Source organism: Oryx dammah, unplaced genomic scaffold (genome assembly GCF_014754425.2).
Source record: "Oryx dammah isolate SB20612 unplaced genomic scaffold, SCBI_Odam_1.1 HiC_scaffold_11, whole genome shotgun sequence".
Classification (NCBI taxonomy): Eukaryota; Metazoa; Chordata; class Mammalia; order Artiodactyla; family Bovidae; genus Oryx; species Oryx dammah.
Genome location: NW_024070195.1, coordinates 30,710,117 through 30,840,580, shown reverse-complemented (window position 1 = coordinate 30,840,580; position 130,464 = coordinate 30,710,117). Strand labels below are relative to the sequence as shown.

At 43.9% G+C, this 130,464-nt stretch overlaps 1 protein-coding gene and 1 pseudogene across 7 annotated transcripts; both read right to left on the bottom strand.

Moving 5' to 3' along the window:
• Window positions 1–14,075: 14,075 nt before the first annotated feature.
• Window positions 14,076–127,344, bottom strand: ADGRF5 (adhesion G protein-coupled receptor F5). 7 transcript variants are annotated; one of them, XM_040249515.1, is made up of 23 exons: window positions 87,534–87,837; window positions 70,695–70,820; window positions 60,858–60,912; window positions 50,454–50,624; window positions 48,028–48,204; window positions 47,791–47,900; window positions 45,223–45,281; window positions 43,849–43,994; window positions 40,621–40,842; window positions 39,396–39,599; window positions 35,579–35,749; window positions 34,322–34,441; window positions 33,961–34,170; window positions 30,853–31,065; window positions 28,495–28,647; window positions 26,330–26,538; window positions 25,314–25,493; window positions 20,738–22,123; window positions 19,307–19,348; window positions 18,369–18,428; window positions 17,446–17,530; window positions 15,966–16,032; window positions 14,076–15,343 (listed from the first exon to the last, which is right to left on the bottom strand). In XM_040249515.1, exons 2-22 carry the CDS (start codon window positions 70,794–70,796, stop codon window positions 15,968–15,970), a joined length of 4,140 nt encoding a protein of 1,379 aa, XP_040105449.1. In that variant the 5' UTR covers window positions 70,797–70,820; window positions 87,534–87,837; the 3' UTR covers window positions 14,076–15,343; window positions 15,966–15,967. The 7 variants fall into 7 exon arrangements, with proteins under 7 accessions (XP_040105449.1, XP_040105445.1, XP_040105447.1 ...); XM_040249511.1 differs by lacking the exons at window positions 15,966–16,032; window positions 87,534–87,837 and adding an exon at window positions 127,136–127,344; XM_040249513.1 differs by lacking the exons at window positions 15,966–16,032; window positions 87,534–87,837 and adding an exon at window positions 127,136–127,321 and having other exon boundaries at window positions 47,791–47,897.
• Window positions 77,211–77,337, bottom strand: LOC120870639 (annotated as a pseudogene).
• Window positions 127,345–130,464: the final 3,120 nt, after the last annotated feature.

Below are 130,464 nucleotides of genomic sequence, written 5' to 3'. Positions count from 1 at the left end.
AGCATATGGGATCCTTGTTGCAGCATCTTTAGTTGTGGAATGTGGGATCTACTTCCCTGACCAGGGATCAAACCCCAGCCCACTGCATCGGGAGCATAGAATCTTAGCCACTGGACCACCAGCGACATCTCTAAGCCCACTTTAACATCTACAGGGTTACAGAGTAATAAAATGGGATGATAGACAAGAGCGTAGAGTTAAAATATGTGCAGAGTGCTGTCTAACTTTCAGATTGGAGAGATCTACTTTCAGTAAAGCTGGCGTTCTTTCATGCTCCATCAGAGACTGGAAAAGGAAGTGGTTCCATGTTTGCACAAAACACTAGCATGGGCTGCCCCAAGATGAAATTATAAACTGGAATTAAGGTTGGAGATGTCTTAACTTCTCCACCCTTTGTGTCATCTGATTCTCCCTCTCTTGTTTCCTGTGTTCAGAACACTCCCCGCTGTGGGAGTCTGTCTCCATCACAGGAAAGCAACAAGAGAGGTGGCGATGTGCTCATGTTCTAGGTCAGACACTGCATTGGGTATCATTCTTGAGCTGTGTGACTCTGTGCTTAGTTTATTCATCTGTAAAATGAAGAGAAAAAGAATACTTCCCCCACCCTGTCAGGGGTTGTTGTCAGGCTTAAATTAGATTCTAGGACAGCACCAAATAAATAGCAAGAACTCAATAAATGTTGGTTAACACAGAGTTATCAACCGTTTTCCATGGAGGGTACATTTCCTGCCATTTGTTGTGTCCCTCTCCTGGAGGTTGGTCCATGTTAAGCCTCATCTCTCCTTGTGATTTTGTTTGTTAAAGGGATGTCCTGCACAAGAGAGAAGGGCTGAGAGCTATCCTGAGGGCTATGAGTAATTCCCCAGGCATATGATAGTCCCCTGCAGTCAGAAGTCATCCGCCTCTTATGCAAAGCCGGGTCAGCTTGTCCCTCTGCCCTTTCGGCAGCTGTACTGTTTACTTCTGAATCTTCTTGGATCACATTTGGCTGCAGCGTCAGCGGCCCCCTCTTCATTGTGTGTCCCAGAGACTAGGCTAAAACCTTACCAGCTGGCCGTGGCTGCTGGCTGATGTGTCCCTAGCCCTGGGACAGCTGCAGATTCAACATAGACTGAAAACAGAAGCCCAGTCCAGCAGTAGGTCTCTGTGGGTGAATGAAAAAAAAAAAAAGGAATAAGACCATCCTGGTTCACCCTCTAGAAGGCGCATAGAGGGGGAAGTGGGAAGGTCCCTAGAAGCATGGAAGGCCCTGGTTTTACTTCCTCAAGTTGCCTTCTTACACTCCTGTCTGAAATGAGGGGGCCAGGTGATATCCGGGGCTGTTTTAGCTTTGCTTTTAGATCCATAAATAAGATTCTGTCCATGAAGGAGGATAAAAGACAGAAGGAGGGAGTGATCCTGGCTAGTATCTCTCAGAAATGCACGCCTGCCCGCAAACCCATCACACCCAGTGCAATTGCGTGCCTATAACCTGACATCTCTTTCTGCATCATTTTTTTTTTTCTCCTGCGAGGATCATAATATGAAAGTGTTAGGAGGAGGGCATCGAGAGTCATTCTTCGTGCCTGGTTTCTGTCATTCTTTTCATACGTCCGTCCCAAGTTATTTGTCCTCTGCCCGCCGCCTTCCAGGCTCTCACTCACCAGCTAACAGTAGCTGCACACCTTCGAGGTCCTGGCCAAGGGGCTCAGAGGAGGCGCTTCCTCTAATAACCAGCAGGTGGCGATCAAGCCTCAGGAGAAGCCGGCGGGCCCCTCTTGCCTTTGGTGGGGGGACGGGTAGGGGTGGGCCATTTGGCAGGATGGAGGACCCAGGATGATACCTATCAAAAGTGGTTCCCAAAAAGGCGGGGTCCTAAGTCAACAGTGGGACGTGGGAAGTAGGAGGTGGCAGCCATCTGCTCAGGACTTGCCCACTCAGTTCCTGTTTCTTTTCATGATGAGGAAAGAACCTGGTGTGTATGTGTGTGTGTGTGTGTTTTCTTGTTGTTTTTTGTTTGCTTTTTTTCTGGACTTCTAAATTTGCTGTTTAGTTTCTAATAGTCATCAGCATACTTCGTTTGGGACTTGGCTCTGCATGAAAAAATAAAAACCTTGGGATGAGAACGGGCTGGAGTAATCCCCGAAGTTGGCCCATTCGTGCAGGGGGAACACTCATGACCTTTCAGTTCGTCACCTCAAAGTTTTCAGGTGAAAAGGAAAGAAGAGATGTCTAGATAATTATTTTTAAAAGAGACAAGATGCTTGTATCTAGATCAAACGCACACCACATGGAAACTAGTATTTGGAGATAAATAATAGGAGTCTGGCACAGGGCTGGCTTCAGTAATTGTGCCCATCTTTCTTCTTTTGTTCTCCTGTCTGCTCCATATTCACTTAATAGTAGAGTCATGAAAATTGTTTCCTCTCGAGAGCATAGAAGAGGATAAACTTCGACATCTGTCCACCAGGACATAAGGAAAGATAGGGCGGTGAGGTTGGTAAATGGGAACAATCAGGGGCTTCGTCCCCACCCCACTTCCTTCAGGACCCGGGATAGGAACAGAGAGACGGGGCTGTGTCAGGCCTGGCCCAGGGGGCAATTCTGCTCTCTGCTCTTGACCACTGCTTGACACTGGCAGAGATAAAGGGTGATTTGCAATGAGACCCCAGAGGGACAGGGGGCCTGTGAGTCATGTTGCTGCTCTTGGGAGAGAGGACACCTGGGGTCCATCTGATGCTGGGGAGGCCATATTCAGAGCAGGCCTCCCCTGGGAACCCACTCATCACGGCTTCATAGGTTTTCCTGCTTCCCCGGGCTTTCATCCCCTGGGACAGGCACTCTGACCTGAGCTCAAAGGGCCCTGAGGTAGTCATGGTGAGAAGTCAATCTCTAGGGGTCCCACCTGCAGGAGGGTTGAAGGCACCTGGGGCTGGTCTGGGCCTCTGATGGCTCTCCCTACACTGGTGGGTGACAGGGGTCCGGTATATGCCCACTGGGCTGTGTGTGCCTGGGGCAGGGTCATGCCTAGGACTCCAGGAAGACAGACTGGACCCTTTTGGGAAGCACAGAAGATCAATGCAAAGGCATGTCTTGGAGCAACATTGCCCAAAGATTGCCAACCTGCCTATGTGCTTTGGGTCCTTGGGAGAAAAGTCATCTTGTCACCTGTAGGACGATTTCCTTGGAGGAACTCTTCAAAGTCAGTCATTTGTTGTGTGTTCCCTCATGCCCCCATGGGCATCTGATGAAGAGTACCCTACCCATCCTGATGACCCCTGTGTCTCTCCTGATGACCCTGGACACCCAGGCTTAGAACTCCCCTGGACTCTCACTAGGGACACCAGAGCTTACTGTCCCCTCCTCAAAGCTCCCCTGTGGTCAGCCTCTCCCTATCTTTCAAAGTGATGCTGGAAATGATCTGTTGCTTTAAACAGGTTATTTTAATTCTATTTATTTTTGGCTGTGCTGGATCTTTGTTGCTTTGTGCAGGCTTTCTCTGTGGCGAGCAGGGGCCCTTCCTCACGGTAGTGCGTGGGTTTCTCATTGTGGTGGCTTCTCTTGCTGTGGAGCACAGGCCCGAGGTCACACAGGCATTAGTGGTTGCCGCTTACGAGCTCTAGAGCACAGGCTCAGTAGTTGTAGCACACGGGCTTAGTTGCCCCGCAGCATGTGGAATCTTCCCAGACCAGGGCTTGAACCTGTGTCCCCTGCATTGGCAGGCAGATTCTTAACCACTGTGCCACCAAGAAAGTCCTGAAAATGATCTTTTATTTGCATGATACTTGACACTTCCCAAACATATTCCTATAAACTATGCTTTGGGGGCTTAAGAATAGACTTGAGAGGTAATTAAACTGATTCCCATTTTTTCAGATGGGTAAGCCAAGGGCCAGAGAGCTTTAGTGAAGGGTCCAGAAGAATGAGGAAAAGTGTCTTCTGTTCCAGGAGCCATGTGCTTTCTGCTACATCCTGCCAGGGAGACCTCAAGCTTTCCCTTCAACAAAGAAGGCGATGGGAATCTTCGGGCCCTTACTTCTTCCTGGGAAAGACGTGAAGCTGCCATTTTCTGGAGCTGATACCCCATGCTTGTCAGCGATCTCCAAGGACAGGGTATAAGAGTGTGGCTTTCAAGCCAGCTTGGAGGGGCAGCAGTTGTATGGAAGAGAAGTTTTGGGGGTGGCCCCACATTTCATTCAGGTTTTTCCATAAGCTGTTACGAATGAACATGAATGAACACGAACACCGACGAACTTCATGGCCACCCCCAATATTTGGAGTCTTCTGGATTTCTGGTCCCTCCAGCTCCCATATGTGTAGCATCTCTGCAGAGACTGGCCCGAATGATGTGGCAAGACCTGTTTTAAATTCATTTTCCTACCCTGGTGTTCCTACAGAGAAAGGAAACAGCACAGAGAAAGCATTTGTCCCTGATTTATGCTCTAAGCTATGATCCCCGGTGCAGCAGCTTCTAGATACACGTGGGTCCTTAGCACTGGAAATCTGCTGGGCACCTGTGGTGTAAAGCACACACTAGGTTGTGAACACTTGGTATTAAAACAAAAAGGAATATAAAATAACTAATTAAGAACTTTACATAAATTACACCCTGAAATGCCAAGATTTGGGGTCTGTTGGGTTAAATCAAATATATTACTGCAATTCATTTTACCTCCTGACGTTTTGTAAAGTGGCTCCTACAAAATTTAAAATACACGTGGGATTTCCCTGGTGGCCCAGTGGTTAAAACTCTGTGCTTCCGATGCAGGGGGCTCAGGTTTGATTCCTGGTTGGGGAACTAAGATCCCACATGCTGTGAGGTTCAGCCAATAATATATATACGTGGCTCCCCTTATAGTCCAACCAGATCATTCTGCCCTCCCCGCATTCCTCAATAGTTCAAAATGTGTTCCTTTTCACATAAAGGATTTTAGGAAACATGTTTTTCTTCCTATTTATATGAATAAAGTATAAACTTCATAAAGTCAGGGTTGGGGAGGAAGTCTTCAAAATACAAAACTAAATGTCTTCCTTTCTGAATGATGTATACATTATTTTACAAAGAAAAACTTCAGGACAGGGACTTTCCTCTGGTCCAGTGGTTATGGCTCCAAGCATCCACTGCAGGGGTCACAGGTTCCATCCCTTGTTGGGGAACTAAGATCCTACCTGCCATGTAGTACAGCCCAAAACAATAATAAATAAAAATATTCACACACACACACACACACACATACACACTCATAAAGTAAAAAAAGACATCAGGGCAAATGACCAGAAAATTCCAAAGTCCTCTGACCCATGTAGGCATGTGGTAGCAGCTTACCCCAAGAGAGATCAATGAATCTTTTTTCAGAATATTTATCTGTTTACTTGCTTGTGCTGGGTCTTAGTTGCAGCATGCAAACTCTGTTGCAACATGTGGGATCTAGTTCCCTGACCAGAGATGGAACCTGGGACCCCAGCATTGCGAATTCACTCCCTCCGTGAGTCTCTTCTCCAGTACTCTTGCCTGGAAAATTCCATGGATGGGGGAGCCTGGTAGACTACAGTCCATGGGGCTGCAAAGAGTCGGACATACTGAATGACTTCACTTTCATTTTTTATGATCCACTTTTATTAATTTTTAAAATTTATTTATTTTAATTGGAAATCTTTTTTGGGGGTGTTAGTTCTAAAAGATCTTGTAAGTCTTCATAAAACCGTTCAACTTCAGTTTCTTCAGCATTACTGGTTGGGGCATAGACTTGGATAACTGTGATATTGAATGGTTTGCCTTGGAGACGAACAGAGATCATTCTGTCATTTTTGAGATTGCATCCAAGTACTGCATTTCGGACTCTTTTGTTGACCATGATGGCTACTCCATTTCTTCTGAGGGATTCCTGCCTGCAGTAGTAGATGTAATGGTCATCTGAGTTAAACTCACCCATTCCAGTCCATTTTAGTTCGCTGATTCCTAGAATGTCGACGTTCACTCTTGCCATCTCTTGCTTAACCACTTCCAATTTGCCTTGATTCATGGACCTGACATTCCAGGTTCCTATGCAATATTGCTATTTACAGCATCGGATCTTGCTTCTATCACCAGTCACATCCACAGCTGGGTATTGTTTTTGCTTTGGCTCCATCTCTTCATTCTTTCTGGAGTTATTTCTCCACTGATCTCCAGTAGCATATTGGGCACCTAATGACCTGGGGAGTTCCTCTTTTGGTATCCTATCATTTTGCCTTTTCATACTGTTCATGGGGTTCTCAAGGCAAGAATACTGAAGTGGCTTGCCATTCCCTTCTCCAGTGGACCAGACCTACAAGATCTTTTAGAACTAACACCCAAAAGAGATGTCCTTTTCATTACAGGGGACTGGAATGCAAAAGTAGGAAGTCAAGAAACACCTGGAGTAACAGGCAAATTTGGCCTTGGAATGCGCAATGAAGCAGGGCAAAGACTAATAGAGTTTTGCCAAGAAAATGCACTGGTCATAGCAAACACCCTCTTCCAACAACACAAGAGAAGACTCTACACATGGACATCAGCAGATGGTCAACACTGAAATCAGATTGATTATATGCTTTGCAGCCAAAGATGGAGAAGCTCTATACAGTCAACAAAAACAAGACCAGGAGCTGACTGTGGCTCAGATCATGAACCCCTTATTGCCAAATTCAGACTTAAATTGAAGAAAGTAGGGAAAACCGCTAGACCATTCAGGTATGACCTAAATCAAATCCCTTATGATTATACAGTGGAAGTGAGTAATAGATTTAAGGGTCTAGATCTGATAGATAGAGTGCCTGATGAACTATAGAATGAGGTTTGTGACATTGTACAGGAGACAGGGATCAAGACCATCCCCATGGAAAAGAAATGCAAAAAATCCAAATGGCTGTCTGGGGAGGCCTTACAAACAGCTGTGAAAAGAAGAGAGGCGAAAAGCAAAGGAGAAAAGGAAAGATATAAACATCTGAATGCAGAGTTCCAGAGAATAGCAAGAAGAGATAAGAAAGCCTTCTTCAGTGATCAATGCAAAGAAATAGAGGAAAACAAGAAAATGGGAAAGACCAGAGATTTCTTCAAGAAAATTAGAGATACCAAGGGAACATTTCATGCAAAGATGGCCTCGATAAAGGACAGAAATTGTCTGGACCTAACAGAAGCAGAAGATATTAAGAAGAGGTTGCGAGAATACACAGAGGAACTGTACAAAAAAGATCTTCACGACCCAGATAATCATGATGATGTGATCACTAATCCAGAGCCAGACATCTTGGAATGTGAAGTCAAGTGGGCCTTAGAGAGCATCACTACGAACAAAGCTAGTGGAGGTGATAGAATTCCAGTTGAGCTATTTCAAATCCTGAAAGATGATGCTGTGAAAGTGCTGCACTCAATATGCCAGCAAGTTTGGAAAACTCAGCAGTGGCCACAGGACTGGAAAAGGTCAGTTTTCATTCCAATTCCAAAGAAAGGCAATGCCAAAGAATGCTCAAACTACCACACAATTGCACTCATCTCACATGCTAGTAAAGTAATGCTCAAAATTCTCCAAGCCAGACTTCAGCAACACGTGAACCGTGAACTCCCTGATGTTCAAGCTGGTTTTAGAAAAGGCAGAGGAACCAGAGATCAAATTACCAACATCCGCTGGATCATGGAAAAAGCAAAAGAGTTCCAGAAAAACATCTATTTCTGCTTTATCGACTATGCCAAAGCCTTTGACTGTGTGGATCACAATAAACTGTGGAAAATTCTGAAAGAGATGGGAATACCAGACTATCTGACCTGCCTCTTGAGAAATCTGTATGCAGGTCAGGAAGCAGCAGTTAGAACTGGACATGGAACAACAGACTGGTTCCAAATAAGAAAAGGAGTACATCAAGGCTGTATATTGTCACCCTGTTTATTTAACTTCCATGCAGAGTACATCATGAGAAATGCTGGACTGGAAGAAACACAAGCTGGAATCAAGATTGCCAAGAGAAATCTCAATAACCTCAGATATGCAGATGACACCACCCTTATGGCAGAAAGTGAAAAGGAGCTAAAAAGCCTCTCGGTGAAAGTGAAAGAGGAAAGTGAAAAAGTTGGCTTAAAGCTCAACATTCAGAAAATGAAGACCATGGCATCTGGTCCCATCACTTCATGGGAAATAGATGGGGAAACAGTAGAAACAGTGTCAGACTTTATTTTTGGGGGGCTCCAAAATCACTGCAGATGGTGATTGCAGCCATGAAATTAAAAGACGCTTACTCTTTGGAAGAAAAGTTATGACCAACCTAGATAGTATATTCAAAAGCAGAGACATTACTTTGCTGACTAAGGTCCGTCTAGTCAAGGCTATGGTTTTTCCAGTGGTCATGTATGGATGTGAGAGTTGGACTGTGAAGAAGGCTGAGTGCCGAAGAATTGATGCTTTTGAACTGTAGTGTTGGAGAAGACTCTTGAGAGTCCCTTGGACTGCAAGGAGATCCAACCAGTCCATTCTGAAGGAGATCAACCCTGGTATTTCTTTGGAAGGAATGATGCTAAAGCTGAAACTCCAGTACTTTGGCCACTCATGCGAAGAGTTGACTCATTGGAAAAGACTCTGATGCTGGGAGGGATTGGGGGCAGGAGGAGAAGGGGACGACCCAGGATGAGGTGGCTGGATGGCATCACGGACTCGATGGACGTGAGTCTGAGTGAACTCCGGGAGATGGTGATGGACAGGGAGGCCTAGCATGCTGCAATTCATGGGGGTGCAAAGAGTCAGACATGACTGAGCGACTGAACTGAACTGAATTTTAATTGGAGGCTAATTATTTTACAATATTGTTTCGGTTTTGCCATACATCAACAGGAATTCGCCACGGGTGTACACGTGTTCCCCATCCTGAACCCCCCTTCCACCTCCTTCCCTGTACCTCCCTGTACCATCCCTCTGGGTCATCCCAGTGCACCAGCCCCAAGCATCCTGTATCCTGCATTGAACCTGGACTGGTGATTCGTTTCATATATGATATTGTACATGTTTCAATGCCATTCTCCCAAATCATCCCACCCTCTCCCACTCTCATAGAGTCCAAAAGACTGTTCTATACATCTGTGTCTCTTTTGCTGTCTTGCATACAGGGTTATATTTACAATCTTTCTAAATTCCATATATATGCGTTAGTATACTGTATTGGTGCTTTTTTTTCTGGCTTACTTCACTCTGTATAATCGGCTGCAGTTTCAGCCACCTCATTAGAACTGATTCAAATGTATTCTTTTTAATGGCTGAATAATACTCCGTTGTGTATATGTACCACAGCTTTCTTATCCATTCATCTGTTGATGGACATCTAGGTTGCTTCCATGTCTTGGCTATTATAAACAGTGCTGCAATGAACATTGGGGTACACGTGTCTCTTTCAATTCTGGTTTCCTCGGTGTGTATGCCCAGCAGTGGGGTTGCTGGGTCATAAGGCAGTTCTATCTGCAGTTTTTTTAAGGAATCTCCACACTGTTCTCCATAGTGGCTGGAGAAGGAAATGGCAACCCACTCCAGTGTTCTTGCCTGGAGAATCCCATAGACAGAGGGGCCTGGTGGGCTGCGGTCTATGGGGTTGCAAAGAGTCGGACACAACTAAGCAACTATCAGACAGACAGACAGACAGACAGACAGACAGACACACACACACACACACACACACACACACACACACGAGTCTCTTAAGGTATGAAAACGTTTGCAGTCCCAAATATGACCTGCAGGTGGCAGTACTTCACTGGTGGTGGAGGACTTGAAGGCGCCGTGCCCAGCATGGGAGAAGCATTTTGGTTTGGTTTTTAAGGAGTGAGAGGTCTGATGAACAAAAGCTTAGAGGACAGGCCAGCACCTGTGTGTTCAGATCTCTGCCCTGTTGACCTAAACCTCAATGGTATATTAGCTCCTGGGGTCACTCTACCTGCCACACCAGACACACACAGTGTGGGGAAGGGTGTCAGCTGCAGAGCTGTGAGCCTCTTTTCATCTGGACAAATCAAGCTTTCCCACATGACACCCTTTCCCTGAATTGTCCACACACCTGGAAGCCATGCCTTTGGGAAAGGTGACTTTGGTTATATTTGCATATTCAGCGGGCAGAATAGGATGGACATATTTGCAGCACCCAAACCATATTACTGATACTGTCCAGAGAGACCCCTCTCGGAGTGATTATTCCTAAGGATAAAGGAGAGTTTGCAGGTCACCATGTCTACAGCTCAGACCTCATACAGATTCTACAGAGCAGTGTGGGGTCCTTCTTTTTTAAAAATAATCTGAAGATAAAACTTGTGTCTTCTCCTCCCCTGGACTGTGAGCAGGACCTGTGTCTCTGATGAGATATCACTCCCATGAGTAGATTACATTACAGGGAAAAGATGAAGGGATCTTGCAGTGTAATTAAGGTCCCTAATCATCTGGCTTTGAGTTCATCTCAAGGGAGATTATCCCAGATTATCCCAAGGGAGATTATCCCTGATTAGGACTCACCCTAATCAGGTGAGTCCTTTAAAAGTGTGTCTGGAGATCTGAGACTGAAGAAGTACCAGAGATTCAAAGTGGCTGCAGAAGCTCTTCTGTTGACTTTGAAGAAGCCACCTGCCCTGTTGGGAGAAGACCACAGGGCAGGGGATGGTAAGACACCTCCAGGAACTAAGGATGACCTCAGTCCTGTAACTAAGGAGTAGAAATCTGCCAAGCAACTGCTGAGCTTGGAGGAGGACCCTAGCTTTCAGATGAGACCACAGCCCTAGCTGACAGCTTGAGTTCAGCCTGGTAAAACTCTGAGCAGAAGGTGGCGTTAACTATGCCCAGAAACTGTGTGATAACTACCAGATATGGTTTTCAGCCTCTAACTTTGTGGTAATATGTCACACAGCCATATAAAACTAATCTGGGAAATACAGGACCTGTTGCAGAAATATCTATTGCTCACAGAAGCCACAGGGCTCTGTTTTCAGCTGCCCGTGAAAATGCCAACCAAGCCACATGCATATGTCAGAACATTTTAAAATTTGATTCAGCGACAGTCGGGTCCTGAAAACTTTACCTCCAGGTCTCCTGTTTAAAGCCTCTTAAGTTTCTGGGCTCCATATGCTGAGTGGGAACATGAATTGTGTGAGGAAAGATGTTAGCCCTCAGCTTGTGAGCTTCAGACACCCCCCACCCACGTCTCCACGCCTGGAGAAGAGAAGTGACCATTCGCTGGAGAAGAAGGAGTTAAATTCTGGTGGACGTGGAGAAGTCTGAAACAGTGGCAGTAGCCTATTGCAAAAGTCGAGACAATTTATATTAAAAAAAAAGCTTCACACCATCTTTTTAGATATTTTATTATTATAAGCAGGGGAAAGACATAGAGCTATATGTTGTTGAGTCGCTAAGTCATGTCTCTCTTTGCGATCCCATGGACTGCGGAATGCCAGGCTTCCCCATCCTTCACTATCTCCCAGAGTTCGCTCAGATTCATGTCCACTGAGTCGAGAACCCCATGAATAGAGCTGTATGCTGGAATGCTATTAAGACATGATTGAAAATCCCAAGTCATAATTTTAGAAACCTATAGCATCTCACTTCAAAGCTGCCGCTACTGCTGCTGCTAAGTCGCTTCAGTCGTGTCCGACTCTGTGCGACCCCATAGACCTCAGCCCACCAGGCTTCCCTGTCCCTGGGATTCTCCAGGCAAGAACACTGGAGTGGGTTGCCATTTCCTTCTCCAATGCATGAAAGTGAAAAGTGAAAGTGAAGTCACTCAGTCATGCCCAACTCGCAGCGACCCCATGGACTGCAGCCCACCAGGCTCCTCTGTCCATGGGATTTTCCAGGCAAGAGTACTGGAGTGGGGTGCCATCGCCTTCAAAGCTAATACCTCTGAAATTATGACACTGTTTTAGGTGTTCAAAAACTACAAAGCCCCTCCTTTATTTTGGACACGTGGGGAGTCGGACTTCTGCTGGCCTGAGTCACTGGCTTTCTCTAGGGGACGTGGAGCCCCATTTGACAGCACCTTCACCTGCCACAAACACAGTGCATTCTGCCCACAGGCCGCTTCTATGACCTCACTGCTTCCTTTGTCTTCTGAAGTGGTTGTGACTTGTGACTCAGAATAATGTCTTCTGCCTCCTCTGTGCTTGCTGGTTGCTATAATCTTTCTCATCCCCACAAAACTTTTTTTTTTTTTTTTTAGTCTTTCAACCTCTGTGAAGTTCCCTACACAAACCACAAAGGGCTATGTCTTCCCACAGTCTTTCTTAATTTCTGGCCTTAGCAACCTAGATCCTGAAATCCCCATGGACTTGTATTTACCTCTTTCTCCAAGTAAACAGTATGACTTAGACGGGAGGGTGGCAGATGTATGACTCATCCAGGAGAGGATGTATTGCACTGGACTCAAGAATGTTATTCTGGGCTGAGACTCCCTCTGTAGTTTGTATCCACTGCTCAATGGTGGATGCCCTGACCTCACAGCCTCTAAAGCATCAGTACAGACTCCATTGCAAGAAACTGACCTACCAGAAAGTCCCTTAATGCAAGAAGGTTTTGCCCGGTGGAACCGGCTTTATACACGGAGAGATTTCAGGGACGTGGGAAAGTAGTGGACACTTTCCAGGTGAAGTAGGCGCCACGTCTCACTTTGTGCCAACACCAGTGTTCCCGTTCTTCCTTCGCTCGGAAATCTGCTGCCCAGAGCCTTGAAATCATTGCTGTTTGAAAACAGGTGACCCCAGGGCCAAGCATGGCTCCTGCTGTAATAAACAGATTCATAGACAACTCTTTTTCACAATGTTGAATTCTGTTGCTTATTTCAGGGTATTCTTGGCAAAGAGCGGTGACAGAACTATGCCTCTTGTAGTTGAGCAGAGAAGCAGCATGTACTGTACTTCTCCAGTGTTTTGTTTGCACAGCTTTTCTGGAATGTGGATCCAGCACTCTGACTTGAAAGGGGGGAGGTACAGGCACACCTTGAATGTGTGTGTGTGTGCACATGTGTGTGTGTGCACTGGGGGTGAGGGAACATGTCTCCATTAATGAACATTGGCAAAGAACCCGATCCCCATCCTGGGGAGCCCTACTGGAGGTTCCTGTCATTACAAAGTTCAGGACAGCAATTCCCAGAGGACCCTTAAGAAGTGGGTGGAAGGTCCGTGTTTCTTATAGTTTTGTGATTTTGAACAGGAGAACCACAGCCTTCTGAATGCAATGCTTTCCCTGGCTGATCACATCAATACTGTCTAACCCTGTCTCAGTTTTCATGGCTAGAACCCCAGAAACCAAATCAGTAAAGCCATTCTTTTCCTGATGTCTAAACCGAATTTAGTTGATCATCTAGCCTAACCTCTGGCTCTGTCTTCTCAGTACCAACTTCTGCCCAAAGTTGATCATTCCCTGGAGAATTTTGAGCTTTATAATCATTTCTTTCAGGGACTTTAAATAATGAACTTTTCAGTTGGGATAATGATGTGACAATTTTCTGGCAAATGTGGGCATAGATATTTATGTCACTTGTGAGTATGCAGAAAAAGGAAAAAAAAAAAGAGGTCATTTCCTTGAAACGTGATTGGGATTTCTGTCTGTCCGATCTCTCCCTTCTCATAAAGAAAAGAGAGACAGAGGTAGAATTTAATTAACAATAAAAGGAATTGATTTTAAACAGTAAAATTATTAAAAGAAAACTCTTTCAAACCTCAGTGAATAAATGGTAACTGAATCTCAGCCTCTTTGGTCCTTTCTTACTGATGGTTGGACCTGTTAGTTCCATCCTCATGAAGACCACACTGCCCGTATTTTCAGAGAAGTCCCACATTTTTTATTTGATTTCATTATGGCCCTAGGATCAGACTTTGATTTGGAATATTTGGTTGCTGTAGCTACAGGACATGGTAAACTTTGCTATGGATAAAATTTTAATAAATATTTATATTTTTTATGAAATGCACACACACACACACAGGTGAAACACACACATACACATAGTTCACAAACAGTCTGCACCATCTGTTCATCAAGGTAAAGTGTCATTAGGAGCACAGACTGACCAGCTGTAGAGCTTTTTCCAGAAAATTTCTAAGTAGTTAGAATAAATACCAATTAGACAGTAGAAAACTCTGAATGTATATTGGTCTGGGAACTTAGGAACTGAAAGAATTAACACAGAGCTATACAGCACATCCAGGGCCTCTCAATCCACAGTAACTACAAAAATAATAATATACAACGCTGTAAGATCATTAAAATCTTTTCTAGCATGCACAGAAAAGTACCTGGTTAAAGCTGTTAAATATAATTCATGACAGTTGGGAGGGTCTGTTTTCAGTGCAATATATCACATTTGGAAATGAAGGGATAGACAAATATATATATTTTTGCTTACAAAAAGTGGAACAAACCAAAACCTAAGGTGTTCTGCTAAACTATTAATAATAAAAATGTAATCAGCAGGTGGTCAGCTGGGATCTAATAATCTAATCACACTTCCTCTGTCCATTCATTCCTCTTGGCTCCAACCTTGACACACAGTAACACATATGTATGTTTAGCATCAGGAGAGTTCTGTCTTCTGTGAAATTCTTGTAAATATCATCATTCACTTAAAAGCATCTTGACGATATAATTTCCTCCCTATTTTTTCATTGCCTTTTTTTTTTTTCTTTTTTGATCTCTCTTAGCTAAGAAAACACCAGGAAAATATTGAACTTTCTCCATGGCTAATTTTCAGTTTTCATTTTGGAGTCATTTTTAATTTTCAGTGTTGCATTATCTGATTAGTAAAAGTATTGGGTCATTAACATAGAAATCTTAACACGTGGTCCTTCTGTTATTCTCTATATTTTTTCCTTGTAGTTTCTTCCATCCCTCTCTTCTTTCTTTTTTCCTCTCTTCCATCCTTCCTTCCTAGAATTCACTGAAGAGTTTCCTAAGTCCTGGCCTTTTACTTATTATTTTAATCAAAGCTTATCTTTGGGCCCAGGGTGTGAAAAGGAAAAATGTCTCTGACATTCTATTTTACAATATAGACAGAGAAGGTGGCGTGAGTTTCAATTAAATACTATACACATTTGGTATCACACAAGAGACAGGGGTGGGGCAGCAACATAAATCCAACAATTTCCTTTGGTCTGTCTTTACAAAAGAAAGCCTCTTCCCTCATGAAAAAGTCTCTTCAGCATCTGCTCCCAGAGGCCTGTGGAAAAAACATGTTACCCATGGCTTGGAAAGGATCTCTTTTGCAGAGCACATCCGCTGTTTCCAAGAGGTCCCATGGGCTGGACTTTCCTGTCCTTAGTTGAGCAATGAATAAGCACTGGACGTGTTTTCCAGGGATGAACTGGTTGTTTCGGGGGTAGAAACATTGTATGTTCCTAAAAAACAGAACAGCGGCTCAGCTGAAGGTCACACTGCTTCGTGATCACTGGGGTGTGAATCTCTGCTGATCGCCCAGGGGGCGCTGTACTGCAGGAGCCGGGTAAGCCATGCCTGGAAACGAACCCGTGCCTGCCCCCCCCTCCCCAGACCCGGAAGTTCTGGAGAACAAACCAAGCTGTTCTCAAGCATGCGTGGCAGCCGATAAATCAAGCACTAACTACTTCACATCACACCAGCAGCCAGATTTCTACAGAGGACAGGGAGATCTTGACACGGGCAGCCCTCTGCATGCTGCCTCATGCAACAAACAGCCTGGGGGACATCCATATGAAGGAGCATCCCCGGTCCCCTTGGGTTGGTGTGACTTGGGGAAGCTCTCAGGAGGGGTCTGAGCCAGGGAAAGGGAGGAAAGTAAAGAAAAGAGGAGATTGCAGGGGAAGAAGAGGCAGGACCAGGAAAGCAGCCGGAGTCAGGGGATGACAACAGAAGTGCTGGGGGGCGGGGGGTGGTAGCAGGGAGCAACGGCACAGACTGGTGCCAGCGTGGGGGCGGGGCACAGAGCAGGGGAGAGTAGGGGCTGTGTGTTGGGCAGGGGAAGTGACACAGTGCCCACCCTACCATCAGATGGGCGGACTGCCACGGCTAACAGGGTTTCCATCATTGCCTGGGGGAGCCCTTGGGGCTGCTGACAACATAAACCAAAGTTACAGTGATTATGGAGACCTCGAATAGGCCACCGTGGATCAGCATGAATGACCCTGGAAGGCTGAGTGGCAGCGGCCCGGAGTCTCGGGTCCTAGGACCTCGGGATCTGGGCCCCAGCTCTTGATGTGACTGGTTCAGGAACAGGGAATACACTTCACTGGCCTTACATAGTGTGTAACTCAGATTCTGTGGAATCATTTCATAGAGTTTTCACTGTTCTCACTTTAATGCAAATGCTAAACACCATCCGGGGCTTCCCAGGGGGCGCTAGTGGTAAAGAACCTGCCCGCCAATGCAGGAGATGTAAGAGATGCTGGTTTGATCCCTGGATCAGGAAGATCCCCTGGGGGAGGAAATGGCAACCCACTCTGGTATTCTTGCCTGGAGAATCCCGTGGGCAGAGGAGCCTGGTGAGCTACAGTCCATGCAGTCCCAAAGAGTTGGACACGATGAAGCGACTTAGCATGCACAAACACGATCCAGGGACAATGCCCGCCAAGGGGAAATGTTCTAACATACCCCGGATCTCGGATGACTTCACAACAGATCCAACCAAAAGCGAAGGTCCTCCAGTTTCATGAGTAAAACATCAAGCTGAAGCCCCAAATGCCGAGCTCTCCTGAGCTTTAATAACTAATAGGCATTCCCCCAATTCACTCTTATCCAGAGAGCCACAGTCTGGAAGGCTTTTGACACATTTCATACATTTCTTCTTTTGAGAGATCTGTTCAGTTTGGAGGAGCTAGAAGGAATTCTAGTGCCTGTTTTCCCTGGCAGGAGGTGAGGAGTTGGGGTGACATGGGACAGGGCTTTCAGCTTGCCAGAACAGCCGAGACCCACTGCCCAAAGCCATTCACATCCTTCATCTTGTGTCTAAACGGAGAAAATGTTCATTGCACATGTCCCTAACAGAACAGCTAACTCGGGTGATCCCTCCTACGTATGCAAGGTTTTAAAAATGCCCATGTGTAAAACAAGAACGCGCCAAAAAAAGAAAAAAATAGAAATGAAACTCACAGCTTGGGATGCTATGGTAGGATCCTCTAATTATTTTCTTCTCTGTACCATAACCCAGAACTATGACCTACCTATTCTTATATAACATGAATAGAAGTTTGTGTTTGACCAGGATAGCAATTAACATACAGTTCCCATTTTTATGGTGGATATGGTTTTGATGTAGAGTTCTCTGCAGGATGAAGGCATTTGCCCTCTGTACCAACCTCCTGGTAGTTTGGGAAAATATAAGCAAGTGTTTAACCTCTGCCCCAAATAAGGTCATTGTGGGTCAAAGTTATGAAGTGGACAGTTGGACACTAGGGGTGAGCTGTCCCCCCCCCCAGGGCAAATACGTTTAGGTCAACCCAGGAGACATCTAGAGGACCCTACGTACCTGTTTTACCAAACAAATTGTTAAATCTTCTTGATATTGGAGAACTCATAGAAAATACAGGTGTAGATGAACCTATGGATGTTGACTAGAGAAGAAAAAAAGAATTACAAAGTAAACATGTTAGTCCAAGGTCCGGTTTGAATCTGTAAGATGATTTGTTTGCTGCCCTCTCGTGGTCATTGCCTGCATCTTTCATCTCACCTAAGGAGAGGGCGTGGATGAACCTGAATTTCTATTTCAGACAAATTAAGCGGGAAAGCCTACTGGTGGCTCAGACCATTAAGAATCTGCCTGCAATGCAGGAGGCCTGGCTTCAGTCCTTGGATCCGGAAGATCCCCTGGAGAAAGGAATGGCAACCCCCTCCAGTGTTCTTGCCTGGAGAATTCTATGGACAGAGGGGCCTGGAGGGCTTAAGTTCTTGGGTGCCAAAGAGCTGGACACGACTGAGTGAATACCACTTTCAATTTAAGCAGGAAAGCCACCTTTTGAAACACCGGAATCTCATCATAGGTATTAGGCAATTGACTTCCAAATACTTATTTTACTGTTTGATAAGGCTTATTATCTTCCAACATGTGAAAACAAAGTTATTTTCCAAGAAGAACCAGACAAAATTCATCATTATTCTTCAAATTGTGTTCTCAAGGCTCATAAATGGCCTTGAGTTTCCCCAGAAGATTGCTTCTCATTGAAATTTGGTCTTAACTTCCAATTGATACTATCTGTGCTATTGGCCCCAATAACCCCTATTTTAAGATGTGGGGACAGCATCTAAATGCTAGTTCATTGCCATGGTTTTGATTAAAAGGGAGAATCAGGTACAAAGCAAACACAGTGGAATAATCTATAATTATTACACTACACTACAATTGGTAGTGGAGAGAGAGGGGTTTTTCAAAGTCTCTACAAAGAAACTATTTACCTTTGAGTGCTGTGAAGACCATTTTGACCGTGAATACTTATTCAGCAAGGCTTCCTGCACCTGCAGAGTTTAAGAGAAGCCATTGTCAAATGCTGAAAAGGGTATGGAGAGAAAGGAAGCCTTCTATACTGTTGGTGGGAATGTAAATTGGTAATAGCCACTATGGGGACCAGTGTGGAGGTCCCTTAAAAAACTAAGAACAGAGCTACCATGTGACCCTGCAATCCCACTCCTGGGCATATACCCAGAGAGCGATATGGTCCAAAAGGATACATGCGAACCAATGTGCATTGTAGCACTGTTTACAATAGCCAGGACATGGAAGCAATCTAAATATCCATTGATATAGGAATGGATAAAGAAGATGTGGTACATATATACAATGGAATATTACTCAGCCATTAAAAATAATGAAATAATGCCATTTGAAACAACATGAATGGCCCTAGACGTTGTCATACTGAGTGAAGTAAGTCAGAGAAGCAGAAATATTGTGTGACATCTCTTATATGTGGAATCTAAAAGGAAATGATAAAATGAACTTATTCACAAAACAGAAACAGACTCACAGATTTAAAGAATGAATTTATGGTTGTCAGGAGGGGAGAGTAGGGGAAAGGGATAGTTAGGAAGTTTGGGGTCAACATGTATACACTGCTGTGTTTAAAATGAATAACGGACAAGGTCCTACTCTATAGCACAGGAAACTCTGCTCAATGTTATGTAGCAGCCTGGATGGGAGGGGAGTTTGGGGGGAGAATGGATACATGTGTATGTATGGCTGAGTCCCTTCACTGTTCACCTGAAATGATCACAACATTGTATCAGCTCTATTTCAATATAAAATGAAAAGGTTAAAAAAAAAGAGAGGCCATTGTCAAGCTAACATGTCATGGTTCGTTAGACTTTTCTAGGAGCACGACTGTCATGGTTCTTACCTTCTGATCCCAGAGGCATCCAAAGAGTAAAATGAATAATCCCTGGAAAAAATTAGAAAGAAGTGCATTTTAATCATATTGTTTACTAATCATATTTTTGTCTAGCAAAATAGAAACGATTGTTCACATAGCATAGGATTTGTAAGCTACTTCTTTCTACAGCTGCATTTATGGTCAAGTAGATGACAATGATGAGGCAGGTCCACACTAAGGGACTTTCAATGTTATAATGTTATAAAGATATTTTCAATTTCCCTGCTTCCACTGAACTGTAAGCTGGAGGTCCTGCTGGTTATGTTATTAAACATGCCTCTTATGTTGACAGTAGCCCTCATAGTTGTAATGGGAACATAGGGCATGAGGTAGAATAATCAGTCCCTCCTAGTCAAGACATCATTAGACGTGAGCCTTAGAGTTTGGAGTAGCAGGATTTGTGTGGTCTTGGCATGAGCATCTAGGATGATGTCTCAGCGTCACCTCCAGATGCCCTGCCTACTCACCAGCGCATGGGAGCCTAGGGTTACCATTCATCTATTGGTTGAATCACAATCAAGCATCTTCTCCTTGTGCTCCAAAGGCTTGTTGTCTGTACCTCTGCTAAAGCCCTCCTAACAATGTGACTCGCATTATAATTAGTTTTGCACTGCTGGAGAGCAAAGGGAATGTCTTTTTCATTTTCATACCATGAAAGTGAAGTTGCTCAGTCATATCCAACTCTTTGCGACCCCATGAACTGTAGCCTGCCAGGCTCCTCTGCCCATGGGATTGTCCCAGCAAGAATACTGGAGTGGGTTGCTATTTCCTTCTTTGGGGGATCTTCCCAACCCAGGTCTGCCACACTTCAGGCAGACTACCATCTAAGCCCCCAAGGAAGCCCATTCATATGATGAATGGAGCAGAATTCTTTCAGCCTTCAGCAAATGTTACCTGAGAACCTACTATGTGGTACCAAGCATTCACTTCATTTGTAAAGGTTACCCAACTTCTAGCCTGTTTCAAGGTCTTTGCTGGAACTAGGGATATACTGATAAGTAAGAGAGGTGCTTCCACCTCACCAAGGCAGAGCTCATTTAATGCTTGTGGAAATTAACTGGAGAGGCTGTTTGGTTTAATGGTGGTATTTGCGTTTAGGATATAATAGATGGCATCAAGATAACATTGGATAAATAGCAGAATCCAGTGTAGTGGAGGGACTTCCCTCCCATGTGCATCATCAAGGCAGTTAGCAGGGAGGCACATATGCAACTACGTTATAATGCAGGTGATAAGAGGTATGAGGTTCCATGGGAGCAGAGGAATGTGCCTTTTCTCTTTCACTGAGTTCTTTAGGGCCAGGGCCTCCTCTGAACTCAAACCCTTCCTCATTCCTCCCCTTATTTGTGTTTCTATCATTGCCGATCCTCGCTGAGAGCGCTGCCCTGCAGAGCATACCTGGAAGGCATTGAGGAGGGTAAACACAATGTGGAACACAGCGTTGCTCCCCTGGAACACGGTGGCCAGACCGAAACCCCAGGTGAGCCCCAGGAGCGGCGTGAGGACCCCAATGCTCTTGGTGACCTGGAACAGGCTGCTCTTCTCCTGCTTGCTCGGCTTGTCCCCGATGGAAGGCCTCAGGATCTTGGTGATGACTACAACCGTGATGGTCATGTTCACCACCACGATGATCAGGGCCGGGATGACGAAGGCCAGCAGGGCCTTGGTGTCCTCCCAGTTGAGCCAGCAGGCATTCTTCCTCATGTAGACCTCCCGGGGCTGGGTGGCCCCCACCGTGATGACTGAGATGACCAGAGGGCAGCCGTACCCCAGGGAAAAGGCGATCGTCCTCTGAATGGACTTGCTCGTGTCGTGCAGGATGAAAACCAGGCGGTAGAAGAGCATGAGGCCCAGGGTCAGCATCCAGAAGAAGACGCTGAGGTAGAAGAAGTGGATGAAGAAGGTGGCGGCCACACAGGCTGTCTCGTTGAGCGGGAAGCGATGGTCGTGGATGGCGGCGGCCACGATGAACCAGACGTCGGCCACCAGGAGGGAAGCAGTGATGTTGACGATACAGATGTGGCGCATGGTGGAGGTCCGGTTCTTGGTCACCGCTTTCCACACCACGGCCTCCACGACGAGGCAGGCCGCCAAGCTCAAGATGGAAAAGCACAGCCCAATGTAGGAGATGATGTCCAGCAGGATTTTCAGGAGCGAGTCGGGGTCTGGGGAGTCGGGGGACATGAGGATGGAGAAGGAGGTGAGGTGTTCACAGCTGCAGGACACACTGTCCTCAGTGACTTCTTTCACATAGCACCCACTGCCGTCCCATCCCCCGGTGTGGTTGGCGAGGTTGAAGTTCCAGAAGACACACTGAGGCATCCCGCCCAAAGGGTGGCTGTTTTTGAAAGTCATCAGAATCCTGAATGGTGTGGTGATGCTGCGGCTGACGGTGGTGGTCATCACCAAGCTGTTGGCAAAATTCTCTCCCAGAACATCCCGGTCGAGGATGGTTTTGAGAGTTGGGAAAGCCACGGTGACAACAAATGAATCTGGCTGCAGGTGCTCCAGCTGGCATCCATTGATGGTCACGTTGCCCCAGAGGTCAGAGTCTAAGAAAACAAAGCTCTGCCTGTACGATTGGGGGTGGCCAGGTTTTATGACCATGCTCTTCATCTGCACGTTAGGTTGGGAGATGGTGCTGTCTTCTGCCCGTAAAACTCGGGAAAATCTTTCCACTGAATCCAATAGCTGCGAGCTATAATTGGTTTTTTGCTGCTGTGACATCTTCCAGGTATTCAAGGCAGACTTGCCAAGGATGATATTGACCGTGGAGAGGACGTGCTGTAATTGACAAGGCATGAGATCAAACCAACTGAATGTTTTCAATCATAAAAGAGAGAGAGAAAAAAAAAAAACCAGAACATCTCCTTGGAAACTGGTTAAGTGGGTACATGCAGGCGTGCATGCTCATTTGCTAAGTCATGTCAGACTCTTTTGTAACCCCATGGACTGCAGGCCACCAGGCTCCTCTGTCCATGGGATTTCCCAGACAAGAGAACTGGAGTGGACTGCCATTTCCTCCTCCAGAGGATCTTTCTGACCTAGGAATGGAAACCGAGTCTCCAGTGTCTCCTGCGTTGGCAGGTGGATTCTTTACCACTGAGCCATCTGGGAAGCTCTAAGTGGGTACAGGGAAGAAGAAAAGAGAAGGGGAAAATACAGCATCACAGGCTGAGGGGACAACGATCCACCTTCTTATGGGAAAAATTAGCAGAGGATGGAACCCCCCCCCAACTTCAAGACTTTGTGAGATGTTTAGCAGTCGTGATGGTGAGAACCACCCATACAACCCACTAAGGTCAACTCAGCAGGCTGGCAGAGATATTTATTAATTGCTTTATGTTTTATTTTATTTTAAATCTCAAGCCGGTAAAGGCTTTTTGGGTGGGTGGTATTTCACCAGCAAGGGTGAGAGAGTCTCAGAAGACCGTCTCAAATGATGAGCATCAAATAAGACACGTGAGTGTTGTTAAAGGCACCTTTCTTTTTTGCTTGACATTTTGATTCTCTCTCCCATAAACTTGGAATTGTCATTTGTGGCTTATCTCCGTGGAGAGAAGTGGCTTCTCTCTGCCCTTCTTCGCCTGGTTCTGTTCTCTGAAATGATGAGCCCTGGAGTTAGTTGAACAGTGGCCTCCAAAATGACTTGTCCTAATTCCCAAACTCTGTGAATGTGACCTGATTTGGAGAAAGGGTCTTGGTAGATGTTATTAAGGATCTTGAGAGAAAAATTATCCTGGATTACCTGGGTAGGCCCTAAATCCAGTGACAAGTATCCTTAGAGAGACAGAAGAGGAGGAGATAAATGGAGAAAATGAGTCGTGTGAGGACAAAGTCGGAGGTTGGAATGAGGCAGCCACAAGTCACAGAATGCCTGAAGCTACTAGAAGCTGGGAAGCGAACGTGCTAGTCATTCAGTCTTGCCTGACTCTGTATAGCCCCATGGACTGTTGCCCAGCCGCTCCTCTGTCCATGGGATTCTCCAGACAAGAATACTGGAGTGTGTAGTCGTTCCCTTCTCCAGGGATCTTCCTGACCCAGGGACTGAACCTGGGTCTCCTGCCTTGGGCAGGCTGATTTTTTACCATCTGAGCCACCAGGAAAACCCACTAGAAGCTAGAAGAGGTGATCAAAGATTCTTCCCTAGAGCCTTCAGAGGAAACATGGTCTCCAGACACCTTGATTTCAGACTTCTAGCCTCAAGGAGTGTGAGAGAGGAAGTTTCTGTCATTGTAAGCCACCCACTTTATGGAAATTTGTTAGAACAACCCTCAGAGATCTGTAAAAGCTCCATAGACTCTTGTAACCCAAGCTGCTTGCCGGTTGCCTCTGGTTGGGTTTGTCCAGTGAGAAACATCAGCAGGAGGTGAGATGATGAGAGAAGAAAGAAGCTGAGATCTGTTTTTCCTGCATCCTCATTTCTACTGTCAGCATATTTTTGGTATAGATATATCCTTCCCATACTATAGCTCCTGCTCAGTGATCCCTCCTCCAAGGTTATGGGTGCACTATTTCCCTCCTTTTCCTGTTAATCCTCAAGGTAGTAAAGGTTTCTAAATGTTTCTGGTCTCTGGTTGCCTCACACTTTTAAAAAAATTCCTAGTTTTACCTCTGTAAGTATCCCTTTGCTAAAGTATCTTCATTTGAACTCTGGTGGATGAATTCTTTTCTCTTAGAACACTAATTGCTGGAAAAAAAGAAACCTTCTTACATTGTTGGTGGGAACGTAGATTGATATAGCCAGAGTGGAAAATCGTATGGAGGTTCCTTCAAAAACTAAAAATAGAACTATCATATGCTCCAGCAGTTCCACTCCTGGGCATATACCCAGACAAAACCATCATTCAAAAAGATAAATACACCTCAATGTTAATTGCAACACTATTTACAATAGCCAAGACACGGAAGCAACCTAAACGTCCATCAGCAGAGGAACGGGTAAAGATGTAGTACATATATACAATAAAAATATTACTCAGCCATAAAAAGGAATGTAATTGTGTCATTTGAAGAGGTGTGGATGGGACTCAGAGACTGTCACACAAAGTGAAGTAAGTCAGAAAGAGAAAAACAAATAGTGAACATTAATGCATATATGTGGAATACAGAAAAATGGTATAGATAATCTTATTTTCAAAGCAGAAGTAGAGACACAGATGTAGAGAACAAACATATGGATACCAAGGGGTAAAAGGAGAATGGGATGAACTGGGAGATTGAGATTGACATACCTACACTATTACATGTGAAATACTTGGCTAATTAGAACCTACCGCACAGCCCAGGGAGCTCGACTCAGTCCTCTGTGGTAACAGACGTGGGAAAAGTGAAAGTGGACGTCGTTCAGTCGTGTCGACTCTTTGTGACCCCATGGACTATACAGCCTATGGAATTCTCCAGGCCAGAATACTGGAGTGGGCAGCCTTTCCCTTCTCCAAGGGATCTTCCCAACCCAGGGATCGAACCCAGGTCTCCCACATTGCAGGTGGTTTCTTTCCCAGCTGAGCCACAAGGGAAGCCTCAGCTGAAGTGGGAAGGAAATCCAAAAAAGAGGGAGTATATGTATATGTATAGCTGATTTACTCTGCTGCACAGGAGAAATGAACGCAACACTGTAAAGCAGCTATACTCCAACTAAAAAAGAAAAAGAACACTGATCGCTTCAAAGGTCGTGTTTAGTGAGAGACTGTTGAGAATCCCACCTTGTACATATTCTGAAAACCTTTCATTCCTAGTTTTCTTAGAAAGCAGGTAAGAATTCATTCTCTTTTAATGAAGAAACTAATGAGATTTTTTTTAAAAATCATCTTAAGATCCCAAGATATACACGCACATGCTAAAAGCCAGAGCTGGCAAGGCACTGCTTAGGAAAAGAGAGAATCTGCAGTGGAGGTAAGTTATGTTTCTTGATCCCAAGTGCTGAGGGATGAAGAGATGAGAAGCCAGACTCCCATAAGACGAACAAACTCACCGTCATCATTTCTGAATTCACTTGGGTCGGAACTGTGGAGAACAGGTCCAGAATGTTAATAATAGCTCCCAGGGTCCCAGAAAACAAGTCGACTTCAAGTTTCGCTTGCTTTGTGCTAATGGAAAGATTCCCTAGGTAGGACGGGAGCTTCTCATCCTGGATGGGGCTCTTAACCAAAGCCTAAGAACAAAAAAGCCAACAAAATCAGACAAGACAAAAAATATATATATATTTGCAACTCATTTATTGTAACTCATGGAATTTGAGGACTCTTGAATTCTCAGCAACATAAGCATGAGAGGTGGAAGTATTTATTTTGATGAAATGAAACATATGTCCTCGCCACATGGCACTCACTTCTACTCTTACTAGGTAAGAGAGGTCAGCTAGCCCCTTCTAGGACTATAGATGACTTGTAAGGATAAAGGAAATCTCAGACCTATAAAAGCATAAAGCCCAATATTTTCCTTCCTATTGATGAACCTTGCTTTTTAAAAAATTAATTAATTTTTTTTTGGCTGTGCTGGGTCTTCGTTGCAGTGTGAAGGCTTAGTTGCCTTGTGGCATGTGGGATCTTAGTTCCCCTGAACAGGGATTGAACCTGTGTCCCCTGCATTGGAAGGAGGATTCTTAACCACCGAACCACCAGGGAGGTCCCTGAATTTTACTTTTTATTTTGGTTTCTTTCTGAAAAGATTAGAACTATTAGCTTGATTTAAAAATTCTTCAAAAGAGGGGATGACTTCACCAACATGACTTTTATCATTGAGCTAACGGAAACCAAGGTGAAGGCGCACAGCTGGCCCTAGGGCAGAACACACATTGTGTTGCCTCTCTATTGGTATTCAAGCAAAATATTAAGCATGTCTAGGGTTGCATTTTCTTCGGAAATAAACAAGTGGAGCTTTGAGAGCAACACAAAGCAGCTCAAAGTCCATTTTCCTAAGTGCTAAGAAATAGGCTCAGCTAAACACAGCTCCCCACCAAGAGCTCAGAGTCGAGGGTTTAAGGATCACCTTGGCCAGCTGGAGCAGAGCATTTATGGGAGCAGAGATGCAGTCATTTCTCTCGATCTGCCACTGGGAGCCCACGCATCTATAAGTTATCATCCCTCCAATAGGACTCTCACGGCTTCTGGTAATGTTCAAGAACTGGCAAAGCTTCTGGGTGACTTTCCCAGGCTCCCCAACACCTAGGATAGGATCCTGGCAAGTGATGCTCTCCCCTGCATTGGAAATGTGGACATAAAAGGCACAGTTGAAAAGAGGAGAAAAGATAGCTGAAACAGGACCAGGCTTAGGTGGCGTTTTGATATTTGAACTCATCTTCTTCACTTTCAGTGACCTTTTCCGAGTTTCCACACAGATCTGGTTCTAATTTGCACTGGCTTTTCCTCTAAGCCTCATTCCCACCTCTGATCTCCAGGAATTTTCTCTTTGCTGCCTGTAAAATCTAAGCCATGAAAATAACAAGAGCTTAATGTGTACTCATCCAGATAAAAGATATGCAGGTGACCATGAGTGTTAGGGACTCATGGGATCTTCACGCATGGGATTCTCAACTCTGATGCCTAAGAATCACCAGAGGAGCCTCGGAAATACCAATGTCCAGGCTCACTCCAGTCCAAGTAGATCAGAACCTCTCAGGCTGAAATTCAAGCTTCAACAGTTTTTAAAGCATCCTTGTGATTCCTGGGTGCAGCCAAGGATAAGAAGCACCATTTTAATCTAAAGCTATAATTAGCAGTAGGAATTCTAGGCACCCATGACCTGAATATTCTAGACAATATTTATAAGCATTTATTCCTTCTGGTTTCCCTTAAGGATGACTTGACTTTTCCTCTACCTAAGACCAGACTTCATTGGAAAATGGCATTTGTTGAGAATCTCCATCTCCAGGGAACTTGGACTCTCTGATGAGCAGAACCGCCTCCCCCTCATCTCTTAGCATTTATTGAGTTCTCAGCCACTGTAGAAAAATCTTAAAATACCTAAGTAATTTTCTATTGGGAAAAGGCTGAGGAATCAGACTTTGCAAGAAGAATAAAGAGGAGAACAAAGGTAAGAATAAAACATGATGGCAGCTGGGCTAAGATGGGAGGACAGAGGAGAAGTGACCTTGGCTGCCCTCTGGAAAAGGTGTGCTTGGTGGGATCAAGGGATGGTGACTCAGAGACACAGGGAGCTCTTCATTGCTTCCTACTCTGGTGTCTGGGCCTCAGATACCAACACCTATGAGAAGGACCAAAAATCCCTCAATAAAGTCAAACAGGCTTGGTACCAGAACCATAGATCCTTCAGACATCATGGGGTCTTTTATAGAGACGATTTCTAGGTGCAGGGGATTGCTTACAATGCAGGCCCAGGAGTATCTTTTTACCTTGAAAAATAGTATATGACGTGGTATTGGCTCAGTGATGACAAAGGATGGGAAAGCCAGTTTCTGTTGTTTTATTATTTTTAAGATATTTTGAAGTGGAACATTTTTTGAAGTCTTTATTAAATTTGTTATGGTATTGATTCTGTCTCATATTTTGGTTTTTTGATCCCAAAGCTTGTGGGATCCTAGCTTCCCAACCAGGGATGGAACCCATACCCCCTGCATTGGAAGGTAAAGTCTTACCCATTGGACTGCCAGGCAAGTCCCTCTGATTCTTTTTCTGTAGCTCTGGGAAACAGTGCTGATGGGGGCATATAGTAGACAAGATATCTGAACTTTGCTGAAAGTCTAGAACTTTGCTGAAAGTCTTTAACTTTGCTGAAAGTTCAAAGTGGCCTCAGCCCCACACAAACACCATCCACTCTTAACTAGTGAGGGCAGAGCTTCAACTCTCAGAATCAATGGGTATATGGCTTTATCTGCCGAGCTTTCTTAATCAATTTCTTCCCACCTAATCACTACCAGAGTTAATCAGATAGCCTCTTCTAGCCACCCACAACTGTCTCTAGAGCAGAACTTACCACATTATATATGATAACATTTTAAAATCACATGTATCTCTCTCCTAGATGTGAGGCCAAGAAATATAGCTTATTTCTTTTCAATCCCCCATGCTTAGCTCAAGTCTTGCCACATGAAAGAGATTAACATACATTTATTGATGGATGAATGAGGGAGTGAATCAATAAATGAATCTCTGCTCATGACTGTAACATTTTAAAATAATTAAAAGCACTCTCACCAGGAACCAGGTTAAGCTTCATAGATGGGCTCTGGACTGAATTATTAGCGGCATTGGTAAAGTGACAAAACACATCCACATTTTCTGGACAGGAGACTGAGTCTGCCGTGAAATGGTGTTTGTAGCACACTTGCTTTTCATCAACTTCTTTTACTAAAATGAAATCAAAGAATGAAGTCACAACATAAGTATTCAAAGCACGGATTTTGTTAAAATCATCCAATGTGGATAAACTTGTTCCAACTCTTTTCAAGATTATGTGCCACATTCATCTTTTATGTGGTTCTCAAAATGTCACTTGCCTAGAAGTAACTAAGCCTGCACTGGCATGCGTGCTGGCCAAAACCTTACCTCCACCATCCACGGCTCCAAGTCTATGCCCGCCCAGTTTCGGACCATCAGAATGCTTTCTCAGCATCCTTCTATCTACGAAACCCCATCATGCTCTGCACATTTATCCTATCCTGCTTTCATTGCATTTGTTTAGAGGTCACCAAAGGAGAAGCCTGGAGAAGGAATTGGCTACCCACTCCAGTATTCTGGCCTGGAAAGTTTCACAGACTGCATAGTCCATGGGGTCACACAGAGTCAGACAGGACTGAGCAACTTTCACACTTCACTAAAGGAGAAGAGGGTGTCAGAGGATGAGATGGCTGGCTGCACAGCGTCACCGATGCAATGAGTATGAACTTGGGCAGATTCCAGGAGATGGTGAGGGACAAGGAGGCCTGGCATGCTGCAGCGTATGTGATCACAAAGAGTCGGCCACAACTGGGTGGCTGAACAACAACTCCTACCAGACCCTAAGGTTTTAGAGAGTAGGTACCTGGTCGTATTTATCTTTGCATCCCTAGTGCCTAGCTCAGTATGTGGCACACAGAAAATACTGAACGCATGCGTGTTTACCACAGAATGTTGAAATGCTTAAATATTTCAGTACCCAGATTGATTTCACATCCTCTGCCAGGCATCCTTCTCTACACTGTCTATCCCCACCTTTCCGAACTTCCATTGTTCTTTTGATCTGTTAATGCTCATTTTGGGGTATCTAATATTCTACATATTGCCTTTTATGACATATGCTCTTCTAGATATTAATCTGCATGCCCCACTTCTTTGATCTCCTTTTCATTTCCTCCTGTATTCATTGGGTTCTGTATTAAGCAGGAGGTCCCCAAGAACCGTTCTTGAAAGTATGAATGAGCTCCTAAATCCCTGGTGATGGTGTCAGAGAGTTAAGATTTGGGGTTGTGAAGTCATATTTGGTTGACCTTTATCTGAATGAATCCTGAGGGATCCGGGTGGAAGGTACATTCTACCAGACAGAACTTGAATTTTTTTGGGGGGGGAGTCAGGTACCATTGAGCGCTACCAATGGACCCTCTTAAGTTAATTATTCCTCAGCTTGGAGTTCCTGGACCACATTGGTAGTATAAATTCAAGCCCCAAACCTGGGCAAGACAGTCATAATCCTTAGATGAAATTTTTGCCTTTTATCAGCAATGAGGCCAAGCTCTTAACTCTGGCAGATGAATTTTTTTTTTTTCCCCTAGATTCTTCTTCTTTTATTAAGCACGTCATCTTCTGAGGGCCCTGATGTTGTGCTGGTGGGTGGGGTGGCTTAGTTACTGCCTTGGGATCAAGGCCTTCTCTCTCATACATTTCAGAGCTTTCAAATTCAAATTCAAGATTCTGGGTTTCTGATTTTGGCAAATGCCTTCAGGGCATCCCATCATTAGCAAAAACATTTCCTCTAATTCTTTTTGATCATTTCTTTTACTCTTTGGGCTGCTCAACTGTGCATTTACAGGACTTCTGTGGTACTTTGATTGCATGCTAACTCCTGCAGAGAGGGAGGGACGATCAGAATATCTAGTCTACTATATGGAAGGCTCGTGACAGTAACTCAATATGGTCTTCAACAGCCATCACTAAAAACAATGGGCTCCACTCTCACAGACTCTCAAGATTTTGTCACAAACCACTTGCAGATGGTAAAGAATCTGCCTACAATGCAGGAGACCCAGGTTTGATCCCTGGGTCAGGAAGATCTCTTGGAGAAGAGAATGGGTACCCACTCCAGTATTCTTGTCTGGAGAATTATATGGAGAATTATATGGTGGGCTACAATCCATGGGATCTCAAAGAGTCAGACGTGACTGAGCAATTAACACTTTCACTTTTCAACGAGCCACTGGCCACATAGCAAAATAGAAGGCAGTAAAGCCTCATGGACTCCTCTGTTATATACTGTCTGATGGAATCCTTACATCTCTTTACCCCTACTTTAAGAGTAAATATGTAGACTCCATGTACATGGAATCTTATGTCCTAACAATTCAGCAGTGGGCATCTTACCAGCAGGAAAGGACGAGGAACCCACTTGAAAAATGACCTTGTAGTCTGAATCTTCCTCAATGCAGCATCTGATGTGACGGGAGCTTCGGCATGGAATTGCAGCTTCCACAGGATCAACCATGATGTTGGACTCTAGAGGCAGCGGGTACACAATGACATCTTTGGCCATGACCCTGTACAAATTCTTGTATCGAAATACGCAGTGATAGGTTCCTGAGTGGAAGGAAGCCAAGATGAGATGGAACAAAAGTCATCGCTCCAGAAAGGCATTAGCTGAACCTCAAAAACATCATGCTGAGTGACAGAAGCCAGACGCAAAAGGCCACATATCGTATGATCCCAGTTCTATGAAACGTCTACAGTAAACAAATATACAGGAACAGAAAATAGAGTAGTGGTTGCCTAGGGCTGGGGGTTTGGGAGAAAATGAGGTAACTTGTAAAGCATATGGAATTTCTCTTGGTGGGGGTGGAGAGTGATGAAAATGTTCTCAAATTGACTACGGTGGTTTGCACAACACCAGTGTACTAAAAGCCACTGAACTGTATCCTTTGAATGAATCAATTCTATAGTGCATGAATTTTATTTAATAAAGCTGTTGCAAAATTAAAACACACACACACAAAATAAAACAGGAAGGCATTGGCTGAAAAAGTTAAGAAGATGATTGGGTTTCCTTGTCAAGCTAGGACAAGCGCACAGTGACCCCTCCCTGGCCCTAGATGAGAAAACGCTCCATTGAGTCCCCTCCTGGGCTCTCTATGCATTTGAACCCATCCTCGTGGAAATATTCACTTACTTTTGAATACAATGTAGTGGCTTATCCAGAGTCAAACAGCCTGTTGGAGTGGGATCGAGTTTCATATAAGGTTCCCAAGACCTCCTCCAAGGCTCTTTCTTTAACCAGGAGGGAAAAAATGAGAATTTTGATGTGTGCTGGGCTGGGGAGTTCTTTGAAGAAAGTTGTCAGTGAGATGGAGCTGGAGCCTTGGGGTCTTGTGACACCCATCTGTAAGGGAGTACATGCCTCTGGTTCTGGCACATCATGGCACCACTAAGGAGAGCAGAGGAAAGGGGGAAGGAGGAGGAAGTGGATGGTGAACTCTTGGGAGAGCTTGACCTGTAGACTCTGGGATTACATGTCTGACGCTTATCTAGAAAAGTCTGAAGATGAGAATGGGCCGACTCAACTTTGCAGGAGTGAAAAGAGAAGGCTGCAGCAGGTGTTGCCTGCACGCCCAGTGCTTGGTGAAGCAGAGTGGACTGTGGACAGGGCTTGGGTTGACCTTCATGAAAGCCACCTTTCCCACTGGACTTCACAGCAGAGCCCATCAGGGGATGAGCCGCTGCTGGGTCAGCTGCTGTGGGGACAGCTGGAAGTTTATAACAGCATCTACAGTTAAGTAGGACCTTTCAATGTTGCTGACATCCCTTCTCTTTGCCCTAACTTTGGGGGAGTCAGAGCAGCTGCTGGGCAGAGAAAAAACAAGTAGAAAAAGACCAGAGAGAAAATGCCTTCTGATTCCCATTAGGAGGGAGGGAACTTGACATTGAATGGAAAAATGTAGTCAATTTTGATGAGAACAGGTGATTTTTAGAACCTGAGTGGGACTGTTTAACAGCTCAATATTGTCTGATAGTCAGAAAGGGCTATTGGGCAGAGCAAGTATGAGCTCAGCATAGGAGAAATGGGAATATTTCCCATTCCTGATGGTATCCACCAAGTCCAGCCAGACAAGAAGCAGTTATTTCTACAGTGTTGCCTAAGTCTTCCTTATAGGAAAAAATCAAGACGACCTGGAACTCACAGGATCTGGACTGATTAAGCCTATAATCCATGAAAAGCTTTAGAACAAAGCAGTTAATAGTTGGCCTCTGGGGACTTGCCTAGTGGTCCAGTGTTTAAGACATCATGCTTAGTTCAATCCCTGGTCTGGGAACTAAGATCCCACAAGTGCAGTACCCCCCACCAAAAAAAAATTTTTTTTGGCCTCGAGCCAGTCACCTTGTCCCTTTGGCTCTACCATTCAGCAGATGCATACATAACCTCAGGCAGTTTCTTACCCTCTCTGGGCCCCAGTGTCCTCATCTGTGACATGGAGATGATAATGACACTCTCCTCTAGGTTTATTGTTTTAAATTAATTCATGTAGTTAAATACTTAGCACAGCGTCTACCACACAGCAGAAGCTCAAGAAACGTCAGTTATTCTCGAAGAGATCCTATCAAATTTCTTTTCCTTTCAAAAATTTGCATTTTCTCTCAACTTAAACATTATCTAGGGATATGTAGAAAACAAAAACGTTTTTCTTTCCTCTTTTGGAACCAGGCAAATAAAACCTTTAGGAAGAATTTTTATACCTCAGTTGGATGAAACAAGAATCTGGTAAAAATACTTTAAAAAACAATCCTTTTAGGAATTTGGAATTACATGCATACCACTAATGCATAAAATAGATGAATAACAAGGACCTACAGTATGGCACAGGGAACTATATGCAAAACTTATAATAACCTATAATGGGAAAGGACCTAAAAAAGAACATATATATGCGTATATATATAACTGAATCACTTCATATAAAAAACTGAATCACATACATATATAAAAACTGAATTGCTTTATATTTAAAACTGAATCACATGTATAGGTGATTATATGTGATTACATGGGGATTATATATATCACATATACAGGATATCTTCATATATGTGTGTGTAAATATATATATATATATATATAACAGAATCACTTTGAAACTAAATACAACATTGTAAATTAACTATAGTTAAATTAAAACAAAAAATCTTCTTAATGGCAAAGCACAGGCTCTAGAATCAGAGACCAATTTTAATTCTTCCTCTACAACTTAAGTTGTGGAAACTTAGGCACATTTATTATCCTCGCTGAACCTTACTTTCCGCATCTGTAAAATGGGAATAGTGACATCTTCCCCCAAAGGGCTGTTGCCTTGAGTGATGACGTATGGCATGTAGAGTGGCGGGCACAGGCATGGCTCGGGCCAGGCCCTTCATGGATGGTAATGATTCCAGTGTATTTCTAGGGGTCCCAGAACCAGGGTGCAGGGTATCTGGGCTTTCACTCACCATTCCACTCCCTGGTTGAGGTCTTCACTGTTAGCACCGACTCTGCTCTGTCAGAATACCTCCTCGTGGTATAAAACCTTTTGTATATTTTAGCTCCAGCAGAAGTGTTCCAGTACATCTCATCATAGTTACTCATATCACTGACGCACTTTATAAAAAAGCTTTGTCCCTCAGAAACAGAAATTAGGTCCGGGGTTATGTTTAGCTTGGCTAAAAGAATGCAAATAAAACAGACAAAAGAAAACCAACAACAAGTATAAGGTTTAGTCTTTCTGGTGACGTCCACATAGAGTGAAATTTCACATGGAGACAGAAAGCATGAGCGATCCTGACTCTACTGGGGTCAACGCGGCATTGGTACCTTGCTGCTCCGGGGCTTTACTTGTTTCTAGGCTGTTCTTGGTGGTGCTCTGAACTGTACTCATTTCCATCACAAGCCTTTGGGATTCGCGCACTTCCCCTTTGTGGCTGGAATTATCTCCTAATGATCAGCAGGGCAAAAGGTTGCAAACTTAAGAGTGTTGACTTAACCCAAACTCCCCTCCAACCTCTTCCAGGTACCTCAAGGGAGACTTAATGGTTCAGTTCCTATGACTGTATCATTTTCTACTCTTTTGAAATAACTTAAAATGCCATAGTTATTTTCATTTATCTCTTTTGTATCTCTTCTCCATAAAAATGTGAGCTCCTTAAGAGCAGGACCCTCTCATGTGTGTCCTCGTTCACACCGTCAGCATCAGCACTGGGTCCAGTACCCAGTTGGTGCTTACCAAGCAGATGAGTCGTTTCTAGAATGACTTGTGAAGCAGAGGGATCACAGCAGTTACACTGCCCAAATAATTATATCTGGACTGAGAAGCAGAGACACCCAAATTGTTCAGAAGTGGGGACTGATGATTTATCTAAATTGTTTTTGTATGATGGGCGCAAAAACATGTTTGCCTGCCCAATTTTTGCAGAGAATGCAGCAGAAAGTTTTAAGTGTCTGATATAGGGGTGAAGTTAGAATGCTTTAAGATATAAGCAGTAGAAATGATACTTTTAAGAGTCCTAGAATTATTTGAAACATTAAAAACAAACAAACACTTGTTACAACTGTAAGATAACCAGGAAATACCAGACTCCTAAAGCTTTCTGCTGCATTCTCTCTGAAGAAGATAAAACGGGAGAGCAAAGGGGGGAATAAAGGATGGTGGGGAGTGAGCAAAGCTATTGCAATTCAAGGGAGAGAGAATGGGATTATGGGAGAAAAAGTAGGAGATAAACGGCATTATTCTTGTGAAGTGAAAGTTGCTCAGTCGTGTCTGACTCTTAGACCATGGGATTCCTTCCTTATTCAGTGACTAATCTGAGTGTAAAACCTACTTCAGCTTTTTGCCTTCTCAGTACAATGTAGGCGGTTCCTTCCCTGCAACCACTGCTTCCTACTCTTACCCTTCCTTGTAAGGAATTCATGTGAATTTAAACAGCAGAGATGCAAACCCCTTGTGTGATTTACCCCAGCCACCCTCTCACAACCAGGGAAGGTCCAGCTTCACTGCTCGTGGATGCTCCCAGTTCATTGGCAGCCCCTGGTTTGAGGGGGCAAGCCCAAAAATACTAGTGAAAGAGTCCTTACCTACAGAGATGAATGTCACTTCTATGTCCTCTCTGCCTCTGGCTCCGTGGGCACTGATGAACTCACACGTGTAGACCACTGTCGTTCCAGACGACCCGCTCGGACACTGAGTCCCATTGGCCATGAGGGTGTATCTGCCGCAGCCACTGTCTGTGTCTATTTCAGCATTTCCTGCCACGACATAAGAGGTTCTCTTACTGTCACAGTTATCTGACTCTCTGATTTGGTAGCAAAGAAGCCAAATCGGGGGCTTCCCTGGTGGCTCAGTGGTAAAGAATCTGCCTGCCAATACAGGAGACATGGGTTTGATCCCTGATCTTGGAAGATCCCACATGCCGCAAAGCAACTAAGCCCGTGCACCACAACTATTGAGCCTGTGCTCTAGACCCTGGGAGTCACAAGTAGTGAGACCATATGCCACAGGTAAGGAGGCCCAAGGACCCTAGAGCTTGTGCTCTGCATCAAGAGAAACCACTGCAATGAGAAGCTTTCACATCGCAGCTGCTGCTGCTGCTCAGTCACTTCAGTTGTGTCCGACTCTGTGCGACCCCGTAGAGGGCAGCTCCCCCATCCCTGGGATTCTCCAGGCAAGAACACTGGAGTGGGTTGCCATTTCCTTCTCCAATGCATGAAAATGAAAATCAAAAGTGAAGTCGCTCAGTCGTGCCCGACTCTTAGCGACCCCATGGACTGCAGCCTACCAGGCTCCTCCATCCATGGGATTCTCCAGGCAAGAGTACTGGAGTGGGGTGCTTCAAACACTGACAATCTTCCAAAAATTAAAGAAAAGAAAATACCCTTCTGATGAACTCTAACATAAATGCATCTTTTCCAGCCTTAGCTGGAGGATCAATGATATTTAAAATATTCTGATTCAAATTTCTTCCCAGTCTCCCAAATGGTGATTCAGAACACCAAACTGATTTCCCACCTTGGGTATATTATTAATACCTCCTGGTTCATAGGTACAAATGTCCATTCATCTCCAAGGCTCCACTCATTTTTGGAAACCCTACTTCCTCCACTTCCTTCAGGACCTCTCACTCCATCCCTCTCCCTTGGCGGCAGAACTATGGAAGGTACTAAATGCAGCCTGTAAGTTGGCACTCTGTTTTCCAGGGTAGAGGTGGTAGGCAGTTACAAGTTTGTTGCTCAAGATTAAATAATATCCAGTGAAGAATTCCCAGGACATTGAGGATAAGTGAAGGCATGGTTTTCAAAGCTATCATCATTATCAGAAAGCAGTTATTGTGGCAGATTCAATGTATTCAACTCTGTTTTAAATGTTGACATTTATTATCTCTTTTCTCTTCTTTCAAAAGTCTCACAAAATGGGTACCATTCTCTCTATTTAAAAGATGAAAATCTGGGAGCTCCTTAGTGATCTACTGATTAGGATTTGGCACTTTCGCTGTCCCTGGCGAGTTCAATCTTTAAGATTCCACAAGCCCTGAAATACCCAAAAACCCCAGAAAGCCCAACCTATTTGAAAAAGACCACCTTCATTTCTTGAAAATTAGAAATTCTGACACTATGGATTACTTCCTTTCCATCTTATCCCTTGCCAGAAGTGTTTTGAAAACCCAGTGCAACCATTTCTGAGATGAGGCGATGCGTTCAGTTCCAACACATTGGGGTGAATTATTTAGCTAGATTGCTTTCTCCTGATCTAGAAAAATGGCTGCTAAGATAACTTGTGGAATTTGGAGAAAGATGGCCCCAGCGAGGGGAGGGCAAACGAGAAGGAAAGAGGACAGGTGTCTAGAGAAAGCAGAGGTTAAATTCATCAGAAAACCCCCTGTAAGGGTCACCATGCGGCCAGCCCCAGCTGGGTGGCAGGAAATCCATTGTTCTGTTGTTGGTTGCGCCTGGCCGGGGCATTAAGAATGTCTGTAGCAGGGACGGCCACAGAGAGGTCCCTGAGCATCTGTACCGTAGACTTCCTGGTTCCTTTGCCAGAGGGTGAGGCTTTTCACCACTCACAATTAAAAGCACCTAAGTCAGTATCACGGGAACTGTGCAAGGTCTCTCTCCCATCTGGCAGTTCCTTCAGGATGCCTACGCCTCCTCTTCCTTAAGAATCAAGGAAGTGGCTAAATGGACCATATGTCAATTTGTTCAACAGTTACCAGATGCCTTTACCATTCTGCGGAGTACTTTAAGGTGGAAACAAATGTGCTTTGCAAACTAGATGTGCTCAGAAAATGTTACTTCTCAATTGATCCTTATTTTATTTATGATTTAATACTGTCCAATAGGGAAGGTTTTATAAAAGTTCCACCACACTGATGGATTTCATGGCTAAAGCTACAGTTGCTTTAATGATTTTTTTTTTTTTTTGACTTGAAAGATGAGCACATAATACTGTCATTTCTTAAGAGAAGAATTGCCTATGTGAGATTTCTAGCCAGAGAACAGTCTTCTGTTTCACAGTACAATTTCTGCTGGATCAGCTCATGCCAAGGCTGACTCACCAGGCATGTGTGATATAGTTTGGCCAAGACAAAGACTGTGAAGCAAGGTGAATTATTTTCTTTTTCTATTGTGACATCCTCAGATAAGTCATTGAATTTGAACCTCAATTTCCTTATTTGAAAATGGAAGGCAAAAAAAATGCCTGCTTCAAACTTGTGGTCAAATTTAAATGTGATTAAAGTGATAACAATATGTGCATACTTATAAATGGTTCATACTGTACAGCAGAATCTAACACAATATTGTAAAGCAATTATTGTCCAATTAAAATAAATAAAAATTTTTTCAAGTGATAACATGTTTTTAAAAAATTGATCATAAATCATTACACAAAAAAGAGCACTATTGCTATTTTAATTTTTTCTACTTATTATTATTTATTAAAGCATCTGCCTCCAATGCCGGAGACCTGGGTTTGATCCCTGGGTGGGGAAGATCCCTGGAGAAGGAAATGGTAACCCACTCCAGTTTTCTTGCCTGGAGAATCCCATGGATGGAGAAGCCTGGTAGGCTACAGTCCATGGGGTCACAAAGAGTCGGACACGACTGAGCGACTTCACTTTCACTTTTCACTTATTATTATTCATCAGTACAAACTGAAAGGTGGGGAATTTCAAGCGTGATCTCAGATAACCAACAGGATCAGAAATTGACATTGGTTGAGAGACAAACAGGTTGATAGATAAAGATATAGAACCAAAGACACAGAGTCAGATAATAAGTGGGAAGGACAGACACCCGGAGGAGAGACTCAGGAATTCTACTCTCCAAGTCAGACTTCAAAGCAAAACCCATGACTTCATCTTTGTCTCTTTGCTGAAGAGGGAAAGGAAAGGGAAGTGGGGACAAGATTTTCTGGAGGGGTGATGCCATAAACCTATGTCATCCCATCACTCCGTCTTGAATCTTCTCTGCCAGAATCTTGTTTACAACCCAGGCATGACACTTATGGATTTCCCCAATGGCTCAGCAGGTAAAGAATCCTCTTGCAATTCAAGGAGCCACAGGAGACTCGGGTTCAATCCCTGGACTGGGAAGATCTGTTAGAGGAGAAAATGGCAACCTACTCCAGTATTCCTGCTGGGCTACAGTGCGTGGGGTCACAAGGAGTTGGCCATGCCTGAGCACAGAGCACGCGAGACACTTATATGTACATATTTTGGGAATTTCGTTCTAGCAAGGCTTAGCTGGAGCTGGCCTCAAAGCTAGTACTTCTTCCACAGTCTGAGGTCTAGAAAAAAACCCAGCTACCTGACATTTGCTGTTTTACCCACCGCATCTCCACTTTTACTTGGCCAAAAGGCAAAAACCCTATTTGCAAAAGGGTTTCTAACAGGCTTACCTGGAATGCTTATACTCCCTTCCTGCTTCCATTCAATTTGACTCCAATTCACATTCACCTCACTGCAGCAGTTCAAAGACACAGGATTGTTGTCACACATCACCTCCACAGCTTCACTTGCCAGTATCTGGATGGGTATAACTTCTAATTTTCTTCTGGATGCATATTCAAAAATATCTAATGTCAGTTTGCAAATGTATTCACCTGTAGCGAATACACAAAAAGACATGGATTATTACTATTACACATGTTTAGTTCCCTAGAAGAAGGATTGCCTCATCTCATGTATCATGGTGGTACTTCATGAAACATCATTTTCAAAAGCATATGAGACTTCTTGTAAGCAACCCTAAAGGAATATTCAGGAGGTATTGAAGGTTGAAGGAGATATTTCTGATGCCACAAGGTGAGGAGTAGAGAGATGTTCTAAGAAAAAAGCAGAAATCTGCGTCCTTGCTGGTAAGAAAAAAATGTGTGGGGATGCTTCAGAGGTACAAAGGGAAGATGGGAAAACCTTGGAGAATCAGAAGAGCGTGGACCATTTTGGCATCCTATTTAACTCTGTGGCAAAGTCAGAGTCAACAAACACCCGATAGAATCCGTGCGTCTGCAGTCCAGTTTCTCATTCAGAGAAAATGAGATGCCTCTGTTGACATCTGGATTATAGTGATGCTATTAAATTTTAGAATGTCAGGTGTAAGAGTTATGCTTCCGTGGTTGCTGGGGAAGAACAGGTGGGAGGGATTACAACAGAGAAGAAGAAAACTTGGGGAGAGCAGTGATGAATATGCTCACTGTCTTGATTATGGTGATAGTTGCACAGGTATACACACATGCCAAAACTTATTAAACTATATGTCAAAATTATACATGCATGTTATAATTTAAATTATAAATGTAAGCATATTAAGTTTACATATGTACAGCTTATTCTATGTCAATTCTACCTCAACAAAGCTCTTCTCATATTTTAAAAAAATGTTAAAAAAAGAAACCTGCTTTTTTGTCTTAGGTTCCAGCTCATAAGCTTCGGTGAATGTGGAAAATTATATTTGTCTCCCCAGGCTAAATTTACTTGGCTCATTCACCATGGGATTAATTTTCAGTTGTGAAAATTTGAGCTTCTTTTTGAAGAGGAAAAGGCTGTCTACACACACTACCACAGTTTGATTCTTTCTTAGCCCTTCATTCCTTTCCTTGCCCCAGTTGCTGGATGGCAACCCACCCATGTAAACCCGAGTGATGTTGTGGATAATAAGGCGCGACACGGAGGTCATGTTGTTGAGCATGGAGGTGTAGATGGAGACTTCAGTGCTGTTCTGGATGTCGAGGCCCGTTTCCACGTGCATCCAGGACACATTGGTGGAAAAAACTTCATTCTCACACATCAGGGTTACTGTATCTCCTTCAAAGATGATTTCTGGTGTGATGGAGAATTTCGTTTCATCTGGAAACCCAAGCAAAAGCTATTAGGATCCCAAAGCAAATGAATGGAATTAATGCTACTCCCCAGTGCTACCCCCAAGATGTCTCCATGGTGATGAATGACGCAGTGTGTTCCCCACACTCCTTCCCTGGACAGCTGGGACTGAGGGCCCAGGAGTGATCGAGCCAGCTATTAGGGACACGGTTCCTAACTTGGGATCTTTGCACACTTAAGAGTTGTCAATGATGCTAATGGGGATCCCGAATCTATTTTCAGTGTTTCAAATAGTCTGTCACAGATGCAAAGAACTTGTATTTTCTTGTGGTTGCCAAGGGGAAGGAGAATAGGGGAGGGATGGATTGGGAGGTTGGGATTAGCAGATACAAACTATTATATCTAGGTTGGATAAACAGCAAAGTTTTATCGTATAGCACAGGGAACTATAAACCATAGTCAAAAAGAATATGAAAAAGAACATACAAATATAACTATAGATAATTGAACCACTTTGCTGTACAGCAGAAATCAACACATTGTAAATCAACTATACTTCAATAAAATTTATAAAATAAAAACGTAAAAAAAAATTTCTAATAGTCTGGTAGAAAATTGCACATTTTCTTATGAAAAAGTCACACCAACTAACTTAAACATCAAGTTTCTTTGCCCCTGATTTGAGAAATATCAACTGTTTGTTACTGATAATTGATACCTCACGCTGACTGAAAGCTCTGTCTTGTGCCTTTGATAAATTAAAAGTGGGAAAACCAATTATTTTTTACAATAAAGTGTGCTTGGGAAATAAGACATTTTTTAAAGACCTAACACCGATGGGCCTATAAAAGTGGCAGCTTTATGGACACACAGATCTGAATTTGAATTCCGATTCTGAGCCAGGCATAGCTGTGTGGCACTGGGGAGCTTGCTGAGTATCTCTGAGCCTTGGCTTCCTTGTCTGGAAAACAGGAGCAGTGAGAGCTATCTTGGTGGGGGGTGACTTGGAGGGATAGTAGCTATTCTTATTGGTTTCACAGTAAACTTCTAGAGAAAAGTGGCATTAAGTCATTTCACAGACAGAAATAAAAACACAGTACTTGCTATTTGGGGGCTTTTATGGCTTATATAACATACAGGTTTTCCCTCTAAGCTGAGCTATGTTTTTCATGAATTCCATGTATTGAGAAAATCTAAGGCGCTGAAGAATAAGGTTCTGGGAAACATCTTTTGGATGGTTCTTTATGCTCAGGCCGCACCCTGTTCTTACTGTAAAGTGAAAGTGAAAGTCAGTCAGTCGTGTTGGACCGTTTGCGACCCCATGGACTATACAGTCTATGGAATTCTCCAGGCCAGAACACTGGAGTGGGTAGCCTTTCCCTTCTCCAGGGGATCTTCCCAACCCAGGGATCGAACCCAGGCCTCCCGCATTGCAGGCAGATTCTTAACCAGCTGAGCCACAAGGGAAGCCCGTTCATACTGTAAACATGGGACTAAAATACCATAGAATTAATTTGGGGTGCTATGATATTCAGAATAACCAGGTATCTAAATATCTCTTGCCACATTTTTCAGGTTCCTGAATAAAATAAGATTTCAGAGCATCACAGTCAACTATTCAGAAGCAAAGCCACCTGTGCATATTTCATATAGTGACCTGAGGCATGCAAAATGATGTTATTTACCAGGTGGCCTTGAGCAAGTCATTTACCCTGAGGGTGATTTGCTCTCAATTTGTCCCACCCTCTCCTTCCCGAATGATAGGATGTCTAAAAATATTAGCAGTGAATGTAAAGAGATAGAGTATGAATCCATTGTAAGGATGGTCTCACTCCTGAGAAGAGGTGCCTTTCCTTCCAGCTGTGCCTGCAACAGTCCCGTCAGTGCCGTCCCCATGGTGGGCTGTGTTGTTCCAAAGAGGAGTCCCCTTCAGTCATGAACCATGGGCCTGAGTTACACACAACAGCTGCCAGTCATCGCTTGCTCATCACATCTCTGCTCAGTTGACTCCCCTTGCTTTCCCCCAGGTAACAGTAGATCCACCCACCTAGTTACACAACAGAGCCCAACTCTATACCCCATTTGGAAAATGAAGGAGGGCATCTAAAATGCCAGGACTCTTACCACTGCTACATGTGATCTGAAACTGGTTCTCAAATCTCCCCTGCAGCAGAATCATCTGGAGGGCTTGCCAAAATACAGGTTGGCCCGGGTTGGTCTGGGGTGACCCCCAGAATTTGCTTTTCTAACAAGCTCCCAGATGGTGCAAATGCTGCTGGTGAGGCCACGCTTTGAGAACTATTGCTCCAAAGTAACAATGCACTGGTCAATATCAGTGCATCTCATAAATACCTCCCCCCTCCACCGTCACAATGTTAATTCTACTTCTGGGGAGGTTTTGGGTCTGTCAACCCTAATATTCATTGGAAGGACTGATGCTAAAGCTGAAGCTCCAATACTTTGGCCACCTGATGTGAAGAGTCGACTCACTGGAAAAGACCCTGATGCCGGGAAATATTGAGGGCAGAAGGAGAAGCCGGAGACAGAGGATGTGATGGTTGGATGGTATCACTGACTCAATGGACATGAGTTTGAGCAAGCTCTGGGAGATAGTGAAGGATGGGAAAGCCTGATGTGCTATAGTCCATGGGGTCACAAAGAATCAGATGTGACTGAGTGACAGAACAGCAACAACCATCACAATGTTAGTTCTCCTTTTTGAATGTTTTGAGTCTGTTAATTAAAAAAGAAAAAAAAAATCCGTAAACCCAGACGGCTGTGTGGCCAGACGGCTCTGTGGCCTTGTAAAATCTCTCCCTGCTGGGACCCTCCACACCTGCTGCCACCCAAAGGAGGTGCCAAAGTGGCTGATGGTGGGGAGAAGGCACAAAACCTGTATGCCAGGAACCGGAGAGTTTCTCTCCACAGAGGAAGTTGGCATGTGACTTCTCAGGCTTACACATCGTGATAAATACTGTTACCATATCTAAGTAGAATGTACACACAGGAAGAACGCAGCAATAGTCTACTTACTGCTGTAAGTACCCTGAAAAGAATTGTTGTCCACCTTGTAGGTCTGATTGAGGTTCTGTGTGACTTTCTCGTTCGCTTTATGCATTAACGCAGGTGATGCTGTTGTTGTTGTTGTGATTTCGTACGTCACAACCACACTTCCAGGCCTAGATGGAGACCACTCAGTTCAGTAGAAGCAGTAAGTAACCTGGAAGAGTCTAGATCCTTATAGTTTGTTTGCATAAGAAAGCAAAATGGCAGGAAGAGCTTGGGGACCTTTTTCTTTGAGAGTCCACTGAAATCCACTTATTCCTAAGCTCTAGTTGAAAGACTGAGGCAGGGTTCAAACACTCAAATGTCTGCAGACAGGTAACATAAATGGCCAGAATAGCCAGATGGGGTGGAGTGAATTGAATCCCACAAGTGGTCAAAGGGTATTAACTGCAAGGTAGAGACTGTTGGCACACAGCCAAGCTGACCCAGGGTTACCAGTTATGCTGAATATCCAGTGAAGTCAAAATCCTCAATGCTTCTGGAAACATTCTTAATTTTTCAATTGGCAAGTGACTTTTTGAAACACTGGGCAAACATACTCAGGGCTGTCAGGGCACCTAACTCCACGGGGAGGCATTACACGGTGTTGTGCAACGTGATAGCCATGGCTGGCTAATTTTCTAAAATAAAGGCATATTTGGGACTTCCCTGGTGTCCAGGGGCTGAGACTCCATGCTCCCAATGCAGGGGCTTGGGTTTTGATCCCTGTTCAGGGAACTAGATCCCACATGCTGCAACTAAAGATTTCATGTGCCGCAACTAAGACCTGGCACAGCCAAATAAATAAATGTTAAAAAAAAATAAAATAAGGGCATCATTGAATGACATTATTTCACTTTTGTATTTCTGACCTTCTAGATGCCACATCTTTGTTTGCAAAATTCACGCATGCATAGGATAACACAAATCTTTTTTTCTCACCTTCCCTCTAGATAGGTATATCTCTAAGGTGTGAGCTAGTGTTCTCATTATTTCCTTCCCCTTTAAGCCCTGGAAATCTGGCATTTTCTTCACCTCTATCAAACTGTTCCCATTGGGCATCCCAGACAGTGCTCCTCTAACAGGCTTTTGCCTTTTCACTGACCTTTTGGTATCTGCCATTGGATGCGTGCATGCACTAAGTTGCTTCAGTTGTGTCCGACTATGGATGGTAGCCTGCTAGGCTCCTTTGTCCATGGGATTCTCCAGGTGAGAATACTGGAGTGAGTTGCCAAGCCATCCTCCAGAGGATTTTCCCACCCAGGGGTCAAACCCATGTCGCCTGCGGCTCCTGCCTTGCAGGCGGATTCTTTACCACTGAGCCCTCCACTGGATAAAATTACCCTATTATAGCATTCTTACCTGAATCCTGTCACCGTCACCAATTTGAAGCCTGGTAAAATACTGTAACCCTTCCAGAACTGGAAAATAAAGCAAGACAAGTACCATTAATCAAGGTCCACTGAAAGATACGTCAAATGATTGGAAACAGAATAAAAAGTGTGCATTTCTTATTGTGTGTGCATGCTCGGTCACTTCTGATGTGTCCAGGCAAGCATACTGGAGTGGGTTGCCACGCCCTCCTTCAGGAGATCGTCCCATCCCAGGGACTGAACACGTGTCTCCTGTGTCTAGTGAATTGAAGGTGGATTTTTTACCCACTGAGCCACCAGGGAAGCCCGTATTTCTTATCTCCTTCGGTAAAATGCTCTCTGTATATTTTGCTAAGTGGCTGAATAAGCGCTAGCTTTGTCAGATCTTTGGAGAAGTAATTTCTATTTACCTAGGTCATTCTGGGTTCTCCAGGAAGCAAACGCCAGAGTAAATGTGCAAAAATATTGACTTAGGGAGGCTCCCTGGTGGCTCAGTAGTAATCCACCTGCCAATGCAGGACACATGGATTCAATCCCTGGTCTGGGAAGATCCCACATGCCTCAAGGAAACCAAGCCCGAGACGCACAGCTACTGAGCTCACATGCTGCAACTACTGAAGCCCACTTGCCCTCGAGTCTCTGCTCTGCAAAAGAGACGCCACTGCAATTAGAAGCCCCTGCATCACAAGAAGAGCAGCCCCACTCACTAAACTAGAGCAAGCTCATGCAGCAATGAAGACCCAGCACAACCACACACAAATTTTAAAAAAAAAAAGACTTAGGGAAATGCCTAGAGGAAAGCATTGAGGAGGCATCAGGGAAGGCAGACAGAGCCAGCAGACCCAAGTGAAACTGAACAGGAGGGGGGTGGGGTTAGATGAAATCATCTAGACTGAGCCTAGAAGTACAGTCCAGCCTTCAATGGAGTCAGGTGTTTGTTAGACAGATCTGCCCTGCTCATTCACTGGTAGTGGGCAGCAGTTGGGAGCCACAGTCAATTTACATTTCCTGCAGCTGGAAATCTACGAGGTGTCTTCTTGTGACCAATACACTGCCCTGTTCATCACTAAACATATCACAGCTTTGGTTGAGCCAAAGTGGTTTTTACTGATGTTTTTAACTCCACTTTGTTTCCCTGAATTCCAACTCCGCAGGAGATTCTATTTGAATCAAGTTACATTTACAGGGTAGATTACACCTGCAAAGTGCTGTGTTAGGGAGCTGGATGGGCAGAATCAAACAATTAATATGTTACTGTCTTTTTTCCTCAAAAGTATACTATGTTGTGTGATATGTGTAGCGTGACTCGTGTGCGTGAGGAGGATTCTCATGCTGTGCAGAACTATCACATGCCTGATATACAAATCGGATATCCGAGACCTCTCCTGTATCAGCATTGCATCATGGCACCGATAACCAATATTAACCCCTACTTGACTGGGGTAAGCGGAAGGCTGCTCCTGGTTTGAGGCAGGCAGTTGGCTGCCTGGAGAGTTAAGGGGAGTCATTTACATCAGTCTACCTATAGCAATTTGTACCATACCCAGTTGAGAAGCTCTATTCCAAATGAGTGGATTCAGCCAAAGTATTTAGGTTTAGATGAATTAATCCAATGTAAAGCACTTAGAATAGTGTCTGGCACACATTTTACATTGAGGAAATACTCTAACACGAGCAGATGTTCATATGCATACATAATTTTTCATATTCTTTTCTATTATGGTTGATCACAGGATACTGAATATAATTCCCTATGCTACCCAGCGGGACCTTGTTTTTTTTCCATTCTATGTATAATAGTTTACATCCACTGACCCCAAACTCCCAGTCTTTTCCGCCACTCCCCCTTGGGAGCAAGTCTGTGCTCTGGATCTGTGAGTCTGTTTCTGGTATGTGGAATCTGAAATATGACACAGATAAACCTATCTACCTAAGTAAATTTAAATCTGCCTTAAGTGTGAATGCTTAAGGACGTCTAGTATCGAGTGGTGTGGAATCTTCTATGTCAGACTTAACTGGTCTGCACAAAAGATGTTAGGGGTTTCATCAGTGTGGTGTGTAAAAATGAATAGAAATGCACCATCTGATACTTCTAGACCAAGGCTTTGGACCTTTGAACAGGTTTTAGTGAGTTAATGCCACCAAATTTTATCTGAATCAATTCTATTCTGGGAAGAATTTCCACCTATATGTCAAGATGATGTCAAAGATGGTAGATCAAGATGATACCAAGGTCAAGATGGTGTCAAAATGGTCAAGATGATGCCAAAAGTCAAGATGAAGCCAAAGAGATCAAGATGATGTCAAAGGTCAAGATGATGTCAAAGGTCAAGGTAATGTCATGAGTCAAGATGATATCAGGTCAAGAAGTCAAAACATCCTCTGAACACAGTATGATTTGAGCAGTTCTTAAATCATCATCCCAGAGGTATAGAAATTATTTCAACATAAGCTTCATGAATTCTGACAGATTCAAGCAAACAACCCACTGTAAATGCAATAGATTCAGCTTAGCTCAGAGTTTGTTGGTGAAGAGACTCCTGGGACCACAACCTACCGCTGTTTCCAGGTCAGTCTTGTAGGACTTATACAGGGCAGAGGAAGAGTTCCTGAGATCTTCTTGAAAGCCCACATTGAGTCTGACCGACATTCTCAGGATGACATCTGCTAAGAACACGGGGCCATATTTTAAAAATCCCATGTTAGCACCGTGCACACAGAACAGAGACACATTTTCTTGAGTTGAAAGCAAATGGGCCCTCAACAAACCAACATTCGATGAGCAGTTACTTACCTCCCTGGAGCTGGCAAAAATGTCCCTTGGGCGGCAGTCCCTTAAGGCAATGGCAGTGACGCCCTGCAGAGGAACCATTATGTCCCTGACAAGTGAGATTGTGGAGGCAACGTTCCTGAGGCCACTCATAGCCTGTCTCACAGGAGCACCAGATTTCATTTCCGTTAGGTCTGCAGACTGTCATCAACCAGAACAGTGAGGAGAAAAAAATGTGTAATTTATAGATTACAAGTACTTATGCTTGTAGGAAATCCTAACGCCACTCCGTATTGCCCTTCTGGGAAGTTCAGTGGCTCTGCGTGAGGTTCTCATAATTCCCATACATATCACCTTTCGTGAGGCATGGCCATCTAAAAGAGGGCAATGCCAGCTATCCCAGCCACTGCCTACAGTGATAAGGTGGTAAACAGATTCTCGGACTTTGAGTATATGGCAGCCAACCTGTAAGATGGCCCCAGCCATCCCTGCCTCTGCGTACCCACACCCTTTTATAGATTCCTTCTGGCTTAGTGCTAAACAATCCACCTGCCAATGAAGAAGACACAGGTTCAACCCCTGAGTTGGAAAGATCCCCTGGAGAAGGGAATGGCTACCCACTCCAGTATTCTTACCTGGGAAATCCCATGGGCAGAGGAGCCTAGTGGGCTATAGTCCATGGGGTTGCAAAAGAGTTGGACACGACTTAGTGACTAAACAGCAATAATAACTCATATTATGCTAGGATTGTTCTGGGTGACCGATAGTATACAGCAGAAGTGGTGCTATATCACTTCTGAAATTGAGTTCTAAAAGACAATGTGGCTTCCCTCTTGCTTACATGTGCTCGCTCTCTCTCTCCCTCTGATCCCTTGGTCTGAGGGAAGCCAGCTGCATTGACGAGGACATGTCACAGAGAGGCCCATGATTAGGAACTGAGGTCTCCAGCCAACAGGAGCTGAGGATCTACCAGCAACCACATACGTGAGTGTGGAAGCGGTTTTCCAGCCCCAGTTGAGTCTTCAGATGACTGCAACTCAGGCTGACAGCTTGACTACAGCCTCACAAGAGGCCCTGAGCCGGAGCCATCCAGCTGAGCTCTTCCTGGATTTCTGGCCTTCAGAAACTGTGCAGCATGATAAATGTTTGCTGCTTTTATTTGTTTGCTTGCTTTGGCTGCACCATGTGGCTTATGGGATCTTAGTTTCCCAACCAGGCATCAAACCCAGGCTCTTGGCAGTGAAAGCACAGAGTCCTAACCACTGGACTGCCAGGGAATCCTGAGTTTGTTGTTTTAAGATGCTAAGTTTTGGGGAAGCAATAGATAACAAATATAGAATATAATTCTAAATTTGTGCCTTTTATATTCAAGCCAGATGTGAACAGCCCAAGCAGACTCTAATCCCATTGAAAACTGACATTGAAAAATGCTCTGAAGACTTTGAGGTTATATCTAAAACTGGACTAACACCATATTCCTGGGAATTCTGCAGGCGGGCATCAAGGCAAAGGCCCACAGGATGACTTTCCAAAGCAAGAACTGTTGCTGAAATAGGAGCGACACCCAAGTCCCCTGGAATCCTTGGGCACTGCTGCTGTCCTGCGAGCCAGCAGCAGACAGGGTGAAGTGGGAACAGGGAAGTCGAGGCTGCCAGTGAGTGTGGTGGGCACTGGTAATTCGAAGGAAACCAACGAGACCCTCTTGGTCAAAAATCTCTCTCTTACTGACCTGAAATCCCACTGCTAAAGCCTTCTTGGTTGTTTTGTTTTGTTGGTGCTGTCTTCATTTGCTTGTTTTTGAGATCGATGTTGGGGTGGGATTTGAATACCTTTGGACTCCCACGTGAAAAATGAATATGCCTTAAGAGGATGGCAAAAGTGACCATCCCCAGACCACCTACCACATTCCAGGTATTGTTTAGTGTTTGACACACATTGTCCAGCCTTCAAAATACTCAGTTTTGTGTACTAGGATTTAAAATGCCTTTCATATAACTGATAAAAACCTACTGAATAGCACAAGGAACTCTATTCAATACTCTGTCATGATCTATATGGGAGAGGAATCTAAAAATGAATAGATATATGTGTATATGTAACTGACTCGCTTTGCTGTACAGTGGGAACTAACACAATATTGCAAATCAACCATACTTCAATAAAACATTAATTAAAAATACCTTTTTTGAAAGGATCATAACATAAGCTGTTGGAAGCATGGAAGGGGGAGACATAGAAAAGAGGGGTGGAGGAAATTTGGGGTGCTAAGATATAAATATTGGGTCAGTAAGTCTCCTCACCCACACATCCCATTGCCTCCTGTCTGGGGTTCACTCTTCCCAGGCTGCTCCCCTCCACACCCTATATCCCCCTCTAACAGTAAGCAGCCCAGAGTAGTTTCTTCTGATTAACTCAATCCTCCTCTTTCAAGCAATAGGCCTTTTACTCACCTGTTGACACCTCGATGCTCAAAATGTCAGTAGCTAGGTCAGTGTCATTCCCTTGAATTGGAAAACTGAGGTTGTTCAAGTAAGCTTTAACAGGCTCCAGGAAGGAGGCATTTTCAAAACTGATCTCAACATCGACGGTGAACTCTTGAGCTGCAGGGTTGCTTACAGCAACTGGAAAGAAAGCAGACAAAGGCTGTGAGCACTTACCATGTGGGGAGGAGCGAGAACAGATGGACATTTTAGAACTTACAGCCAATGAAACTTAGGAGTTTAGGATGAGCATATACACACTACTATGTATAAAGTAGATAACCAACAAGGACTACCATATAATACTATTTGCATAACTACCCATAGCATGGGGAACTCTACTCAGTACTCTGTAATAACATAGAGGGGGAAAGAGTCTGAAAAAGAATGGATATAGGTATATGTATAACTGAATCACTCTGCTGTACACCTGAAATTAACACAACACTGAAGATCAACTATACGCCAATATAAAATAAAACATTTTTTAAAAGCCAGCGATGGAGACACGTGGATGCCTGACACATCACCCTTTAAGAAGTTCTAATAAACATTTTTATTTTACGTTTGTTTACTGAGAAAGAAAAGTTTGTTTACTGATCACCACCAAGTCTTCCCTTCATGGGCTTCCTCTCTATGACTTTGCTATTTAGAGGAGAAATGAAATAGATCTAACTGGTATCAGCACCGTGGTCTCCAGGCATTTGAGAGCTTCACAGACCACGATGAGGACTTGTCCATCCTCTCCATTCTCATAACCCCTTTTGATGTCCAAGGCTGTGTGAGAACAGACTCTAATGAGATAAGAATAGAAGCAGGGAGACCCACCAGGGGGACTTGGCAACTGTCTAGGCAATCAAAGCCAGGGTTCTGACTCTCCAGAATGAGTCAATACATTCCTGACACCATGAAGTGGTCATGCACGTGTTTTGAGAGCTCAAGGATGCACGGTCTGAAGAAGACCTCTGGAAAAAGCCATCTAGTTAATTCCGTTTATTCTTAGCCTGTGCAAGAAGTGTGGACTCTTTGTTCTCACTCTGTATCTCCTGTGTCCAGAACATGATAGACACTCGACAAAAGCGAAATTGGCAAATTGGAAAGTAAAATAAAAGAGACCTTCAGCAATTCATTGTTTTTCCAAATTGTCTCCAAATTGGTTGCCTGGATGGCATTCTAGATGCGTCTGCTTCCCACACCAGGCAAGCCAGACAATAGATCTATCGGAAGGTGCCCGTGTAGTTTCCACTATGACATCACATCTGGGCCACTGGCTGTAAGTGTCTTAAGGGCAGAAACTGCTTATTTCACTTCTCATGGCCTTACCCACTCCATCTGGCATGGAGCCCAGCACATAATAAATTCATGTCCAGTAGATTCTTGTTAAACCTGTGATTTCTGAGTTGAGTCTCAGATTCACATTTATGTCATAGATAGAATCTTTGGTTCACTCTTGGCTGAAATACATAACTGGAGCTGAAGCCATGGGCTTAGTTAGTAGCTAATGCAGAGCCTTTGGAGAATAGGAGAATCTTTTTATACAGATGCCTTGAGAAGGCAAGTTGTGGCTTATTTTATTTTGCTGGTCAAGTAAGGAAAAGATTAATGAATACTTGTAAAATTTTTCCTTTTATAATATAAGTAAAATCTGCAAAAATGTAAAATCTGGAAGTATAATATGTCATATATATGACTATATATATTTAAAATGATAATATATATGATATATAAAATATATAATATATAAATATACATGATATGTTATATATAAATCTAAAACCTTAACATTAAAATTTATATTTGTTTTCTAAAAGGGCAAAGAATTTCTCTCATAATATTGTAAGATTTGTTTTAAATATTCCAAGGATTATTTATGTGCAAACCTAAAATGAAATACATTTACTATGGGAAACTCCAACTGATAAACGTTTACTGCAGAAAATGGTAGTATTTGTCTATTTAGAGGTGTAAACTCTTTTTTTCTAGGAGTTTGGTTTTACTTATCAACCTTGTTGAGAATTATTTCATTTTGGCATTCATCAACTTGCTGTAATTAACTCAAACCTTTAAAGATGTCTGTGCATATTTTCTTAAAATTACGAATGCCTCTCAAGCTATGTTTCCTCCATATCAACATGTATTTACAAGTAGAACACAGTGACTTTTAAAACCTAGAATGGAATCTCAGTCTGTCATGATACTATGGCATATCTTGAAGTTTCCTGTTTTCTTTCTGATTTGCAAATGATTCTATGATGAAAAGCAAGCTTCCTGGAAGGACTGCTAATCTTCTCCTGAGCTATCCTAACCTGTATGTTGTCTTCTATGAACGTTTGCAATGGTGGCTGCATGATATTTACAAGGTCTGTTTGAGAGTACATTCTTTTTCCTGGAAGGTAATGCAGCAATGTTTATACTTTGCAGAGGATTCAGAAGCTCCAGGATCCTCTTTGGTGTGGTCAGTCTACTCCCCTCCTATGAATGAATGTAAACAGGATTTCCTGGACACTAGCTGCTTTTGTGATAAGTGAGGTCAGTAACAATCCCGCATCACCCACTTCATCACCTGCATCTTTGCCTCCCAGGGTCTGATCCCAGCATGATCTCCATGTCTGCCTGAAGGCAGTGTAATCCATCCCTGAGCCCACCTTTCTCTACATGCTCGGAGAACAAGCATGTACTTGAAAAGCACATGGTAATTCCTGGATGTCATTCCCCACTGAAACCAAGGTAGTTCTTCTGCTGAGACCCCTACAAGGAGCTGAGCCAGAAGCCTAAAATACTACTAAGAGGGGACTTTCCTGATGGTCAAGTGGTTAAGAGTCCGCCTTGCAATGCAGGGGATGTGGGTTCGATTCCTGGTCTGGGAACTAAGATCCCACATGCCACAGAGTAACCAAGTCTGTGCCACAGTTAGAGAGTCTCTGTGCCACCAAGAAAGATCCTACATGACTCAAGAAGATCCCATGTGCCACAGCTAAGACTCGACACAGCCAAATAAATAAATATTTAAATACATAAATGTGAAAATAAAGGAATAATAAAATAAGCTCTCTGAAAGTATATCCCAATGAGGACTGTTCCTGTGACTTTAGTGAGTTACAGTCTATGGCATTTGTGTCAGTTTTCTTTTTTGCCTTGCTGAGCAGCATGTAGGATCTTGGTTCCCTGAGCAGGGATTGAACCTGTGCCCCCTGCAGTGGGAGCACGATGTTTTAACAACTGGGCTGCCAGGGAAGTCCCTGTGCAAGTAATCACTAAAGCACAAGCCTCTGAGACCCTCTTCTCCTCATCCATATTTTATGTTCTTGACAACTTCTAAGGGAATTTCAGAATAACCCTCAGCCTGAGCAGTGATTCTCCAGAGACTGATAAGGATGGGGAAATTTTAATAGAGAAATGTCTTCTTGAATATGGTCAGTTCTTCAAACAGGCTCAAGAACTCAGGCATAGTAACTCAGAAAGCTGTGTACAGGCTGGTCCTTGAGAATCATCTATTCCAGTGGTCCCCACCCCTGGCTGATGATCACCACAGGTAGGGAATTCTACACACAAATACTTTGGAGCCTCAACTCAGGTGAGTCAAGGCAGAATCTTTATCAGTTAGGTCCAGAAATCTATAGCCTGGGCTGAAGAAGATGCCCTTCCTAATTTAGGTCATTTCTCCCCGTCTAGAGTATCATTGTGCTGTGGGCAAAAAGAACATGGAAACACCACTGGGCCTCCAGTCCCTGCAATGCCCTAGGGAGAGTACCTGAATTTAAGCGAGGAAGCCCAGATGCTCAGGATCAGCATGACTGCAGAGGGTGGGGTCAGGAGGCATGATTTGGGGTCAAAAGACCACTCTCTGTCCTCTGCCTCCTCCAAACCTAAGGACTTCCGAGCTTGGGACAGCGAAGCTGGTGGTCTTGCCAAGGCTACAAGGGACCCAGGAGGAACACGACCGTGCCTCTGCTCTGTAAGTGTACATTTTAGATGCCCTTCTGTGCTCTTCACCTGCCTCTGGGCCACCTGATTCCAGACAGTTCAGTGTGTTTTGTCTCGAGCTCCTTCACCCTGGCATGTTTGTCTGAATTCTCACAGACTCTCTGATGTCCCAGTGGAAGGCAGACCATCAGTGTCACAGATGCAGGCCTCTCGTCGGCCCTGGGAGGCACAAACCAGCCAGGATTTCCCCTCTCCTTCCCCATAAATCACTGCCCGCCACACAGCACTTATCTTAAAGAGATGTTTCTGGAAAGTTGGCCACAAACTGTGACACACAGTTCTGGGTCTTAATCACAGCTGTTTAAGCCAACGATGCGATTTTTGCCTGACCACTTCACTGGGAATTATGGCTCCTTCAGAAGTGAGAGACGAAGTCAATGCATAAACCAACCTCCCACCTGCAAGAGAACGAGCCTGCTGACTTCGCCCAGGAAAAACGGGTTCGCTCTGGTTTTCTCTTGACCAACAGGGACCATGCCTCTTTATTATGGACGATTTGGCTCTCTGGTTTCTCCCCCTTAGTCCTGTAGCAGGTAAATATTAAAAGCTACCTGTTCTGCTTGTTTCCTGACATGTTCTAGTAGGTAGCAGTCTGGCAGCATCGTCTGGCTCTACTATACCATTGTCAGTGGAGAATCAAAGATCCTGGTTCTCCCTTTAGCCTTTAGAAAGGTTTGTTCACACAGCGGAAAACTGCCAGAACCCCAGGGGCAGATGCGGATGGGGTGGGGTGGGGAGGGTGGACAGCACTATGGCTTAAAACATTGGGCTGTGAGGTCTAAAGAAAAGAGTCAATTCTAGTCGCTTGTTATACACCCAAATAATCAAAGTCAGCACCATATAAAGTGGTGATAGTTCCCCTTACTCAATAAAACTGCTCTGAGAATCACAGCTACATAACCTTCCTCTAAATATGCTAGCGAGATCTCAGTTTCCTCCTGCAATATATGCACAAGAAAAAGCCCCAGACCACCATCAGTCTCCTGGAATTCCCTCTGCCTGGAGCTCCCTCCTCCCTCCCTTCTTCTGCTCCTTCTTCCAGGCCTCAACCTGGTCACTCTTTGAGCCCACGGGTGCTCACTGACCCGAGGACTCACAGAATCAAGGCACTGTGAAATTGAGTATTTTAAAGATCATCTTGGGCAACTACTCTTCAGATGACCTTTATAAACACTCCTGTCAAGTACTTATTAGATTGGCTTGAATACTTTGCATGACGTCAAACTCACCTCCATGTAAGTGGTGCAACCCATCATTAGTCAGTTCTGTTAGTAACTTACATCTAGTTCAGACCTATTTCTCTATAGATGCTCCTACTTCCTTGGCGGTAGCTTTGCCTTTTGCAGACTCCCAGTGTGTGATGACTCTGCTTGCCATATTACAAATTTTGAATTTAACTTTGGTCAGTGTATACCCTATCCTCATAAACAGATCAAAAGTTGACAGCCTGCAGTCAGTGAGTTCTATGTTCTTGGTGCCCAAAAGGCATTCAATAAATACATACTAAATACATGTTGGAGATAATTTTTTGCTAAAAAACAAAACACACCATAACATGGAACCTCACAGGCAAGAGCCAGAAACACACGTTGAAAACTATGACTTGTAACTATGAACTTGGACTTGGAGCCAGAGCTGAAGTAAATGTCCTCTTACCTGGGAGGCTACTGAACTCTGTGAGCCAAGTTTTAGTTGTTTGTAAACTAGAAGCACTATTTTCTCTGCTCAATTGTTGCTAAGGAGTTGAGGTATGAAGACCCCTAACAAAGTGGCATATAGTAGCCACTTTGAAACAGAGTGTAGAAATAATAATGATCATAATAAGGATTACCATTTATGCAGATGTCTGCTGGCAGGTCAACAAAACCTCTGATTCTATTCTAATCAGATCTCCCTTTTGAGCTAGGGAAGCAAACAAACAGGCAGAGAACACCAGCACTGCTTTCTCCTTACTTTGCCACCACCACTGCTGCCTCAGAGCCCGAAATGCCACAAGTTATCATACGGAAGATGAATGCCAGGAAAACCTGCAAATCTCTTCCCCAGCCTGGAGAAGGCACTGCATTTCCTGAATCCAGATCAAAAAGAGCCAGCACACCTAGACTGCAGATCGGCAGAAAGTTCAGGATTTCCAGGCTGGCAGCTGGCAACCCAACCTGGTAGGAACCTCGCTCTCTCTGAACAGGCACAAAGACAGAAGTGCCTCCAGCTAGGGGTCAGGACATCCTGGGGCTCCCTTTCTCCCAGTGTCTTCTTCCACCAGCTGTTTCTTCTGAAGCCAAAGAGGAATCAGTGTGGACTCTTCAGTCCAGGACCCGAGCCGCATTCCCAGTTAACCTCAGAAATCTGGCTTGGGGAACTTGACAGCTGATGTTGAGGATACATTTGTATTATTTCCAACCAACAAGAAACTTTTTTTTAGAAAATACTTTTAAGTCAGTCCATCCAGGCACTTTAGTTATTTGTTTGTTTTTGGCTGCATGTGCAATCTTAGTTCCCAACCAGGGATGGAACCCACGCTCCCTGCAGTGGAAGCACGAAGCCCTAACCGCTAGTCCCCCAGGGAAGTCCCAAGAAACTTCTGCTTTCAATCCCCTGAAAAGATTGCCATAAAGACTAAGTTTCCAGCTGACTGGCATGTTTCCAAAATAAGATTTTCATTCCAGCTCCGGCTTCTGCTTATAGCCTCCACCTTGCAGTTACCCAGGTCTGTGTCTTCCCTGTTGCCCCTAAGCCAAGCCTGTCCCCAGGTCTTTTTGACTCATTTCTCAAAGTGTCTTTCACAAGTGTTCCCTGGGTCCCTTTCCTAGGCCATTCTGGAGACCTGGCCCACGATGGTCAGCACCGCTGAGCATCCTTGCTGGTCTCCCAGCACTGACTTCCCCTAATTCCTTCAGCCATAACCATCTGGCAAATTTTCACTTCCATTGGCCTCCGCCAGTTCTCTCTCTGCGAGCCTCCCAGCTGGTATGGAATCCACGTCCTGGTGGATCTGAGGCAGAGTTCTGAATACTCTGACCAGTGCTTTTCTCTCTCTGCTCCTCAGGAACCACTCTGCTCTAACAGGAAGTATTATGCTATTCTTGTCTCTGGCCTCTGGGTTTTTGTGCAGGCTCTTCCTTAACAGAGTTTCGAAAGAATTTTCCTAAAATGCTAATGTCATGACATCCTTCCTTCTGCCTTCAGGAGTTATATGAAATCTTCTCTGCACCAAGTGTATAGTTTGGGCTCTTTCAGACACAATATTTTTATGAAAAATCAATTAAATTTGTTTTAATTAAAAAAACATTAAAACAAACAAAACAAGTACCCTCTAGATAATGCTATTAATATTGAACTATATGTACTAAATGTTATTTAATTCTCTCAACACCTGTATAGTAATAATATATTTGGAGATTTGTATGCGGGTTTCCAAGGTGGCGCAGTTGGTAAAGAATCTGCCTGACAATGCAAGAGACACAAGAGACGCAGTTTCGTTCCCTGGGTCGGGAAGATCCCCTGGAGTAGGAAAAGTAACCTGCTCCAGTATTCCTCCCTGGAAAATTCCATGGACAGAGGAGCCTGGTGAGCTACAGTCCATGGGATTGCAAAGAGTTGGACACGATTGCGTGGCAAAGCATGCATATATTTGTGTGTATGTATCTATATGTGGGTTTGGGTATGTGTGATAGATTTTTGATACATAATAGGTGATAGAGGAGGAAGTCTATAGCTCAGAAAAAATGCGAGTATTGATCCTCTCTTGAAAGGTGATTTCTATCTCAAAACTTAAAGCTCTAAATATTTGGTCCAATACCTCAAAAGAAAATTTCTTTTAAGAATTATTTCTCTTGAAACCTCTGTTTGCCTCTGTTTGGTATTAAGGCTCCAGAACACAGACATTCCTGTGTGGCCTTTGTTAGATTTAACATTCCTGTTGCTTTCCTAGTTTTCCTGGGGTGCGATGCTCTTAACCGCAGCTTACATCCTGAGTATCCGTGACCTAGTGCCTGGGACTTTCCATGATCAGTTCTTGCTTCAGTGATTTGTAAAAGTAGCAAAGCCAAACCAACTGTTGCAGGTGATGAGCTGAGTCATTAACACTTCCAAAATGACTCCAGAGGCCCAAGAGCGCACAGGACCACATATTTAAAAAAAAACAGAAAACATCTTCTCATGGTGATTTATCATTGCCATGATCATTTTTAATGAAAGGGTGTCTGGAAAAACTGTGGAATGTCAAATTCCTAGACGTGGAAGTGGTTTCCTTCCTGATGGCTGACCTCGCAGGCTGTCACCAAAGGTCACGAATAGTTGGGAAGTGCAGGAAGATGTTACTCTTCCAGCTGTGGGGGTCACCAACCATCCCTGAGGAAGCTGGGACTCAACACAGGTGGTTTGATTTTAGGAAGAGAAGTCTTTCAAAATATTTGACTGGGGACCTCGTTGGCCCTGTTGCTATCATGGGGATGGGAGGGTTCAAGGGGTTGTCGGGGATGGAGTAGAGATGATGATACTTGTTTTAAAGCACAGGAAGTACAGTCTGCAGGGTAGACCAGTGGTCCCCACCCTTTTTGGCAACAGGGATTGGCTTCTTGGAAGACAATTTTTCCATGGACTAGGGTGGGGAGGGGAGGTTGATTTTGGAATGATTCAAGCACATTACATTTATTGTGCACTTGACTTCTCTGATGGCTCAGATGGTAAAGAATCTGTCTGCAAAGCAGGAGACATGGGTTCACTCCCTGGGTTGGGAAGATCCTCTGGAGAAAGGAATGGCACCCCATTCCAATCTTCTTGCCTGGAGAATCCCATGGACAGAGGAGCCTGGGTGTTTACAGTCCATGGGGTCACAAAGAGCTGGACATGACTGAACAACTAACACTTTCACTTTTTTCTTGATTTTTATTATTGTTACATCAGCTCCACCTCAGATCATCAGGCATTAGATCCTGGAGGCTGGAGACCCCTGCTGTGGATCACTTCAGGGAAAGCAAGGAGGAGGGTGAGTGAGAATCCCACAGGGATATAAAACCAGGCTGAAACAGAAAAGAAAGGGAAGGAAGGGAAGGGAAGGAGAGAAGAACAACAGTATAAACTTTCGGTGAGCTTTTTGATAGTTTATTAACAATGTGGTCGAATTCTCATTTCAGGCACTGGGTAACAGTGGGACCTGGTTATAGCCTATGAAGGGTCTACCAGATACCTCTATCCTGCGCTCTGGGCAAGCTTGCTCTCTCTGGCAGCCTAATGTCTCTTTCCTACCACAAGATTGAACAGATCAAGTCACGATTTCATCACTGTGCTGCAAGTTAAGAAGTTTCTAGATGGTTGGTCTAGCCACAAAGCCAGCAGACTCCTAGCGAAAAGGGACACAGATTCTGAATTCACACAAGTGGCTATGACAGAGACACTCCTTCTCTTTATTTGTTCACTGGTCTGTTGAGACATTGGGCTACTGGCCAGGCTACAGAGAGGAAGAGGGTTCAAGAGGGCTCATGTCTCCTGGGAGTGGCAAACAGGAAGCTAAAGAACTGCAATGCATTGGGATAGATGTTGGGCCATGAGGATGTGTCATGGATAATGGGAACCCAGGAAAACAGCCCTCCTTGTCTGGTGAAATTGATGGAAGAGCTTCCAAGACACGAATCCATATGAACTGATTCCCCAGACAAGCAAAGGGGGCGTGTGGGTGGGATGCTGACTCTGTGACTCTCGCAGATACAGAGATATATGAGAGGATGATCAGATTTATGCAGGGAAATGACAGCATCCAGTTGATGCTATCACAAGATTGTTGTGATGGAAGGAGGATCTGGTCCTTGGAAAATGCAGCCTCCAGACAGAACCACCTGCCCCAGGTCTCCCACGGGGGAGGGGACACCGAGGCTCCTCATGCAGGGGCTCACAGCTCTCACCTGCCCCCAACCCTCCAAAAGGCAGAGCCCTGTGTTTCCCAGACCTCTTCTTTGGAATTTAGTGGGGAAATTGGAATGGGAAACAGAGGAGGACTTGGGTTTAGTGGTTAAATTGATCCATGAGATTAACTGAGGAGTGAGAGGAGCCAAGATTAAAAGAAAAAGGAAAAAAAAAAGAGGCGAGGCTGCTGGGTTGAGAGAAGAGAAGCAGGCTTTTGGTGGTGCTACAGGGCTGTTGGGGGAAGGGCCATGGGGTAACCTTCGGGATCTGAGGAGCGGTGATGGGACAGGACACTTGGATAGAAGGTGTTGATAAGATCCCTTTAATGTCATTTGACAGAGAATGGAGTGCCTTTGCAGTTACTTCTAGAAACTGAATCCTGGGGTGCTTGGAGACCGAATCATGTAGATCCCAGTGTTTCAAAACGTTACAACACATGCTGTTTGATGGGACCTACTAGAAAAGATGGTCAAGGAAATGTTTACATACCAGCTCGTTTTGGTCTTACTGGGTCCTCCTCCATTAGCTCATGTTCATGGAGAAGCTGAAAGAACATTATAGAAAATAGTCAGTGAGTGTTAGCAATGTCTTTTCATGATGGTTTTCTGCTCACACGCCCAGGAATGTTCAAGCTGAGCATAGGGCTGCGGCTCTGGATTAATACCTCGTGCCCTGTGAATGGTGGGCCACCAGCAATGGGAGGGTAGGGAAGATGCAATGGATTGGCCTCTGGGATATGACCTTGGCATTGATGTTTTATAGACCAGTCACTAGATCCAGAAGCGGAAGAAATCAGCCTGAGTTTCTCAGGGTTCCTGCAGCTTGAGGCCTGTCAAGAAATATAAATTATGCTGTGCTCTGTTGCACTGGGGCTTGAATCCTGAGTCATTCAGGCGGCACTTCAGATGAGTCTCACAACCTCTCTTCTGCACTCACTCAGCCTGTCCCCACCCCAGTATTTCTGTGGCCTTGGGTCGCATATTTAGGTTATGCATGTTTAGAAATTATTTTCTCCTTCTCTAGCCCTTTTACTCCTAGATGGTTTTATGATGGCTTTTTGGGTCAAGGGCTTTGAGACCCAGCTGTAGAGCCAGACTGCTAGGGTAAAGAGCAGTGCCCCTTACTCGCCTGTGATCTTGAAGAAGTTATTTAGTCTCTTTGAGCCTCAGTTTTCATTTCTGTAAAATGGAATAATAGTGCCGACCTCATAGAATTGTTATGAGAGTTAAGCCAACTGCAATGTGGAATATACTAAGCTCTTAAAAACATTAGTTATATCATATAGTATGTTCATCTCCAAGGCAAACCGTTCAATATCACAGTTATCCAAGTCTATGCCCCAACCAGTAACGCTGAAGAAGCTGAAGTTGAATGGTTTTATGAAGACCTACAAGACCTTTTAGAACTAACACCCTAAAAAGATGTCCTTTTCATTATAGAGGACTGGAATGCTAAAGTAGGAAGTCAAGAAACACCTGGAGTAACAGGCAAATTTGGCCTTGGAATGCGGAATGAAGCAGGGCAAAGACTAATAGAGTTTTGCCAAGAAAATGCACTGGTCATAACAAACACCCTCTTCCAACAACACAAGAGAAGACTCTACACATGGACATCAGCAGATGGTCAACACCGAAATCAGATTAATTATATTCTTTGCAGCCAAAGATGGAGAAGCTCTATACAGTCAACAAAAACAAGACCAGGAGCTGACTGTGGCTCAGATCATGAACTCCTTATTGCCAAATTCAGACTCAAATTGAAGTAAGTAGGGAAAACCGCTAGACCATTCAGGTATGACCTCAATCAAATCCCTTATGATTATACAGTGGAAGTGAGAAATAGATTTAAGGGCCTAGATCTGAAAGATAGAGTGCCTGATGAACTATGGAATGAGGTTCATGACACTGTACAGGAGACAGGGATCAAGACCATCCCCATGGAAAAGAAATGCAAAAAAGCAAAATGGCTGTCTGAGGAGGCCTTACAAATAGCTGTGAAAAGAAGAGAGGCGAAAAGCAAAGGAGAAAAGGAAAGATATAAGCATCTGAATGCAGAGTGCCAAAGAATAGCAAGAAGAGATAAGAAAGCCTTCTTCAGCGATCAATGCAAAGAAATAGAGGAAAACAAGAGAATGGGAAAGACTCAAGATCTCTTCAAGAAAATTAGAGATAGCAAGGGAACATTTCATGCAAAGATGGGCTCGATAAAGCACAGAAATGGTCTGGACCTAACAGAAGAAGAAATTAAGAAGAGGTGGCAAGAATACACAGAAGAACTGTACAAAAAAGATCTTCACGACCCAGATAATCATGATGATGGGATCACTAATCTAGAGCCAGACATCTTGGAATGTGAAGTCAAGTGGGCCTTAGAAAGCATCACTATGAACAAAGCTAGTGGAGGTGATAGAATTCCAGTTGAGCTATTTCAAATCCTGAAAGATGATGCTGTGAAAGTGCTGCACTCAATATGCCAGCAAATTTGGAAAACTCAGCAGTGGCCACAGGACTGGAAAAGGTCAGTTTTCATTCCAATTCCAAAGAAAGGCAATGCCAAAGAATGCTCAGACTACCACACAATTGCACTCATCTCACATGCTAGTAAAGTAATGCTCAAAATTCTCCAAGCCAAGCTTCAGCAATACGTGAACCGTGAACTCCCTGATGTTCAAGCTGGTTTTAGAAAAGGCAGAGGAACCAGAGATCAAATTGCCAACATTCGCTGGATCATGGAAAAAGCAAAAGAGTTTCAGAAAAACATCTATTTCTGCTTTATTGACTATGCCAAAGCCTTTGATTGTGTGGATCACAATAAACTGTGGAAAATTCTGAAAGAGATGGGAATACCAGACCACCTAACCTGCCTCTTGAGAAATCTGTATGCAGGTCAGGAAGCAACAGTTAGAACTGGACATGGAACAACAGACTGGTTCCAAATAGGAAAAGGAGTACGTCAAGACTGTATATTGTCACCCTGCTTATTTAACTTCTATGCAGAGTACATCATGAGAAACGCTGGACTGGAAGAAACACAAGCTGGAATCAAGATTGCCGCGAGAAATCTCAATAACCTCAGATACGCAGATGACACCACCCTTATGGCAGAAAGTGAAGAGGAGCTAAAAGGCCTCTTGATGAAAGTGAAAGAGGAAAGTGAAAAAGTTGGCTTAAAGCTCAACATTCAGAAAACAAAGATCATGGCATCCGGTCCCATCACTTCATGGGAAATAGATGGGGAAACAGTGGAAACAGTGTCAGACTTTATTTTTTTGGGCTCCAAAATCACTGCAGATGGTGACTGCAGCCATGAAATTAAAAGATGTTTACTCCTTGGAAGAAAAGTTATGACCAACCCAGATAGTATATTCAAAAGCAGAGACATTACTTTGCCGACTAAGGTCCGTCTAGTCAAGGCTATAGTTTTTCCAGTGGTCATGTATGGAATGTGAGAGTTGGACTGTGAGGAAGGCTGAGTGCCGAAGAATTGATGCTTTTGAACTGTGGTATTGGAGAAGACTCTTGAGAGTCCCTTGGACTGCAAGGAGATCCAACCAGTCCATTCTGAAGGAGATCAACCCTGGGATTTCTTTGGAAGGAATGATGCTGAAGCTGAAGCTCCAATACTTTTTACACCTCATGTGAAGAGTTGACTCATTGGAAAAGACCCTGATGCTGGGAGGGACTGAGGGCATGAGGAGAAGAGGACGACAGAGGATGAGATGGCTGGATGGCATTACTGACTAGATGGACGTGGGTCTGAGTGAACTCCAGGAGTTGGTGATGGAGAGGGAGGCCTGGAGTGCTGCAATTCATGGGGTCGCAAAGAGTCGGACACGACTGAGCGACTGAACTGAACTGATAGTATGATAGTTAAGAGTTAAGTACTCTGCAGACATTGCTTCAAATCTTAGCTCTTCCATAAAATGGCTGTGTGACCTTGAGCAAGTTACTTAACCTTTCTGTGCCTCAGTACTCACCTGTAGTATACAGATACAAATAGTTTGCCTCATGAGGTTGTTGTGAGGAGCAAATGATTCATCAATGTAGAACACTAGAATAGCTTAATGACATAGTAATTGCTGTTCTGGGACACGGCATCACACTTTTCTGGGGCACCATTCACACAGAACACGCCCTGCCCCCCAACTGCATAAACCACTTGCTTCATCTCCATAAAGCTCATCTACTGTCAACATGGGCTTCTTTAAGAACTGACATTGACTGGCTTTGCTGCTGGGCTCACTGCCAGCTCTGTAGCTTATAACCTCACCTTGACCTGATATGGGGCTCCTACCTCATCCTTGCCTCCAAGTGTTTTCCTACGATGAGTTTCCCAACCCTAATTTCCTTTAAGTCTCAGTGGAGGAGCCAGATAACCCCCGCCTCCTTGAACTCCCATCACCCCCCGCCACCGTTACCAGAGAGCACCACCTGAGACAGAGCTTGTTTTGCCCTCCATGGTCTCTGCCATTTTTTCCTAGTTATCTCCCATCTTAACGATATCAAGAAGAATAATTCCTAAGACATCTTCAACACCCGGTGCCAGGCACTGTTAAGTGCTTGGTGTGTGCTTGTTTATTTTATCCTCATGACAATCTAAGGTGTAGATACTGTTATCATCTGCATTTCACAGATGAGAAAACACAGGCACAGAGAGATCAAATAACTTGCCTAAGGTCACATGTCCTTGAAATGGCAGAGTCAGGACTCAAACCCAGCTAACCTTCTTCCTAAGTCTACACTTATGCACACAGGCACAGCATCATCTTACCAGGTGATATCCTGGGAAAGCATGGGGAAACTGGGTTCCTCTCGGTGACCCCGTCTCTCTTAACCAGTACTTCGTCTTTTTCTCTATGGCCTCTTCCACCCCTGCCTTCTTTTCAGCGACTAGTATTAATGTCCACAGGAAATGTGAAGGGACCTGAGAGTCCACAAATGTTCTTGAAGACGTGAACAGGGGAATGATGATTGATATTTGGGATGTGCAAGCTCAGGCGCTGCCTCCTTTGTTGTGAGGTTATCTCAGCTCTACCGAGATGTGAACGGACCGAGAAATAACAAAGTCAATGTATAGGGCTGGTTCCTGCCCGACTTCCCTGGGAGCCTGCTCTGGCGCTGAGCCTGGGCAGAAGGAAAGGTTCTTTGGTTGTCTTCCTGCCTCCATCCTCCCTGGGACTCTGGGGAGGTAGGGGGAGCCACCAGGAAGCTTTCTCTGTTCACTCTTTGTGGGCTTGCTGCAGGGGGACTCAGCCCAGGAGAAGGTGACTACCGGAGGTCACCTTTGGGAAGCAGGCCAAGGTTTCATTTCCTCCATTTTCCAGGGGTCGCTAGAGAATTAATGACTTGCCACTGGCAACTGTGGATTAAAATCAAGGTACAGTTCAGTTCTCTCTTGTAAAGTACTTCTAATCTTCATGAGCATGAGACTCCTCTCCCTTCCCTCCCCCAATCAGATTTAGCAGGTCTCAGATAGGGTAAAGAAAACTGCTTTTTTTAATCAGCACATCCCTGGAGAGGAGGCCAGTTTTTGAGAACCTCTGCTCTTTAACTACTTCTTGAATCTTCATGGTGATTGTCTGAAACTTTCATGGAATACCTCTAATTAAGTGCTGCTTCCACATAGCTGTCACCTACTGGCTCCCTTGTTCAGCAAGGATTCACAGCTTTTTATGAGAATAACTGACTTTTGATTTTAAACCCTGTAATCACTGAGTTGCTTGCTTTTTTGGAAGGAAAGCTATGAAAAACCTAGACGGTGTATTAAAAAGCAAAGATATCACTTGGCTGACAAAGGTCCGTACAGTTAAAGCTATGGTCTTTCCAGTAGTCATATATAAATGTGAGAGTTGAACCATAAAGAAGGCTGAGTGCCAAAAAATCGATGCTTTCGAATTGTGGTGCTGGAGAAGACTCTTGAGAGTCCCTTGGACAGCAATGAGATCAAACCAGTCAATCCTAAAGGAAATCAATCTTGAATATTCATTGGAAGGACTGATGCTGAAGCTGAAACTCCAATAATTTGGCCGCCTGCTGGCCAAAGAGCCAACTCACTGGAAAAGACCCTGATGCTGGGAAAGTATGAAGGCGAAAGAAGAGGGCGGCAGAGGATGAGATGGTTGGATAGCATCATCGATTCAATGGCCAAACTCCAGGAGACAGTGGGGACAGGGAGGCCTGACGTGCTGCAGTCCATGGGGTTGCAAAAAGTCAGACATGACTTAGTGACTGAACAACAATCACTGTGAAAAGACGGAAGGAAACATACTAAAAGCACTGAAGCCTCTGGGGTGTTCACTGGTGATGCTGGTGGGGCAAAGACCCTCGGCCACCCGGATTTGACTAAGCACCGGCAGTTAGACTGCCAGGTCATGGGGCCTGGATTTCAAGAAGGCAGGTGTTGGAGTCACACCAAGAACAGATCCCTCCACCTTTTCTTCTCTCTAACTGGAAAAGTCATTTATTCGCTCCAAGCCTCGGTTTCTCACATTTTGAAAAACAAGGAGCATGATAAACGTGATGCGTCTCTGGCAGTGCTGACAGCCCACGTGCCCAACTGGCCTGGGCTCAGGGGGGGACAGTCTTACCTGCCTGAGCCTCATGTCACCCCAGTTCGGGGAACTATGAGGCTGCACACAGATCCTGCCAGGGTCTCCCAATGCTGAGTACGATTCCAGACAAAACCCAGAGCTTCTGCCTGTCCATGGAAAGGTACCCAGATGGGGTATCGGAGGACAATGACCAGCTCTGCCCAGAAGGGATTTCCTGTTTGCCAAGCTTCAGTCAGAAGATACAAGGTCACTGATTCCAGGAAATGCCCCACTTGTTGAACTTTACAAGTAATGGGAGGGTGGGGAGTGGCCTGAAGAGGGAGCAGACAGACAGTCAGGAATGAGAGATGGCATTTTTAGAAGTGAAAAAAAAAACAAACAGGGAGCCAGATGACAAACAAATAAATAGTCACAGATCTCACCCAGTTTTGCATCTTTGCCTCAATTGTCTCAGCAAGGATCCCATTAAAATATTTTCTTCCTGGGCATGCGAACCCAGGTTTAGTTGTACCAGAATAGTAAAGTGAAGTCACTCAGTCGTGTCCAACTCTTTGTGACCCGTGGACTGTAGCCCACCAAGCTCCTCCGTCCATGGGATTCTCCAGGCAAGAATACTGGATGGAGTGGGTTGCCATTTCCTTCTCCAGGGGATCTTCCCAACCCAGGGATCGAACCCAGGTCTCCCACATTGCAGGCAGACGCTTTAACCTCTGCACCACCAGGAAACAGGGAGAACAGTAAAAATAACCACCAAATCTTATGCATTTGCTGTGTGCCAATCATGATGCTAAGCCATGTAGATCTGAGAACATGTAATCCTGAAGAAGCTGAAGAACGAGACACTATTTATTTTTCATAGTATGTGAGAAAACAGGTTCAGGGAGATGAAAAAATGAGATGGAATTTCCGAAGTTAGTGAGCGTTAGAGCCGGGCTGTGGCCTCAGGGTTGATCCCAGTGTTGAGAATCTGCAGCCTTGCTGCTCCCTGTGTGATCCCTGGGGTGGGAACAAGAGTAAGTCAGAAGGCAACACCCAGAGCCCCACCCTCAGACTTCCTGAGCTGACATCTGCACTTTAAGAAGGTTCCCAGCTGGATTCACGCACACATTGAAGTTTAAGAAGCTGCATCATCACTCACACTTCAAAAGGCTGTCTCGCTGTATTTGCTCCCCCATGTTCTGAGCAGCAGGGTTCACAGCAGCCAGGAGGTGAGAGGAACCCAAATGTGCACTAATGGATAAACAGATTAACAAAACGTAGGGTATACATACAATGGATCCTTATTCAGACTTAAGAAAGGAAGGAAATTCTGATGCATACTATTAATACAACAGATACATTTTTAGGACTTTACGCCAAGTGAATAAGCAAGTCACAAAAAGACAAATACTGTATGATTCCACTTGAATGAGGTACTCAAGAGTCATCAAAATCATGGGGTCCGAAAGTAGAACAGTGAGCTCTAGGAGCTGGGGTTGTGTGGGGGGCTGAGAGGGTTTTGTTTAATGGATACAGAGCTTCAGTTTTGCAAGATGGTTTTGCAGATTGATTGTGTGACAGTGTGAATATATTTAACACTACTGAAATACACACTTAAAAATGGTGACAATGGTCATTTTTTTTAAACAGGTCATCACTGTATGTTACACTCTGTGTACTGTTACAATAGTAGCTGAGTGGCAACGTAGGGCCGTATAAGCTGATAAGGTAGTTTCAAAGGCATCTCTTCAATGGAGGTCTTCAGTCTCTGAACTGGATGAAAATATTATATCTTGAAGGCAGATCTAAAGGGGGAAAGTGGGGCTCTTTAGGATGGTGGTGGGAATATCCAGGAAGATATCCTGGTCCACCAGGCTGATGGAGGAGCTCTGTTATGGATGTTCACGAAGGTAGAGCTGGCAAAGGGAAGGGCATCGGTGTAGCCAGGAATGCTGGGAATCTCTGGAACAGAGGCAAGGCTGACCCCATTGCTAAGATCAGGTCAGTCTCGGGCTTTCTCCCCATATGCTTGGGGTAACTAGACTTCTGTACTGACCATGCACATCCTCGGGAAAAGTAATGTTTCCACCTTCTATTTGTAAGAGCAAGCTGCTGCCTAGAATTGCAAGGGTTGTATTCTGCATATTGCAATTTGGAAGAAGATAGACAAAGTATACTTCCCAAATTATGAGAGAAATAAATAAAAAGACAAGACCTAGGTCAAACAAAGAAAGATACAAAAACGAAAAAGAGGAAAGAAATGCATAAACCCATTAAAAAATCCTGAAAGTAAGAGCAAGAATTTTAAATGACATCAAATGTAAATAATTATACTCCCCAATCACAGTCAGATTAAAAGAAAGAAAGAAAGTGAAGTCGCTCAGTTGTGTCCAACTCTTTGCGACCCCATGGACCGTAGCCCACCAGGTTCCTCTGTCCATGGGATTTTCCAGGCAAGAATACTGGAGTAGGTTGCTATTTCCTTCTCCACAGGTTAAAAGAAAAGAATCTCAAACATGCATTGTTTATAAAAGAACCAGTAAAGCAAAGGAATATACTAAAAGCTACACAAAAAATAAAGAATAAAGATCAAGCAAACACAAAAACAGAACCGACAACTGGAATAGAGTACAGAGAATTAAAATTGAAAATCTCCAACCAGGAAAAGAGAAGACATTTTCTGATGCTAAAATCTATCAATGAAAAACTTTAACAGTCGTGACAGACTGAACAAAGTAACACTGAAATATCTTTTTCAAAAAGTCAGTAGAAAAAAATAGAAGAAGAGAAATGATAATAGCAAACAGTGATAAGGCCTTTTTACATGTGTCAGGCACTAGTCTAAAGCGTTTTGTAAATATTAACTAATTTAATTCTCATCAGTTCAGTTCAGTTCAATCGCTCAGTCATGTCCGACCCTTTGCAACCCCATGAATCGCAGCACGCTAGGCCTCCCTGTCCATCACCATCTCCCAGAGATCACTCAGACTCACGTCCATTGAGTCCGTGATGCCATCCAGCGATCTGATCCTCTGTCGTCCCCGTCTCCTCCTGCCCCCAATCCCTCCCAGCATCAGAGTCTTTTCCAATGAGTCATAGCAATTAGTAAATCAATACTATTATTTTCATTATTTTACAGATGAAAAAGCTGAGACACAGAGAGAATCATATCTGTCCCATGAGATTTCATAACCAGTAATAAGCCCCGCTTTGGTGCATGGACTAGCCTAAGCAAAAAAGATCCAGTGATTCCCACAAGGAACAAGGGGGTGAGCTAAACTCCCATTAACTTCCCAAGGACAAAATGACCTGGCTAATTTGTTTTACAAAAGCTTGGGTGATCACCCATGGCCCTTTCAACTATATCGATCTGTGATTATAACACGACACAAATTAACACCTCTTGAAATGTGTTTTAGTTTGATGCTCCTGGTTAAAAAAAAAAAAAAAAATTCCTTTGAGGACACATGTCCTGCTCAGTCCTCAAAATCTGCTTTATCAATGGTGCTGTCAGTTTCATAGGGTGGAGTTCCAAGCCTAGAAGTGGTAAATTCATTAAAGAGGGAAGCCAGGGGAATGTTCCCTTGACATTACCACTGATTTCAGAGTATGACGTGTTGTACCCAGGGTGTTATTGTTGGATGAATACCATTTATGGTCCACCACTCACTCCTACTATTTGTGACACGTTCTCAAAGGCCCTGAACATTTGTGTAAACGAGTTTCTGTCTATTATTTTCCCAGGAAATCAGAAAAAAAATGTGACAGGGAAATATAGCAGACATGGATTTACTCACCGAATGATAAACAATAGACTCTAAATTCAAACTCAGTGTAGCTTGGGAAGAATAAATCACAATAATCACAAAGTACAAAGTGGTTCTCCTTGGGGACTTCATGTCTTCAAGTTTGAGTTGCCTTGCCTGAAATGAAAATAAGATGGCTTAGAGATAGAGTTGTTTGTTTATCAAACTTACAAAAGGACTAGGAAATGCTGACTCCAAGGTCACACTACAAATGGGCATTTTCAGTGGAGGGGAGAAAGGAAAGCGCTTAAAGGCATCAACTGTAGAAAACAGTGTTCACTCCAGACCCTGGGGTGATGAAAGAATAATGTCAGGAAAGATGGTGGCTGGGGAAGACCAGGGATGGTACCTACGAATGGCACAAAGATAGCAGATCTTTAGGTAGGTTTCCTAGAGACAGAGAGAAGGAGAGAGAAGAGGAAAGGGAAAGGAGAAAGAGGAAAGACTACTCAGTATGAAATACTTTTAACCTTATGGTTCAATACATATGAACAAAAGGATTCAGAGAACAATACTTTCCTTGCCTGCATGCATCACACGCTGATGTTTTCAATTCTGTTCTATTCTGTTACCCTATGTCTTCTTTTAAGCCTGACAACAATCTATTAAACTGACTTTTGTGTGTGCGTTTCATCGCTAAGTCCTGTCTGACTCTTCTGCAACTCCATGGACTAAAGCCCGCCAAGCTTCTCTGCCCATGGGATTTCCCAGGCAAGAATACTGGAATGGGTTGCCATTCCCTTCTCCAGGGGATATTCTTGACCCAGGGATCAAACTCACATCTCCTGTATTGCCCGTGGATTCTTTACTACTGAGTCACCAGGGAGACCCCTAAATTGGCTTTAAGACCCATGTTAATGGGCTATGCCCTATTAGTATGAAAAATCCTGGAACTGGTCACAAAAATACAAGATATATTTTAGAGATTTTTACAGTATATAACATAGAATATTAATAGAGAATATATCATATATTGATTCTTGACTGCTATCTCGTTACAATGCTGGTGATGATAACAAGGTTTTTTTTGATGACCAGATTAATCACGGTTGCGTCTGAAAAGTAGACAATCCCATGGAATAATCCCAGATCCTATGGGTCTAGGGACAAGGACACGCTACTTTTCTCTCCTTAGTGACTTTTTAAAATCCATATTTTTGTGAAAAGAATACTTGACAAAGGGGCAGGAGATAGGAACCATACTAATTGCATCTGGGGCTTCCCTGGTGGTTCAGTGGTAAAGAATCTGCCTGCCAAATGCAGGAGACGCGGGTTTGATCCCTGGTCCAGGAAGATCGCATATGGCACAGAGCAACTGAGCCTGTGGCCACAACTGTTGAGCCGGTGCTCTAGAGCCTGGGAGCCACAACTACTGAGCCCACATGCCGCAACTACTGAAGCCACACAATGAAAAGCCTGTAAGCGGCAACTAAAGAGCAGCTCCACTCGCCACAACTAGAGGAAAGCCCAATCCGCAGTGAAGACCCAACAGAGCCTTAAATAAATAAACAAAATTATAGGGAAGAAAAACTAATTTAATTGTATCCTTGAATAAGTCATTTATCTTCTCTGAATCCAGTTTGTCTATCTATGAAATGGGGATACTTAGACCTCCTCTAATTCTCTCTCTGACTTTTCTGAGGCTCAAATGTAATTAAAAGCCATGCAAAGCTTCAGTGATGCCAGCTGCAGTGGAACCACCCTGACAGCAGAATCCAGAGGGCAGCCATCAGGAAGGGCAGGCATTGGTCCAGGAATTGCCATGAGAATCAGAGGACTTGGCCAGGCTGGCACACGGAGAGACAGCCAAGACTTACACACCAGCAAGGGCCATATTTCAATCACCAGTTGTTGGCTGCCTCCTTTTCCTCTTCCCCAGTGGGAAAGAAGGAAGCATAAGGCCCTGGAAAACTGACCCAATTTGCAGGTCTGGCAATGAAATGCATTTTTTAAATTCTGCAACTCAATGGCTTTTGGAAAATGCTTCGCAATTTAGGTTACAGAAATAGATATTTAAGGCCAGATGCATCTACCATAGGGAAAGCACAGCAACTCATTCCTTGCTGAAAAGCAGTAGCCTTTGGTGGGTATGGAGCAGGCTGATTTAGCCTGGGGGTAACAACTGTCTGGGGGATGAATCAGGTATTTCAGAGGCAATTTAATCTTTTTAGGCATCCACTTTCTGCCTTACTAACTGGTTCCATTTTGAAGCAGTTAATCAAGGAGAGAAAAGTTAGTAGCTTCAGTTAATGAGTCTCCCTTAATACTTGAGAGCCAGGAAGGGACTCAGGTATTAAAGGGATTGGAGTTGACTGCACATCTGTTCATCACTTTGTAATACTGGCCTTTGTCAGCTAGCAAGGATTACCTTGGTCATGATAATGACCAAATGGTCACACCCCGCCCCCTAAAAGGTCATGTCTGGTCCCTTTGTGTAATAGCCACTGGCCAATGCTTTCTGCTGTCCCCAACTTCCCCCACCTTCCTTGGACATAGTTCTTGATAAAATTGACATCTTTTTCTCTGTTGACCTATTTTGTAGCCACAGAATCACAATTCAACCTAAATACAATTATAGAAAGGACCACACTGTGGGGAAGGGGGTGTTCTCCAGATGCAGAAAAAAGATAACAGCTATGTAGAATCAATTCAGTTCAGTTCAGTCGCTCAGTCGTGTCCAACTCTTTGCGACCCCATGAATCGCAGCACACCAGGCCTCCCTGTCCATCACCAACTCCCCGAGTTTACTCAAACTCATGTCCATAAAGTCGGTGTTGCCATCCAGCCATCTCATCCTCTGTCGTCCCCTTCTCCTCCTGCCCCCAATCCCTCCCAGCATCAGAGTCTTTTCCAATGAGTCAGCTCTTCGCATGAGATGGCCAAAGTATTGGAGTTTCAGCTTTAGCATCGGTCCCTCCAAAGAACACCCAGGACCATTCTCCTTTAGAATGGACTGGTTGGATCTCCTTGCAGTCCAAGGGACTCTCAAGAGTCTTCTCCAACACCACAGTTCAAAAGCATCAGTTCTTCAGTGCTTAGCTTTCTTCACAGTCCAACTCTCACATCCATACATGACCACAGGAAAAACCATAGCCTTGACTAGATGGACCTTTGTTGGCAAAGTAATGTCTATGCTTTTGAATATGCTCTCTAGGTTGGTCATAACTTTTCTTCCAAGGAGTAAGCGTCTTTTAATTTCATGGCTGCAATCACCATCTGCAGTGATTTTGGAGCCCCCCCAAAATAAGTCATCAGTTACATAATAAGGGTAAAGGGAAGGTCCTCCACTTAAAGGAGGAAGGCCATTGTTTTGAGAGAGAGGTAATATTAAAAATATTTGACAACCAATATGGCATGAGCCTGAGCAATATGAACAAGGATACCAGCTGAAGCTCAGTCCCGCTTTCAGGGTTCCTACTATGTTTGGGAGGAGTTCTGAAGATGAACTTTTCTCACCTACATCAATAATGTTTCAGTAACCCTCCAGCTGTTTTTATCAGTGAGGAAGCTAGTGGAGGCTGTTTAACTTGGCTAATGGGAAAAAATTCCCAATCCATCCAACGAAAAGTTCAGAGTAGAATTCCACCATCTAGGTGATACATCTTGAGTAGGGCTCCCCCTTTTTTTGTAAATCCCCAAGACGTTCGTATTTATTCCAAATTCCTAGAATAAATGTGCTCAGTTGCTCAGTCATGTCAGACTCTTTGCGACACCATGGACTGAAGCCCACCAGGTTCCTCTGTCCATGGGATTTTGCAGGCAAGAATACTGGAGTGGGTTGGCATTTCCTTCTCCAGCATAAATGGCAGACAACAACTAAAAGACTCAGTGACAAGCAGAGACAGAAAAAGAGAATTATCTTATGTCATTCTCAATTTCTTTATCCTTTGAAATTATAAATTCTGGACACTGTCTACTAAAACTCACCAACCTATATGAGCCTGCTGTGTCTTAGAAAAAGCTGAGAGATATGATCTCATGCTCAGCAGTAACCTTGTGATGGATGAGCAACTTCCTGGTTCCTTAGACTCTATTTTCCTGTCTGTGAAGTCAGAAGATGGGGGAGGGGAACCAAGCACCCTGAAGTCATATGCCGGGAAGAAGTGGCAGTGATTCTCAGCATTACTGCTTTTGGAGGACAAAGGTCTAGATTACTTGAAGTGGTCTTAAACCACATTCTCTCTCAGAGGGATTATGCACCAGGAACATTCATTGTGAAATTGACCTGAAACACATCAGGGAACTGTTCTCCTAAATCTTCTGAACAACCAGGACTTCAGATGAACTGGTCTCTATCCCTTCATCAGCTCTGAGCAGCCCAATTTTGATTGAAGGGGTGGGAGGAGAAGTCAAGGGGGTTGTACTCCTTGCAAGTTAAGAAGACTGTTCATGAAATGGCCTCATCTGTGAGGTCTGATGACACAATGTCATCATCAAGATGTGATTCCAAACTTGGTATATAGAGGGTAATAGTGAGGCTTGTTCTGGAAATGATTTCCTAAGCTCTACACAGCTCTGCCCTGCTGTGCTCTCAGGTGTCCTCAGCCCCTCTTCCCTGGGGACCCCAGCCTTAATACTCTCCTTGGCTCCTCCTGGGGAGAAAGAAGGCAGAAGGTAAAAAAAAAAACCCACATTAATTACCCTCTGCCCAGGTGCCTCCTCCTTCCTCCAGTTCAGGTCTCTGCTCCTGGCTTGGGTCCAAGCACAACTTCTCCCCTTAACATCACCCTGGGTAGCACCACCCTAGAAGGAAGCTCGCTGGAGTATTTGAGCATCATCCGCTTAAATGGTTCTTATCCTTGGCTGCGCATCAGAATAAGCTCCTGGGGAATTTCTTTGTTTCCTCTCTCCATTTGTTGTTTTAACATCATGTCAGATCAACTGAATTAGCATTTCTGGTGGGGACAGGAGTGAGGAGGTGGCTATATTCGCCCCAGCTGTTTCTGATGCAGACGGAGGTTTTTGAGGTCTGCAGGTCCCTGCTTTCAGCATCCCATTGCCCTAGCCACACTCCTGGCACTTTCTATCACAAGCCTATAGTCCTCTCTCCACTAAAGAAATTACATAGAAACAGAATCTTAGGGGGGATGCATTTAGGAGGCAATCAATCAATGGTGGATGAATGAATGGATTCATGGGAGTATAGACTCAGAGGTCATCTACCCAAGAGTTGATGCAATTCAGCAGCCAAGGCTGTTATTTGAGGTTGTGTCATATATTTCATGTAGTATCAAATGTGGTGCACAGTTACAACACGACAGAGAACGTTCCATAGGCCTAAAATCGTGCTAAGTTAAGCATGCATGAAATGAAATATGTTATGTTCCTTGTCTCGAAAAAGCTCTCAATCATATCAGGAAGGCATGAAACAGACTGAAAGAAAAATGTGAGCTTAAAAGATGCTATTTACTAAATGTCTACTAGGTACCAAACACTACCCTAAATGTAATTATTAGTATGTTCGTTCACTTAATTTGCCTCACAATAAGACTAGGAGGTAGGTGTTTCCTCCTAATTCATGGATGAGAAAATGAAGGCTTTCAGAGAGGTTACTAGACTTATTCAGGTTGCCCAGCTAGTAAATAACAGTAAGAATTGCCCCCATTTTGGCCTGTCTCCGAGGCTTCACTGGTGGTTCAATCACAGAGGAAACCACCTGCAATGCAGGAGCCCTGGCCTCAATCCCTGGATCAGGAAGATCCCCTGGGCAAGGGAACGACAACCCACTCTAATATTCTTGCCTGGAGAATTCCATGGACGGATGAGCCTTGTGGGGAAAGTGAGCTGCAGTGTGAAGTAATAAGATGACTAGAATAAGTCGGCCTGGGGGAGTTGGGTGGATTTTGGGAATGACCAGGGTCACTGACCAGACCCTGAAGGACTGGCAGTGTTTAAACATGTGATGGGGGAAAGAAAAGAGAATTTCAGGCAAAGGAGAAGACCATAAGTGGAGAGCCTTATCCCTGTTTAAAGGGAACAAAACATCCCAAAGGGTGATGTTTAGCTGTCTTTTGAGCCCTTAGTGGACGTTACCAAGGGTAGCTTGTCCAACCACTGTGATGAAGGCTCAGCCACCATCCCTGAGAGCACATTGTTCTCCTGAACAGTAACCATCAACAAGGGAAGGCAGAGCTATTTTCTGCTCTGCCTTGGAAAAAAAGAATGAATGTAATGGCTTTAGAGCCCCGGTGATTCCCTTCTTCCTGTAATAGACTATAGTGGAAAGAACACCAGCTTTGATGCAAAACAAGCCTGTGTTCTGATTCCAGCTTCACCGCTTATTAATTGTGGGTGAGACACAACCCCATAGAGGCTCAGTTTCCTGATGTGAGTAATGGGAATCGCAGTACTGGCCTTGCAGCATTGTTGTGGAGATTAGAGACTTGTGCCCATGAAGCTTGAAAAAGCCTGGTCATGGTTGAATTTGTTAAGGTCTGATTTGTGCCCTCCAAAATTAATATGTTGAATTCCAGCCCCCAGCAGCTCAGAATGTGACCTTATTTGGAGACCAGGTCTTTAACGACATCATTAAGTTAAAACGAGGTCATACAAGTGGGGCCCTGATCCAATATGACCAGTGACCTTATAAGAACAGATACTATACTTGATCTTAGCCCAAAGGCTGAGGAGTGATGAACAGTGATCTTATAAGAGGAGGAGATTAAGACACAGACCTACACAGAGGGAGAACCACGTGAAGACACAAGAGGAAGACAGCATCTCCAAGCCAAGGAGATAGACCTCTGAGAAAACCAACTCTGCTGACACCTTGATTTCTGACCTCCAAGCTCTAGAATTGTGAGAAAATAAATTTCTGTGATTTTAGTCACCCAGTCTGCAGGTCTTTATTATGGCACTCTGAGAAAACTAATACAGAATTCAATAAAAATGATACTTCTTTTTATTTTTTATTACCCAAGAAGTGTGAGTCTGACCCTCTGGCCTGCTACCCAATCTTTATTATTTATACTGTGAATGTTTTTATGAAAATCAAAAAATGGGTTATCTGACTATAGCACAAAACATACACAGTTAAAACTGAAAGACAGATTAGAATTAATCTTTATGCAGAGGTAGAGAACAGACTTGTGGGCACAGTGGGGGAAGGAAGTGGTGGGATGAATTGAGACAGTAGCATTGACATATATTCACGACCATGTGTAAAACAGATAGCTAGTGGGACGTGCTGCGTAACACAGGGAGCTCAGCCTGGTGCTCTGTGATGACCTAGAGGGGTGGGATGGGGTGTAGGTAGAGGGGGGCTCAAGAAGGAGGGGATCTATGTATACATATAGCTGATTGACATTGCTGTATGGCAGAAACCAACACAACACTATAAAGTAATTATCCTCCAATTAAAAATAAACTTAAAGAAAATGATTTGCTAAGGAAAAAAGAAAAAGAATTTGCCTTTCATTTAAACACTACCCCCAGCCCTCTACACACACACACACACACACACACACACACACATACACGTCCAATTTTTTTAGATGACAAAACTAAGACCTGGCAATGGCTGTGTGTCTCAAAGGCAGCTGGGAGCTGCATTAGTCAGGGCTAAAGAGATTAATTCAGGATTTCAAAAAATCTAGATAATAATATTGTCCTATAGCAGACAATGTATGACAACTATATTGTCCTATAGTCAGACAAGTCATTTGTCGTATAATGATGGAGAATAATTATCAGCAAAGATGATGGTGGTGATGGTGATGACAGTGATGGTGGTGGTTACAGATCACGGATATTAGATCTGTTTCAGGCATAGAGCTATTTCAGTATTCATAGTGCGATTACCTCTGTCTCAGGCCTAATGCTATAAGAGGCATAGAAGCTCTCTTCAAGAATTATGTCATTCTCAATTAATCCTATAATATCACTAAATTATCCTTAATTATTCCATATTCAAATGTGGAAATGGAAGGTTAGAAGGATGAGTAACTCACCAAGGTCAAAGAGCTGATACGTAGTAGTGACAAAATTATAAACCTAGCCATCTATTCCTTTGGGGAAAAGCTACCATTTGGGCTAGAGATCTTCTTGAGGGGTTATCAACAAGTGTAAAGCTTTCTCTTTGTGAACCCTAGTCCAGGCAACTGAGTTCCAGCCTCACCTTGCTACTGATTCATTCATGATCTGGGGCAAGTCACTTCACCCCTCTGCATCTCAATTTTCTTTTTGGCAAAGCCATGGAGTTGATGGCCGTTGGTGATTTCAGAATTGAGGTGAAAGACATGGACTCTGATGGTCCCATTGCTGTTCAAAGAGTCTAAAATTTCTCACAGTTATTTCAAATCCATTGTAACCTCACTTACATTTCCAAGCCTAATCATAACTCTCTCTTGCATTTGGCTACTCCACCTCTGATTGACTATGCTAGCTAAGCCTTCACTGCCCCACACAGGCACCACTGCGATGGCTTCCCTTCTTTGCCTCTCTACCCTACCATCTTCACAGATACAAGATTGACCTTCTGCAAGCACTCTTCACACCTGTTACCTCTGTTCAGCTCTTCACTGCTTCCAGAACAAAGACAATGGTGTTTGCTGATGCTGGAGGCCCTCCATGACCTGGATCTTATTTTTCAGATCTGGCATATTTAATAAGCATCTACCATATTTTCACGACTAAAGCTGGTAACTTTTTCATCATTTAAAATAGGGCAAGACAGATCTTGAGCTAGGAGTAGTTTTGCTTTTAAAATTAAGACTATAGTCTGGGACTTCCCTGTCAGTCCAGTGGTTAAGACTCTGAGCTCCCAAAGCAGGGTACAGGGGTTCGATAACTGGCTGGGGAACTAAGATTTCACAAGCCACATAGCATGTCCTAAAGATAAATAACTAAATAAAAATAAAACAACAACAACAAAAAGACTATGAAAAAAATAGAGGGGGACAGAAAATGCAAGCAGATACTTAAATAAACATTGAAAGAAAAACACTGTGGTCAGACCTTCACAGTTGATGTTTTATTCACTGACTCCACCAGCCCCATAGGCAATAGTGAATAGAGAAGCAGGGACTTTGCCTTCAGATATGAACCTGAATTGAAAGTTTCTTTTTTAGCCTTTCTGAAACTTGGCTTACTTGTTTGCAAAATGGATTGTTGATAATTAAATAATGAGTAAAATAAATAAAATAGTGCAAGAGATTTTCCATTGTCCATTCAAAGGTAAAAATATGAAAATTAATCTTTGAGATGTAAGAGTAATTATTTGCTCAAACTCTTTTTCACTGTTTGGCAAAACCAAAGTAATCCTGTGATTTACCTGATTTCTTAATCTCCATTTTTTTCCTGCCCCTTTGCCTCAACATTATTGCTGCATATTCAGTTCTACCCACCCTTCATTGCTCAGGAAAATGACTACATCCTGGTTGGAGATTCTCTGCTTTGTTCAACTATAAACGGGAGGTCAGGTACATAGAATACAACAAATCTTGTTAAAAAGTAGAAGAGAAAGAGTGTCAATTCTTCTCCTGGTTTCAGATCATGCACAGAAGGTGATGCTATATACACGGCTTTCTTTTTAACAAAAGAAGAATTGCATCGTATGCTAGGACACTAACAAGGCAAGCCATGCATCTTGGCCTGCGTCTGACTAACTGAACAGGTTATTGTATTCTTTGAAAGAAGCCAAAGATATATCTTCTCATGTTTTGTTCTATATATACACATATATATATGCCTGAGTCATGTACTTTTGATCAAAATAGAGTCTAGATGAGAGACTAAAAATAAATATGCATATCTATTATTCTACTATTAGAGAATAATTCAAAGCAGAGTTCCTCTTAACGCAAATGATGGATGGTAGTAGCAAATTTCAGGAATTTCTTTGAAAATTTGACTGAGATTATTATTCTTTATGGGCTTCCCAGGTGGTGCTAGTGATAAAAAACATGCTTGCCAATGCAGGATACACAAGACAGTCGGGTTTAATCCCTGGGTTGGAAAGATACTCTGGAGGAGGGCATGGCAATCCATTCCAGTATTCTTGCCTATAGAATCCCAGGGACACAGGAGCCTGGTAGACTACAGTCCATGGGGTTTCCAAGAGTCAGACATGACTGAAACAACTTAGCACGCACACATGGGCTTCCCAGGTGGCTCAGTGGCTAAAGAATCCACCTGCAGATGTAGGAGATGCAGGAGACGCGAGTTTGATCCCTGGATCAGGAAGATCCCCTGGAGAAGAAAATGGCAACCCACTCCAATGTTCTTGCCTGGAAAATCCCACAGAGGAGCATGGTGAGTTACAGTCCATGGGGTCACAAAGAGTCAGACACGACTAGTGACTGAGCAAAGAGCAAATTATTCTTTGCTCAAGACTGCAATAAAGACAGGATGGCATCAATAACCTCCCTCCTGGAGTGCAGAAGTACAGATTAAAAGCCCTCAAGGACTCCTCTAACAGCCTGCCTTCACAAATCTGTGTTTTCAACAGCAAGAGGTGATGACTTGCCTTTGCTGACCTTATCTAATGAGATGAATCTCCCTTGCACATGCAGAACTATAAACTAAATATTTATTTAACACAAACACGAAACACAATACCAATAAAAGAACTGCCTTGAAAAAAATTTTTTTTTCCTGTTTCATTTTCCTTTGCCTTAAAAAAAGGTTCAGGAGAAGCATTGTGTCAGGGTAACTTAGTCCTATCAGATTAGAGAGGAACATTTGTTTGTACACAATGGGGTCAAGTTTTCCAAAACACACGCACATGTGTGTGGCGTTGATAACCTTTCATCCTTCTTGTTGTAAATCACTGGAGGATTTTACAACAGGAGATTGCCATCTCCCTGAAACCTTTGAGCAGGAGATTGCCATCTCCCTGAAACCAGTAAGTTCCTAACTCTGTTCTTGTCTCAACCATCTTGGTACTTTCATTTACCACGTGGAAGGGTTTTCCTAAGCCCTGGCAAGACAATGCCTGAGGTGTTTTTCAGCTGCCATGGAGGGTGGACCTGGGGTTGGCTGTGAGACTCCAAGGGCTTGGGCATGGGTCCAAGCCTTACAGTTTTGTGGTCCTACTCTTTAAGAGGTAAGATCTGAAATAATACTGAGTCTTCCCATAGCAACAATAATGGGCCAATCAGAGCAGTCTCTGGCCACTGCAAGAACAGAGGCCCTGGGCCCAAGGGCCCAAGGCAAGCGACTGAGTGATGGGGGCAGAGACTGGAGGTGACACTCCAGACCCTCCAGGGGCCCCAGGGTAGCACGTATTTCTTTACCACGTGGTTTAAACTATTCCAACATTTTAGTAATTGGCAGGACCCTCTTAGATCTTTGTATTCCCTCCCTTCTCACCTCCCAGTTCCTCCATCTCCCTGACATCAGGCATGGGGTCCTTGGCCAATGACTTCACTTCTCTTAAATTTCTATTTTCCTCCCTAGGCATTTTGGTAGAATTTAAGAATAGTGGATGACAGGGAACTATATTCAATAATTTGTAATAACTTATAATGGAAAAGAATATATATATATATAACTGAATCATTTTGCTGTACAACAAAAACTAACACAACATTGTAAGTCAACTATACTTCAATAGAAATAATTATTTGCCTATTTTGAAGAAAAGATGTGTGTGTGCTACTTAAAATGAAAAAAAAATTACAGATTAAAACTTACAGATTAAATATTGCATGTTAATTAAATATTACAGATTAAAACTCCCTCTCCCCAAATATAGCACACTGGAAAGTCATGGTCATTCCAAGATTTTCTTAATCTGGACAGTCTGACTTTTGTCCTCATTTCATCATGAAAACATTTTCTAAAGTGTGATATTCACTAATCCTCATCTTTCCTGGTTTCTTGCTGGTTTCTGACAACACTTAGTTGCTCCTCCTCCATGCCTTCCCCTTTTACTCCTTCGCTTCACTTTGGGGTCTCTCTTCACTTCAGCCTTTTCTCCTTTCCCTCTTCCTATGATTCCGTCCTCCTCATCCTACACCATCTGAGTGTAGGCTTGCAAACCTCCCCTGGGTCCTTGGCTGATCTCTCTTGACTCTCTTAGGGAGCTTGTCCACGTCTACAGCTTTAACTATCCATTTATATGAGAATCCCTCAAACTTTATTTCCACCTTGGTCACTTTTCTAACATCTTCCCAAATGCACTATTTCCACCTGGGTCTAAATTCAGCTCATCCAGAACTAATGTGTCTCTTCTCTCCTAACCCATCTCTTCCCAGATTTACAAACTGCTGGCTTCTTCCTCCAGGTTCCCAGGCTCACAACCCCACAGGTATTCTGAGTCACAAGCCTTGAGGGTAGGAATGGGAGGAGCAATTCAGCCATTTGCTCAGTCTTGTGAATACCTCCAGTGCCCGCATTTTCTTTCCCTCGGCCGCCATATTGGCGCGGATGGTATCATCTCCTCAGAACCATTATCACCAAAAGGACTGCAGCAATCTCCTGAACCTTCCTCTTTCCCTCCCTGTCCAATATCCAATACCATCTGCCAATTCATTTGCCTAGAACACTATTTGTCATATATTGCTACTATGCCATACTCTATATGTAGCATATATTGCTATTATGTCAGATACTCTAAACATTCTCAAATGCTCAGAGGAAATCTGGGCTAATTCACCTGGCAAGCATGGTTACCACAACTGAATATAAACCCAGCTCTTACACAATTTTCTTCTGTAGCACTTGGAGATAGAACTGGCTGGCTGACCTATTCACAAGCATTTATTGTACCTTTTTTTTTTGCAAAATGCGTCATAAATATTAACACTAAGTATTGGTTGAAGAGATTGCTACCTCTTAACTTCTTCTCATACTATTCTTGGCAACCTGAAATGCCCCATTTCTCCCTTCTGAGATTTACTCATTATTTCAGGTCTTTTGTACACCCTTAGTAGCAACAAGAATTGCTATCATTTATCAAGCTTTAGCTATATGCCAGGCTTCCTTCAGTCAGTAAAGAATCTGCCTACAATGCAGGAGACCTGGGTTCAATTCCTGGATCAGGAAGATCCCTTGGAGAAGGAAATGGCAATCCACTCCAGTATTCTTGCCTGGAGAATCCCATGGACAGAGGAGCCTGGTGGGCTACAGTCCTTGGGTTCCAAGAGTTGGACACGACTTAGTGACTAAACCAGCACCACCAGCTATATGCTGGTCATTAGACTAAACAGTGCACTTGATATGCCAGGCTCATTTTAATCCTTAAACCCTATATTGTTAGAACTATCAGTTATCTCCATTTTACCAACGAAGGAACTGAAACGTGGGTAAATTAAATCACACACCCCAAGTCACACAATAATAGCCAATTCTGCTGCTAAATCTGAACTCTTACCCTTTCTTTGGAATACACCGCATCTCCCTCCCTGGCTACTTCTTTGGCCCTGGCATGCGTATTTCTGTAGCTCTACTGTGGTTTTTGTAGCACGGCATAGTTATTAGGCATATGGATTGGTCAGACTGCCCACTTGCCAGCTTTCTGTGCCTCAGGCAACTTAGTTAAAATTGTGTGTCCTTTTGTCTATAAATTAGGTATTATAATAGAAACGGAGGCATGGGATTATTGAAATAACTACATGACTTAACCACCTCTGTAAAGTACTGAACACAGTGCCTAGCACAAAATAAGTACTCAGTAAACATTACCTGTTGTTATTAAAATCCCCAGGACCAGTGCTTTGCCTCCTGTTATGAGTATAAACTGCTTAAAAGAAAGGATTCTCTGTCTTTGTAATTCCACAGCTCTTTGCACATCTATCAGTATAGATGCTTCTACTAAGCTGTGACTTTAAAGGTTTCACTTTTGTGATTATCTTTTAGGAAACGGGCAAGACTCCAATTATTTTAACCATCATCACCACAATCAGGCAATGTGAGTTGAAATGCTGAGTCGTGTGAATTCATAGCGTCCCCACAGTGAACACAGATACTTAACTCAACAAGCCTTCCTAAAGCAGCTACTCTGGGTTGAAAGTCCCTGACATGGGGGAACCTGAGCCTGTGAGGGCCCCCACTTAGAGACAAAGATTACAGCGATGAGTGATACTAATTTGGACTCTGTGAGGATGTTGGCAGGGAAGCTTTCTAGGGGCACATTTTCTGATTAAAAAAAAAAAAAAGCTCTGAAAAACAACAACAACAAAAACCCAACTCTGATTTATTTTCTACCCATCTGTATAGATCAATCCAGAAAGTGGCAGATCAGGCAAAAGATAACTAGTATTTCTTTTTCTGGGAATTGAGACACATGTTAAAGTGACATTGAATAAAAGGATGACCCCCTCCCACCCATAGTCATTTGGCAGCAGAAGAACATATCCTGTTTACCTGGAACATTTCATCAGATTCTGTAAACTCTGCAAGTGACAGGGAGCCAGTGACTGCATGGAAGCCAGGGGGGTGGTTTCAGTTGAAACTCGAAAGGTAGGGCCATGTCTGGGGAGCTGGGGTTGCCTCCTCATTCTCACCTGCAGATGTGTGTGGGGGGGCAGCATTCCACTCATAAACAGCCACAGCCAGATCCTAAAACAGGATGCTCACCCCTGCTGGCACGTCTGACCCCGACTTCTGAGCGACCTGAGGCAGTATTACTTCTGCTTCACTATTTAGATTTTGTCTCTTACGGTTTGGACTCAGTTCTCAACCTTCACTGCGTAAAAGAATCACTTTGGAGATTTACAAACAAAACCAACCAAGCAAAACAGCATGAGATTTCCCTAGAGATTCTCACTCAGTTGTTCCAGGGAAGTGTCTGGGCACCATTTTCTTTTGCTAAGTTGCTGAGGATGATGCCAATAAATGGCAGGTGTTAGAATGTGCTCAAGTCTGGACCAGGCAATAGCTGAATCTACCTACAGACTTCCAGCACAACTGGGAACCAATGTTGCTCCAAAACTGATAGAATCCAGCCAATCACATTCATTCTCTACTCTACATGATTTTCACTCTCATGATGTTATCAGCCTCTTGGTTGGAAAGACTTCTTCTCATTCCAGTGCCCCTGGAATTCTGAGCCTCTCAGTTTCGTATTTCATAAAATGGGAACAAGCTACCTGCTTTACCTGTGATGAGTGAGTTGAAAGAGAAGGAGCTAGCACTGTGCAGTAGGGTGAAATGTTCATCAAAATACCCAGAGAAAGAATCAACATGGGCAAATTTAACAAGATGATCAAGAAAGCACCAGAGAATGTCCAAAATCAGGGCCAACTGGCCCTCTAGTTTGGAGTAGAGAAACCTTGGGAAGGGTAAGAAAATGCCTAATAGCAGTTGAAAAGTAATTTGTGATTATTCTTAGGCTTGACATTGCTCATGTAACTTCATTGCAAATCCTCTCTCCATGACCCATACTCATTTGTTCATAGTATTTTATTTCTTATTCACTTGCCTTATAATAATGAATAGAAGGAAAAAATTAAAGGTCACCTTTTTACAGAAAGCTAAAAGAAATAGAAAGTGAACCCACATGTTAAATACATCTATTATTCACTAAGAAAGGGAATCTCTCCCATTGTCCCCCCATTTCCCTAGAGCCAACTACTTAATCTAGCTGGCTAGCTGTCATTTATGTATCCATAAATCCATCCATCTATTCAGTTAATCTTCTTTTATTTTCCAGAACAGAATACCTTTGATGGACTTCAAGAGAGAATCCCAAACTACTGGTTGAATAATCTAGAATTTAATCCGTGGGAGGTTGTTACAAATACTATGCATTGTCCAAGCCAAAACCAACACATAAATAACAATGGTAAAAATGAAAAAAAAAAAAAAAACTATTTCAAGCTTTTCTAAATATTAAAACAACTGCTCACATTCCCCATGTATTATTTTTTTCTTTACAGTGAGGGGAAGGTATTGGTAAAGACCAATACATGGATCTGACAATGAGAATTTCTTATGTTCCTAAGTGCCCTCGCTTGCCTTAAGAGCTGGGAAGACAGAAAAATCAGTTCACTTAACTGGTAAGATAGATGGCAAACAATTGATTGGATAACATTGGGGAGGGAAGGAAACTAATGCCTATGGGGCAAGTGGGGTTTGAAAAACTGTGAGACAAAAAAAAAAAAGACAAAAAAAGAAAAACTGTGAGACATATTCTGTTATAGTAAGAATATAACCATGCATTACGTGCATCATTCAAAATTGAAAGTCCAGAAACATTAACTCTTTATGAAGGGAAACACTGAGCTGCAGTGAAGTGGTATGAGCCGGCTTTCTGCAAAGTATGAGAAAACACAGCTGAAGCAAACCACACACCATAGGGCAACTCCTGCTTTCTAGAACACTTGAGGCAAGCCTGCCTGCTCTTGATCCCAGTGCTTTATCTGACCTCCTTCCCAGAGCTGACTTGCAAACCCCGTTCCATTCAGTAGTTGGGGGAGGAAGGGGATAGCTTACATTTTACGTTTCCAGACTGCCTAGGACGTGAGAATACCTGCACACCTCCTGCTACACGCAGGGTAGCCTCCCCGGCTGCCTGGCGTGGAAATCCACAGCCGGCAATTCACGAACCTTCTGGTCTCTATGGTAGATTCTGGCTCAGGGATGGGAAAACTCATTAAAAAGATAGAAAATGAAAAGCTTTTTTTTATTATAGAGGAAATCCTAAAAGTACCCCAGCTCACTGCCTGACACTCCATCTTCCTAAACACAGTCTCATCGACTTGACCAACAGCTGCACACCCAATGCCCCTGGCCAGCCATGCTTTGTGCTCACAACACGCAAGTAACAGCTACAGAAAAGAGGATTGTAACTGAAAAGTGCCTTAAAAGGAGCCTCGGAGTGACCTAGGGGCCCCTGAGGTCTTGCTACCAAGACAGACAAACCCCAGTAGGAGAAATGCCTGTTACCTGCCCAGCACCGTCGTCCCCAGGCCAGCTCCGGCTCTGATCAGACGTCTAACAAAGTTCCAGCTCTCTGCTACGAGGCCACTCGCCCCGCAGCCTCATGCTCGATGAAGGGCGAGCCAAGCTGGGCTCATGAGGAGGGCTCAGACAGGACTGGGAGCTCCGAGCCAAGCTCAGCCTCCTCTCTGACCGGTGCCTCCCTGCCGTGGTCCTCCCAGCCTCACTCAGCCATCCCCGACGGCTTGCCGCCGTTTGAAAACAAGAAGTGATTTCCTGGTCCTCTTCCCCAGATGGTGTGTGCTATTTCCCTCCCGCCCATGGGAAGTCCTTCAGATCCTTCTTATCTGGAAACCTATTCACTGAGTAGCCAGACTTGTTTGGCCAAAGCCCCTAATCCTTGCTTTCCTTTCTTCAGAGAAAAAACTTCAGAAAACGAAACCAGAGAGTCCGCAAATGGGGTTGAGCTTATGGCCAGTGTCGGATGCCTGGTTTAAATCTTTGAAAGATGCCCACTAAATGAGACTGTGTTTTCAGAGTGGAAGGAAAATTAAAATTATCAATCAGCGTCATTTCTAGCAGCACCAAGAAATCAGAGATTTTAAAAGTCCTGAACATGGGAAGACCTAATGAAATCATTTGGTCCTAGCCCTGGGTTTTAGGGAGGGTTGCCCTTCAAATACACCACATTCAGAGGTATGTAGTTCTTCCGGATTTTCCAGGGAAACTCTGTGAATATTTGTGCATCAAATTACAAATTCTGTAATTTAACCTATTGTCTCAGTTAGCACTAATGTTTAAAGATAAGGAGATACATGGAAAAAAGGCAGGCTGTAGCTGATTTGTTGGGTTTAAAGATGAATTAGGTGAAGCAATTATACTGCAGTAAAAAATAAAGATGAATTAGAATTAGAGTTCTTGAGATGAGAGTGACCTATCCATCCTCATTTTACAAACAAGGAAACCAAGATCCAGGGAGAAACAGTGACTTGCCCAAGGTCAGAACACAGATGGGAAGTGACAAATGGTCACCTCATTGTTCTTAAACATCTCTCTGTGTGGAATACTCTTCAACTTCCTACTCTGAAGCCCTGCCCACAGAAAGCCTGATGAATGGACCCTGGCCTCAGGCCCAGGAATCTGCATTGTAAGTGCCCCAGTAAAAAGGGCATCCCCAGACTGCATTGAGAGATACCCTCCTAATGTCAGGACAGTGTGTCAGTGCAAGGACCCCAGAGTCAGACTGCAGGGATTCAAACCATAGGGCCACTGATTCCTATTTATGTGGCCTTGGAGATGTTACGAGACCTCACTGAGACTCAGTTTTACTATGTGTGAAAGTGGAATAATAATACTGCTGAGGCTATGAAGGCTCTGATAAAAGCCTGGCGTGGAGGATGAACTCCAGAACTGGATACCGGGGCTTGAATCCTCCAAGCTATTGGATCTTCCCTGTCCCACATTGTCTCCCTTCCTCCTGGCCAGCCTTCCCTTCCAGCCAGAGCTCCCATCCTGTAGGCATGTCAGCAACTACTTGTCATATTCAGGCTGGGGACAAGGGTGAAGTGTTTGGCAAAAGGAGGATGAACCTTCAAAATATTGGATTGGCAAACATTTTGTTCGAGTTTTTCTGTAACCTCTTATGGAAGAACCCAAATGAATTTTCGGCCAAGTCAATATTATTATTCTACTTCTTGGTACTGATTCTCAACTGTATTCTCCAGCCCATTCCACACCAGCATGGGAGATGGTGGTGGTTGCCCCCAACAGCTGACCCTTCACCTATTCTCTGCTGCCAGCCTGGGCCTGGTTATGCACTCAGGGGTGTACTGTGATAGTTTTAAAGTGCAAGGACATCATTCTCCTTGCTGGACCCTGGGATATGCTTAGACATGGGCCAGATGTGGATGTATGTCACCTCTGGATTTGCTATCAATGGCACAATGTGTCTGCATGCTCATGTAAGACTCTTTGTGACCCCATGGACTGTAGCCCACCAGGCTCCTCTACCCACGGATTTCCCAGGCAAGAATATTAGAGTAGGTTTTCATTTTCTCCTCCAGGGGATCTTCCCAACACAGGGATCACTGACAGGCAGACTCTTTACCCTTGAGCCACCTGGCACAATAAAGGGCCTTATTATTTAATCCAGTACTAATTGCCTTACCTGTAGTAAAGTGGTGAATCATCATGAAAAATAAATCTTTTCTTTCTATAGAAAACACTCATGACACAGTAAGTCAAATATACTTCAATTAAAAAATAATTCTATAAAAAATAAATAAAATACTGCCCTTGGCCAATAAATAAATAAAATAGTAAGACACATAGACACAGAGTCAAAAGCTTAAATCATATTTTAGAATACAGTTGATCCTTGGACAACGTGCATGGGTCTACTTGCACGCCGATTTTTTTTTTCACTTCAGTTCAGTTCAGTTCAGTCACTCAGTCGTGTCCAACTCTTTGCGACCCCATGAATCGCAGCATGCCAGGCCTCCCTGTCCATCACCTTCTCCCCGAGTTCACTCAGACTCACGTCCATTAAGTCGGTGATGCCATCCAGCCATCTCATTCTTGGTCGTCCCCTTCTCCTCCTGCCCCCAATCCCTCCCAGCATCAGAGTCTTTTCCAATGAGTCAACTCTTCGCATGAGGTGGCCAAAGTACTGGAGCTTCAGCTTTAGCATCATTCCTTCCAAAGAAATCCCAGGGTTGATCTCCTTCAGAATGGACTGGTTGGATCTCCTTGCAGTCCAAGGGACTCTCAAGAGTCTTCTCCAACACCACAGTTCAAAAGCATCAATTCTTGGGTACTCAGCCTTCTTCACAGTCTAACTCTCACATCCATACATGACCACAGGAAAAACCATAGCCTTGACTAGACGAACCTTTGTTGGCAAAGTAATGTCTCTGCTTTTGAATATGCTATCTAGGTTGGTCATAACTTTTCTTCCAAGGAGTAAGCGTCTTTTAATTTAATGGCTGCAATCACCGTCTGCAGTGATTTTGGAGCCCCCCAAAAAAGTCTAACACTGTTTCTACTGTTTCCCCATCTATTTCCCATGAAGTGATGGGACCGGATGCCATGATCTTCGTTTTCTGAATATTGAGCTTTAAGCCAATTTTTTCGCTCTCCTCTTTCACTTTCATCAAGAGGCTTTTTAGCTCCTCTTCACTTTCTGCCATAAGGGTGATATCATCTGCATATCTGAGGTTATTGATGTTTCTCCCGGTAATCTTGATTCCAGCTTGTGTTTCTTCTAGTCCAGCGTTTCTCATGATGTACTCTGCATATAAGTTAAATAAGCAGGGTGACAATATACAGCCTTGACGTACTCCTTTTCCTATTTGGAACCAGTCTGTTGTTCCATGTCCACTTCTAACTGTTGCTTCCGGACCTGCATACAGATTTCTCAAGAGGCAGGTTAGGTGGTCTGGTATTCCCATCTCTTTCAGAATTTTCCACAGTTTATTGTGATCCCCACAGTCAAAGGCTTTGGCATAGTCAATAAAGCAGAAATAGATGTTTTTCTGAAACTCTTGCTTTTTCCATGATCCAGCGGATGTTGGCAATTTGATCTCTGGTTCCTCTGCCTTTTCTAAAACCAGCTTGAACATCAGGGAGTTCACGGTTCACGTATTGCTGAAGCCTGGCTTGGAGAATTTTGAGCATTACTTTACTAGCATGAGAGATGAGTCCAATTGTGTGGTAATTTGAGCATTCTTTGGCATTGCCTTTCTATGGGATTGGAATGAAAACTGACCTTTTCCAGTCCTGTGGCCACTGCTGAGTTTTCCAAATTTGCTGGCATATTGAGTGCAGCACTTTCACAGCATCATCTTTCAGGATTTGAAACAGCTCAACTGGAATTCCATCACCTCCACTAGCTTTGTTTGTAGTGATGCTCTCTAAGGCCCACCTGACTTCACATTCCAAGATGTCTGGCTCTAGATTAGTGATCACATCATCATGATTATCTGGGTCATGAAGATCTTTTTTGTACAGTTCTTCTGTGTATTCTTGCCACCTCTTCTTAATATCTTCTGCTTCTGTTAGGTCCATACCATTTCTGTGCTTTATCGAGCCCATCTTTCCATGAAATGTTCCCTTGGTATCTCTAATTTTCTTGAAGAGATCTCGAGTCTTTCCCATTCTCTTGTTTTCCTCTATTTCTTTGCATTGATCGCTGAAGAAGGCTTTCTTATCTCTCCTTGCTATTGTTTGGAACTCTGCATTCAGATGCTTATATCTTTCCTTTTCTCCTTTGCTTTTCGCCTCTCTTCTTTTCACAGCTATTTATAAGGCCTCCCCAGACAGCCATTTTGCTTTTTTGCATTTCTTTTCCATGGGGATGGTCTCGATCCCTGTCTCCTGTACAATGTCATGAACCTCATTCCATAGTTCATCAGGCACTCTATCTATCAGATCTAGTCCCTTAAATCTATTTCTCACTTCCACTGTATAATCATAAGGGATTTGATTGAGGTCATACCTGAATGGTCTAGTGGTTTTCCCTACTTTCTTCAATTTGAGTCTGAATCTGGCAATAAGGAGTTCATGATCTGAGCCACAGTCAGCTCCCGGTCTTGTTTTTGTTGACTGTATAGAGCTCTCCATCTTTGGCTGCAAAGAATATAATCAGTCTGATTTTGGTGTTGACCATTTGGTGATGTCCATGAGTAGAGTCTTCTCTTGTGTTGTTGGAAGAGGATGTTTGCTATAACCAGTGCATTTTCTTGGCAAAACTCTATTAGTCTTTGCCCTGCTTCATTCTGCATTCCAAGGCCAAATTTGCCTGTTACTCCAGGTGTTTCTTGACTTCCTACTTTTGCATTCCAGTCCCCTATAATGAAAAGGACATCTTTTGGGGGTGTTAGTTCTAAAAGGTCTTGTAGGTCTTCATAAAACCATTCAACTTCAGTTTCTTCAGCATTAGTGGTTGGGGCATAGACTTGGATAACTGTGGTATTGAATGGTTTGCCTTGGAGATGAACAGAGATCATTCTGTCGTTTTTGAGATTGCATCCAGGTACTGCATTTCGGACTCTTTTGTCGACCATGATGGCTACTCCATTTCTTCTGAGGGATTCCTGCCTGCAGTAGTAGATATAATGATCATCTGAGTTAAATTCACCCATTCCAGTCCATTTTAGTTCGCTGATTCCTAGAATGTCGACGTTCACCCTTGCCATCTCTTGTTTGACCACTTCCAATTTGCCTTGATTCATGGACCTGACATTCCAGGTTCCTATGCAATATTGCTCTTTACAGCATCGGATCTTGCTTCTATCACCAGTCACATCCATAGCTGGGTATTGTTTTTGCTTTGGCTCCATCTCTTCATTCTTTCTGGAGTTATTTCTCCACTAATCTCCAGTAGCATATTGGGCACCTAATGACCTGGGGAGTTCCTCTTTTGGTATCCTATCATTTTGCCTTTTCATACTGTTCATGTGGTTCTCAAGGCACTGTGTGACATGATCCACAGTTGCTTGGTTGACTCCTTGAATGTGGGACCAGGATACAGAGTAACAATTGTAAAGTTATGTGCAGATATTAAGCTGTGAAGAAGTGATTACCCTTAAACCTATGTTATTCAAAGGTCTACTGTATTCCAAATTTCTTGTGCTAAATATTTGCAGTATTGACTTTTCCTATACCAAATGGACAAAGATATTCAGATTCATTTTTACACTAAAAACCTATAATATTAAATATAGGTAGTAGAAAACACCTGGGTTTTGAATACCCAGAGTAACTTGGGATGAATCGTGTGGACATCAGATCTGCCCACTCATAGCTCCTCAGAAACTTACTTGGTTATTTCATCTTTCTGTGCCTCAGTTTTCTCATCTGCAAAATCAGAGTAATAATAAAAACTACCTCAGGGTTGTAGGGAAGATTGAATGAGTTCTACACCTGTAAAAATGCTTATGAAAGTGCCTGGCACTTAGTAAGCATGTGTTAAGTGTTGGCTATTGTTATTATAGCATCACCAATTCCATGGACATGAATTTGAGCAAGCTCTGGAAGATAGTGGAGGACAGAGAAGCCTACAGTCCATGGGGTCACAAATAGTCGAACATGACTTAGTAACTGAACAACAACAAAAATGTTATTTCTGCAAGAAAGAGATTTTTGTTGTAATAACATGGAGGGATTTGGTACTGCCTTTGCTCTTGCTTTCTGCTAGCTTTGCCTCTGGTTCCACACAGACTGGCACTTTGAAGATGCCTCCAAAATATATCTTCTTGTCTCTGTCATGAGATTTGGTTCCTTTGTGGGTAGCTTGAATGGATTAGTATATGTGTAGATGAATGACACCAGCTGTACTGGAAGGAATGGAGAAAACATAGGAGGAAAACCAGTTGTATAGCATAGGGAGCTCAGCTCAGTGCTCTGTGATGACCTAGATGGATGGAATTGGGGGTGGTGGTGAAAGGGAGGGTCAAGAAAAAGGGGATGTATGTATACATATAGCTGATCCACTTAGTTGTTCAGCAGAAACTAACACAACATTGTAAAGCAATTATACTCCAAAAAAAGAGGGGGGTCACTAAAAGAATGTTGCAGGCTGAGAGCTTTGGAAAGTAATTGCAAGGGAGGATTGAATGTCTGATAGCGGAGTTTACCCAGTCCAGGAGAGGAAAGCTCGAAGACCTTCAGAAAAGAGGGTCATTCGTAGAGATGTGGCTGGACCTCGAGTCTGTCATACAGAATGAAGTAAATCAGAGAGAGAGAAATACTTTATATTAGCACATGTATGTGGAATCTAAAAAATAAAAATGATAGATTATTTGCAGGGCAGGAATAGAGACACGGAGTAATGGACATGTGGACACAGGGTGGGAAAAGGAGAGCGTGATGAATTGGGAGATTAGAAATGACATATATGCACTGCTGCCTAGTCGCTTCAGTCGGGTCAGGCTCTGTGCGACCGTATGGACTCCAGCCCACCAGGCTGCTCTGTCCACAGGGATTCTCCAGGCAACAATACTGGAGTGGGTTGCCGTGCCCTCCTCCAGGCATCAAACCCAGGTCTCCTGCATTACAGGCAGGTTCTTTACCATCTGAGCCACCAGGGAAGCCCAAGGATACCGGAGGGGGTAGGCTGTCCGTTGTCTAGGGGATCTTCCTGAGCCAGGAATTGAACCGGGTCTCCTGCAGTGCAGGAGGATTCTTTACCTACTGAGCTATCAGGGAAGCCTCATGTGTACAAGTGTAAAACAGCTAGTGGGAAGCTGCTATACAACACAGGGAGCTCAACTCAGTGCTCTGTGATGACCTAGAGGGGTGATGGGGAGGGAGGCGAAGGTGGGAGGGAGGTCCAAGAGGGAGGGGATATATGTATATATATAACTGATTCTCTTTGTTGTACAGCAGACACTAACACAGCATGTAAAGAAATTGTCCTTCAATAAAGAAAGAGTAACAATGTGGGGGACCTTGACTTGGATATCTCTTGCCTTAAAAAACACCCTGCTGTCAGAGTCAGATCCTGGGTTCACACTTTGAAAATATTGTCTTTTTCCTGTTTGCCTTGGGTTGTGGGGCGCCGTCAACTCTGACATCAGACTGGGCGTTGTCAAGGTGGCTGTCCGTTTGCCTCCCTGAGGAGCAATTCCTCTCTCACCCTCTGTCCTGTTTGTTGCTAGGAACACTCCGTGCTTGTGGCCCTCTCTTCACAATGAAAACAAAGACCAATAAAAGATGGAACCACCATATGGTCTCGGCTGCAACCCAGAGGCCAGTGCTGCTGAGAAGACTTTGCCCTTTCGCAGCTACAGCTGCTGTTTGCTGGGAAAGAGCCCTTGTCTGAGTTCTAAGATGCTGGAGTTGGTGGCAAGTTGAAACCAGACTTCTGCCTGACCACGATGGCGTAGCCTGAGTAAGTAATTCAACTAGTCATGTTATCAACATTTGTGTTAGTATGAGGCATCACTTAGGACATGAGGGGTTAGCCTCACTGGAGACAGAGCTATTTGCTCAGGCAGAAATGTAAGCACCAAGTAAAGTGTCTTTCCGGAACATTCCAGGCTGTGTCATGCTTCCCCCTTCTTCATCTGGCTAATTTTTAGTCTTCAATTAAGCAGCAGATGTTATTTCTTCCAAAGATCTTCCCACCCCTCCCAGGCTGAGTCAAGTATTTTTTCTCCCTGACCTCAAATGAGGAGGTATGTGTTTTTCTGCAGGTACCACACTATACTCAAATGATCATTTTAACGCATTGACTGTAAGTGCCTTGAGGGCTGGGCCTTATCTCATGTATTGTATGCCCAGATCCTTGTTCCATGTTGGCACGTTCTAGGTGATCCAGAAAAGAAAACAAAAGGACTACCCCATGACCCAGCAATCCCACTTCTGGATATACATCCAAAGAAAACCATAATTTGAAAAGATACATGCACCCCACTGTTCTTAGCAGCACTATTTACAAGTAGCCAAGACAGGGAACCAACCTAAATGTCCATCAACAGATGAATGGATAAAGAAGACATAGTACATATATACAGTAGAATACAACTCAGCCATAAAACACTGAAATAATGCCACCTGCAGCAGCTTGGATGGACCTATAGATTATCATAGTGAGTGAAGTAAGCCAGACAAAAGCAAATACATGATATCACTCATGTGTGGAACCTAATTTTAAGAATGATATAAATTAACTTATTTACAGAACAAAAACAAACACTCATATTTCGAAAACCAAAAATTTGCTTGCCAAAGGGGAAATGTGGGGGGAGGGATAAATTAGGAGTCATTAATACACACACACTGCTATTTATAAGATAGATAACCAGCAAGCACTTACTGTATAGCACAGGGACCTCTACTCAATAGTCTATTATAACCTATTTGAGAAAAGTCTGAAAAAGAATGACTGTATATGCATGTGCGTGCTCAGTCTCTTGGTTGTGTCTGACTCTTTGTGACCCTTTGGACTGTAGCCCACCAGGCTCCTCAGTCTATGGGATTCTCCAGGCAAGAATACTGGAGTGGGGTGCCATGTCCTTCCTCCAGGGGATCTTCCTGATCCAGGGATTGAACCTGCATCTCCTGTTTCTCCTGCATTGCAGGTGAATTCTTTACCTGCTGAGCCATCAGGGAAGCCCCGAATATGGGTATCAGTTCAGTTCAGTTCAGTCGCTCAGTCGTGTCTGACTCTTTGTGACCCCATGAATCGCAGCACGCCAGGCCTCCCTGTCCATCACCAACTCCCGGAGTTCACTCAGACTCATGTCCATCAAGTCGGTGATGCCATCCAGCCATCTCATCCTCTGTCATCCCCTTCTCCTCCTGCCCCCAATCCCTCCCAGCATCAGAGTCTTTTCCAATGAGTCAACTCTTTGCATGAGGTGGCCAAAGTACTGGAGTTTCAGCTTTAGCATCATTCCAAAGAAATCCCAGGGCTGATTTCCTTCAGAATGGACTGGTTGGATCTCCTTACAGTCCAAGGGACTCTCAAGAGTCTTCTCCAACACCACAGTTCAAAAGCATCAATTCTTTGGTGCTCAGCTTTCTTCACAGTCCAACTCTCACACCCATAGATGACCACTGGAAAAACCATAGCCTTGACTAGACGGACCTTTGTTGGCAAAGTAATGTCTCTGCTTTTGAATATGCTATCTAGGTTGGTCAAAACTTTTCTTCCAAGGAGTAAGCGTCTTTTAATTTCATGGCTGCAATCACCATCTGCAGTGATTTTGGAGCCCCCCAAAATAAAGTGTGACACTGCTTCCACTGTTTCCCCATCTATTTCCCACGAAGCGATGGGACCAGATGCCATGATCTTAGTTATCTGAATGTTGAGCTTTAAGCCAACCTTTTCACTCTCCTCTTTCACTTTCATCAAGAGGCTTTTTAGCTCCTCTTCACTTTCTGCCATAAGGGTGGTGTCATCTGCATATCTGAGATTATTGATATTTCTCCTGGCAATCCTGATTCCAGCTTGTGCTTCTTCCAGCCCAGTGTTTCTCATGATGTACTCTGCATAGAATTTAAATAAGCAGGGTGACAGTATATAGCCTTGCCGTACTCCTTTTCCTATTTAGAACCAGTCTGTTGTTCTATGTCCAGTTCTAACTGTTGCTTCCTGATCTGCATATACGTTTCTCAAGAGGCAGGTCAGGTGGTCTGGTATTCCCATCTCATTCAGAATTTTCCACAGTTTATTGTGATCCACACAGTCAAAGGCTTTGGCATAGTCAATAAAGCAGAAATGGATGTTTTTCTGGAACTCTCTTGCTTTTTCCATGATCCAGCGGATGTTGGCAATTTGATCTCTTGTTCCTCTGCCTTTTCTAAAACCAGCTTGAACATCAGGGAGTTCACGGTTCACATATTGCTGAAGCCTGGAGAATTCTGAGCATTACTTTACTAGCATGTGAGATGAGTGCAACTGTGCGGTAGTGCCTTTCTTTGGAATTGGAATGAAAACTGACCTTTTCCAGTCCTGTGGCCACTGCTGAGTTTTCCAAACTTGCTGGCATATTGAGTGCAGCACTTTCACAGCATCATCTTTCAGAATTTGAAACAGCTCAACTGGAATTCCATCACCTCCACTAGCTTTGTTCATAGTGATGCTTTCTAAGGCCCACTTGACTTTACATTCCAGGATGTCTGGCTCTAGGTCAGTGATCACACCATCGTGATTATCTGGGTCATGAAGATCTTTTTTGTACAGTTCTTCTGTGTATTCTTGCCACCTCTTCTTAATATCTTCTGCTTCTGTTAAGTCCATACCATTTCTGTCCTTTATCGAGCCCGTCTTGACATGAAATGTTCCCTTGGTATCTCTAATTTTCTTGAAGAGATCTCGAGTCTTTCCCATTCTCTTGTTTTCCTCTATTTCTTTGCATTGATCACTGAGGAAGGATTTCTTATCTTTTCTTGCTATTCTTTGGAACTCTGCATTCAGATGGTTATATCTTTCCTTTTCTCCTTTGCTTTTTGCTTCTCTTCTTTTCACAGCTAGCTATTTATAAGGCCTCCTCAGACAACCATTTTGCTTTTTTGCATTTCTTTTCCATGGGGGTGGTCTTGATCCCTGTCTCCTGTACAATGTCATGAACCTCCGTCCATAGTTTCTCAGGCACTCTATCAGATCTAGGCCCTTAAATCTATTTCTCACTTCCACTGTATAATCATAAGGGATTTGATTTAGGTCATACCTGAATGGTCTATTGGTTTTCCCTACTTTCTTCAATTTATGTCTGAATTTGGCAATAAGAAGGTCATGATCTGAGCCACAGTCAGCTCCTGGTCTTGTTTTTGCTGACTGTATAGAGCTTCTCCATCTTTGGCTGCAAAGAATATAATCTATCTGATTTCAGTGTTGACCATCTGCTGATGTCCGTGTGTAGAGTCTTCTCTTGTGTGGTTGGAAGAGGGTGTTTGCTATGACCAGTGCGTTCCCTTGGCAAAACTCTATTAGCCTTTGCCCTGCTTCATTCCATATTCCAAGCCCAAATTTGCCTGTTACTCCAGGTGTTTCTTGACTTCCTACTTTTGCATTCCAGTCCTCTATAATGAAAAGGACATCTTTTTTGGGTATTAGTTCTAAAAGGTCTTGTAGGTCTTCATAGAACTGTTCAAATTCAGCTTCTTCAGCATTACTGATTGGGGCATAGTCTTGGATTACCGTGATATTGAATGGTTTGCCTTGGAAACGAACAGACTATACCTCACTTAATTCCTCTTCTTCTTTCCATGTTGCTCCAGCTGTGCTGGCCTCCCTGTGAGCCACCATGTTCCATCCCAGAGTCTGGGCACTGGCTGTTCCCTCTGCTTGGATGCTCTTAGCTCAGATATCCTCCTGTCTCACTTCCTCACCTCTTTCCTACCTTGCTCCAAACACTGTTTCCTTAGTGAGAGCTTCCCTGACCACCATATGTCACATTTCAGTCCTCCCAATCCCCTTCCCTGGTGAATTTTTCCCATATCATATATCACTTTTAATACACTGTGCATGTGTGCCAAGTCACATCAGTCATGTCCCACTCTTCTCGACCCCATGGACTGTATCCCACCAGGCTCCTCTGTCCATGGGGATTCTCCAGGCAAGAATACTGGAGTGGGCTTCTATGCCCTCCTCCAGGGGATCTTCCCAAACCAGGGATCAAACCCAGGGTGCTTATGTCTTCTGCATTGGCAGGTGGGTTCTTTACCACTAGCGTCACCTGGGAAGGCCTCCAATACACTATAATATACTTATTTATTAGTATTTTACTGGCTGTCTCCACCTTCCAGTCCTCTACTACTGCGCGAGCTCCCTGAGGGCAGAGATGTCTATTTGGTTCATTAAAGAAGTGTATTTGAAAGTTTAACATGAAAGCAAAGTTAAGAAAGCAACAATATTAGTATATACCCAGCAGAAGGGTATACAAAAGTCCACGAAGCCTCCACTTACAAAATATACTTTCACCTTTGGACAGAGTAGCCTTTTTTTTCCCTTTTAATTCACAACCAGATGTTGGTAACCCTCTTGACCCAATGTGGCCCAGGGTCCACTCTTTTTTGGTATTTACTATAGTGAGGCCAGGAAAATTCCCTTCTGGCACTGACTTATCCTTACACAAGGAAGGAACCGACAAATAATTGGGCAGTTTTATAGTATACAAATGGGCTCATTCTTATCTTTCGTGTGTATATCTTGGCAGAGCCTCTGCTAATTGGACTTGTTCATATTTATGCTCAGCTGTGGCCTTTTAGGTTTTATTTGCACTTGCTGTTACTGGACGCATTCCACCAATGGGCAGATTTATTACGCATTCTTGATGTGCATATCTTTCAGAGACTTATTTTGCTGTGGTAGCTTTCCTGTAGAAGCTTTGCTGTAAAGCTTTCCATCTTTTGGACCAGTTGGATACAGTTGACAGCCATATTCTACTCACCTTATGTCTCCAGTGACGGCACCAACTTTGGCTAGAAATCCAAAGTACCCTCCAAGCGAAGCCCTGTTTTGGATCACTGCCAAGACTACCTTTCCTGCCTTTTCTTGAAAGAGGTAGAGACAGCATAGAGGGGAAATGGAGGCAGACTCAGGATACAGCTCCATAGAGGTGCCATCAACAGCCTTCTCTTGCATTTTGTTGACCTTGTCTCTCGACCTTTTCTTATGGAGGGTTTACCAGCAATGGCCTGGAAGCATGTCTAGCCCTCAGATTCCACCTTTAGCTCTTAGAGGTGACATACCACATAGCAAAAAGTGCTCACTGATGCCCATGACATGACATATATCACCCACATGCTCCAATCGTGGTGCAGATGTTGTCAGACTCACGGAATGACCACAATTGTCATTGACTCCTCCTCCCCCTGCCATGTGAGTATCATGGAGAAAAGCTGAGTACTGGGGGACATGGGTATGCCCTTTTATCTTGGTCTGGGAAGGAAGCTATTTTGAAGGAAGTTGCATTTGGTCTCAAGTGTGCAAATTCCTTTGCTCATGAACACTGGGCGGTCACTCCTCTGATAACTTCTGCTCTTCTATTGTGTGTCCTGGGTGCAGAAACCTGTGTCAGCAGGTTTCACATACCTCCAGCAGCAGTGAGGGAACCTGCTAACATCTAGCAGACCATAATTTGGCGCTGCAAGTTCTCCGTTCCCCTAAGGTGCCTCCCTGGTGCAGACACCAGGGCTCTTTACTGTTTTCGGGGCCTCGGCACTTCCTCTGACACCAAAATAGAGATTCCCCTGTTTTTGCCATTGACTGGAGAAATAACTACCTCCAAATTTATCAAGTTGATGAGTGAACAGCCATGATGCCAAAACCACCAGACAAATATGAGCTGAACAGTCATCCATGACAGGAGAAAAATCAGAATCAGAGGATTTTAGAGCCAAGGTGGCCTAGTGATCATTCTTCCCAGGGACCATGCTAGAGGGAATTGAGAGGCTTCACCAAGTTCACAGAACCCATTAGTGTCAGAGACAGATTTAGAATTGAGATCTTCCATCTTCCCAGGCGGGACTCTTAACATTGTGCCCTGGAGCCTGCCCCGATCCTCTCCAGATACTCAGATACATTTTTTTCTCACCTAAATTGTGACAATTCTCCAGGTACAGGTAAGGGATTGATCCCTAAGCTAATGCCCAAAATAGAGTGATGATTCCTGAGTAGACAGAAACAGTGTTAACCTTGTGTTAATCTTTTTTCTTTATGATGATTGGTCCACAATTTAACTAGTACCAGAAGTGAAGCTCTAAATAAATCATCCCAATTTTTTCGGTGCTTATATTCTTTCAAGAAAGAATGTTAAATGGTTCTTGCTATCATATTAGGATACAGCTGAATCGTAAGTGTAGTGAAGGGCACCATGGTGGTCTGAAAAAATAGGGTGCCAGGTGACATTAGCAGTATAGACTATCACCTCTGCGGGAGGATTTGGGAAGCAACAGAAAAAGCCTATGTCCTCCTGCCCCTAATTCCTAAACTTATACTTTCAGAGACAAATTGCTTTAAGCAAAAGAACAACCTCTGCTCTGACCCAAATGCCTTTGAAATGTGGACATGTTGTCCATTTCCAATGAGCTTCATATAATCTTGAATTAGTTTAAGTCATCAACAAGGCTTTAATATGGAAATGAGCTGGTGTCTCAGCTGGTAAAGAATCTGCCTGCAATGTAGGAGACCTGAGTTTGATCCCTCAGTTGGGAAGATCCCCTGGAGAAGGGAAAGGCTACCCATCCCAGTATTCTGGCCTGGAGAATTCCTTGGACTGTATAGTCCATGGGGTCACCAAGAGTTGGACTCAACTGAGCGACTTTCTTTCACAAAGATAGCAAGAGGGCAATGGGGGATAAGGGAGGAGGGATGAACTAGGAGACCGGGATTGACATGTGCATACTACTATATATTAAATAGATAACTAATAGGAACCTACTGCACAGCACAGGGAACTTTACACAATACTCCATAATAATCTCTATGGAAAAAGAGTCTTAAAAAGAGTGGATATACATACAACTGATTCCCTTTGCAGTATACCTGAAACAAGCCCAACACTGTAAATCAACTATACCTTAATAAATTTTTTTTTTTTAAAGAGGGTAGTGGGGTTAGAGAGAAGTGGAGAACCATGGAAAGAGGGGAATATTTCAGAGAGCAGTTCTTAACTGTGCCTGAGGGCTGACAAACAGCTTATTCATTAAAATCCTTCCTCTGTCTGGTGTAAGAGGATGACTCAGCCCTGCTCTTCCCTGCTTCTTTCTTCTCTTGGCTCTGAGGCCCATTTCCTATTTCATGCTCAGCGCTGATCAGTCCCAGAAGCACACAAACATGCTCCAGAATCTCTCTTGAAAAGCCTTGCTCACTGACTGCAATATCTTTCTGCTCCTTTCCCAGCAACTCTTGACCAGAGAGTTGAAAACACCAACGCTTCTCTCCACTTCCTCGTGTCTCTTCTCTGACCTCTGCGTCAGTCCAATCCGTCTTCCTTCCCTGGCACTGCACTAGTGGCTCCCACGACAGTCACCATCATTTCCACGTCTTCACGGTCACTGGTGCATTTGCTGTTTTTATCGTCCTTGATCCAGCATGTCACAGAGTTGGCTGTTCCCTCCTCCTTGAAACCCCATTTTGTTCAGGCTTCTGTGGCATCCAATCTTCAGATCTTCCTCCTACCCAAGGGTCTCTCCTTCCTCTCCATCCCCTTGGTGGCCTTTCTTCCTCTATTTACCCTCTAAATTTAGCCTGGTCCCTGGTCCCAGCATTCTTTTCCACCTATGTTTTCTTACAGGGTAGCCTCACCTGGCTCTACACTTGAAAAACCTTCATTGGTGAGGGCAAAATAAAGATATTTCTTAGGTGGTCCAGTGGTTAAGACTTGCCCTTCCATTGCAAGGGGTGCATGTTCGATCCCTGGTCAGGGAGCTTAGGTCCCACATGCCTCATGGCAAAAAAAAAACCAAAATATAAAACAGAAGCAATATTGTAACAAGTTCACTAAATACTTTTTAAATGGTCCATGTCAAAAAAAAAAATCTTAAGAAAAAGATATCTCTAGACATAGACTAAAAGAGCTTGTATCTCCCTGGCCCTGGCTGAAAGGACTATTAAAATAAGATTTGAAATCAGAATTTGTGCCCTGGACCCTTTTGGCTATCTGGTGAAGTCTATGATTCTTTCTCAGAATAATGCTTTTAAATGCATAAAACAAATAAATAGTATTACAAGACAAAATAATAATACTGAAATATGGTTGTCAAAATATTAAAATAATGTGATTCAGTAACATATTTGCTTCTTTCTTAATCTATTCAATTAAAAGTTTTGATGAGACAGGTTTAATAACTATCACACACTTTATGAAGAGATGGGAATAAACTAGATTTTTGAGGGTCTGCAACATAGTAATAATATCTCTTGGTGATAAAGTCATATGTACTGTTAATGTGGCTGTGGCTTGTCACTTAGCTTCCTAATTAAAGGAAATCCTATATAGTAAGTAGATGTTAGTAAAAAATAAAGACTTTTTTCCCTTTCAATTTTGTGGACACCACCCCTGAATTTCATTCAAGTGGTGTCCATGAAACTTGATGTATTTAAGAAAGAAAATTGAATTCTTGAGAACTGATCCTTTAAAATCTACTTTTTAACTATCAGTTTTTAAAAAAATTATTAGTTAAAAATGACTAATTTGAAGGTGGGTTTATAAAAGAAAATATGTACCAAAATAATAAGTAACTGTGACAAGGAAGATAGTATGTATTCAATGAATATTTTTCTGATCTTTAAATGAATTAAGGGGAGATTTTATTTTATGGGTTCATCCCTTTCCAAGGACTAGGATTATACACTGTCAGGAAAATCCAGTATTTTCAAGGGCGTAGACACAGAGTGGTTTTGACTGCTTACACACCATGCCCACCAAGATCCCCCACTCATTTATAAGGCTGCAGGAGCCCCCTATGTGGACTGGGGTGGGCGGGGAGCAAGGAGGCAGTTGGTGGTGGTCAGGAGATACTCCACCATCTTAGCCAAAGAGAGAAAACAACTTTTAAGGTAGAGTTAGAAATCCTCAGCACATAGGAGACACTCAATAAATTTCCCAAGACCTACAATACAAGGGTAACATTACTCGGTCAGCATCACCTTCTGGTCAACCAGCGAAGGCCATCCCTGTGGTAAGCTGGCTGCCCCCGAGGGACACCTCTTGCCTTCCATCTGAATCCCTGCTCCAAGGCTGCTTCACATCTAACAGTCGGGTCTCTCCACCTCCACTTCCCTCAGTTCTTTGGAGCCATGATGTATTCTTTTTAAAATGCTCTTTCAAGAATACATATTATGTCAGGCACAATGACAGCATTTGTTTCTGAAAGAAATCGGAAAAGGTTGGGCTGATGCCTGTGTCTGTGAACAACAATGGCTCTCAAATCCAGCTCCAAGAAGGGGCCTAAAATAAGCTCCAGGGGGAGAAGCATAAAATGGGGGGAAGAGTGATGAAGATGGAAAATGAAGCACAAATGGTAATCCATCAACATTTCTGAAGTTCAGCCCCTTGGGGAGCAGGAAGAATGTGCTTTTAAAAGCCCAGAGATGTGGAGTGCAGATGGCTCATGACTGAGCCTTGGGGAAACAAGCTAGTCCATCATTAGCGCGATTAGTCCATCATTAGACCGCGAACACCACTTGTTACTTTACCGGAAGTGAATCACTTTTGAAGAAAATGGAAGGGCGCATACCAGATATTATGCATATTACTCAATAAACTAGCTCCTGTTCAAAGCAACTTATTTGTTTTAATATTGGGAAAAGCATTCGTTTTTCGAGTGCCCTACCCAGAGGTTGAGGGAATTCTCTGTCTCCTGAAATCTAAGTCATGCATAAGCCATCTCTTTGGAAACTCCTCTGTTCCATTTCATGCCATGATGGCAAACTCTGAGAGTCTGTCTGACCTGCCAGTGTGCTTGGTGATCAGGTTGGCAAACCCAAAGTTTAGTTGTCCTGGGTTCTAGCCTGTACTTTTTGAGTGTTTCGGGGACAGATGGAGTTAAGAGATGAAGGGCAAGATGTTCACAGTGGCTGCTCTGGCCCTTGGCAATGACCCAGCACGGAGCAAGGGGTCGCTGCACTGCGTGGGGGCTGCCCAGCCCCCTCCAGCTCCACGACCTAGGCCAGAACAATGAGTCCAAGTTTTCAAGTTCAAGACCTTTCCTAACTACATCACCCTCTATAATTCAAAGCCAGCCTCTTGGGACCACTGAACTATTTTTAGAGTTGATGCATAATACACAAAACACAGCTACCTTTTAACAATTATATGATTACTCCAGGACCCACCCCTTCCGTTTGCCTTGTCTAACCTGGAACATTAACTCCGGGAAAACCACACATATTTTTAGTGTTTTCTTGAATTCCTCAAGTGTTGTTCCCTATTCCATCTTATTTATGGCCAGAAGGATCTGGTCTTTGTGCTTTATCCGGTGGGATGTTCACATACATAACTTCTTTAGTTGAACCTTCTAGACCCTCGCTAAGGACTTCCCTGGTAGCTCAGCTGTTCTGCCTGCAATGCAGGAGACCCTGGTTTTATTCCTGAGTCAGGAAGATCCCCAGGAGATAGGATAGGCTACCCACTCCAGTATTCTTGCCTGGAGAATCCCCATGGACAGAGAAGCCTGGCAGGCTACATATAGTCCATGGGGTTGCAAAGAGTTGGACATGACTGAGTGACTAAGCACACAGACCCTCACTAAGTAAGGGAACTCTTATCAGTGACCTCCGGCCCTTGGGTCGGTGACCTCCATCAGTAATTCTCCCATATTGTCCCTTCCTAAGCGCCAGAATCACCTTATACATCAAATGCCTATCTAGGGATATTTATGTGTACTAAGAGCAATATTTAAGTATCCTCTTATGACTGACATCATAAAATTTCCCAAGAATTATGTAATGACAAAGAAAATACATGTGTGTATTCCCTAAGCCCATGAATGCACACATACACACAGGTACAGACCTGCATATGTACACCTTTATCACACACACATACACACACTCCTCTGCATTGTAAATTCAGATTGAATAAGGCAGCAACCAGCATGCATAATACTGGACCATGGAAGCCTCTAGTATATTTGATATCTGGACCAGATCTTTTATTAACTTTCCCTTCTTTTATATGAAAACATTATTTTCAGTAATAATCCTTATATTCTTGGTTAATTCTTTAGATTTAGAACAACTAAAAAAGAGAAAAAATTCACAGAAACATTAATTCTCAGTAAAACATTTCGGTGTGAGCTAACACCTGTATTTGTCAAACAAAATGAGTACACTGTGCAAGTAGTACTCTCCTTTGCTGTTTTAAATTTTAAACACAAGTAAAAATTCTGTGAAGTCCCACAGAATGACAGAATTGAAGCAACTGTTGTCCAGTTTATTTGTGTATACAATTACCATGCTAATTTGGCTTATGTTTAGCTTGCTGTTCAAATGTAGGGGCAGACTGTGCATGGCAGTATGCAGGGCAGCATACTGTACAAATGCAGGGGGATAGAGACACTTGTGGAGGTGCTTCTCTGGTGGCTCAGATGATAAAGAATCTGCCTGCAATGCAGGAGATGCAAAAGTCCTCTGGAGAAGGAAATGGCAACCCACTCCCGTATTCTTGCCTGGGAAATCCCATGGACAGGGTAGCCTGGTGGTCTACCATCCACGGGGTAGCAAGGAGTCGGACATCACTGAGTGACGAACACACACACAGACACACTTGGAGCAACCTCAGACAGTTCCAAGCCATCAGGAACTTATTCTTGGAACCAGCATATTTAGCAAAATCCCTGTGTGCCAGGAGCCAGTATATGACAAAGTTTTCTGAATTAACTTCTATGCAGAACACAATCTTCATCCAAAGATAAGTGATACAAGTATGGTAACTAGGAGCTTAGATTCTATTATGGAAACTTGCCTGTGATAACAGTAATTATATAGAACTTAGACCAACAAAAGGTTTTTTTAGGAAGAGCATTTTGTCAGACATTGTTTGGAATTGCCACTTCACAGTGATCATTTTTGTTTTTTAAAGACTTTTAGTTTGTTTCATTATTGATCTTAAATTCTCCCCAGACATGTACCACCTTATTGCCTGCAACCCAGAAGAACCTCTCCCCACCACCCACCTTTGGGCGCTGGATTCCAGAGTGTCTTGTAAACTTGTCTCACAACTACAGGAGACTGGTATTAGAGGGTCACCTATCCTGTCTTTATTAGCCTCTTCTGTTCTAGCTTGGAGTGGTGCTATTAGAAATACAGACCCAAAGGGCTGGAGGAAGGATTTGGCACCAGCAAACAAAAGTAGAGGAGACCCTCTGGCAAAGGAAGTCCACTTGAGTCCCCAGACTCTAAGGTAAAGCCCATCTTCTCCAAGGGAAGCTCATCTTCCAGGAGTCCCCTACCTGGTTCTCATCTCGGCTCCATCTGGAAACATCTCCCTGATCCTGAGGAAGGAAGAATGGCACAGTCTCTTTCTCAGTACTCTTCTAAGCATCCCCAGGCCACCTGGAGAAAAAAAAGTGTGCCTGTGGCACTGACCCGGAAGTCAGAAGGGAAACCAGTTTCGCTCCACTTAACTCTGAAGGAAGGAAGCAGGAAGCCCTGCATGGGGATGGGGCGGAGTCTCCTCTAGGACGAGCTGTCCCGTTCTTCTCCCTGACCCTCTGCCTGATCAAGGATCCAGCACAGAAACCAGAGCCTCTGCCGCAGGCCCCATGCCTCTCTCAGGAGCAGAGACATGAAACAATCCTTACAGCTACTGCTAAGTGTTTACACCATGCCAGACGGTGGGTCAGTGCCCAGCCAAGCTTCATGTTTCTGGGAGGGAAGAATGATTTTCATCCCCATTTTACTGCCAGTCTGGAATGCTTGGTCTCAGAGCCTCTGACTCCGTGAGAATGGAAGAACCAGAGCAGCCCATGTCCAAAAGCCTTTCTGTCCTGTCTGGGGGCAGTTAGCTGGAGGGTGAGCCCCTCCTGTGCTCCTAGCATCTGTAGACACTGGAGCGTGAACCTTGAGACCCCTGCGGTCGTGCTGCCGGATGTACAGCATGGGGACCCATGGGGTACTGTGAATCACGTCTGTTTGCTCACAGAGCAAGACTTAGAAGTGGACCCAGTGGGCTTCTGGATAACTTACTAGTATAATACGCGTATAATCAGATGCCAGGCCTCTTCTTCCAAGCCATGCATCATTCACTCCTTCACCAGATGTTGTTAAAAACCTGCACACCAGACACTAACGGAGACCCTAGAGATAAGCGGTAATGGACACAACTGTCCCCGAGGAGCTTCATTCCGGCTGAAAGAGCATGCTGGCTGGACTCCCGGCCCATCCCCACCCTTCTCTGCCTGGCTTTGTGTGCCGAGGGATCCAGTCCACACCCTGTAGCACCTTGTCATCTGGGAGAGCAGGAGATCCCAGCAGGAGATGGTAGGATGGGAGGAAAGCGGCGCCGGGGACCTGCTGCCCTCCCTCCTCGCTGGGCTACAGTTTGGCAGTGGCTGCATTGCTCCATCCTCAGCCACAGATTCTGGGGAACCCCCTCTTCCACAGCCACAGGTCTTGCCAGGCTTCTCTGACACCCCACCCCAACCTCTGACCCTTTCCTGCCCTACAGGAGGTGATCAAGGGCTTCCTGGTGCTGCAAGTCTCCTGTTGACTAAAAGCCTACACCTTTTCAACGAACCTTTGAGAGTGTGGTTTCTTTCCTGGTGTGGCCTTGACAGATACAGTAATATCGACAATAAACAAACACATAAGTTATCTATCAGATGGGCAAACATGCTATGTAGAAACATAAAAGTAATAAAGAGTGCGTGTGTGTGTCCATGTGTATTGATGAGGTGGCATCACACTACTCTTTCTAACATGTTTCCCAAAATCCCCTTTCCAGCCCTTGTGCCATCCCTCCCCAGCCTCACTGGTTCAAATCTCTTATTATTGAGTTTTCCACTGGATCCTCAGTTTTTCTTATCTGTATTAATCAAAGCAGGTCAACCTATCACCCTCCACCCTTCAAATGTGTATCCCAACTTCCCAAGCGAAATGCACTCCTCCAGTTACCATCCTCGTTCCAAGGTGATCCTCCATTATCAACAACCAGACATGTTTTCTACGTCATGTAGTTTGTGAGTCAACATGATTTATAATTAAATTTTGTGTGTTTGGGAAACCCAGGCACTTCTTTCCCTGCAGAACTAATTCCAATGCTTGTTCTTGAAACTTCTTACTAGAAAGACAATACTCAGGATGTCTTCAAAGCATCTTCCTCTCTTGCCCTGCTTTCTGCTGGCCTTAGACCCTACCACCTGTTGACTGGTGCTTGTATATTTTTGTAACTTCTGTTTTATCAGGCATCTAGGTGGCCAGTGATAATGAGCCACTTTGGAGGCTGCCATCAAAAAGGGAAGTGGTGGGATGAGGCCACAGGAGGTGGGCTGCTCTCTGATGGAGTTCAGGATACTGTCCCCCCAAATATGGCATCTTGGGGATTCGGAGTTTGAGAGTTTGGGAAAATGGCAGAAGCAGGCAAGTCTCCCTGATCTTCCCTTGCCCTTCCACTCTGAAGCAGATCATAAGACCTTCATGTGAGAGGTGCCCTCTCTCTGCCCCAGGGATGCTGAGAAGAATCTGAGCAAAGAGGACTTACTAAGCTTGCTAAGCTTTCACCAGTTCCCTACCCTTCCTCCCACTCTGTCCTTCCTTAGCCTTCCTCCACTCGCCACTCTTCACCAGCCCTACCACAGAAGAAGCACTCAGGTTTAACTGTCTCTTTAGGTCTTCATTTCTTCATAAAGGAGTCATCGTCATGGGAAACGTATTAAATAAATGGGTATACTTTCCTCCTGTTCACCTGCCTTTGTCAGTCCAAGTTTCAGACGGAGCCAGTGACTCTAAGAGGTCGAGGAAAGCTTTCTTCTCTCCTTCACCTCAGAGCCAGTGGTGAGACCGTGGGGCCCACTGCTCTTCATACCATATGAGGGAACCTCCTGTTGGGTACCTATCAGCACCTGGACTGGATGATCCTCATGGGGAGAATGCTTAATAAGTTCATGAGGTTCAGTGATGGGGACTCCCAAGCCTTCTCACCAGAATCTCAGGGTGGAGTCCAGAATCATTAACAAATTCTCTAGGTGACTCTTGTGCAAATTACACTCTGACCACCTACCATGTTCCACCACAAAGGTCTTCACAAGGGCCCTTATCTTCCCCCCTGTGATTCACCTTTTTTTTTCAGACATCATCAAAGCAAAAGAGACTCACTGTTTCCTCCTTTAACTAGTGATTCTTTCCTATGGGTAGGAATCATGAGTAAACAGGGTCAGCTATATGGCCAAGCTCAAGGCATCTGGATTGAACACAAGCAGGGCTGAATTAAATTAAAAGACGCTTACTCTTGGAAGAAAACTTATGACCAACCTAGAGAGCATATTAAAAAGCAGAGACATTACTTTGCCAACAAAGGTCCATCCAGTCAAAGCTATGGTTTTTCCAGTAGTCATGTATGGATGTGAGAGTTGGACTATAAAGCTGAGCACTGAAGAATTGATGCTTTTGAACTGTGGTGTTGGAGAAGACTCTTGAGAATCTCTTGGACAGCAAGGAGATCCCACCAGTCCATCCTAAAGGAAATCAGTCCTGAATATTCATTGGGAGGACTGATGCTGAAGCTGAAACTCCAATACTTTGGCCTCCTGATGTGAAGAATTAACTAATTTGAAAAGACCCTGATGCTGGGAAAGATTGAAGCCAGGAGGAGAAGGGGATGACGGAGAATGAGATGGTTGGATGGCATCACCAGTGGACATGAGTTTGAGTAAACTCCGGGAGTCGGTGATGGACAGGGAGGCCTGGCGTGCTGCAGTCCATGGGGTTGCAAAGAGTCGGACACGACTGAGCAACTGAACTGAACTGAACTGACTGAACTGAGGGCTGAGCTGGGACTGGAACCCAGGTGGGTTCAAAAGTGTTGGGGGGGAACATCAGGAAATGTGAAGGCACCCCACTGCCTGTGAGCTCGCAGAGGCACAAAGTAACTAGGCAACCAAACTGGTGTACCTGGAGGTTTCCACTAAAATCCGTATGTGCAAATTAAATAAATGGAGGGGAAAGAGCGAGTCAATAAAAGTTTATTGTTTCTTGGACTCAATGAAAGTACTTTTCTGTTGATTTCCTTTTCATACAATCATAGTTCACTTCAGTTATTTTTAGTAGCTTCCCTTTGAACTCATTGTTTTAAAACTCATCTAAGTAACTTACATCAGAGGTTGAATATATTGTGAGGATAAGAAATGGGTGCTGTGCTTAGTAGCTCCATCGTGTCTGACTCTTTGTGACCCCATGGACTGTAGCCCGCCATGCTCCTCTATCCATGGGGATTCTCCGTGCAAGAATACTGGAGTGGGTTGCCATGCCTCCCTCTAGAGGACCTTCCTAACCCAGGGGTCAAACCCAGGTCTCACGCATTGCAGGTGGATTCTTTACCATCTGAGCCACCAAAGAAGCCCAAGAATACTGGAGTGGGTAGCCTGTCCCTTCTCCAGGGGATCTTCTGGACCCAGGAATCAAACCAGGGTCTCCTGCATTGCAGGCAGATTCTTTATCAGCTGAGCTACAAGGGAAGCCCCCAAGGAATGGGGGGAACTCCACTAATTCATTTTCCTAGTAAACAAAGGTCAAAAATCGGAAAATTACAGTATTGGAAAACCTTAAAGCATACAGTTAGTCCATTTGTTCTTTATGAAATAGAGATAGTTAATGGAGCTGAATCCTCTGGACAAATGAAGATTTCCAGATGCTTCCAGATATTGAGAAAAGTGTTTGCATTTCAATACTCCAGAGAGAGGAACGTAAGACACCAGATTGGTAATAAAACCCTCACCGCAACTTGCTTTTTTATGATTTGTAATTATTTCTGTTCCTGGGAGCCTCATTTTGATTCATTACTCACTGGTATTAAAGATTTTTAATTTGGCCACTAGCTCTTTTGCACACGAATATTTTTCTTCAAATCTTTGGTGTGAGAAATTTAGTTTGTGACCATGACATTTAAAAAAGGTAGTTTGGGTAGGATTTGGTTTTTAAAAGTAAAGTGTTAGTCGCTCAGTCATGTCCAACTCTTTGTGACTCCATAGACCATAGCCCGCCAGGCTCTTCTGTCCATGGAATTCTCCAGGCAAGAATACTGAAGTAGGTTGCCATTCCCTTCTCCGGGGGATCTTCCCAACCCAGGGGTCAAACCTGAGTTTCCTGAGTCTTATTAGCATGCAGATTGTTTACCATCTGAGTCACCAGGGAAGCCCTCACTTTTCTTGTTCTCATTGCCTTTGGGTTTCCCAGCCTCTTCCTGCCTAAGAGGGTTGACCACACACAAAGACACCCATCTCACATTTCCACCTTCACAGCCCTTTCCATGGAGACTCAGATTCAAGCTGTTCTAAAAATGGAGAGAAACTTGCTCAAAAGTCGCAAGCCTCTGAGCAGGCATGCCCTCCACCTGAGTGTTTGCTCTGCGCAGCAAGTGACTTCCTGCTTTGCAAACAAACTTCCTGCTTGGCAAACAAACGTTTCAAATTTTGGATTTTTAAAATTCCGAAGAACCCTCCAAGTCACCATATTTTGACCACTTACAGAGCATAAATGAGGGCTTCTTAGGTGGCTCAGTAGTAAAGAATCTGCCTGCAATGCAGGAGACACAGGTTTGATCCCTGGAGAGGGAAGATCCCCTGAAGAAGGGACCAGCAACCCACTCCAGTATTCTTGCCTGGAGAATCCAATGGACAGAGGAGCCTGGTGGCCTATGGTCCATGGAGTCTCGGAGTCAGGCACAACTGAGCACAGCACAGCAGCATAGGGCAAAATGACCCAGAATATCAGGAATACTTGGCTTTGATTTTCTTACACTATGGAAATATTTAAAAGTTAAAGAAGCATTAGATCAAAGAAGACAAGAGATTTCAGTGATCCCTCCTCCCAGGAATTTTCAAATCAGCAGCTTAAGAATCACCTAAGTATTGTTGCCTAAGTTCCTGGCTTCACACCCCAAGATTCTCCTCTGTAAAGTGCTGAAGGTTGGCAGCTTTAACACTCCCTAGGTACTTGCTTGAAATGCAAATGCTTTTTTGTGCAGAGTCCTAACCACTGGACTGCCAGGGAACTTCCTAAAAATGCAAATTTTTGAGCCCACTCCAGACCTGCAGAATCTAAAACTCTGGGAGTAGACCCAGATATCAGTGCTTTAAAAATGTGCAGGGGGTGATTCTGAGGCACAAGAAAGCTTCATAATCACTGAGATATAAAATGATTATTTTACCATAGTGCTTCTCAGTTGGTGAAAGTACTGGTGTCTGGTCTCCAGGTCCAGGCCAGTAGAATCAGAAGCTGTGCCTAAATTTAGAGAAACACTGGCAGAGAGACAGCTGCTGGGTTAGTTGACGGAAAGTCTCTCCTCTCTCTAAAGTGACATACAATTTGCTGTTGCTGTTTAGTTGCTTCAGTTGTGTTTGACTCTTTTGTGACCCCATGGACAGTAGCCTATCAGGCCCCTTGGTCCATGAGATCTCCCAGGTGAGAATACTGGAGTGTGTTGTCATTTCCTTCTCCAGGGATCTTCCCAACCCAGGATTGACCGGCATCTCCTGCATTGGCAGGCAGATTCTTTACCACTGAGCCACCTGGGAAGCTTGACATACAATTGTCTTCAGCTAAAACCCTGAATCATTAGGGCTTCTGCCTACCCTCCCAGCTTCACTTTTCTCCATCACTTTCTTCTCTTCTTACTCTCCCCTCTCTGACCTTCCTCTGTGCCCTGCCAGCAGCATGTTCTCCAGCCTCTGCCTAGAACGGCCTTCTTCCCCTATTTTCACTGGTCTAATGCCCATTGTCTTTCAAGGCCCAAGTCAAGGTCATTCCAGGCAAGAAGCTGCTTTAACTCCTTCTAGTTGTGTGTACACCTCTGCCTCTCACTTGCCTCCATCAAGGCATTTCCTGAACTGCATTAAAAAGATCTGTGAGCTCTTCTTCTATCCTTTGATTTTCCTAGCCCCACCCTTCTGTCCAAGGAAGGGCCTTGTTTGTCTGCTGCTATATCCTGGCACATAACACACTGTAGTCTGGTGCTCATTTCCTGTTTGTTAATAATGACTCCCCAGGTTGCACATTATTAGGATTGCTATAAAATGTGAAGAACATGGGCTGTGGCGCCTGACTACCTTGGTTTACGTCCTTGTTCTACCACTTACTGGCTAAGTAAGCTTGGACAAATTACTTAATCTCTTTTCCTCAGTGGTTGGTGTTGATGAAATTTTGTTGTTATTTTCTTACTGAAATATAGTTGATTTATAACATTATGTTAATTTCTGTTGTACGGCAAAGTGATTCAGTTATACATATATTTACATATATACATATACATTCTTTTTTAAAATATGCTTTTCCATTATAGTTTATCATAGAATATTGAATATAGTCTTCTGTGCTATGCAGTGGGAGCTTGTTTATTTGTTGTTGTTTTTAATTTCTCTTTCTTGCTGAGAATCCACTCTGTCACAGGGTCTGTGCTGAGTGCCTTTAAAAAAAAAACTTTGTGCATGATGTTTAATTTTCACAATTAGCTAGGAGCTGGTTAGCTATTCCTGCTCGAGAAAGGGAAGCTTGGAAAGGTTAATCAACTTGTCAAGTCTCATTTAAAAATGACATAGATTGGCGATCAAAGAAATTGAAGAATCTGGGGGTGATCCAAATCCTAAATCCAGCTCTTGCTTCTATAATATATCATGCTGAGACAAGCTGCCAAAACATAAACACACAAATTGTTAAAAATGACAGTGTAAAGGGTGCTACAAAACGGTACAGGATTCTCTTCCAAACCTGGAGCCCATGAAAGGGCTACACATTCAGCAGGAAGGATACTGCATCAAAGATGAGCCCAGATGGCAAAATCATTCAGCTCCCCAGTGGGGTGCACAGAAGGTTGGGGTGCCCAGTGTAGCGTGCATGCAAGTGTGCTCTCAGACCCCATGGACTGTAGCCCGCCAGACTTCTCTGTCTGTGGGATTCTCCAGGCAAGAATACTAGGGTGGGTTGCCATGACCTCCTCCAGGGGATCTTCCTGACCCAAGGATGGAAACAGTATCTCTTGCATCTCCTGAATTGGCAGGCAGATTCTTTACCACTGCACTACTGACCCAGTGTAGACACTTTTCTAAACACAGGTTGCCAGGTGTTTCCTATATATTGTTATTGATGCATAATAAAATGTCCATCAGACTTCAGAGGAACCATCTAAAGTGCTGGTTAAAAAAATGTGGATTCCCCAGCTCAACTCTATTTCCTGCTTCCTGCCCCACATTCCTCCTTGATTTCATAGATCTAAGTAGAGCCTGGCAATCTGCATATTGATCAGTGCTCCAGCCATCTCTCAACCATACTTGGACAAACCATGCTACCTATGGCTCATATTTTACATGCCATTTCCTGCTCTTTTGTACTAATATTTTACATGCATTATTTAAAAAACCTAATGTAGAAATTTAAAGGAGTGACATTTTTCAACATAAATAGCAGTTCCTATGTTTCCTCTTCATAGTCCCAGGGAGGAGGTAGAATACTATCACCACCCAGAGTTGGGTGAGCCTTTGGCCCCACCTTCTGAGACTCACCCCTGCGTTTGAGCTCCTGGGAGACAGGACTTTGAGTGGATTTGGTACTGACTCAGTGATAAGGCTGATTCTCCTGGGCTGCCCCTGGTTCTCCTTCAAACAATTCAGCAAATCCATCTCCGTGGCTTCAAAAGACCTGCAGGTGCAGCTGGGGAAATTTTACGTAATGCCAGCTGCATAGTGAAGTGGCAAAACCTTGGCAAAATATTAGCCCTGCTCCACCATGGCAACCCCACTTCAGGTGCATGAAAATTCAGCGTCATTCATGACACATTCAGACATTCTCCCTGAGGGAAAATTTAATCCGACATGAAATCCAAGTTGTCATTCCTTTCTGCTTTTAAACAGAGGCTGAACACTCAAATAGGAGGTGCTCAGGATTCTAACTTCCATCTTGAAGAAAAGTGAAATATTGTTAGTAGTCTAAATGTGAGTTGTTTAACTTTAAAAATTATATCCAAATATAATTTTTGCACTTTTAAAATTTAAATATATATCTAAATAAAAATTTACTAATACTATTTATCCCCAAACAGTAAAGCCATTTACTGTTTATTGTTATTTAACTTAGGGACAAGTTCACTAAAGTGTCTGTTAAATGATCCTTTGACATTCTCAACTCTTTATAATTTAGTGAAAAACCCAGTGTGCCAGGAGCTGTGCTGGGGATGAGGAATACAAAGATGAATGAAAAAGCATCTCTATGTTCTAGGAAATAAGTGTATGGGAACAATTACTGAGAATACAAACACGAAAGGCACTATAAGGAAGGGTTGCGAGGATGCCTGGAAGACAAGTCAGCTCATGGATGGAGAGAGTGTAAAAAGGAAGTAATCTGGTGGCATTTCAGGCAGACTTTGGGTGATCAGTGGGGGCTTCCGAGGTGGCGCTAGTGGTACAGAATCTGCCTGCCAAGGCAGGAAACGCAAGAGACGCAGGTTCGATTCCTGGGTCAGGAAGACCACTTGGAGTAGGAAATGGGAACCCACTCCAGTATTCTTGCCTAGAGAATTCCATGGACTGAGAAGCCTGGCGGGATACAATCCATACGGTCACAAAGAGTCGGGCATGACTGAGTGCCTGAACACTTGGATGATCAATAGTTTACTTAACAGAGAAGGGAGAAAAGAGAACTCTGGACAGAGAGGTGAATTTCAGCAGGGGCGTGATGGAGATGGAGAAGGGAAGGTGGTCCAGATCGTGGCCATTGGGAAATGGCAGGAACAGTAGGTGAAAGGAACCTGCAAAGAAAACTGAGTAGTTAGAAAGCTTGGAGACTGTGGAACCCCAGAAGGCAGGAGGAGAGCACAGAGGGTGTAGTCCACAAGGTCACATGCTGTAGACAAGGTAGTGAGGTGGGCTTGGGGGCATGGAGGTCACAGAGAGTCTTAGAAGTCAGGGAGATGAGGAGACAGAACAGAGTCGTTTGCTGGTTGAGTAGTTAATTATGACACAGGACGTGAACATCAACAATTCTTCCTTGCATTTCACGGTGAGGAGGAAAGGAAGATGAAGAGTAGCTGCGTGGTCAGTAAAGGTTCTGCCACGAGATGGTCCTACACAGGTTTAAATGATAGTGGGAGGAGCCAATCAGAGGAGAGTGTAGTGAGGTAGTGATGCCATTGGGAGGGTGAGTGTGTGTGTGTGTTCTCAGTCATGTCTGACTCTTTGTGACCCCATGGACTATAGCTCACCAGGCTCCTCTGTCCATGGGATTCTTCAGGCAAGAATACTAGAGTGGGTTGCCATTTCCTTCTCCAGGGGATCTTCTCGATCCAGGGATCAAACCCTTATCTCCTGTGTTTCCTGCCTTAGCAGGCAGGTTCTTTACCACTGTGCCATCTGAAAAGCCTATTGGGAGATAAGATGGGGTTAAAGCCAAGCTCTGGATGCAGCAAAGGCCTATCTCTTCCTTGGAGGCAGGAAAAGAATGAGAAGAGATGGATGTGGAAGAAGGAACTTTTGTGAAGCTGGGGTTGAGAGGCAATTTCCTCTGAGATGGCAGAGCTGTCTCCTGAGAGTGAATTGTGTGTCCCCCTGTGTGTGTGTGTGTCTGTATGTGTGTACTTGGCTGTGTTGGTGCTTGGAGAGCTGAGGACACTGGAGTCACCAGAAAAATGTGTCTGGGTATCATAATAGCATCTCTGGCTACACAAGGGCTTGGGTTCCTCTTCTGATCTTCCTGGACTGCTTTGTACTCTCACTACAAGGCATGCGTGTATGTGTCGCATACAGGTATAAATACATCAGACGGGCTTGAACTTCCTCACAGGCAGACCTTCTGCTTTCCCTTGGTCCCTAGTGGAGTTCAGGCAGGTGGCCTATGCTCCATAAAGAACTTGGTTCATGAAAGATCTTTCCACTCATTTTACCGACTCCAAAGGGGAATAACAACCATTATCCTAGGAGGGGCCTGCTCTGGGGACAGGGAGCTAAAGTTGGGTGAGCATTTTTACTATGAAAGTATGTTTTGGTAAATAAATAGAAAGTTTGTCTGGTCTGAACAACGACTGGGTGTATGTAGTAATACTGAAAGAGAATTTTAAAAAAGAAGCAAGTTTTATTATGGTTGGAGGGGGGAGGTTGGGGGAAGAGGTAATTAGGGAGTTTGGGATAGACAAGTACACAGTGCTGTATTTAAAATGGATAACCAACAAGGACCTACTGTGCACCACAGGGAACTCTCCTCAGTGTTATGTGGCAGCCTGGATGGGAGGGGGGTTTGTGGGAGAATAGATACATGTATATGATGGCTGAGTTCCTTTGCTGTCCACCTGAAACTATCACAACACTGTTAACAGGCGATACTCCAATATAAAAGAAAAAGTTTTTTAAAAAGAAGTAAGTTTTATGCTTTATTATCTATCTCCTCTCGACTAACACACACACACACACGTATATACACATACATATGTATACACACACATATACACATATATATACAAACACATACATATATACACAAACATATACATGTATACACACACACATACACACATATACACACACACACATATATATACAAACATATACATGTATACACACACACATATATATACAAACATATACATGTATACACACACATACACACATATACACACACACACATATATACAAACATATACATGTATACACACACACACATATATACAAACATATACATGTATACACACACATACCCGTACATACACATATACACACTCATACACACATATATACAAACATATACACACATGTATATACAGATAAATACATATACATATATACACACATATACACACACATATATACAAGCCTGTCTGCATATGCACCTGTGGGTGTCCCCACACAACCCGAGTTTGCAATTTTTCTACTTCTTCAAAGGCTGACAGATGGATTTGTCTGCGATGGGGCAGGCGGACAGAAGAAAGGGTTAAGTAAGGCTCTCAAGCAATGCTTCCACTTGTCCTTTGAGGAGTAACAAAGAGAGGAAGCACAGCCTTGGTGGAAGGAAATTCCCAGGCCCTACTTCGGACATTCGCGACCTGCCCTGTGAACCCCTGAGGAGTGTCTGATAATAAACACTTGCAAACAAAACAATCCATAAAGGCGTTTTTTACTAACATTTGCACATTTTTCACTGAAGGACTAGAACACCTTTTCCTGCATCTGTGGGCCCAGAGGTGGCCTGGCCGTCCACCTGCTTACAAAGCCCAGCCATCTCATCCGGGCTGTGCAGGCCCCCCCGGGGTGTCTGATCATACCGGACCCCATCCTCACAGGCGGCTGCTGGGATGCAGACAGTAGACCCCACAGGGCAGGTATGGACCCCTGCTTGCAAATCTGAGACCCACTCTTCCTCTTCCCTGGTAACCCCCGACACAGCCCTGAGCTTGGCAGCCTTGACCTTCCCCGGGTTGGGGAGACACAGACAAAGGCCTGAAAACTCTCCTAGCACAGTGTGTCCATTTAGTAACAAATGAGGACTCTTCCTCTGCAAGGGCAAAAAGCCAAACCAAACCAAAACAAAAGCAAAAAACGCAGACCCTCCAAACAACAAAAACCCCTGGAGACTCGATAGCAAATATTCTTACAAGAGGGTTACCCAGGTGGCACGGTGGTAAAGAACCTGCTTGCCAATGCAGGAGATGCGTGTTCCATCGCTGGGCAGGGAAGATCCCCTGGAGGAGGAAATGGGAACCCCCCTCAGTATTCTTTGCCTGGAGAACTCCATGCACAGAGGAGCCTGGTGGGCTACAGTCCATGGGGTGGCGAAAGAGCTGGACATGACTTAGCAACTAAACACAACAAATTGTATGTCACTTTAGCGAGAAGAAAGACTTTCCACCGACTAACCCAGCACGAACCGAGATTCTTACAATAGTTTCTCAGAGTCAACTTAAAGTATATTAGGGCCAAAATACAAAACTTTAAGTGGAAGTCTAGTTTGGGTCAGTTTATTTGTAATACTGCATGTTATTTCTCCTCAGACTAATAGGATGTGAGGTTTGTTGCATCCATTTTGCAGATAAATCAAGAATCAGAAACTAATCTAGGATAATATGAAAGATCCAGGTGGCTCAGGTGTCAGATTCCTTTTCGTGTGTGTGTGTGTGTGTGTGTGTGTGTGTGTGTGTTGGGGCTGTGTGTATAGGCATCTATGCTTTAAAAATATATATATATATATATATATAATATGCTTTAAAACCACTTTATTAATTGTAATCTAACCCAGAGTTAGCCCCATTTCTGGGCTAGACCAGAGTCCACTTCACGACAAGGGTGAGGTTTGAGGAGATCCACAGCCACAAATAGAACGCTGAACCTTTGTTGCTGAAACGCCATCAGTGGTCTCTGAGATATTTTTAGATGAAATAAGCATACACATCTACTCATTTGAATGTGCCCAGAGCTGCCGGGGCGACCTGCACCGTGACCCCGGCCCTGAGGACCATGTAGACTTAAGGAATGACAGGTTCCAGATTTCACGGTGGGCGGGGTCACCCGGAGCCCTGCACTCAGGCCCTGCAAGGCCCTTTGTACTGTAACAATGCGCGGAAGCGCAGGCTTGTTAGAGGAAATTCCCAGGGCCTTAGTTTGGACATTAGACAGTTGCTTTGCTATGCTGTGCTGCTGATGTGCCTCTAAAAATAAACATGCTGCTCTGCATGGATTTCTCTGATTTTTGTCCTGCATAGTTGATTATATTTCAAAAGGATTTTTTAAAATTGTTTTCAAGAAACCTAGGTAAACCTGGAAAATAAAATATACTGTAGTTTTGTTTTGATTTGACAAAACACATCATCTGTTGATGTCCGCTTCTGTTGCAAGAACAACAGTTTCTTTTCCCTGCGATTTCAAAACAAAGACTGTGAAAACGAAAAGCATGCCAAGATGCTGCCCAAGCGACTGCGGAAAGATGTGAGGGATAAAAATGACAAGACCAGAAAGTTCTTCTGAGTCCTAGAAGGATGAAGTATGAGCAAAACATCCTAAGGAGGAGTGGATGCTGAGTACAGGTCTCTCTCTGCCTAAGCTAAATTCTCCTTTTTATAAAAGTCTCCAGGTCCTTAGCTGGCAGAAAGCTGTTATCATGTGGCTCACTTTGCAGAAAAGGAAAGGTGGGTGGAAAATAATGGTTGGTGAACTTAGAGCAGGCAGCCAGCTACAGCCAGTTCTCTTCTTCCCCTCAAAGGGAAATACTTCACTCACAATCTCTGCAATTTAGAAGATGGCATTACTTTATTTTGCACTTCTTAAAATTAGATTTCTGGCATAGAGAATGGACTTGTGGACCCAGCAAGGGGGGAAAGAGAGGGTGGGATGAATTGGGAGAGTAGCTCTACCACGTGTAAAATAGATAGCTAGTGGGAAGTTGCTGTGTAGTGCATACAGCTCAGCCGGTGCTCGGTGATGACGTAGAGGGGTGGGAGGGAGGCTCAAACGGGAGGGGATACATTAATATCCATACTTCCAGTGGATTCACTTTGTTGTATGGCAGAAACCAACACAATGTTTTAAAGCAACTATCCTCCAATTAAAAATGAAAAATTTTTTAAAAATTAGATTTCTGGATGACAAAGAATACATAGTCATATTGCTGTGCTTTTGTTTTATAGATAGAACAGAAATCAAGGACAAAGATTTAAGTCTTGCTATTACTTGCCTGACCCCAGTGCAGTTGAAAATATCCTAAAATGTGGCAATTTTCCATCAAATAGAAACCTGTTTGTAACACAAGGAGTAACCCACAATCTAGCTGAAGAGTAACCCAAGAAAAGCAGTTTGGAGTGAACTTTTCCCATCTCATTGTTCTCATTTCTTTTTTTCTTTTTCCTGAAAGTCCAACCTTTTGATTGTTGCTGCAAAGACCCTATTTAAAAAGCATCACAGACGATGGGTAGGGCTAGCTAGTCAAAAGGCAGCCTCAGGCACTCTGTAGTGTGATAATTTTTTTTTTTTTGGTATACCTTTATTTGGTGGCTTGGACTTGAACCCTGATATCACAAGGCTCTTAGTAGATTTGAGCGGGAAAGACCTTGAGGTCATCACCCACACTCCACCCAGTGCAGGCATCCCTTTGGGAACATCCCGGTCATGCTTCCAGGATCCTGGAATACTGCCCAGAACAGGGCGTTCACCCTGCCACAAGGCAGCTCACCCAGCTTAGACAATTCTGATGGTGGGTAAATTGTTCTGTACATTGAGCTAAGACTTTTTACCTTATAATTTCCACTCATGTTGACCCCTTTTCCCACACACAACCATCTTTAAATATTTGAAGGCAGCATTCATGGGCTACGGGGCTTCCCTGGTGAGTCAGATGGTAAGGAATCTGCCTGCAATGCAGGAGACCTGGGTTCGATTCCTGGGTTGAGAAGATCCCTTGGAGAAGGGAATGGCAACCCACTCCAGTGTTCTTGCCTGGAGAGTTCCAGGGACAGAGGAGCCTGGCAGGCTACAGTCAGTGAGGTCACAAAAAGATGGACACAACTAAGTGGCTAACACTTTAACTTTCGTGGACTACAAGAGTTACTTCTTACTTCAAATATCCCCTGGTTCCTTCAACTATTCTGCACATGACTTTTTTTTTTTTTATCACTTTCACCATCTTGGTTAGCTTCCTCTTTTGAGATCTGATGTATTTTTTGAGGCAACATATTCGGTACTTTATAAATAACTAATCTTCTTTACTACCTTGCTTGGTAAATATTATCTGCATTTTCAGAAAGAAATCTAAGACTCGATATATAACCACTTATTAAAGGAAGTGGCAGATGGAGGATTCAGAAGTTGGTCTGCCTCTTTCTAAGCCCACTCTATGCCTTTGATGAAAAAAAAAAATTGTTCATCTGGTACATCCAAGCTTGATCTCAGACACATCCCAAGACCCATGACAGACCCACGACAGACCCACGACACCTCAGGCAGGCGAACCTCTTTTTTCTGTTGCTACAAGGTGTAATGCTAACTTGAGAGGCTAGGAAATGACCGGCAGAAAATACTTTGCCTGCTAGGTGGCAAGGTGGTTGTGCAGGAAATGTTGAGGCAAAGAGATGCTCAAGGAATAGGAATCAAGAAGGAACTCAGGATGTCTGGAAGGCATTTCATCTGGAAGCTTCACACAATGATGGAGCAGGAAGGGAAGGCTCAGACAGGGGAAGGGTGGTCCCTTGCAAAAGCCTAAAGAGTCTGCTGCAGCCTAAGCCTAGTGGTTGTGTCTGGAGAACAAATAGAATGTATTTGTTTCCTCCCAGCTGTGTATGCACTTCATGCAGGTACAAAGCTTGGGGACAAAGGATACCATGGCTGGCTCCCAACCTCTGATTCTAGGTGAAATGAACACAAATTAGAAAAAAACCCAATGTAATCAGGAAGGGAGTCCTTGCAGCTGCGCCGCACACAGTTGGGGTCGGGGATGTCCTCTTTGTTCCGTGTCTCATAGGTTCCTGGATTTTTCGAGCACTACTTGGTGGAGGTACTTCCTTCCCTTCTCCTGGCTGCTTTCCAAAAGCAGAGATTGCCTGAGGATGACACTACCTCCCTCCTCAGCTGCCCTACTTCAAACCAGCTCTCCACCCAACAGCGAATGCCAAGTGGACTCCTCAAAGCTGCAGGGCGCTGCTCCCTGGAAGCCACTGCCTCACTGTGTTCCATGGAAGGTGACAAGGACAATGTAATGGCCAAGCCCTGGGCATATGAAATGACTCCCTTAAGATCTCCTCTTTGCCAGTCTGACCCAGGGAACAGCCGAGCCCTGCTGTTCAAGTCCTCTGGTGACATGACAGACCTGAGTGCATAGGGTCCCTGGATAATATCTTCTCTGTTCGCTCATGAAGACAGGGGCTTCTTTTCCTTATCGCTCTCTGTCTTGTTCACCAGTTGAGAAAATCCAGGTTCACAAGATGGATGTGGCCCCACCCAAGGTCACTTGGCAAGGGAGTTGCAGGTAATGGATTAAATCAGATGCTGAAACACAGCCCAACTTTCTTTCTACTAAATCACTCTGCCTTCGAACTCCTGCTGTCTTTACGTGGATGTGCCAGCTTTGGTTAGAGATGAGGTTTCCAGTTTTCCTTCAGGCTTTTTAAGAAGCAGCAAGATCAAGGAAAATAAAAAACCACACCCTCTCTATGGGCAACTGCATGGAGGCAGGACTCACATCTCTGTCTTCGGGCATCATATTCCTTGACAGTAACACTGGAACTGGTGTGGGAAAGGTGTTCGATACATATTTGCTGAAAAATGAGTAAGTCTCCGTCTTGGAGAGTCGGAGAATGGAGTGGTGGAGAATGGGGGCATTGATAGAGAAACACCCCCCAGGAGAAGCTATTCATGGTGAAATTAAAGAAAAAAAGATTCAAAAAGGTATGGCACATGGGAGGTATTCAAAATATGTGGTGAAGAAAAGAATCCAGCAAATGTCATAAAGGAGAGTGTGGGAAAATGTTATAGAGATTGGCAATCTCCTTGGAAAACTCCAAACTCAAGATCTCAGTCTGAAGAGATGGGGTTCTTGGGACAATGTATCCATTCATGGGTCCATCCATTCATTCATTCATGAATTCAAAAACACTGAGTACAAGCTACGTGCCTGGCATTGGTTCAAGGATTATGCATTCAGAAATCAATGACCAGTAACTCCTCAAAGATGAAAATAAACCTAGCAACCATCATTTAATGTACTAAGGGCTACGGCAGAAGCATTTTGCTAAGTGCCATAAAATCACAGACTTGAGGCGTACTTAGTATAAGGTGGACTGGATGAGGCGGGTGGAGAATCAGCCTGCAATGAGCAGTTGGGTGGAAAAGATGAATGAAGTTATTGGGGACAGAGAGAACTGCATACCTACACACTGGCAGGCAGCAGAACTCTCACGTATTTATAAGGTACTGGGTATAGCTGGAAAGTCAGGAGTGAGAGGTGAGGCTGGCAGGATGATAATGATCAGAGTTTAAGCTGGGGCTTCACAAACTTTAGTGCACGTGAACTACACAGGGACCTGGTTAAAATGCAGATTCTGTCAGTCTGGGAGGGGATGGAAGACTAGCATCTCTAACAAGCTGCCCTTGCAGCTTGTCCTGAGGCAGCCGGTCCCTGGACAACCTTATAGGAAGCAAGGCTATAAGCAGAGGAGTGCAAAGGAAGTATTTCACGGAAAAGTGACATTATCAGAATTGCATTTTCCCAAGAACCCTATAGCAGAGTATGGAGAACAGAATGGAGGGAGACTGTGGTGGGGTGAAATACGGAAGTGGCAAGAAATTTTCAGCATCTGAAAGAAATAAAGTTCAGGAAAGAAAAGAACAGTAAAGGAAAGAACTGTCAACGTTCAAATAAACAGGTGTAAGTTGACTGATATTTTATGGACTTACTGTAAAATATTTCTCCTAGAGAAAGAGTTGTTTATGAGGACAAAAATGAAACAATAAAAACATAAGAGGCAAAAAAAAAATCATAGAAACATGCCGTGTGTAGTGTTATTTGAATAAACCTTGACCAACTGCCCCCCACCCCAACCCCCGCTTTGGGTCTCAGTGGACACGTCATCTCAAGCCCCAGTAAGGACTGAAAAAGCAACCAGCTAAAGGGAGCAAGGCTTCCCAGGTGGCTCAGTGGTAAAGAATCTGCCTGCTGATGCAGGAGACAAGAGTTCAATCCCTGGGTCAGGAAGATCCTCTAGAGAGGGAAATGGCAACCCACTCCAGTATTCTTTCCTGGGAAATCCCATGGACAGAGGAGCCTGGCAGGCTACCCTCCATGGGGTGGCAAAGAGTTGGACATGACTTAGTGACTAAACAACAACAAGGGAAACAGGATCCTGTAGACAATAGTCACAAGAGAGCAAATAAAATTAGCTTTCTCAGCCATCACTTGAGAGGCACTTGCATCTAGCTTCAGGAAGCTTCAGGAAGAACAATTGATTCACAGCAAGTTCTGGAAAATAACACAGCAGTCCACCAGATCCTGAACACAGTGCTTGTTCATTTCTTATAATTCAATAGCACCCCAAATTAGAAACACCTATTTATATTTATGCCAGAAAATTCCCTAGGACATCTTTAACTGAAAGGAACAAAACTCAGAAAGGACTAAAAAAAGAAAAATCTAAGGAGGGGCTTATATTGCTGAAAAGGAAAGGCAGGTGGTAAACTTTTTTACTTTATACTGAAGCCTCCAAATGCAACTTCTCATGAGGTTTCCCTCCAAAGGGAAGAAGACTCAGCTTTGTGTTCTAGGTACTCTGCTGGGCAGCATTCTTTATCCAAAGATACACAAATTCAAAATCCCCAAAGGTCTTCTCCCCTCTCACTCTTTTCCTTCCACATTCCTATAAATAAGCCTCAACCAGGTATACAGGTTGAAAACACACAGCCTACGAGAAAAGCCATGTGGACACGTAATTCAGAACAGCCTGGTTCACAGTCAACAAGACAAAAAAAAAATCCTTACAGGAACTCACCTGTCTCTTTTGTGCTTTGCAGGCTTCTGAAATTTAATCCTGTATTGGAAAGCCCCCAAAGAACCACTTTGGGAAGGTGGAACTGAAGCGCCTCCGGTTCAATATCAGCAGTGGGAGGGTGGGGTTTTCCCGAGAGCAGACTCCAGCTCCTCCGACTCACAGGGACCTCAGGGAGCAGAGGTGAACCGTCTAGTCTCTGCTGCAGGAAGAAGCCGACAGACTCTGTGGCTGGAGGTGGGGGCGGAGGCTGGGGGAAGGGAAGTTATACAGGAGCCCGTGTTAAATCTCTTCATGATTTCCTGTATTAGGTGCTGGTTGCTTCTCTCCAGGCTCCCTGGAGGAAATAAGACATTTAAACGTGTCCTTTGGCCACTGGCAAGAAGAGAATAAACATGCTAAGAATCGTGGAAATGAAAATTTGCAGGACTGGTGGGCCAGCTAGCTTAACCTTGCACCAAGTGCTTTCTTCCTGAAGTTTCTCCAAGTGTTTAACTCTGCAAAAGTCAAGAACGTCCTCATCCTCTTGTAGGGAGCTGAAGAATTTTCTGGCCGCATTCCAGATGCCGTGATGTGGAGCCATTGGTCAGAGGCAGGCGGGAATGGCCCTGGGAAGGGTTGGCTTGCCAGTGAGGGACAGACCCCTTTAGCTCTGACCCTGGAAACGCTGATGACAGTCTGTGTCTAATTCTGGAACACTTCCTCAAACTCTCTGGCCATGTTCCCCTAGGGTTTAAAGAATTCTCTGAGGGCTAATATCTATAGATTGCTAGCAACAAGACTCCTCTCTACATAGCTGGTGGGGTTCAGTGCAAAATGAAAATGTGAGGCTCCTTCAAAAATTAGGGATTTTGAATTGGGGAAACTTCCCTAGTGATCCAGTGGGTGATCCAGTGATCCAGTGATCCAGTGCTTTCACTGCAGGGGGTATGGGTTCAATCTGGTAGGGGAACTAAGATATTATGTGGCAGGTCTGAAATAATAAAAAATTGAGAAAAAAAAGAATTTTGAGAGGGTAACAGCGGATCTTTAAACCAAGTGCGAGACCCTTCTGAGGAGGGGAGTCGTTTGTGGCTTGTGTAGCTAGTATCTCCATGGAGCCCATCCACCTTAGAGTCACCAACCACAAGTTCATGGTTGGAACACACTAAGGCCAACCAAACGGAAACATCAGGCTTCAGAGCAGAGAAAGGTTTAACTGCAGGGCCGTGGAGGGGAACAAGGGGCATACACCCCCGAAATCCCACATTCCACAAAAGGTTTCAGCAAAGCATTTCTAAAGGCCGGATGAGGAGTGAGGTTGAAGGATGTGTGATAACTGGAGAACAGTTCTCTGACTGGCTGATGATGAGGTAACAGGACAGGGTCACAGGGGTTAACATTAAGCTTAGGTGCCGGAAGGTCCCAGGGCTAGTGCTCATGATCAACATGTAGTTAATTTCCTCTGTTTGGTGGTGGTTTTTAACATCTGAAAAACTCAGGAAATATGCATGAAATACAATTATCTGGGTACTCTGGAGAGGAACTAAAGCAGAGGATGTAGGGGAGGGGTTCTCCTCGGAAAGATCCCATAGTGTCCAGCTGGAAGGTTGGAACTGTGAGCATGTTGGATCTAATAATAAGTTTTGTCATCAAGAGGCTGGACTCGCTATTTCGTTCTGAGGAGTGACAGCCAGACTTTGAAGGACAGGGCACTCAGAAGCTGGTGCAAAGCGGCATAGGCTGGGTTGTGGGTGTGAGCAGGCACAGACCACAGACACATCCCTGAGTTAAAATCCCCAGTGGTTTCCTGGACGTTCTTTGGTCCACCACTTTACCCTCATCCATTCTCTTCCCTGAAGTCAGTGCGTGCATGTTAAGTCGCTTCAGGGGAAGCCTTCCCGAAGTCAGAGCATCCTCTCAATCGCTGTCTTCGTAAAATGATCTGAAGCTTAAAATCTTTCAGCAGCCTAAGGAAAAAGGCCAAATGTTTGAACAGGGTTCATAATGCCTTCAGGACCAGCACTGGCTGTCCTCTCCCACTTGCCCTCGGAGCCCCAATCCTCTTCTTTCTCCTCACACTCTTCTCCTTTCCTCCCTCTCCACACCTCTCCTCTCCTAGAAATCTCCTTATAAAGGATGCCCTCTACACACCCCTAAACCTTCGAATCTCAAGCCCTCTAGAAAGTCCTTTTCGGATTGCTGGACCCCTTCGGTGTACGTCCGTAGGTGACCATGCTTCTTTCTCTCCGAACACTCACAGCTTAAGGCACTGAAGGTCTGTCACTTGTCCTATCTGCCACTTGTAATCTTGATAAAATCATGAAAGTGTCTGTTTCAGCATCTATCCTAGGCCTAGGACTTGGAAAGGCATGATTTGTGTAAGATGAGATTTAGCAGGAGGAGCATTATTCATTACAGATCTCCACTTGTTGAAAAGGGGAAAACATATGACTCAGAGGAAAACATAAGATTGTTGTTATGGTTTTACCGTTTAAATTCGGGCAGACAGAGTGGAGCGGTTTCACGGGCAATATGGCAGGGCTATTGCTGAACAGTTACTGAAATGCCACAGTTTGCCATGGGCTGTCCATCCCCATTCCCATAGGGACTGTGTTTAGGAGTAGGAAATGATCCCTATTCAGAAAATGAAGCTTTGGACAGGCTAAGAGGAGGGGGACTGAAGTTAGTAAGAAAGGGTGAAGGAAAATGGGAAGAGGTTGGAGGTGAGAAGGCGCGAGGTGAGGCCAAATGGGAGAGAGGAAAGGAAAGAGGGAAAAAGCAGGAGGATAGTGGAAGGAAGGGAGGGGAGACAGGTAAAGACGGAGAGGCAGGAAGAAACAGGAGAGTCCAGTGAAGGCTGGAAAACAGTGGGGGTGGAGGGATGGGGGAGGGGGAGGGGTGACTATCCAGGGCGTCTTCTCCTCTAGAAGTATCTAGAACTCCTTGTTCCCTACATGACTCCCCAGTGCCTTTCCTATGCTCGCAAATAAGTCAAACCCATGTTTCCTAAAACCCAAAGGGCAGAAGAGAGTCTGGGACGTGCCACAGAGTAGCCGTTAGGACACAGAAATTAGCTTCTGTTTTTTGCTTGGGTCTGGGAACTTTTTGAAAGTCGCAGAACTGTTTTTCTTTTCACGATTGTGAATACTTCGTGACAATGTTCCTGCTAGAATTTCTGAGCCTGTATTTGTGTATTCTGGTTACTTCTCATGGTTTCTCTGAACCAAAAGGTCACTTCGTGTAAATATAAGGGCCGTGTTTAACTGAGAAGCCTCAGCTGAGGTTGTTGGATTGGAGAACAAAGCTGTAGTAGCAGAGATGTATAACACAATACTTACAAAGATAAGGTA

Bases quoted from the DNA above. Each gene is read 5' to 3' on its own strand.
- ADGRF5 (XM_040249511.1), bottom strand. From the start codon at position 70,796: ATGAAGTCCCCAAGGAGAACCACTTTGTACTTTGTGATTATTGTGATT. The intron at 25,494-26,329 runs GTGATCCTTAAA...TTTTGTTCTTAG, and splicing joins CTCTGCTCCAGCTGGCCAAG to GCTTTGGTTAAGAGCCCCAT. The intron at 19,349-20,737 runs GTATGCTCTGCA...AATTTTTTCCAG, and splicing joins CCCTCCTCAATGCCTTCCAG to GGATTATTCATTTTACTCTT.